Source organism: Maniola jurtina, chromosome 8 (assembly GCF_905333055.1).
Source record: "Maniola jurtina chromosome 8, ilManJurt1.1, whole genome shotgun sequence".
In the NCBI taxonomy this organism is placed as follows: domain Eukaryota; kingdom Metazoa; phylum Arthropoda; class Insecta; order Lepidoptera; family Nymphalidae; genus Maniola; species Maniola jurtina.
In genome coordinates this window covers 4,869,174-5,013,352 of record NC_060036.1, presented here as the reverse complement: position 1 = coordinate 5,013,352, position 144,179 = coordinate 4,869,174, and the positions used below count along the sequence as shown (strand labels likewise).

The following is a 144,179-nucleotide window of genomic DNA, read 5'->3' as shown; positions in this document are numbered from 1 at the left end:
AAACCATCATATTTTATAGGTGCGTGATGGTAAACATGACAATGAATTAGCCAGAGGAGTGGCAGTGGGCAGGTCATGTCTCTCCATTAACAAAGTAGGTAGGTACCTACTCTGTCTGTCGCAGAACCAATGGCCGCTGGAGCAGACGTGTTCTGGAGTGTAGACCGTGTATCAGCAAGCGCAGTGTGGGACGACCTCCAACCCGCTGGACTGACGACTGAATATAGTGGGAAGTGGGTGGATGAGAGGTGGATGAGAAAGACGGAGGACGGTGAGTGCCGAGTGAGGCGCGCTCTTGGGAAGGCCTATGACTAGCAGTGGACGCAAACAGGCTGATTGATTTATTGATTGATTGAAACTAGAAGAAAAGATGCTTGTTTATAGTTTAAGTCACCGAGAGTGCGAGAGAATCACATTAGGCATGTAATATGTTCCATACTGCCCGACACGTCCGCCAGTGAAAGCCATTAAGAGCGTACACGATAAAGTAGCTTTCGGAAACAGCTTTCTCTGTCGTGTTTTTGTTAGTATATTTTTGCGTATATCACGTCCACAGGAAAAATAAATTTCTAATCTAAAACCCTTTTTAGCAATTTTTCCCTGTATGGTCGTGTCCCTAAATTGATCGTGGCCTTTTCCAATAATGATGAGGCTAGGCCTGGGGAAGTAAGACGGTTTCGATTATTTCAAACCGACTTCAAAAGAGGAGAGGCAAATGTGGAGGCACAAACAATAGGTATGAAGAGTAGACGGTTCGTGCGGCTAATTAGCACCGGCTTCAAAAAAAAACCGGCCAAGTGCGAGTCAGACTAGCGCACCGAGGGTTCCGTACTCGGGTATTTTTCCGACATTTTGCACGATAAATCAAAAACTATTATGCTTACAAATAAATAAAAATCTGTTTTAGAATGGACAAGTAAAGCCCTTTCATATGATACCCCACTTGGTATAGTTATCTTACTTTGAAAATTGAAACACATTTTTTTTCTGTGATGTAATCACAAATTCACGGTTTTCAGATATTCCTTTATTTGTGCTATCAGACCTACCTACCTGCCAAATTTCATGATTCTAGGTCAATGGGAGGTACCCTATAGGTTTCTTGATAGACACGACGGACAGACGGACGGACAGACAGACAGACAGACAGACAACAAAGTGATTATATAAGGGTTCCGTTTCCCTTTTAAAGAAAGAAAGAAAGAAAACTTTTTTAATTAGGTCACTGTAACACTACAATGTATCTTAAAACTAATCGAGTTATACTACATAATTTATTATACTTATGAGCTAAAATGTACTAAAATGAATGTGTCACATGTGACAAGGTCTCCCACTCAGCATAATGCTGCAGCAAGCTGCAGCGCTGGTTTTCAGTGGGAGCCTAAAAAAATGAGGTCTGAAACTTTTGAGGTACGGAACCCTAAAAATTATTATAGAACTTTATTAACTCTTGTATATTGTACATACTTAATAATATATTCGATGATAAATTAAATTACTTTTTGCTATTGAGTATTTGTGGTTATTGAAGTCGGTTTTTTTGGTTTTTTTTATTGTAAAGGATAATTTTCATTTCGCCGTCTAAACGTAGCCTGAACCGTAGATTTCCTGATTATAATAATAGTATTACATTTCTACGGACTGAAATTGATCGAATTGCTCACAGTATAATGTGTTTAACGACGACACATTTAATTTTAATATAGTTTAGGACTGTGAAATGGACTTACAATTATGTATTAATAATTATCATTTAAATGGACATGTTATTTTGGAGTACACGATGTACTTACCTGCAACGATAACAATAATTATTTCGTTCGCCGAATAAACTTAACTAACCATATGCGTTGTTCCCATGTTGTTCCTAATTCAAATTCAGTAAACAGTTATTGTTTATACCTAGTGAGATTAAAATGAAACTAATTAATACTTACCGTAGAGTCTATATACGTACCTACTTAAAACGAACGGTTTTGTGTTTGTTTAACTCAGGTAGGTATAGAACATCGAAGCCTATAATTAATTTTTCGTCGTACCTTTAGATAGTTAACATTTATTATCTACGTGTACAATATTAGGATTAAAATTAATCAGTACCATTTTATTGCTAGTAAAATAGACCATTTCATTGAACCATTTAATTATCGATTTACCTAATTTATTTATACATATTACAGAGCAAATAAATGAAATGTTTATTTAAATAAATAACTTATTGTTCTAATTATAGGTACTCATAAGCCAGTGACTCAAAATGAGAAGGGTTTGGCGAGAGTCTACCATTTTATTTATTTATTTATTAATTTGCAGACACAAAAAAATCCTTAAAAAATATGTCTCGCCAAACTGCATCACAGTTTGTTGGCGATTTAGCGCTCAATACTATTAAATATATAATTACCTAATACTATTTTACAGTTAATTAAATCTATTTTACAGCTTATTAAAAACTACTTTAAATAATCAGTCAGCAAAGGAGTCCCTAATAAATACTTCTTTTAGTTTCTTCTTAAGGACACCTTCGCTGACCTTTTGTTCTATTCTTAACCATTCTACCCTATTAAATATCCTAGGTACTAAATAGCTGCTCATGATGTGCTACTTGCATCACCTACCTCTAATATCCTGTAACTATATCCTTAGCACCATTTTGGTTGCCTGGAAGAGATCGCTAGGTAGCGATAAGGCCGCCAAATTGTACCCACCTGCCTATATTGTGTTGTGCTTTGTATGTGTTTTTCTGTTCTAATTTTGTAGTGTACAATAAAAGTATATTCATTCATGCATTCATGTTGGCCAAATGGGGATTGGCAGACTTAACAGATATTTAAGAACATGAAGGAGAACGCTGAAGCATCAGGTTTCCTCACGATGTTTTTCTTAGTTAATTGCTTATATAATGCACATAAATCAGGACCATGCCTACATTGTTTTAACATTTACCTATCATTATAATAAGGGTAACTGATTTCATAGTAAAGCTGAATTCAATTTAATTAAACACTTTGAATTTTGTGCATTACGCACAAAATGTTCATTCGAAAACTGTTTATTATTATTAAATTAAGAAAATTTGCATATTTCATTAAAATTATGTAAATGCGAAATATGTTTTTCTGTCCAATTGCGCTTATCATCATGTTACGTAACATTATTTTATTACTTTCATCTACTTTACCTAGGTTAACGGGGGAGTTACGAATTTATGAACACTATGGTCCCTTGGAGAAAACTTTATAATATTATGATAGTTGCTGTTTTAAACATACAGGATGGCCGGGGATGTGAAGTTTAAAAAAAATATTTAAATACCTTGTATCAAAGGGTATTCAAATCATCTCCATCTATGTTCAGAAAGGTTAGAATATCGTCCCTATTTTGGTCCATACGCCACTTCAGGAAAACCAAGTCAATGACGCCTGATTGTCTTTGGAAGGTTCTATGATATTCGCATTTCACATGAGGAATTATCTTGTTAAATTGTAGTTAGTTGAAGTGGTCAGGCGGTGAAACTCCTCAACTATTGAATTCAATTTGAACAATTGACGACTAATATTCGCTAGAGAGTAGAGACTGAACTTGTACCTACTAATAGCATAGGGGATAAGAGCTTTTTAAGTCACGCTCTTCAGCTATCTACCAGAATACTTATAATTATTTTTATAAAATACTAGCTGATGCCCGCGACTTCGTTCGCGTGGATGTAGGTTTTTTAAAAATTCCGTGGGAACTCTTTGAGTTTCCGGGATAAAAAGTAGCCTATGTGCTAATCCAGGGTATAATCTTTCTCCATTCTAAATTTCAGTCCAATCCGTCCAGTAGTTTTTGCGTGAAGGAGTAACAAACATACACACACACACACACATACACACAAACTTTCGCCTTTATAATATTAGTGTGATATATTATTGATAACAGGGCTTGTTTGACGTAAGGTCAGGTCACTCCGTGAGTCAGCACTGAAAGGTAGGACGCAATAAGGCGACCCAACCCATCATAATATAGACGCCACTCTAACAATGCTGTTTAGATTTAAAAATAGGCCAAGTGCGAGTCAGACTCGTGCACCGAGGGTTCCGTAGATCGGGTTTTCTACATTTTGCACAATAAATCAAAAACTATTAGGCATAAAAGTAAATAAAAATCTGTTTCAGGATGTACAAGTAAAGCCCTTTCATATGATACCCCATTTGGTATAGTTATCTTATTTTGAAAATTGAAACACATTTTAATTTTTTTAAATTATATAACCGGTATGAATTCGTGGTTTTCAGATTTATTTCTGTACTTGTGCTATAAGACCTTTTAATTACCAAATTTCATGATTCTAGGTCAACGGGAAGTACCCTATAGGTTTCTTGACAGACACAACGGACAGACAGACAGACAAAAAAGTGATCCTATAAGGGTTCCGTTTTTCCTTTTGAGGTACGGAACCCTAAAAAGAGTGAGAAATGTCTTAATTCCAGTCAATGATATCCCACATGCTAGGGTAAAAAAATTGTTCGAACAGAACTCACTTTACATTCATAAACACGAAGAGCTGAACGCTTATAAAAACGCTGCTAAAGTGCGAACCCATAATTTCATGTTTTTCCGCTCGTTAGCCATTTATAGGTTATACGCAGTTATACGTTAATTATTATGAATGGCTAACGAGTGAAAAAATCGAGTATTTTACGGCAATGTTTGAATGTTTAATTCCAGTGTTTAACTCAGTTAATGTATTTTTCAACCAACATTGCAATCTTAGGGGAAAATCGGATAGTTGAGTAATCAATAAAACCTGAAAAACAAACGGGTCATATTGTCAGGAACTGCATGGCAATGCACGCTTAGGCGTTTATTTTTTCGGGAACTAATATCTATGCCTGTGGTTTTCCAGATTTCCGTTAAAATTTTCGGTTTCAAAGTTACGCGGTCTTAAAAATTCACATACAAATCTTTGAGCCTCCGTAATTTTAAAACTACATATTTTAAAAAAAATCTAAAACACCACGGGCACAGATATTAGTTTCTAGAATATGTCTGCAAAATTTCATGGACTTTGGTTGATTAATATTTAAATGAAATTGGGGCTACGATTGTATGGAGTAAGTGACGGAGAGAGCCCTGTTAAGTATACAAGAAACTAACTGTACATGAAGCACCAAAATGCGCTCCGTAGCACACCTAAAGTTCTTTGTAGGTATAACTAAAGCTGCTCTACGCTTAGCTAATTTCGTACTCGACTCGTTCTACGTTTGAAGAGCCAAGTTCATGCTCGGCTCGTCCTTCGCTCGTGCGTAGCAGTCAAGCATCAAGTATTTTTCATTTATTTATTCAGATTTCAGATACAAGTTACAAGGAACCAAAAGATTAATTTGCTATAATCCGCCAAACCAAAGAAATCTGTATGGTGCAACATGCAGCATGCGACATGCACCGCCCGCCCTCCCACTGATAAATATGAAGGAAAAGCCAGCCACCAAGCACGCACCACCACCACGCTGCACCACACAAATCCCAACACCACTCGACGCGCGTTTGGCCCCGACACCGGAGCATCCTCAGGAGATATAGACCTTACAATGCCAAATTGCAAAGATACAAGTTAGCCCTTCTCAACTCAATCTCACCTGGTGGTAAGTGATGATGCAGTCTAAGATGGAAGCGAGCTAATCTGAAGGCTACTAGTCGCGGCCGAAGCCTGCCACCAGACAGTATAATCCGTGTAAATCTTCTTGGTGGTTGAGAGAAAGATCCTTTGCACATTTCTCTGACCACTCTTTTACGATGCTCTGGATACACGATGGGTACAGGTGAGTCACTAATATCCACGAGGGCACTGCGAACGCAACACGAGTATCTTTGTGTTCATGATTCAAGATTCAAGATTCTTTATTTGCAAAAATATATCATAAAAACCGACAGTTGGCGAAGCATGGCGAGCGCGAGCAGAATATTCGAGGCTCGTCTACGCTACGTGAATTAACGCACATTCAAGCTAGGTTTGTCAAGCATAGACGCGCTGTTGTGACGCGTTGTCTACATAAATGCTACAGGAAAAAAATTTTTTTTTTTATGCAAATGAAATTTCACTAGAGTTATATTGCACAGTGCGCGGATTTATAAGCAATCAGTACATTATCATGTAATTCAAACACAACAAACATTCGCAACGTATATCCCTTTCGGAATACAAATGAAGCAACACAAAGTTAAAGCCTCTCTCGGGGTTGACCCAAATTGACTTTCCACCGCCCGCCCCTATAGCTCGTGCGATATGTATTGGTTTTAAAGTAATACTCGCAGCCGTCGGCGTCGCGTTGCTTTGATTTGCATGAAAATATACATACGAGATATTCAACAAATACCTATTCGATGAATTTTATTTTTTTATTTAACACTAGATTTGCTTACGTTACGCGTCTTAGCTACGTATTTTATAAACCTCATTTGTGAAACTTTTTACGTCTATTTTCACTTCTCTTATTAACCCCCGACCCAAAAAGAGGGGTGTTATAAGTTTGACGTGTGTATCTGTGTGTCTATGTATCTGTGTATCTGTCTGTGGCATCGTAGCTCCTAAACTAATGAACCGATTTTAATTTAGTTTTTTTTGTTTGAAAGGAGGCTTGATCGAGAGTGTTCTTAGCTATAATCCAAGAAAATCGGTTCCGCCGTTTGAAACTTATCAGCTCTTTTCTAGTTATTGTAACCTTCACTTGTCGGGGGTGTTATAAATTTTTAATTTACACTTGTTTTCCTCTTTTCTATTGCTGTCATTCTCTTTATCATTTTAAGTACTCTTACAAGATTCTGTTCAAATATTTTTTACGTGTAAAAACTTATTCACCGTGGGTAACGCCGCGGGGCGCAGCTAGTAAGTTATAAGAGACTAGATGATGCCCGCGACTTCGTCCACGTGGATTAAGTTTTTTAAGTCCTGTAGGAACTCTTTAATTTTCCGGAATAAAAAGTAACCAAGATTACCTATCCAGGTCTTATCTGTACGCATGCGAGAAATCACTTTGATTCGTTGCTAACTTTGAGTGAAGAACAATCCAATAAACTAACAATCAAATCACTTTCGCATTTATAATAAATATGGGTACTTGGTGATAATATTACGATAGTGAAGTATGAAAAACCAAAACGAGGTTTGTGTTTTTGTTATAGGTACCTCGATATTCTAGAGAAAAAATATTCCACACCACATCCACATACCTACTTATTATTAAACTCTGGACAGGGTGTCATCCAAGATTCCATCACTCCACACCACACTGCCATACCATAAATATACCAAGTCTAGCTTGTATCCAGTGGCTCAGGCATGCATTCTCGCCTATTGATGCAAATTGAAGCTGTTCAAATGCATTCGAAGCTAAAGCTGGAGAAAGCCTAAAATTGATTAAAAATTGTAACGCTCTACTAGGCTCAATCAAGAAATATATGAAAATAATGATTGAACTTAACTTTAAAATTAAAACGAAGGTGATTGCAAAAAATGTCTTCGTTCATTAAGTATTCAAATTGGTAATACAAATGTTCATTGAAATTCGTGAGTAACTACTTCCCTCCTGACCCCGTCAATTGAATACAAAATGAGTTAGGGCATTTTTCTGTGGGATGTCGCTACGTTCCTACTCGTAACTTGTAAAAACTTGATTTTTATTTTCTATACTTAAATATTTAAAAAGACTTGTCCTGGCTGACCTAAACCACAGCCTAAACCACTGTGAAGTAAATAAAGATTTTATTTAAATAAACGGTTACAAGTGCATTTGAATCGTCAAATGAATCTACCACACTGGTTCGAAATGCCCAAAATACTAAAAAGAACCACAAAAAAATTCGACAGTTGCTTTTTGTAAATATTTAATTTAAAACATTAGGTAGGCCATGTATAAGTAATTGCAGACCTGCGCATTGCTGGGCTGGAGTCTGGAGCGAGTTGCGAATCAAATCCACTCTTTTTATCATTTATTTTATCATTGTATTTCTTTATAAGATATTTAAACTTGTATTTAAAGGCAGTGGAATTTAATATTCAAACTAGGTATATTATTACTCAAAGCAATTAGATAAAAGGGAAAAAGCTTCTCGAATAAATAGCATAACAATTTGAGCACGCTAGGGCGAAATAAAACAGGAGTTGATATTTTCAATTCATTTCAGTGATTCAGAAAAACATTTTTATCAAAGCCAAGCTTAGTCTACCGGAGGATATTTAATAAAAAGTAGATCGTCTCGTCACAATTTTCTTGTACTTTATTTCTTTCATATTTTCGCTTTCTGTAGAAAATGCTGTAGACTTACCAAAGTAACTAATAAGAGCTAATTATTAATACTACAACAACGACCGATGACTTTAGTCGGACTTTTAAAGTTGTCCAATTTTTATTATTGTTAATTTTAAGTGCTACCTACGTAAAAATATCGCGTAGATACGCAATGTTATAACGTGTGTGAAAAATTGCCATTAAGAGGGTTAATGGGCTACTTGGCTCAATTCCAAGCTGCATTTAACACATTGAATATCGCGTACGCTTGATGATAAACCTGAAATATAGAGGGGTATTATCGTTAAATGAACATTAATATAGATACTACAGTTAATAAAATCGAAAAATAAGTTACTATAGATATTTTATTTCAGATCAGTCATGTAGGTATCCACTAACAATAAGCTGCAATTCACACTTAGGTACACACCTACTCTGTAAGCATGCGCAGTGTCAGAAGTATAACTAGTTAGTTAATTAGTGTGAAAACTCAAAAGCTTTTTCCTCATCTCTATCTTTTTCCACATATTTTGACTTCATTGAAAATAAGAGTATGATGAATTCAATATTAAAAACTCTTTGAAAATTTATGATTAATTTATTTTAAGTTCTATATCTTAGTGTGCATAAGTTTTTATGTAGGGATTAACAATATTTCTAAACTTTAACAAGTCTGGGGTATCCCAGACTTTGTGTTAAATTTGTTTAGAAATACTATTTTTCTAACGTTGTCTTTAACGTAGTGCGCATGAAAGATAAAAAGAGCCGGCGATTACTTTTATGTTTGGGCTGCATGGGCTATGATTATAATGATAAATTATGATTACGATTATGGCGATAAGAGTACCACAGGTTAAACTTTTTAGGTATCATTACCAAGTAGATCAATAAAATAACTAACGTCAGTGAGAGCACCGAGGCAAACGTCTCGGAACATGGTGCGTATAGCGACGGGACGAGACGTGCGTAGCAGCAGCATAAGAATCATGGTGCGCGATTTGCGTTCCCAGTGCGTCTCCCAACCGCTTACATAAACTGCCATCCTTAAGTTTTGCCCCTGTAAAACATACAAAGAAAAATTGTTAATAAATAAATGATGATGATGAAGTCCTGTTATTCCCAAGTGCAACTTAGGGCTGCTGCGGTTGTTTTATTTTATTTTATTATGTATATAACTCACTCTCACGCCCGGTTACAAAATAGATATATATAAAAGCCAAAGGGAATATAATATACTTACATACATAAAAATAAATAAACCTACATACACATTTACATAAATACATACTTGTACCGGGCGGAGGATTACGCCCCGGCAGGGGAGACCAAACGGCCGGGGGTCAGGGCGACAGGTTGAGAAAGCGGCGGACTATCCTAGCCGAGTCTAGCAAGACCGCTTTTTGCATCCTGGCTGCGAGCGAACTGCCACGGAACCCCAGTCGCCTCAGATGGTGAGCGAGGCTGACTGGGATCAACCCGTTTGCAGATATGACGATTGGGATGATTTCGGTGGACTCCACATGCCACATGTCGGAAACCTCGTGAGCCAGATCAAGATACTTGCGTTTTTTCTCCGTCTCAGCTCTCACGAGGTTCTCGTCATATGGAATGGTGATGTCCACCAAAAACACCCTCGACTGTGCCCGGTCCACCACCACGATGTCAGGCTTATTCGCTAGAATAGTCCTGTCCGTGATGATGGACCGGTCCCAATAGAGCCGGACTCCGTCGCGCTCGAGTACCGGCACCGGTGTGTACCTGTAATACGGCAACCTCTCATCCAGGAGACCGTACTTCAGAGCAAGCTCTTGGTGAAGGATTTTGGCTGCTTGGTTGTGTCTGTGCAGATACTCAGTGTTGGCAAGCGCCGAACATCCCGAAAGCACATGTCTGAGCGACTCACCGGGATGGCGACAAGCTCGACAGATGTCGTGAGTGCCATCCTTCAGAATGTACTTTCGGTAGTTCCGCGTCTTGACCACCTGATCTTGTATCGCACAGACAAACCCTTCGGTTTCCCCGAAGAGGTCACCAAAGCGCAGCCATTGCACGGACGCTTTTTTATCTACGTGTGGCTCATTAAGAGCTTTAAAAAAGCGTCCGTGCAACTCCTTCTCCTTCCACACGGTCTCCCGGTCAGAGGTGCTAAGTACCACCGGTTTCTGCCACTCGGTTTTGGCTAAGGATAGTGGAGTGAGTCCTTTATCACATTCTATGACGTCTCTATGCATGGGGGACCCCCTCATCGTCTCAAAGTAGGTTCTGAGATTGGATATCTCCCGGTTATGCATGGTCTTGACGCTTAATACGCCTCGACCTCCACACTTCCGGGGGATATACAATCTCATCACAGACGATTTTGGATGGTGCATGCGATAGAGAGTCATAGTCGTGCGGACTTTTCTGTCCAGGGCGTCAAGTTCGGTCTGAGTCCAGCTGAGCACGCCAAAGGTGTACATGAGGACGGGCATAACCCAGCCGTTATAAGCTCGGACCTTATTGGCGCCTGACAAATAACTTTTACAGATTTTTGTCAGACGGCCAAAAAAGGCCTCGCAAACAGACTGTTTCATGTCCGCCTCTTTTACACCTAGGGATTGTGACATGCCCAGATACCGGTATGACTCAGCTTCAGAGAGGGTCTTAATGTTGGATGGCTCGAGACTAATCTCGGCCGAATGAGTAACCTGTCCCCTCTCCACATGTATGACCGCACACTTGTCCAGTCCAAGCTCCATCTTGATGGACTTGCTGAACTCAGTGGTGATGTTCAGCAGCTCCTTCAGGCGGGTGGCATTGGGTGCCATCAGTTTGAGGTCATCCATGTACAGAAGGTGAGGTACTCTTGTCCCTCCTCTCCGAAACTGAAAGCCTGTCCCCGAGCCCTCCAGCAGGGTGCTCAGTGGGTTCAGAGACAGGCAAAACCATAGCGGGCTCAGACAATCACCCTGGAAGATACCCCGCCCTATCCTTATCCGGTCATCGGCAGCCGCCAACCGCTCACCATGGAGACACAGGATCGTGCTCCACTGCCCCATGCATGCCTCAAGGAAGTCTCGAACTGCACTGTCAACTTTGTACAGCTCAAGGACCCTCAGGAGCCATGAATGGGGCACCGAGTCGAATGCCTTTTTGTAGTCGATCCAGGCGGCGGAGAAATTCCGACGGTTGCGTTTGACCAGTTGGCCCGCAACGGAGTCGATGAGAAGGAGCTCCTTAGTACCACGACTACCGCCCCGACATCCGTTCTGAGCCCCAGACATGATGTTATTCTCGTCTATGTGACGAGAGATCTTGAGGCTCAGAACGGACGTCAGTGTCTTATAGATGGTAGTAAGACACGTTATGGGACGATACTTAGCCGGATCGGTGGCATCGGTGGACTTTGGAGCTAGGTGAGTGATCCCGGTAGTGAAAAGGCTCGGGAGCGCCCTCTGCTCGAGAGCCTCTTGGAATTGTCGAGCCAAGGTCGCATGGCAAACCGAGAAACCTTTCAGCCAGTAGTGATGCAGTCCGTCGGGTCCCGGGCTTTTCCAGTTCGGGGCCCGTCTTACTGCACCAGCTACATCCTCCGCAGAGATGGCAACCGGGCTCATCGGTTCTATTCTGGCACATGCTTCCTCTACCGCCGCAATCCAAGGGCCCTCCTCATGTTCCACCTCTCTCGACCACACCCCCCGCCAGAAGGTGACTAGGTCGGCCGGGTCCGGTCGCTGAGAGGTAGAGCAGACTGCTGGGCACTCCAGTCTTTTGTAGAACCTTTTCTGATCACTCGAGAAGAGACGATTTTGCTGAAATCGCTCAACCCTTGCCGAGTATCGTCGGATGCGGTTCCCCCATGCAGCGATTTTCTGCTTCAGGTCGTCGATGCGCTCTGTTAGCTTTTGCGCAATGTCAGGCTGGTCCAACCTGACCTCACACCCGTTAAACGCAACTCTAACAGAGCGCACAATCCTTGGCCTAGTGTTGCCCGACCTGAAGCTTTGTAGTCTGCCAATGAGGACTCTGGCCAGAGTGATACGGTGTTCTATTCTCCTCTTCCAGGCCGGTTCCGCGCTGTGCCTTGTAGCAGCAGCACGCCCCGGTCCCAGAGTCTTGGCACCGATGAATCGGTGCACGGCTAGCGCCGCTCCGAAGAGAATAGAAGCCGTATCACCCAGGCCAGTGCTGCTCTCCAGATGTTGTGGCAGCATCTTGTTTATGGCCTCAATGACATCCCGCGTCGCTACATTTAGTGTAAGTCGGGAGAGCCGCGGGCGATTCTCTAGAGGAGCGCTCCGGATTTCAGAAATCGCCTCTTCTAGAATCCCTCTCATCCGCTCTATATCAAGGGAGACTGTTCCCTCAGTGTCTTCCTCCACAGGCAAATCTTGTGACGTGGTAATTGTCTCCTCGCGGACAGGCGTCGCCTGGGAGACGATTTGCTCTGCGGTAGGTGCTGACACTTCCGGGACAGCCTCACGTCGTAATCGTTCGAGCTCGGTAGCGTTGAAGATGTTAGAACGCTGAATATACCGAGCCCGGTCTGCCAGGTTTTGTTCCGTGACAGTTAAGTTCGGCTCGAGCAGCAGGAACTCGCGGTACATTGCCGCTCGGTAGCCAGTCCGTCCGGTTTCCCCTCCTGTCGCCCTGTAGTACGCACGCATGACATTCTCGTTCATGAGAGAAGTCCATCGCATGCGGCGTACACCACCAGCGGCGGGCGCCGAAGATTGGGCCCTGGTGGACCCTGTCGGAGCCAAGCCATCTGGTGGGGATGATGGATATGTCGACCGGCTAGGTGGCAGCGCCGGTCGACTGGTGGCACTGGCGGCCCGCATGCTGCCACGCCCAGCGCCAGCTCCAGGCGCGCCCTGGCGACCCCCAGGCAGCGGCCCTATTCGCTTATTCCTTTTTTCTTTATCCATCATATAAAAGGGGGGGGGGGGGGCGAGTGGCGGCTACATCACTCGGGGTCCACTCAGGTCCCCGAGGAGGCTGTTTGCGGCCAGCGCGCCGAGCTTTGGGGAACTTGGATGTTGATCAGTTCCCCAGTTCCCTTAGTCGCCTCTTACGACACCCACGGGATGAGAGGGGGTGGCAACATTCTACTCTGCCGGTGCCACACGGCTTTATTTATTTTATTTATTTTTAATAATTAAGTTCACTTACAGCTACTTACAATAAACATTAAAAATGGTACTTCGTCTAAACTTGCTTGCTAAATGTAGTCGCTATTTACAAGTGAACACAACATTTACCACAACAAAGTTACAAAAAAATATATTATTAATACAATGATAAATGGTACCGGTATGGTATGGTAATGGTATAAATGGTAAACGGTAATAATAAATGGTGGTATGGTAATGGTAATAATTCCACATAAATGTATAAAACACGTCTAGCACTTTTTTATCATCAATCCGGTATTCTGGAAAGTAGCCTGAAAAATAGCGCAGGGAGTTTCTTAGACTTTGGATCTACAAATTAGTTGGAGAGAGAGATTATAAAGAAGTAAATTTTACGGCTATCTGCGGACTTAGTCAATTTTGCATAGGGAGGTCAATCGCACAGGTCAAACAGAATAATATCTAGACTGATCCGGGACGTCGAGCTGATTTTTTTTTCAGGGGTTGCCTGAAAAACAGCGCTGAGGTAGTGTATCCACGTACACTACTACAGCATTATGCTGAGGCGATTCCCTTTTTGGGACGCCACGCATTCTGTTTTTTACTATTATTTAGATTTTATAATTGTTTATTTTTAGATTTAATATAAGTAGATATAAGATTCATTGAAATTCCATGCAATTCGGCTCAGAGGATCACCGTGCCTTTGCAATACAAGTTTATTATTTATTAGAACTACGAAATAGCGGTGGTCGTCTCGGCCGAAATGCATGGAAAGCTTAGTAAGTTATGTTTTAGATAAATATTTAGGTTTTTAAGTTTAATTTATTAGTATTTATGTTTTATCTATTTTCATTCTATGTACTGTATTTGCGCCTAGCTTTATAGTCCCGAATAAAAGTATATTTATTTATTTATTTTATTTTAGCATAGAATTGACGTCATTAGATCCATAAAATATATCTTCCCAATCCTGAGCTTGCATGTATTTACAAATTTTATAAAGGTTTGGTCTAAGAATATTTGTATTATAAGGAGTTTAGTATCTTCTGTTAGCTATAGACAGGACAATTTCTAATGGTGGATGCAAAAGGTCAACGATACTTAGAGGATTATATGGTGTGAAAACTTCACAGTCCATTTCCATGTCTCCCTACCTTTGGCTGCTACCTTGACATGGTTCCACGAGAATCCCACTCTTTTTAGGTCTGCTTCAATGGACCTCCTCCAGGTGTTGGAGGGAAAAAAGTAGATGAAGGGGCAAAAGTGTTGAGCTGTGTTTTAGGCTGCAAGATGGGTACACAGCCAACAAGGAGACAGCAGGGGTTTTTAGCCGGTAAGAGTCCGGCTCTACCCAGTGGTGGGTGTCCATGAGGATTTCCCCTGCTGTATAGAAAAAAAAATTGATGGTTGGTCGACCAGGTCTCCTGCGACCGCAAGGCTGTGTTTGAAACGCCTTTGGAGCAGCGTTTCCTTCTTCTCTTCGCAGAATATGCCCGATCCATCGCCATCGCCTCAGAGCTCTTATATCTACGGATGTGAAACGTGGAAAACGACTAAATCATTAATCCATAGAATTTAGGTATTCCTTAATAATTTTTCAGGGTTATTCTCTGCGTTTTCTGACCTAACACGATTAGAAACGAAGACTGTGGGATAAATGCGAACAACTCCCAGTATATAAGGAAAGAAATAAATAATAATTAATGATAATTTTATTAATGTGAATGCTGGAATATCGGAGTTTGAGAGCTTAATACATTCTACTAATAAATCAATGGTGTATGAATACTTGATATTTAATTAGTGTAAATTGTTACACGACTGCCCAAAAAAGAAGTGTAATGTTCTCAGGATTCATGAATGTATATTGTACATAATGTGTGAGTTTCTGTATTTCACCATAACTTTTAATCTAAATACCTCAACAGATTTGAATGTACCTTATCGTTAGAGCCTTACATCATCCCGAGTGTCACTAGTTATAATTTTTTTTAAATATATATAACCGTATAGTCGTGTTTTTTAATTGTTTAAGTATACTTACTTTAGCGTTCCTAACGTCTTGATACTTACCGCTTCCTGAAGTGCGTCACTGTAGTAACAAGGAATGCTGCTCAACGTTATTCCTCCGATGATTATTGTTATGAATTCCACTCTGAACTCGCCTTTTTTGAATGACTGAAAAGCAATACATACAACCCTAGGTTACCCGTCACTTCATTCGCATGGATTAGGTTTTTGAAAATCCAGCAATTTTATTTTCCAGGATGTGTATTTGTGAAAACTGTTATTAGCTTTGAGTTATCTCATTTTAAGCCTATGTCGTACAAATAAGCTGTTGGATTCCCATTATCGTAAATGAAATAAAAAGTAGCCAAGCTCTCTCTAAAATCGGATAAACCGTCAGATATGATTATTCGATACTTTTACTTTTTATTGTAGCTCCCGTAATGTTTTAAATGCGGCGTGCATTCGCAAATTATGAAGAAAACTACTTTTTCAACTAGGTATTTCGTAGTAACTCAGAAACGGTGAATCTTAGGGGAAAAAGTGTGAGAACAATTTTATAGATAACTCCATGATCTACAACTTTTTTGAACCTGTTTTTATGATAAAACTTGCCGTTTGGCTGAAAATGCAAAAAACCCATTTTGCGAACCTGAAATATTTTTTTTTTGCAAATGTCAGATCGATGGGGACGTTTCATTTCATTTGTAAGACGTTCCGAAGGTTTGTACAAATTTTCAGCTCTATGCGAATTGTTGCAACCTGGAATGACTTTTATGACCGGGCTATAATAGATAGGACAACCTACTTCCTGAAATTGGGCGTTTTGACGTTTTCAATAATAAGCGTCCGATTTCAGACACGTATAAAATTAACTTTGTACGTACTTAGTTCATTTTTAACTGTATTCGCAGTCCGCTTTTTCAAAATATTTTCTTATTAATTTTTATTACATACCTCCAGAACTTGGTAAAGAGTAATCGGCACGACAATGGTAGTGGATTTGAGTGTCAGCTCGTACAACACTTTGAAACTAAACTGTATGCTATCTATGAACCTAAAATGCACAGATTTTTTTTAAATCAGAAAGTAATATTACAGTTTTTAAATTAAAATTAAAATTAAAATTTACGTATATTAAAAATACTTAAATATAAAAATTATAAAACAAAAATATCATCCAAATCACTGTAACGGGGCAGGGTGCCCAGAACGCTGGCTGCGTTACCTCGTTGAACGGCCAGACTAATATGCTGACCAAGGGTAACTGCCAGATTTCCGGTCACCCGTGGACTCCACAAGACGGGATGACAGGTCCTTAAAAAAGGATCTGGCATCCTCGCCCCACGAACCCATGGTCTCCACTCCAAAATGCACAGTTGAATCTGAATAGATAATACCTACTATTATATTTATCTACATAGTATCAAATGAAATAATCCGAAGAAGATTAGTAAAATACCTATATGTAGTATTCAAGAATTCCGCTACGTCCCTTAGTTTTTTGTTTATTTCATCAGAGGAATTGTTTTTATTGAAAATTGCTAGAACTCTATTCTTTGCTAGTTCCAGCTGTCCACAAGCATGAAGCATAAATATGGAGCCCATAGGCGCAAACCCAATAAACATTATCGTAGCGAAAATATCATAAAACAGAAAATATATGTACAAAATACAGTAAACTATTAAATTATTTTTCACCTCTTCGATTACATTGGGATAGGTTAATTCATAAAGATGAATAAATCTAAATTCACAAGTGGCCGTATAATAAATCGTTAGGAATACTTGCTTCACAACAAACAAACTGCCCGCGCATATACCCACTATCAGCCAAAATTTAGCAACACCTTGGCCTTTTTGAGCAAATTGTAGAACCACTTTCTGTTCTTTCTTGAGGTAATTCTTAGCGAGTTGGTAATCGATGTTCATTTTATCGATCAGCTCCTTAAATACATTTTTATATGTAAACATAATGCAATAGTTGAAAGTTACAACAATGAAAACGACGCAGAGAATCCCGTTAGCGCAAGCCTGAGTGGAATCACCATTTTTTAGGTCATGAAAATAAATGCTGTACACTAGGAGAAAAAAAACTGAAAGGAAGATGCCGTACAAGACGCCAAATTTACAAAGCCATCGCAAATCCCTAACAATATTTGGATGAGACAAATTTGCTCTTAAAGTAAAATTAATAGTTTTGAACAGATTTTCAAAGTTTAGGTCAATCGGTTTGTTCTCAGAGGAACCCGACATCTTGGAACTTAAACTGTTTTCTGTTTCTTTCTTTTTGCTACTCAGTTATGTTGAAATTAAATCTTTGCAGGATGCAAGTTATAAAAGAAAGCGATTAAAACATCGCAGGTACTTACTTATTTTGAATTTCACTTTGGACTCTATATTATTGTTTGACAGCAATAATATACGACCTACATGTGTAAAGAGAAGTAAATGAATAATATGTTACATTACGTATTTAAATGAAGACTTAAGACTAGACACTTAATTCACATATGCACTATCTCTTCTTCTAATGAATGTGTCGAAAAAACTTAATTGCAACCTTCATAATAATGATTGTAGATATTTTATACAATTTTGGTAGTGCAATAATAAATAATTTGTTCATCTTGTTCATTTTAACATCTTTTGAATGGTACCATCAGCTTGGTTTTAGCATAATATAAAATGTAAAACAGTTAAGTACCTACTCAAGTGGCTTTAACAATACTCTTTAAATTCACCACTACCTTTGTAATCATTTATATCTCATAATTTATAGGTAAAGCAAAAAGTTGTTAGCAAGTTGGCAATTTTCAAAAATACTTTGTAATTTTTTGCATTGTAGTAAATAATTATTTTAAAAAGGATTTAAAAGTGACTTAAATACGCAGATATCGTGCAATTTACTTGAGTTTCACACACTTTATCTTATAGATCCATGTACATAGGTTTTTTAAATATTATAATATAAATAAATAGGCTTGCGCTTGAGTGCAATCACACCAAATATCAGATGATGATGCAGCCTCAGGTCTCAATATTGTAGCTGGCTGGTAAAACTACTAGGAGTTCAGACCCTACAAGACCTGGGGGAAATGGGTGTAGATAGGCAGGACAAAAAGTTTGGCTATTGTAAATAAGAATGTTGCTTAAAAATCCATTTGTTATTAACAATGTTCTTAGTTCTTACTAAAAGTAAGAATAAGGCAAGAACCAAGGAAATAGGAAGTAGGTACTTAACAAAACTATAATAATAATATTATCTATACATTACCGTGACACAACGTAGGCACAGGTATAATGCATACATTTTGAGAAAGGTCTCGCCATATTTGCTCTCTCAAGCTAATGACGTCAAATGTTATGTCAAAAGTACGGATTACCCACAGCATTTTTAAGTACTAATACGTAGAATAATTACTTATTATTATATGATTAAGAACTAAAAACGTACTGTACTTTTGAAACGACATCGACAGTTGACACAGCAAATATGACTAATATGGCGAGACTATTCTCAGCACTATACCTTCTAGTTTCATTATTCGGCCGTTTGCGTCTTTCTCTGAAGACTGAGAAAATAAACAAATTGACGTTACGGTAAGCCAGACTGAACTCTTCTTCCGAAGTTGGCAACTAATTGTTGGAAACTTTAGCATCTCTTGTTGGCATTGCTTCCGACGCGTTTAGCTTGTCTGCTCACTATTTAATTCGAGTTTGGTGTTAGTTCACCTGCAATAAGGTCTCATGTCCTAAAAAAGTTTAGAGTTCAGTATGACATAAATACATAAATTTTAAGAACATACACACCATATTTGCCCTCTGTGTCAACTGTCATGTCAAAAATACGGTCTGCCCATGGTCTGCCCTTAGACTAAGGACTAAAATCGAACTTTTGAAATTTTGACACATAGAACAAAAATGGCGAGAGCGTTCTCAAAATGTACGCACTATAATTAATTTTAAAGATCCTGTCAGAATTTTTCAAAATAATCTCAATAGGTTCTACGGTAAAGAACAACATGCAAAATTCCAAGTTTCTAGATCCAGAAGCGGACTGAGATGATCGATTCAAAACATTTTTGTTCGTATACTAAATCGCCAAAATAGCGAAAATCAAGTTATTTCAAAAACAGTTCGGCAATCACAAGTCCAGCGTGTATTAACAGAGGTTAATACTCTAACCACTACTGTTTCGCTATTTCTTTCCAATATTCTGGCTCACTTCAATTAGTATCCGTCGGGGTGGACTGACAGACCGGCGGTCATCTATCAATGTTCATGGACAATGATCGACGTTAGCACGTTACTATTCACTCTTTTGTCTTCCAAATAAACCAGGAACCACATGGTTTCAGAAATTTTTTCGGCTCATCAGTTTCCTCGATCATTAGAGTAATTATATTACTAATTACAAGATAAATGATCGGAAATCATTGAGAAAGACCATGAAGCAGCAGATCTGATGATCATACATAATACAATTTTTTTTAATGTCTTGGACTTCTGATGCCATTTATATGCATATTGTTGCTTACATTATTGATACACATTGCTTGCTTGATTGTACAAAATCTGGTTTGTTGCGAATCTGCTGAGTTGAGAATCTGGTATACTGCTCATAAAGGAATAAATCCAATAGTTAAGTAAATAGGTATATTACCAATTTATTTTAGTCTTGTTACAAATGAATTGACAAAAAACACGACGGGCCACCAGTCAGCACAGTCAGCTTAAGTGCTTGAGTTACCTAATTTTCGATTTTTCGAAATTGTAGTTAAAAAGTTATAATAAACAAAGTTACATCGGAAATGCTTATCTCTAAACAGAGATTTCTTCCAGCTTGTTTATTTCCTTTAATTCCAGAAGAGAGAAAAATATTTACTGTTTTGACAATTCTTCCATTAGCTTTCTTTAGCCTGCATCTATCAATGTCTGCCTCTGTAAACTTTTAATTATATATTTACAATTGTTGCAATTATTTTTATGGGCTGACTTGGAATCTTATCTCTTTTATAATGAAAATAACAACTCACTTAAGGTGGAATAAACTGTTTAGGTAATTTAACCGTTTCCAGGATTAGCCAAGACAATAGGCAGAATTTTTAAAACTAACATCTAATAATCAACAAACTTTGAACAGCAGTTATTTCAAAATTAAAGACATACAGTTCAAATATAATTTTTTTTGATATAGATTTCTTTTTAGTTGTAAAAGGAAATATCATGACACGATGTTTTGGTACGGCAATACACTATACACACGGCACTATTTGCGTTCAGTGATATTCAAAAGTCTTTATACTGTAGTCAAATGCAGTTGGTAATAATAACTTCAAAAGGTAAAACAAGTAAAAGAGCTTCCGATGGTATCAATAAAATATATCGTAACTGTTTCAAGATGGCAGATAGAATTGAAACTCATGTGCATGCAGTGATTTCGATATTTCGAAATTCACATAACTTTTATTGTTTGGACTTCGGATCGATGTTGAGTTATTATTTTATTATGCAGTGAATAAGAAGAAGTGATAATATTGATAGAATATATTGACCTATAATGGCGCTTAAAAGTCCGGGCACCGATTTTTTTCGATTTGTCTGACCGATTTCTTGTCTGTTATCTAATATTACTTAGTGCGTCGTCGTGGATATTATGTTCTGACTGTGTTGCTTCCCTCCGTCAAAAATCGGATCGTCTCAGCGAGAGTTGGTGAAACAGACTTTGTTTTTAGGACCGTTCTAGGAATGTCTTGTGTTTTATTTTCACTGTCTTTTATCGAGCTAACTATTATTGGCTGTTTTCTTAACTAGCTTCCCGCAGCTTTGTCACGTGGCTTTAGGCTTTTTAAAGATCGTGTTGGAATTTCTGAAAAAAACTTTGTTATGTAAGTCTGTCTATCTGTCTGCTACGTTTTCAGGGCTCAACCGCTAAACCGATTTTATCCCGGAAAATCAAAAAGTTTCTATGGGATTTTAAAAAACCGAATTCCAAGCGGGCGAAGCCGCGGGCATCCTTTAGTAATATGTAAATAATCGTTGCCGCAAGAAATACATCAGAAATTTCGGTATCAACGGTAGGTGAATCGTGCAAAATCCAAATCCTGCCGCTTCCATAATTTTGATCCGTATTAAAAAATTAACATGCATATTGCATAAACTAGCTGATGCCCGCGACTTCGTTCGTGTGGATGTAGTTTTTTAAAAATCCTGTGGGAGCTCTTTAATTTTCCAGGATAAAAAGTAGCCTATGTGCTAATCCAGAGTATAATTTATCTCCATTCTAAATTTCAGCCCAATCCGTCCAGTAGTTTTAGCGTGAAGGAGTAACAAACATACACACACACACACACACACACACACACACATACAAACTTTCGCCTTTATAATATTAGTGTGACGACAACTTGAAAACTACGTTGGTATTAGGTATATCAATCCCCTCTGTTCACACTTTATGTATTTATAGGTAGACGGTTCTCACATAACCCGCATCTAATCATTCTGGGCATCCATCATACTGTTCATTTCCTATTAACGCTTAAAATATTATAAAGGTCATCCAGTTAAGTAGTATAGTTTTCGGAGACTGACACGCAATAAGTAGGAATAACAAACATTTATATACAACAATATGACAAATTTTCATATTTATCAGTCACTAGATGATGCCCACGACTCATGGATTTAGGTTTTTTAAAAACCCCAAGGGAACCTTTGCTTTTCCGGAATAAAAAGTTGCCGAAGTCAATTTCCGGGGCGTTAGCAGTAGCTACCTCCGTACCAAACACATAAATCGGTTGAACGGATAGACCCTTAAGAATCCCGTAGGAACTCTTCGATTTTCCGGGATAAAAAGAAGCCTATATGTCTATCCCCGAGATGCAAGCTAAGTCAGTACCGAATTTCATTAAAATCGGTTCAGCGGTTGAGCCGTGAAAACGTAGCAGATAGATATAACTAGATGATGCTTGCAACTTCGTCCGCGTTAATATTGCTTTTTAAAAACTCTTTGATTTTCAGGGATAAGAAGCATACATCCGTTTGCGGTATGCAAGCCATCTCTGTACCGAATATGATGCCCGAGACTTCATCCCCGTGAATTTAGGTTTTTTTACAAATCCCTCAAGATGTAAGCTATACCACCAAAATCGGTTAAACGGATGTGCCGTGTATAGCTAGCAGACAGACTTATTGCATTCTTTCACAATTTTAAATATTAATTGATATTCTGGATAACTTGTAAAGTTCATATAACCGACGGATGGGAGTTTAGTTTATAACTACATAATAAATTGAAACTTTAGCACTTCTCGTTGGCATCGATTACCGACGCGCTTAGCTTGACTGTTCGCAAATTAGTTCAAAAGCGGTGTTTGAAGTGCTTGGCTGCATAAATAAAGTTCGGTGTCAAAGGTAATGGAAGTTTATCCTCTTCTTTATTATATTACCTTTATTTCAAATTGGTGGGAGGTTTCAACCGTGGCTAGTTGGTAGAAACTCATTAGGGACATGGGTTATTAATATCTCTACGAGTAACTGCCAAAGATACCCATCCGTTAACCCACTTCCATCTTGGACAGCATCATCACTTAATACATGTGAAAATATGGTGTCATCAAATAAATAAAAATGGCGAGAGGACTCGTGGACCAAGTAAACTCGACGCTCTAGGCAAATTACTGGAGCCACGCCCGTTAAGATAAAAATAAAACACAAATGACCATTCAAATAATTATTATTAAAGTAAGCATGAAATTTTTCTTGAATTTTACATAAACTACTGTAAGTGTTGCAAATAAACCGTTAGAGAACTAGCCTCGCGAGCGAAGCGAGCGCGGAAATTTCTGTGATTTTACAGAAACATTTTTTAGGTAGGTACTCAGGGCGGCGGCTATATTACAGTTATGGCGCACATTTTTATGTTTTTTAAAATTGGCGGCGAATATAATACAGTTATTGCGTACATTTGTTTTTGCTGTTGGTAATGCTACTACACACAAAAGGGACGCGCGATCTAACCGTTCGCGCCAGTCAATAAAGTCGTGCGTGCTACCATGCCTGTCACGTACCCTCGCTCGCCGCCTTCCAAATTCCAACGCCCTAAGTGACGTAAAATCATAAAAAAATAGTAGGGCTACCTGCGTCAAATGTACTAACATTTGACGCCTGCTATTGACGTCGAAACCTTGATGTTTTGTTAGAAGTTTCCTAACGGTCGTGAACTGTGACTATAGGTTTGGACATAATACTGTCGATTCCGAATCAAACCTAGTTCACTCTGACAGAATCAAAGCTGCCCAACCCAACCAATATGATGCCTGTCACAGCCATGATCTTTCTTTTGTATAAAATAACTTTTAATATTTAAAATATAAATAAAACAGCTACGGTACCTATATGGTATGGGCACTGGGTAACGAGACTTATCGACACAGATCGATAACCAAAATAAATATTAGTTTCTACGAAATGTTGCAGCGATAGATACCTACTTACTTATTCAATATCAAGAAAATCTCAATACGTCTATAAAATTGTAAAATGTACGCAGACGGGATCCAATAAAGGCGATACCATTGACACTCGCTTTATGCGGAAAATGTCCAAAGGTGACAGTGACATAGACCGCGTGGCTTGAAAGCTTGAAAGCCACTTTATTGCGGATTTCACTTCGGGGAAAATATACGGTTTGTTTTGTAAATATTTAATTTTATTAATTTTTATGGTTCATGGTTAGTAGCTAGCCCTTGACTCTGACTTCAATAGCTGATAAGAAGAGAATGATGACACGGCTTTAGCGGTAGGGTGGTAACCACAGAATTAGTAAATAAGAAAGCAAGTGATAGGTATTTAATTGCTTAAAATGCACATAGCTTCGTTAATTTAGAGCTGCATGGCCGGGATGTTATTATAAAAGATGATAATATTACAAGTAACCGGTTACATTTTAATTATAGTGTGCTCTCAGTCGTGTACTCGCAAAAAGCCAACCAATTTACCCCTGTGAAGCGTGGGCTGATCAAAGAGCGCTCTGTGGAGCGGAAGAGCTCTACCTTTCCGAGTAAATTCAATACAACCACTTTAGACCAAACTAGCTTTGTCCCGCAACTGGAACGATAACAACAATAAAAAAAATCTTAGTAGAGTTCTATATTATAGAGAAAACCTACGTGCAAATTCTCAAGTCTCTAGACCTAGTAATATCAGCTTTAGGGCGTTTGTGCACTCATTCGTATTCGTGTTCGTAAAAATGCGATTTAAAGTGGCCGCCCGTACGCAGGCGGTGACTTTGAATCGTATTTTTAACCGACTTCCAAAAAAGGAGGAGGTTCTCAATTCGTCGGAATCTTTTTTTTTTACGAAAACGAATTGAATACGAATGCGTATAAACGTCATAAACACCCTTACGTTGATTATACATAATAAAATAAATAAATAAATAAATAAAGGTTTATTCAGCTCTTATACAGAATCACACACAAAAACAAAAAAAAACAAGAATAACAACAAAGATAAAATCAAACTCGAATATAAATCAAACTCAAAACTAGAAAACACCATTATCCTATTGCTGTGTCTGTGAGCTAAAAGGGCTCTGTCTCAGCAAGATGCTGCAGTATTTGACTACTGCAGCGCTGATTTTCAGGCAGAGCCCTGGTGTCACGACCTGACAACGAAACAGTGCATCTGCATATTAGATTTAATCACAGATATAAAAAGCAACCAAAAAAGAAAAAAGAATTATTAGTAGGGTAGAAAAGATATTAATAAAGATAATAGTATGTCGGTCAATTTTTTTTATTTACAAAATAAAGTGTTTACCAAGTTTATCTAGTGTGCTCCCCAGCGTTCTCCATACAAACGTATTTTGGATCTCATTTGAATATTTTAGTAATCAATCTCAATTAAATATTATAGACACGTTCTAGAAACAAATAAGTATCTCTGTCTGTGATTTACTAGATTTAATATGTACAAAGGTGAAGTTTTAAAGTTACACGGACTCAAATTGTATTTACCTAAAAATAGAGAACCAAACTATGTTTGTAGGAAGCGCGTTACGAATAAGCTCTTCCTCGTTTGAGTTTTTCCGTAGAACCGCGCGGTTTGCCAGCTTTGCCTTCTATATTTTGTAGGTACACATTTGGTACATCAATCACATATTTACTAAAAGTATATTACAGAGAGATTTGGCATTGCCGGTCGGTATCTATCGTGGTAGATATTTGATCTTATCAATCATTAATATGATGATCAATATTAATATAACATTACTTTTCATTGTCTCTCGCATGATTTATGTTTAACGCTAAGTCAGCGAAGCTTCATGGTGTAACATGAATAAATTTATTCATGACTGTTGCCAAGTGGGCCGTCACAGATTCATTAGCCAAGGCTATCATCACGCGCATCTAATTAACGAGTAACTAGTGCTAGTATTCATCGTTTCATTATGCACACTATTTTTATAAGTGGTTTCGCTCGCTTTCAAACCGACTTCCAAAAAGGAGGTGGTTCTTAATTCGGCCCGTTTTATTTTATGTATGTACAATGTACATTGTAGACCGACTTTTTAGAGGTTTCTGGACCAATTTGAATTTTTTTTTAATCAACAGTAGAACTTTTCGTGGTGGTCCCATACAAATTTCTGGATCCAACTGCTTAATCCAAATGCTATTGATGTAGGGTAACTGCCCGCCTAAGTCATCAAGTGTTCATAGTGAATTAATATTGTAGGTACTAAGCAAAGACTTCATGCTAAGTCCCAACTCCACAATCCTGATGATGCAAGGTACAGCACTCAACTTTAGTGATTTAGAAACAGCAGATAATGCCATATTATTTTAGGTACCAAGCATAGACTACATCATTGAACTTCGGATCCCAACTCCTCAATCCTGATGCTGCAAGGTACTGAACTCCTAAGCCGAGGGAATTCGAGAATTTCTGATGGTGAATTGATATCATAGGTGTCATACAACGGCTTCCTGGTTATACTCCCAGTTCGAACTCCTCAAACCTGATGATGCAGGGTACAGCACTTGTATGTAATCTTCATGATGTCAGTGATGTCCAAATACGGGACAAAAATATTTTGAAGAAGTCTTAAGGGTGCTATATATCTTGTTCAGCTCAAGCGTTAGATTAAACGACTCTCTCCGCTAAGATTTATGATGCCAATACTAACTCTTTGTGAACCGAATGGATGCTGAGATAATATTTAAAAGCCATTGCGAAATGTAACTTGTGTCAAATAAAAATTCGCGGTATATCAGTAGCATAGACATACAATTTTCGCTAAGTCTTTGATCAGTAGAGTAATTTTTTGAATTAAGTATAGGTTTCCCTATAAACTTATCGAGTTACCTACAGGTTTTTAACCTGAATTTTCTCCATTAAGTTAGTAAAATTAATTTGGGTATACCTAAGTATTCGTTATCTAACCTCCCCTATTACGTTGTCATAATATCTACTGGCTTTTACACTAATTGTTTGGTGGAAGACTCTTTGGAGTTAAGATAAAATATCGTAAGTAATTGTTGACTTTTCTTAGCGATCTGAGTGACGTAGACTATAACAATGTGACCATAAGCTATGTAGTTCCTATATACATAGGTATATTTATTGTTTGTCCGAAAATAGTTACCTAGATACCTATAATATAATATAGGTAATATGTAGGTAACTAACCAGTAGGTACTTGTATTTAAATATGAAGCTAATTACGTATGAACTGAAATCCTTAAACTTATACCTGTCATCTATGTTTAAAATATGAATGTAAGCATTTCTGTATTTGCAATAATTGCTTAGGTAGGTACGACTACGAGCGTGTATCAGGAATATTGAACTGTTCTCTAATTCAATTTGTAACTTGTATGTTGTTATAAGTTACTTGGTGATAGAACGGCAGAAACTATGAAACTGGAGCTGGCAGACTAATTCAGATATATCTGACACTAAACTTTGGTATCTATTGGAGAAATTCCACCAGTTCCAAAGTTTAATCAAAATATCACTGTGAGTTCCTCGGAAGTTAATATTAATAAAGTTCCCTTGACCAAATTGCCTACCAAGCTAAAGCAACCAATCACAATAGAGACTCATCAATTATGCTAGAGATAATATTTTAGTGCACAAATGTGTTTGCATTTACAGAAGTAATCTCTATTCCCTCACTCTCATTGTCCGACAGAACTGTATGAATATAAAATGGCTGTATCTATATGCTCTCCAAGGCACAGGGGTAGGTAGGTATAATAAGAAAGCCAACATTTCATTACTGGGTTTTTACTGTGAATTTCTCGACAGAATAAACCCGATATCTTTTTTTTTCTTCCGACCCAGACCGTAAGCACAACTGAAGCAGCCAACAGACCAAAAGACAGTAGAAACTAAACTTCTAAAAATATAACTAACAAAAAAAGTCCTGACTCACTGACCGAATCAAACCTAAAAAGCCATAATTTTGTACAGAGGAACCCTTTAAAATGGGAAAAGGCCGTATTTTTCAAAATTTCCACAGAATAGGGAATAAATAGTCGAATGAAGCCGCAGGCGGTTGCTGATAAAGGGAGTTTGAATTAAATAAACCTAACAAATAAGATATTTTCTAGGTATAAGGGCGGGTAAGTAATACTAGATTGAATAATATTTCCGCTAAGCGTAGATGATATTTACGTAAACGAGCTTGTTAAGAAAATACGAGCTTGTTATAATAAAAACACAATAAACAGCGTTGGTTGTGAAAACAATGTGAAGAAGCCTTTGAGGATAAATTCTTTGGATGAGGTAGACAATTTGGCGCCTAATACGATTTTGACCACCGCGTTCTGCTCACGACTCTTATGTTGGAATCTAAGTTAAACTACAATATTGCTACTGCTTCGTTTGTTTTATTATAATATTGTTAGGTAATTGTAAATAAAATATTTGGATTGTCAGAAATGATATAAAATTAGATGTTACGATAGCAATCGCGCTCTAACTAAATAATTTGTTTATTCATTAGTTTTTTTGGATTAAAACTTTCGAAAAACCGCTACACGTTGAACCTGTGTGCCTCGCATATGTTTTGGGAGGATTTTCATTATTTGTTAAAAATATGTTAATGTCACCAGTAGAGCCAAGGCGCTTTTCTTCTACAACAACTGTAAGCTTTATTTACTTTGGCAAAACGACGGCAGTGCGCAGCAAGCTCAAACGCGCTCGCGCCGTGGTCATAGGCCTATCGGTTGATGATGACGATAATGGTGATATAAATTTCAATGGCAACGGCATGTTAAAGTTCATAAAGAAGTCTAAGTAGTTATCCAAAAGATTTGATTCTACTGTACTCTGTCTGTATGCATCGGCCTTTAGACTTCGGGTAGGTACCTATGTCAGTAGTATTGTATATTGTCGTAGTGAGCTAGGTTTAATGCGAGTTTCACGTTCATTTCACATCATTGTCCCCCGAGGCAAATACGAGTTCATTGTTCAATGTAGAACGCGTAATAACGGGTAAATAGGTATACAATTGATTTCTCTACAACAACATTACCAAAATGCACTTAGACTATCTAGGTCATGCAAACAATATCTATGCTACATCAATTCATACATCAATTTAGGTTTATGGAAAGGTGGAAAAGAAGCGTTATTAATTAAAAGCCGCAAATGTTGTTGCGGAAGAGGAAAAGAAAACTATAGATGAATGCTTTATACTTCTATCTGATGCATCTGTATGTAAGTAGCATAGATTATTGTAGACAGGCTAAGAAAATCTCATTATTCGATTTTTCAGTTCCCCTTCGGGAGAAAAGTCCTCACTTATACAACGCCTCTCTTTACCTCGAACCAGTTAAAACCATTGGGGTTTCTGCGCTACAGCTATGAGTGTGCGTTGCCATACCGTGTTTTCCCAGCGGATTATTCCTTTCAGTCATAAGATTTTGATGAAAGGTTTTCTTCGGAAAATCAAACGGTTCCCACGGGACTTCTAAAATTAAATCCGCGTGGATTTAAGTTTGTAACAGTCCCGTGTAAAGTCACGGTTATCATCTAATATTTTTTTTTATAAACAACATCGGTATACTCCAAGCATTATCGTTATGCTTGGATTGCATAATCGTGACTCGTGCTATTTTGGTGATCCTGGTACTTCGAGACGGATCTTCTCATTTCTAATCTATAGGAACAGTAAAAGGTAATAACTTTTGCCTGCATTGTCAATTTTATTGGTCGCGATCAGTACGCCGCTTGCGAGATGTCCGCACATGAGGCAGGTATGGACTTTTTTCTAGTTTTCACTAGTTTTTATCCCGCCAGTTGTGTTTCTGTGTTGGTTGAATTATGCCGCAATTAAAATAAGCCGTTAATTTAACTTCAAGTCAGTGCAAACATTCTAGAATACCTTATTAACAGGGCTCCCTCCGTCACTCGTTTCATACAATCATAGTTCCAATTTCATTTGAATATTAAGCAACCAAAGTCCATGAAATTTTGCAGACATATTCTAGAAACTAATATCTGTGTCTGTGATGTTTTAGATTTTTCTAAAAATATGTAGTTTTAAAATTACAGGGGCTCAAAGATTTGTATGAAAATTTTTAAGACCGCGTAACTTTGAAACCGAATATTTTAACAGAAATCTGGAAAACCACAGACATAGATATTAGTTTCTAGAATATGTCTACAAAAATTCATGGACTTTGGTTGCTTAATATTCAAATGAAATTGGAACTACGATTGTATGAAACAAGTGACGGAGAGAGCCCTCCATCTTTTATTTAGGTACGCCTAAATAAAAGATTCGGATAGAATATTGTATCTAGACTCCGAACAAAAGCTAAATGCGGATATTATATTTTATTATTGCCTTATTTGCTCGATTCGTATTCCATTTGTTCAAATAGCAATGCCAATTTATTAGAAGCAACGAACTCATCTTATTTCTTGGCGCAGTATCTGTTTTTCTAATAAATGCGAGATTTATAAAGTGAGGGTCATTAATTACTGTTGCCGGGGATTTGAAAATCTAGCAGTAGGTATCTTACCTACGAGAATTATTTGGATTAACAAGAACGCGGTTTGTGGTGACTTGTTTTGTTGCTGTAAAGCTCGAGCTGCGGTAAATCCCAGGAAGTCCGAATTGCTCTATGATAATAATCGTTAATTTTGACTTTTACCATCATTTTGCTACGGATGTCGCCTGCTCGCTTCCCTCTCCATCGCCCGGGCTTTATTCACGATCTCCTTCAAGAGCTTCTGATTTCGAGTTTTATAAGGACGCCCTAGGATAAACAAGACGGCGTGGAGTCAGGTAGCTCAGATTTTGTGTTGATCTAGTTATTGTTCGGACATATGCAAAGATTTCTGAAGATTCACTAAAGATTTCTATTTGATTGTCTTGTTTGATTTGTTGCCTGTCTATTAGTCTATTTGTGTCTGTCTGTCTTTGAATTAGACAGGACAGTTGCTTTTAGAGAGAGAACGATTCAATGAGAGATCTAGAATACTATTTATGTAATAATGGGTTCCTAATTCCTATAGGTACGAAGAATTTTTAAAATCTTAGTCTACGCGTGTGTAGTCGGGAGGAAACGCTAGTTATTATATTATGACAAATAATACATAACAATGCTTTTTCATGTACTCAGAGTTGGCCTAAGGGGACAATATTATGTTTACATTAAATAAATGATCATAATTGATCAGCCAATTAGTTCGCAATTTGATTTATTGCGGTTAAGCCTTTGGGATCGCCTGGTCGATTATCACGTAGCTTGTAACTGGTTGGTGACCTTTGGATAATGTATTGAAAATATATCATAATATACTATCCCGGGCACGGACCTCTAACTTTTCGGAGCTATGTGCGTTTTAAGAAATTAAGTATCACTTGCTCTAACGGTGAAAAAAAAACATCGTGAGGAACCTGCATGCCAGAGAGTTCTCCATAATGTTCTCAAAGGTGTGTGAAGTCTGCCAATCTTCATTTGGCCTGCGTTGTAGACTATGGCCAAACCTTTTTCATTTAGAGAGGAGACCCGTGCTCATTAGTGAGCCGGCAATGGGTTAATCTACCGGGGGGGGGGGGGGGGGGGGGGGCTCATTCTAGCACCTTTGGACCAGCGATTTTTGTGGTACCATGCCTATTGTCATTTCAACTTCCCCTACGGATCTCTTAATTTTTGATTTGATCACGTAGAAATATTCTTATAGTTGAAGCCTATAGGTGATCTTTCTAACATACCTACTGTATAGGTAAGTACTCAATAATATTATCACGGCACCTATCCCACTGGGGCACGTATCCTGGAATTACTGTTAAGGTACAAAAAAGTACAAAAGACCCTAGGGTCTGGGTACTTAATCAATTCCCAGTTTAGTGACGACTGACGACGCGAAGTCACCTGCTCAATGCCGACCTATGGCGCATTCAGGTAAAAATGGACCTCTTACAAAAACAAGGTAGAGTACAGAGAGTTGTTAAAATTATTCCTAGAGCAGCAATTCACCGCAAAATAAACTGAGCCGGATTGGTGCACAAGTTCACCAGACATGCTTTTTATTGTCTAGCAAATTGGCGTTCATCATCGTTATTAATGTTTAAAGCAAGTGATATTTTAATTGTTTAAATAGTACATAAGTTAATTCATTAGAGGTGCTTGCCCAGGGATCGAATCTTGGACTTTCTGAAAAGGAGGCCGATTATTACCTGTCACCGCTTATTGGCGATGGGTAAAAAATAAAAATCAATCAATCAATCAATCAATAATATAAGTTACGGTAAGTTAATAAGATGTGTAAAAGGGATTGCCTTCTTAAAGCGATTAGGTACCTCCAAATTTCCTCTGTAAAATCTCAAGTTTTAACTGACTTGAACAGTAACTGTACGTTACGATATCAATCAGTCAACTTTTCCTTGTACATACGGCATATTATTTACTGGATAATGCCTAAAACTTCTTTAGGCCTTTACAAACCCCGTAGAAAATCTTTGATTTCACTTTTGGGATAAAATGCATGAGTCATCGGGATGTAAGAAAGCGAAGCAATCACAGTATTGAATTTCGAAGGCGGATCTAGGCCGTGAAAATAAAACAGATATATACATTTTTTTGAATTTATAATATTAATATGGATGTGCAATATACATATTATTTGCAACTTCCAAGCTTTCTTCTGTATCTTAGCCTACTTTTCTTTGTAAGGTATTTTTAGGGTTTCGTATTTCAAAAGGAAAAACGGAACCCTTAAAGGATCACTTCATTGTCTGTCTGTCTGTCTGTATAGGGCTTTACCTGTACCTTCTAAAACAGATTTTTCTTTATTTTTATGTATAATAGTTTTTGATTTATCGTGCAATATGTTAGAAAAATACCCGAGTACGGAACCCACGGTGCGCGAGTCTGACTCGCACTTGGCCGGTTTTTTTTTTCTTGCCTGATGTACCTACCTATAAAGTTTGGTCTTCGTCTGTGTTGGTGTTAGCTGGCGGGCGTGTTCTGCCTTTTTGGAGTGTTTTTTTTTTGTTAAAACTGACTGGAAAGCGCTCTAAGGGGGTGCCGTGCGTATGTCGGCAAGCGCCGGCATAGACGGGGTCCATACTTGTATAGTTTAACTAACTTGTTACAAATAACTACAAACTTGACATTGGCTAATCTTTGTAAAGCCAAACGAGAGAAAAAAAAACCTATAAAGTTTGCTCCTCCATGATCTTTCTCAGTGGAAGAATCGCTTTCTCAGGTCTCCCATTTTAAACAGGAATTTCGTGTAGGTAGAGACACCACTGTTCGCTAATGTCCTTATCTCGAAATAGTCATATAATTTACAGGTAAAAATTATAATTAAAATCTCATCAGTATAAAAATTTTCCTGAAAAAAAAAAATTGATTCATCAATTACATTTGTTATTAAAAGTTACGTTATTTAGTGACACAATCTTCAAAATTGGTTCATTAATATTAGAGATAATCAATTCTCTTTTTGTTTAGGTACGTAGCAGATAGATACGTAGGTACTTACCTTTATGCATCGATGTATCTATCTATACTTTCAAGTTCGTTGTAGGTACATACATGTTCGTGTTTGGATCACAAAAATTCTGTGTTGCACGAGCCAGTAGATTCAAAGCAAATTGGCTGTGACAGACAGACGGAGAGATCCTATAGTAATTCTATTTATCAGGATACCGTAAAATGGGGCGACTTTCAAAACTAGGGGCGTCTTTGATGATAGCTTTTTTTGGTAGGTTTTTCAATAATATCTTGGACGATTCTGAACGAACCCTTTTTTGTTTTTTAGTATTGGCCACATTGGTATATCGGCCATCTTTCCTCAAGGCGTGAGCGCAAGAACTATTGTGTCTCCACAAAAAAAAATTATTTCGTAGTTCAGTTGCAAACTATACAAACTTTATGTGCTACAAAACTTCTTTTGTGCAAGAGTGAGTATTATAACCTGTTTAGTTTTACTTAATTTGTGTGTTTATATGATTCTTTGTGAATATAATTAAATATTGTTTTATTACCGATGACTGCCATTTTGGCTTCTATGTAGGTGTTTGTTCGACGGGGCTACTTTGATGAATGGTACGAGGCGACATTGATAGCTATCAATGACACCCCAAGGTATTTTTAAATGCAACAATGCGTATAAAATGATATAATCAAAGTGACCCCTGTTTGTTTTTGTAGGTAAGTTCAACATGGTACGAAAGTACAAGAAGCTTGCAGGTGCCCGTGAGTACAAAAACTATACTCAAGAAACTTTAGAGGAAGCCCTAGAAAAAATAACAGATGGGGAAATGAGTATAAATGCAGCAGCTATAAACTATAAAATTCCCTTCGGCACCTTATACAATAAATATAAGGGCATGCATGGTTCTACTCCGGGTGGACAGCCAGTGTTTTCACACTCGGAAGAAGTGGCAATTTTAAGAGCTGCGGCTACTTGCGCTGATTGGGGTTTTCCACTTACCACTTTCGATCTTCGAATGTTCGCAAAGTCATATTTGGACCAACAAGGCAGAAATGTAACGAGGTTCTCGAACAACATACCTGGAATCGATTGGGCACTCAGCGTTCTAAAACGTCACAAAAATGGGTTCGGTCAAAGACTCGCCACTAACATTAAAAGAGCACGAGCCGCAGTAGATCGGAACTCAATAAACACATATTTTGACAACCTCCAAAGAGAAGTTGTTGACATACCACCTTCCAACATATTTAACTATGACGAATCAAATTTGTCTGATGATCCGGGCAAAAAAAAGTGTATTTACAGGCGAGGTGTTAAATATCCTGAAAAAATTATGAACCATTCAAAAAGCTGCACCACGATTATGATTTGTGGGTCGGCTGATGGAACTCTATTGCCACCTTACGTTATTTATAAGAGCTTGCATTTGTACGATACATGGAAAGAAAGGGGAATTGTTGGCTATCCCTGTTGTACCAAACCATGCTGCAGTCGTGGCAGTAGATTCAATAGAACAACAAGTGGATGGATTGATGCACCTACCTTCAGAGACTGGTTCATTACAAGTTTCTTACCACATGCTGATAGGCTCGACGGACGAAAGGTGCTAATCGGCGACAATTTGTCGTCCCATCTCGATTCTGATGTATTGGAAAAATGTCAGTCTCACAACATAAGCTTCATTTGTCTTGTGCCTAACTCCACACACATATGCCAACCCTTAGATGTGGGGTTCTTCCGTCCAATGAAGACTGCATGGCGAAAGACACTCGAAGAATGGAAAAAGTTCAATCTAAAAGCAGGAACTGTACCTAAGGAAGCATTTCCGCGGCTTCTCAAACAAAGCATTATGGAGATGGACAAAGTTCAGCCAGCAACAGCCTCGGACGAAGAGGCGATCACCTCTGCGGTAAAAAGAAACTTGATAAGTAGTTTCAAAGCTACAGGGATCTTCCCGTTTAATAGGGACAGTGTATTGCGAAAAATACCCGACAACTCGCCTGAAGCTCAAAATCGCGTAGAGGGAAGAGTCAGAGACTCTTTGACAGATTTTTTAAAAGAACAACGCTTTGGAAAGACTGGTGAACCAACAAGGAAGAAAAAACGGTTGCAAATTGGGCCAGGAAAAAGCATTGCTACCCTCGATGAACCTGGACCTTCAACAGCCTCTGAAGCACATCTTTTGACATGTAGTGTAGATGCATCACCTATCTCTGATTTTGCTGAAGCAGGCCCTTCGACAATGAATCCAACAGAGGATTTTGACAACGATCCCATCCAGGATCCTTTATGCCCGCAACTACCGTTAAAAGATAAAACCCCTGAGTATGAAGATGAAATTACAGATTGCGAATCTGTTGCGGATGACCGAAGAATAGAGAGTCCATGCCCTGAAACTGGAAAATTCGTTTTGGCGAAATTTACTTCCAAAAAAGGTAAAAGACATTACCAGTATGTCTGCATGATTGAAGATATTTCCGAAGAAAAAATCGTGGTATTAGGTTTCAAGTCACATAAGAGGAACAAAACGGTATTTCGAGCTGTTAATGACGACGTCTCCATTATTGAAAAAAGTGACATTATAACTTATTTACCTCAACCAATCTTACGCGAAGGTTTTTATGTTTTTCCACAAGATGTAAATGTAAAAGAACTCTAAGATGGAGATTTTTTTTTGATATAAATATGTTGATTGAAATAGTTTAGACATCTAGGTAGGTACTTATTTCTTTAATTTGTTATTTGTTCTTTACAAAAATTATTAAAATGTTTATGTATATTTAATTATTATGAGAGCCATGCCTTGACAGTATTGTTTTCATAGAGATTCATCCTCAAATGAATAAATCTAAGACTGATTGCTAAGTCATTATTTCTATCATAGTTCGTGTTTGTGCCATTCATGTATAAAACGTTTCCTAGAGTCAAACATTTAATTTAAATAAATACTTTTGAAACTATATGTTTGTTTTAATATATTTATTTATCCACAAACATTTACAAAATCACATTCTGATTTGTAATAAGAGGTACATTTAGCATTTTAAAACTATTATCAAAGTAACCCCTGTAATCAAACTCGCCCCCCTGAACTTAGAATCTCTGGATTAAAAAATCTATTAGATGGAATATTTTTTTTATTTTTGTTTTAGTATCCTGTAAGGGGATACTTTGATATTCTATTTAAAAACTGGAGGCTATCAAAGCAACCCCAATTCAAGTATAAAGTTGATAAGCCGTAAAACTTTTTTTTTCTCAGAAACGACAAGCTATTTTTTTTTTTTAATAATCCATTTTATTTACTACTCTTAGTCGTCACTATGACATTTTTTTCATATTTTTCACATTTAAACTAGCTGAGTTACAAGCGTTTGAATTTTAAAATTAATCAAAGTCACCCCATTTTACGGTACCGTTTTTTTCACTCGGACGTATGGAAGCCTAATAGTTATTTTGATTTTTTTAATCCCTTCATTTCCCGTCCGCCGCATATCTGTATGTCCACACATTTCTATGTTTATACTGATGCTTTAGTATAGCTATATCACTGATACAATTTTAATAAGGTAAAGCGTAGTAAAAAGTGTAGATAATCCGAAGATTCACGCATATATATTCTATTTTGACGTCATTGTGATCGCATAACCACAAGTTGTAGGACAATCGGGATCCAGCCGGTCTTACAGCGTACTTGTAGTCCTAAGACGTCCTAAAGGACGGGAAGAAGTTAAGTGGCTTAGCTTCTAAACTTACGTTACAACTACTCACCTAGTTAAGGAACTTCGCGAAACGCCTACCCTTAAGCATTAAGACTCACCTAACTCCTAAGTCACTTATGCCTGTGTGACGTTTATAAGCGCGACGAGAAACTACCTTGGTATGTCATTAGCAACTTTAAAGTGCCGGCAGCTATGACTTGAAGATTTACTATCCAAGATACGGTAAGTATATTATGTATTGTGGTGAAGGCATAACGTTGCGTTGGACACATGGTTTTTTTTTTAAGGAAAATTATGACTTGGCGCGGGCATCGGGCGCAGAGCACTGCAGTGTAGGTTCTATGAAAACAACAGACTTCGGATTTCGGTAGATGTATAAAGATTGTCTTTAGGTACATCATATTACTACTTAATTGATGCGAATCATCGCGAATTCGTCTGTATGGTTATACATTTTTCAGGATATTCCTGAGGAAAAAATAGCGTTGCAAGTCTTTAACTACTATATATCTATGCTAGAATTACGCCAATCCATTGCTTCGTTGTGGCGTGATTGAAGAGCAAACCAAAAAGAAAAACTTTCGCAATAATTATAAGTAATATTGGTACTTAGAATAAATAACCTTGTTAGAATTCAAGTAGCGGGAGGTAGTCGTAGCTCGAACTCCATGATCATAATATTAAGTTAAATAAAATTAATATATATTCTGGTGTCTCTACATAACTTGAAATTAGAACTAGAACCATTGAAATTTTAATGATTTTGTAGCTAAGTACCATGTTTTATACTCAACTAGGTATATACTTACTAAGTTTTCACCAGTAAGTATACAATTTGGGTAAAAAATGTTTATAGACGAATCGATTAGCGGCTTCTGATAAGGATAACTGGATTCTACTTCCGTTTTTGTTCTCCACAGTAATGTAGGTACCTACATATTATGTAAAGTGACGTGCATAAAGATTTTGACGAGGATAGGTACTGGAGGGTAGGCAATGCATCACCAGCCATGCACATAGAAAACAAAATATTTTAGGGTATCAGAACTTTTCTTAAGTGTAGAGAGCAAACCACTGGCTATACATAACACGAATAATTATTCAACGTTGCATCAAGATTCAGAAAAGAAAATGTTAGTACCTACTTACTTAGTAAATTATGATCTTTGAAGAAAATAAATTTCCCTACACTGACATTTTTGATTCAGGAAAAATGCAAAATATGTTAGACCAAATGCCTACAACTCTACAACGCAAGTTACAACTTACAACTGACTTCAAGAAACCTCAATACATAAGCACACAAATACCGAATACACAAGTGTAAATTAAAAATTTATAACCCCCGACAAGTGAAGGTTACAGTAACTAGAAAAGAGCTGATAACTTTCAAACGGCTGAACCGATTTTCTTGGATTATAGCTAAGAACACTCGATCAAGACACCTTTCAAACAAATAACCGTTCCTTTCGGCTTTGCCGTAGTCGGGTAAAAAAACAAAATTAAAATCGGTTCATTAGCTTAGGAGCTACGATGCCACAGACACGCAGATACACAGATACACACGTCAAACTTATAACACCCCTCTTTTTGGGTCGGTGGTTAATTATAATGGTCAGGTAATACCAAAAGTCGTTATATTATAGAACGTTATTTTTGAAAGAGGCGCGTGTGATGACCAATTTGACTATAAATTACTAACGTATGCGTGAGAGAGACAGAGGCCGCGTCAACGCATAGCCTCTCAGTGGAGCGTACCCCGGCATTTACCGACGCGCGTCGACTTCTGCCGCGCGTAACAGCAGATGAATTTCGCGAGTGCTTATCAGTGAAAATAAGTGAAGTTAGAAACGCTATAATGGGTGGACTCAAAGTGTTGTTGTTAGTGATGTTCACAAGCTTCGTTGTGGCTGAGAGGAAGCCGACCATAAGCGAAAAGCTGAGGGAGGATGCCGACCTTTCGCAGGTATGAAAACAAAGTTTTGAATAACTTTTAACCGGCAAATTAAAATACTTTACTTACATTTGAGGTTCTTTTAAGTTAGGTATATTATTATAACAGGAAAGCATATGAAAACACATATATAACTTACTATGTGGGGTACCTACTTATTATGTAAGGCTTAATAAGATTTATCGAGGCAGTATTACCAAGCGTTTTTCTAGACTAGGGAGCTTAGGACACAGGAGTCAAGAACTTGTTAATCAAGTTTTTGATAAGCACAACGAATTTGATACTTATGTAGGTACTTTCTAAGTTTTGTAAGGGGTAGAGCGTAGAATGCAAAACGTGATATAGTTTAGTATTTATGTGACGTTACAATTAATATTCATATCAAAGTATTTTTATTAAGGAGTTTAAAAAAAATTAAGGTTTCATTTATTTATTGTGAGACGTAAGATATACCTAATAATATTAAATATGCCTACCTATCTGAAGTTATTTCACATCTTTTCGTTCCGGTTCCCGAATTCCCTTTTGGTCTCTCGAATAATCTCTTGATGAGATTTCCACCCTCCGCGGTCTTCTTATATTTAACTACCTACCTAGGTACCACTTGAACTTACACCTCATAGATATATAACACCTATATGCCTACCTACCTACCGAATTTCTTGCTGGTTATTCTCGGTAGAGAAGGCATTCCGAACCAGTGGTAGATGCTTTTGACGATTCAAAAGTACCCACCTAGGTACCTTACCTACTTCTAAAAAGTAAATTGAATAAAAATATTTGAATTTTTATTAAGTTACTTTAAAAGCTCGAACTAGGTAGGTACCTGCGGTAAATCGTAGGATTTTGCAGTAACTATTTAGGATTTATCAAGTCTCAATGGTAAAAGTTCAAATTACCCAAGTGGCCAAATAATAACTAAACCAGAACGGAATGTGGGCACCCGACTCCACAGTCTTCTCCGTCCTTTTATTCGATTCTTAGTAATCCTATGATTGACCATATTTCGGGCTCTTATTGAAGCATATTATATTAGACTAGCTGATGCCCGCAGCTTCGCCCGCGTGGATTGGTCAGATCCCCTGCAGCATCAGGATTGAGGAGTTGGAATCCAAATTTTTTATGAAACAATGTCGCAAAGTTCCTCTATCGATTAAAAAAGAAATGACGCAAATCGGTTCAGAAATCTCGGAGATTTTGGTGTACATAGTTAGAAAAACACAACTCCCTTTTTGAAAGTCGGTTAAAAAAGTAGCCTATTTTACACCCTGGTCAATCCTCTACTTGTATGTGAAAATCCCGTTAAAATCGGTTCAGCCGTTCCAAAGATTAGCCTTTTCAAACAGACAGACAGACAGACAGACAGACAGACAGACAGACAGACAGACAGACAGACAGACAGACAGACAAAAATTTTAAAAACGTGTGATTCAGTTATGGTATTGTTCAAATAACCATATGAACTTAATATGTGGTAGTTATTAAAAAATTACAGACAGACACTCCAATTTTATTTATTAGTATAGATAATCAGTTCCTTGTTATGTAGGTACATATTAATATTTATTTAGTTATATATATATATATGTTATATTGTATATATTAATTGTAGCTACCTACTTAGAGAAAATATAAGAAATAAGAAACATGTAGGTACCTACCTACCTACCTCACTTTGGGGTTTTCTTTAAAGTGCGTAGGTATAGTAAAATCGTTTACCTACATAAGCCTACATACCCACCTGCATATAAAGCTAATTAAATCAATAAGGTAAAGATACCAACGCCAAACTAGTACACTTTTGCTTTGATGCCGCTTTCCTTTATGTTTCTAATAAGATTTAATAAAGCTATTAGGGCGATTACGATGTAGGTAGGAGCAAAACGACAAAGTTGGTAGAGCTACCTATGACTCACATTGCGTAGAACGAAGCGGGCATTCCAATGAGCTAACTATGAAGACTCGAAGAACCACCGATCTTCATAATTAGCTTTGAATGAAGTAGCAATAAGATTACTATTTATATACACTAATGTGTATAAAGTTATTTACGTCGTAATATATGACACTGAAAGAGCATCTTGAACTTTTGAACTGCTATTTGGCCTGACAAATAATGTAGGTAGTACCTAAGTACTAACTATTAGGGACACTAAACAATCTACCAGGAAACAGAATAGGTAGGTATAGGCAATTGAGATTTTATATTACAATTAACAGGCCAAGTGCGACCCGGACTTGCACACGAAGAGTTCCATGTCATCTTACAAGAAATAACATTTTAATTTTTTTTCTGATGCTTACTGATTTTTTTTGTTATAAGACATTGCTGCCTGCCAAAGTTCAAGATTCTAGGCCTACTGGAAGAACTTAGATAGGTTTTGATTCCTTGACGGGTCTTGACAGACACTACGGACAGACAGAAGACAGCAGCGAGCTCCTATAATGGTTCCTTTTCCCTGGAGATACGGAACCCTAAAAAGATATCAAAGTGAAGTAAGTATACCAGTTCGTACGTAAGATTACGTCGGCCTTTTCATTATTCTGGCATCTATCTAAATGAAAATCAAAAACCTCTTTGAAACCCTCTACATTTTGCGGTCTGAAACTTTTGCAGATGTTGACAAGCTTTGAACGCCAATATCTTGATTACACGACAAAAGCACACCAACTTTGACTCAAAGATTGCATAATGAACGCAAACTTTCAATATTATACATATAATATTATAAAAGTACCTACCTACTTAATAATATGTCACAAATATGAGAGATTTCGATATCTTTTGTGGCTAAAATATACTGAATCAAATGGAACCACAGGTTGCTAAAGATAGATTGGTCCTTTATCTACAAAGATGGGCTAGTTTTGAATGAAAATCATTACTTTTGATACTACGAGTATAAAAACGATTTTCCGTCACCTTTTCACACAAAGTTAACGATTTAGGATCGAGTTTAGGTTAATTTTTGGTTTCGTACCTCAAAAGGAAAAAAAGGAACCCTTTTGGGATTACTTCGTTGTCTGTCTGTTTGTCAGTCTGTCGCTCTGTTCGTCTGTCGTGACTGTCAAGGAAACCTGTAGGGTACTTCCCGTTGACTTAGAATCATGAAAGGCAGGCAGAAAAATCCGAAAACCGTGAATTTGTGGTTAGGTACATCACAAAGTTCATGTTCCAAAGCAACTGAGCAGTAAATCAATTCCAGGATTGCATTTACAACACTTCTACAATAAAAGTAAAAACTTCACTAGTGATTGCGTGTGTGTAACATAATTGGACAAGGAAATAGGTACGTGAATGCTACTCTTTTTCCTCGGAAGACTATATCGTCTAGGCGTCTTAACTGCTAATTGGTCACATAAAGCTAATAGAACTAAGGAAGAACTTCTATGAAAGTAAATTAAGTAACTAGAAGTAACATCTGGAGCCCAATTAGAACTTTCTGAAACGTTTGCTGATTTAAAAGTAATGGTTTCAAAGACTCCCAATTTCACAAACATGAAATAAATATACCCAGTATATACCTAGTCGTAAGATACTCTCAGATAACCAAATTTTCATTTCACCAAATACTTAACCTAAGAATATATAAGATATACCTACGAGATAGTCCTATTGGATAAATCAAATTGACGTTGACGAGTAACAAGACATTTAATGATAAATTGACATGGACACATACCTATTCAAAGGAGATCATTCTAGCTCCATACATTTTTGGGCCTTTTCTGAAAGTGCCGGCCAACGAAAAAAAATGGTACGGATCGTTAGAACTAGGCATTTGGAGTAATAGTTAATATGGCAGAAAAGTTGTAGGATTGCTCTGAACCAAGTTATACAAGGTCGAAGATTCGTCATTTTCATACATTTTATTGATTTCTAAAAGTGCTGGGAAACAAAATAATGTTAGATATTGCTAGAACTAATGATTTGAAGCAATTGTCATTATAACCCGAAGGCTGTGGGGCCATTATATGTCGTGTTATACAAGTTATACAAAATTATTAATATACTTTGTATAATTAATTGCAATCGATTTTATGATTTTGTTACTGTTCTGATTGTTTTATACGAATTTGAATACATGTACAATTATTTAGACTCCCACGAAGTGCTGGATCAGCTGCAATGTGGACATAATTCGTTTATACATACCTGGATTGTATGCGGCCTTGTAATACTAGGTGATCTCATCCAGCCATCTCCCAAACTTCTGCCACTGGGAATTGGGATATCTCCGGCGAGCTATGTGATGAATGCACCATTTGGTTATACGTACTGTTCACCATAGTAACTAAGGTACGGGCTTGCTTCAGTCGATAGCTGCCCAAAGCAACCTGCGTCGATTCTTCTGTGAATCTAGGAAAGTCATTGAACGGAGGATATTGGCTTCCATAGCCTGGAAATGAGCTCTCCTTCTATTATAATTACATATTGTGTGTGATAACAAGTTCTGCTGAACTGTTTTGCTCACTGGCCTTTCATGGATTACGTCAAGAAAATCACGTGCATGCACGTTGTTGTCTATCAGAACATGATAGCCGTTCAGCAATACTGACAAAATCCTGAAATAATCGATCATGGTACTTAATGTCCGGTTACAAATCCTGAATAACCCTGAGTAAACAAAAATCTCTTCCAAAGCGGTCGTTAATCATTTACATTATCCAGCAGCAAATGGTAAAAAGTCTAGATTTATTGCTTCGTCAGTAGTTAGCTGGGTTTTTACTGATGTTTTGTTACTGGCATTTGTGCCACATAACCGCACACCTCAAGAAAGAAAGATTACCTCAAGATTGTTTATGGTATCTCTAAAACCATGGACTAAGATAAAAATCCAGTAAAAATCTTCTATATCATTCAAGGTATCATTTAAAATCTAGGCATTGTAAGTTGCTGCAGCGTGTAGATTATTGTTCCATCGCAACAAATATAAAGGCTTTTAGTGGTTTCGGAACTTGTGGTTAGGGTATGATTTTCACTGAAAAAAGTAATTAGTGCTTTTCTGAAGATATATGTACATGCCTGTATCTGTCTGTACATGCCCTTTATAGATAGCCTTTCTTCTTGAGGCATGCAGTTATGTGACACAAATGCTAGAAACAAAACATTTAAATGAAACCCAGCTAATTACTGACCAAACCAATAAATCTAAGCTTGTTACCATTTTCCGCTGGATGGTGGAAGTGATGAACAATTGCTTTAATAGAGATTTTCGTTTGCTCAGGATTGATCAGAGTGACCGGGCATTAAGTAATGTGATCGATTATTTCAGGATCGCGGTAACATCGCTAAACAGCTATCATGTTCTGATAGACAATAACGTGTACTACAGACGTGATTTCCTTGACAAAATCCATGAACTGGTCAATGCGCAAAACAGTTTAGCAGAACTTGTTATCACACACAATAATTATAATAGAAGAAGAGCTCATTTCCAGGCTATGGAAGCCGACATCCTCCGTTCAATGACTTTCCTAGATTCATAGAAGAATCGACGCAGGTTGCTTTGGGCAGCTATCGACTGAAGCAAGCCCGTAGTTACTATGGTAAACAGTACTTATAACCAAATGGTGCATTCATCACAGAGCTCGCCGGAGATATCCCAATTCTCAGTAGCAGAAGTTTGGGAGATGGCTGGATGAGATCACCTAGTATTACAAGGCCGCATACAATCCAGGTATGTATAAACGAATTTTGTCCACATTGCAGCTGATCCAGCACTTCGTGGGAGTCAAAATAATTGTACATGTATTCAAATTCGTATAAAACAATCAGAACAGTAACAAAATCATAAAATCGGTTGCAATTAATTATACAAAGTATATTAATTTTTTGTATAACTTGTATAACACGACATATGATGGCCCCACAGCCTTCGGGTCATAATGACAATTGCTTCAAATCATTAGTTCTAGCAATATCTAACATTATTTTATGTTTCCCAGCACTTTTAGAAATCAATAAAATGTATGAAAATGACGAATCTTCGACCTTGTATAACTTGGTTCAGAGCAATCCTACAACTTTTCTGCCATATTAACTATTACTCCAAATGCCTAGTTCTAACGATCCGTACCATTTTTTTTCGTTGGCCGGCACTTTCAGAAAAGGCCCAAAAATAATGATCTCCTTTCTCTCAGTTTTTGACATTTACTCATCTTTTGACTCATCCAAACTTGCCATAAAAAACGCTATTTCAAAGAATTGCTAATCTAAAGTATGAGTACACTAGTGAAATATATTATAAGTAATTATACAAGAGGGAATGAAGCGGTTAATTTTATTTTTGACATAGTTAGTTATTCGGATAACGCCACCGTCGCGTTGATGAAAGTGGGCCTAAAGCTAGTACACCTAGAAAACACACCTAGTATTGTACATCTAGAAAAGATTTGAAAAGCTTTAGGACTTTTGAAAACAGTACCTAAATGGACATTCATTACATTAACTTCTTAGAATTTGAAGATGCAGTGACAAAAAGTCTAAAAGGTACCCTTTGTGAAAATACCTGTACAGAAATGGCATTTCTTTACTTTCTAAAAGAAGTTTTCTTACTGAGTATCAAAAGAGCTGACTTAATTTAATAGAGAGTTATTTACAAAATGTGGTTTTCAATTTCATGGCTCTTTATTTTGCTTTCTTTTATGGAAAAAAGGATCGTTTTGAGTTTTGATCCGCACACTTATAATTCCACATATTGAAATTATATATAGACACGTCAACGCTTTGAAAAACTATTTCTTGTCGAAAAGGAGATTGGCGAATTCCATAGAGATTCAGACCCAAACTAACAGAACTGTGAGCCTCAAGCCCACGTTCACGAATCAAACTTCTCATGCTTGTTCTAGTAAACCAGTCTAACAAAAAACTTCATCAAAGTCTACCAAATAAAGTTGGGAGAAAAAAGATATTCACTTGTATTGCCATGTAACGGTTATTTATAATGTGTGCCTGTGAATGATTACATTTTTGATCCCCATCTTCTAATAGTATCAGGCTTACATAGAAAAATACTCTGAAAAATATTATTAAAATTAAATGATTTCTGAATCTGAACGGTTTTTAAAAATGCTAGGTCCAAATTCGCCAACCTCCTTTTGAATATTTCATTCCGAGTACTCACACACAATACATGACTCTCACTGCTACTATCAGCGCCAAAATAGCGAAAATCCGATGCTTCAAAAACGTCGGTAATTACAGATCCAGCTTGTATTATTCAGTCAGTTTATTGGTATTTCATAATATCTACCTAGAACTGAATATTATGACTGGTAACAATAATATTCATTCATAGATAAAGCTATTGTAGTCCGTTTTGAGTTATTACATACAGACTGAATATGTTCGAGTATTATTTTTATTAAAATCAAATTCGAAATGATTTAGAGTTTTCATTACTAAAAAATGTAGATGTTAAATCGCGGTTCAATAAAATACATCGATAACGCTTTGATACACTCTCTCTTCTTAATTGGGCAGACGTCTCAAACGGTTACATCCGCTTGACTCTACTATCCTGTACTCTGTATTAATATTTGTCTTAGTTATTGTCTTATGTCGTTTGCAGCAACTGCAGGATACTACGATGATTTTAAATTAAATTATTTTGTTTAGATGTACTTATAAACAGGTTATTTCCGAATGGTGCCAACTAGTCGATTGCGGAAAAGCTGCATCAATCATTGCCACAATCTCAATTGTTGTGATTGGCTGAATTTATCGTAGATATTCTTGTTGCAATGAATGAATGTGGTATGACGAAGTGATCCTATAAGGGTTTCTTTTTTTCTGTAGATACTTACGGAACTCTCAAAATGAATGCACGAGTCACAAAATTAGCTCTCGTGTTACTGCCTACTGGCTTCCTCCAAGAAGCAATTATCGTGGACTACGGGCCCCTTGTCAATTAGCGGTCAGTTTAATTTTATTCGAGCTTCCTTTGCAGAGGTTAAGATTTATAGTGGACTAGCTGATGCCCGCGACTTCGTCCGCGTGGATTTAGGTTTTTATAAATCCCGTGGGAATTCTTAGATTTTCCGGGATGAAAGTAGCCTATGTCACTCTCCAGGTCTTTAACTAAACCCATGCAAAAAACTATGTCAATCCGTTGTTCCGTTGCGACGCGATTGAAGGACAAACCAACGAAACGACAAACAAACACACTTTCGCATTTATACTATGGGTAGTGATGTAATATTACAATACTGTAATCGCTATTTCGTATCTATGTTTCAAATATAGATGTAGCATTCGTAGGATATTACAGAAGGGCGGCTCATTTTTTGTGCACTTTGATCAGCTTGGCTGTCCAGCGCGGAAATGCAAACACCAGCAGACAACAAAACTCAAAAACCAGATCACTATGAGAGCCGCTCAAATTCTTCTTGGCAAGAATTTTTAAAAACTTTTGTGTTCCATTTGAAATGTTTTTTTCAACGATAGGTAAGTAAGCCTAGGTCGAATAATAAATTGAAACAATGTTCTCTAATATCATGATGTTATTATTAAAATATACTTATGTAAGTACTCGTACCTAGATCGCGAATGAATAAAATCTTTTCGTTTTAAGTTTTTAATTTTTAAAGCTTTATTTAAATTGGACTCATTAAAACTGATAAAGAGATTTTTGTAATGTAAATTACGTTGTATCGGGGATTATTTAGTGCGCGATGAAAATGTTGTTCGTATTTATGCTGCAACATTTTACATGCTCCCAATATTTCGCAACTCATCATCAAAGGCTTTAATGGTGAATTTCATAGTAAATCTGAGAGATTATAGATTCGATTTTTGTTTTTGATACGAGTATAAGCCAGCTTTGGTTGCTTCTCTATCAGAATGTGTTCAATGAAGGCTGTTATTATATGAAATAAAGACAACAAATTGTAGGAAACTAGATGATGCTTACCTAACTTTGCCTCCCTAAATTTCAGTTTTAAAAAATCCCCTGGGAACAATTTTATTTTGCAAAATAAAAAGTGGCTTATATCGTTACGTAGAGTGTTTATTATATTCAACAATATTTTTGAGTACTTGGCAAAAAAGTGTTTTTCAGCTCCGAAAAAAATCTGAAAACATTTTTCCTAAACAGACTTAAAAGGATTAAGACAATTGCTGTCAAATCCCCTTAAATACTTTGCTACATGATAATATGAATTTAATAAACAACATTTCTAATAGCTAAGGCTGCAGCTGCACTCTGTAGCTTTGTAAGTAATTAACCTCAACCTAAGTCCATTAAAAGAGTACAGTATTTAGTCTAATTTTACTAGCGGAAGTGGTACTTAATACTGTTCCAAGTCAGTGAATTCCGGATCCATTCCACCCACACAGCATGTCTCATCTCATTGTTTCAAGGTCACTCATTGTTTGGGATAGCTTAGTTGAGCGTTTGCTATCCACCTGTAGACCGAGAGTATCTAATATCGAACGGTCCTGGTCGATGTCTCTTAGTAGAGTGTAGTTACATTAAATCTTACTTGTTAATCAACCTCAGCCTACCATCAATCAAAGTCTTCAATAAGTGTGTCCTACCCGTTATGATATAATGGCGCTGAAACGTGGGGACTGACAGTTGACCTTGTCCATAAGTTTAAAAACGCTCAGTGTGCTATGGAGCGGGCTATGTTGGGTTAAGGGTGTCTTTCTGAGGGACAAAATCCAGCATAGTAGCAGTAGCAGAATCAAAGTAACCAATTTAGCTGAACGAATCAGCAAGATGAAGTGGCAGTGGGCAGGCCATGTCTGTCGCAGAGGCGATGTCCGTTGGATGCGACGTGTTCTGGAGTAAAGACCGCTACCAGCAAGTGCAGTATGGGACAACCTCCAACCCGCTAGACTGACGATCTTAAGAAGGTAGCGCTAAATGGGTGGATGAGGAAAACAGTCGACCGTGTGTAGTGGCGAACTCGGGAAGGCCATCCAGCAGTGAACGCATGCTGGCTGATTGATTAACCTTTAATCAAGGACTTGTTGATACCAGGGTTTTTCAAATTTTCGGTATAAAAGTATTCTATACCCCTCTCCAGGATACGACTTTAGCTATCTATGTATCGGATTGGTTCAACGGTTAAACCGTGAAAACGTAACACCTTCACTAATTATAATATTATTAAGGAATAAGGAATATCGAAGTATTAATCCATAGTATTGCTTATTCCAAATGGAACGATATGTTGAGGCAACTTCCTTTGTTTCTGGAAGTGGCAAATAACAATTGTGAAGGAATTCGATAAAGGCTGGATGTGGGCGAGCGGTGTGACACATCTCATTCAGTTTAGTATTCAGCCCCCGTCAGGCTATCGATTGACACGAACTATTGTAAAGAATTCCAGATACTACATATTATTATTACCTATTATTATTCTTACAATCATAATATATATCATATTCCGAAAACACAACATTTTTACTCGTAACTTAGAAAGAAAATCATCATTTACAGCCACATTCTATCGGCTATTATGGAGCTCTATTGTAAAGGAACCACTGTTACTAAAATAGTAATTAAATTTAAGCCCTTCGTATGCCAGCTCCGTGTGGCTGGCCTTTAAGTTTAAATTAACTTCGGAATATATCCATGAAGAGTATAATTTGGGGTTTGTTGAGGGCCGTATAATATATGTATATTGAGGGAACAACCTTAATTATCATTACTCTGAAGATATTATGGCCTTGTTGCATTAATATGTAGGTTTACAGCGTTGGTAAATAGTTACCATTATATAGGTATACAATTTTGAGAAACAGGTCAGCCGCTGAATTCAACACAGCTGGGCAGCGCGGCGTGCGGGAAGCTTCGATGTCATCACGTCCAAAATTCCTCACTGCTTGAAGACCAAAGTCTTCAAACAATGCGTGTTGTCAGTGATGGATCTGAGACATGGTCGCTAACCATGGCCTCATAAGAAAGCTCAGTCACTCAGCGAGCGATGGAGAGGGCTATCCGTAGGGAACTAGAGTAACCGACACAGCTCAACGGGTGAAGTAGGCTGAAGTGTGGCAATGGGCAGGGCACATAGTTCGACAAGTGTAAATTAAAAATTTATAACACCCCCGACAAGTGAAGGTTATTTATTTATTCTTCGTTTCAGACTTATAAAAGCACTTACATACAGTAACTAGAAAAGAGCTGATAACTTTCAAACGTCTGAACCGATTTTCTTGGATTATAGCTAAGAACACTCTCGATCAAGCCACCTTTCAAACAAAAAAAAAAAACTAAATTAAAATCGGTTAATTACTTTAGGAGCTACGATGCCACAGACAGATATACAGATACACACGTCAAACTTATAATACCCCTCTTTTTGGGTCGGGGGTTAAAAATAAGTACGAACCTTGGTTATCCAATCGAATGATATGTAACAATCTAAAATATCTAATAATGACTGTTATTTGTCGGGACAATTACGAGTATAGCTAGCTAGTCGGTATGTCAGGACACTACTGTTGATAACGATGACATGTCCGGATGTATTGAGAAGAATGGCAACCCTAATCTAGTTGTACATAAATTATGGGAAAGGGTTTAGCACTGCACCATGTTACTACTTTGTAATAATGCGACGCGACGACGTTGCAATTTTTGATGGCCCTCACATTTGAAGGGTGAAAAGTATAAGAGCGCGTCATTTCAATAGCGGAGGAGTCGTATTGTGTTTCCCTACTTGTAGGTGCAGGCGTTGTACCTATAGCTACCTATATGCTATTTACGTGTTGTATATTACGATGACAGACACATCGGGGGAAAATTAAGAGGCTCTGTATATTTTATATAATCGCTATTGTAATAATTCTGAACAAGTATTGTACTTTGCACATTAGATAGTTGATTTGAAATTTTTCAGGAACCTTAAATGCATCATTGGCCTACATTCATATTATCAAACTAAGATTTTTGTTTAGTCGAGTAAAATAATAATAAAAAAAAAATAATAATAAAGCTTTAATTAATTCCATACAAAAATAAATAAGTTAAAATATACAAGTTACTTTGATACCATAATTTAAAGAGCTTAAGCATAGTTTTGATTAGTGAGTTAGTATATTTTATTACAAATTAAAGTTATGGTTAGTTTGTTAGTACAAATTATTTACATTGGTGGTGTGTGTCTTCAGTCTAAGTTCTTATCTTGTATGGACCCCCTTTGGGTAAAAGACTCCTCCAAGGAATTCCACCTTGCTCTATCTGTAGCTGAGGCTAGCCATCTACGACCCGCTATCGCCACTATTTCGTCTACCCATCTGGCATATGGCCTGCCTCTCGCTCTAGTACCTCTTGGTCCCGACCACCTAACTGACCTTGTGGTCCATCTATCATCGGCGTATCTAGCCACGTGACCTGCCCATTTCCATTTTCTTTGTAGAGAGAAAGTTAAGGCGTCGGTGACTTTTGTTTTCTTTCGGATGTCCACATTCTTCACTCTGTCTTTTAATTTTATGCCTAGATAGCTTCTTTCCATTTTTCTCTGGGTAGTCTGGATTTTATTTCTTGTTTTCAGATCAAACGTCCAAGTTTGGCAATCGTAGGTGAGGCAAGGTAGTATTTCTGAGTCCATAACTATTTTCTTGGCTGGCAATGGTAGCTCCGATTTAAATATTTCTTTATGAGCCCAGTAGTCTAGTAGTAACAGACTATTTTTTTTTTGTCAAATCTAAGGCTTGATACTAAGATACTTACCTAAATTGAATATGTATGTTTTAGATTGTTGTATTAGATTCGCGCTATTGTACTAAATATTCTGAGGCATTAGGTACTTATTTACTGTAGACTCCAATACAATTGTCAACAATAATTTCACGTTAATTTTTTTCTTTTTAAACATAAAATTAGGTTATGTTAATACAAATAAGACATAGCCAGAAATAGAAAGACCTGTGTCAATGTAACGTTTCGTTCTATAAAATATTTAAAATAATCATTAAAAATCAATTGGCCGTGGGATAATAAAGCCACTTCTTAGTATTAATATCGGTAGTACCTACCTCCCCACTTCCTAAGACGCTATTATTTTGCGATTTGATTATGCAAATTGGTTCCATGGCATATCGGAAGCTTAAGCTTTATAGCAAGCTATTCGTGGCGGTACCGCTAGTCCATTATTTTGATTGAATTTCACTGAAAATTACCGTTTAGTAGATAAAATATAGAAACCGATATGAATACAAGGTTTTGCCGCTCTTTCACGACGCCTTCTATCAGGGGCGCCGGGTTTTTAAAATTCCCGTGGGTGCTCCAGCTTTTAATGACATACCTAGCTACTGATATTTTATTTATTTATTTCAGTACTGTACACACTACACATACTTTTGTTTTAAAACATTCAATTCAAAATAAATAAAATTGCGCGTCATTTATTTCATTAAAAGTCTTTAACTTTGATATAAAATTATTTAGGTATGATAAGTATATTATTTAGATCGCGTTTGTTAAAAGATGAGAATTATTTTAGATATTTATAGTCGTGGGTGCTCGGAGCCCACTATTTACCTCTCGTGGGTGCTAGAGCACCCGAGCACCCACGGAGTCGGCGCCCCTGCCTTCTATTGACTGGAACAAGGCCGTCATATTTTCAAGCATGTTAGTCCCTAAATGTCGTTTTACTGTGCTTAGACACCTCGCCAGTATCCATTGTAGGGTCGTGTTTGTTTTTTTTTGTGCGCATGTAAGTATGCGATTCGTGCATGAGCAGTTGCACGTGCCAATTTCAATTTTAAAACTTACGGGGCAAGCGACGGGTCTGCTCGCGAAATTCAAATTTTATTTGGTTTTTCGCAATTTTTAAACTAATACGACAACGTAGGCTTACGTCATTTTAATTGCGACAATGGCAGCATCATCCTCACAGGTTTATATAAAAATCTTTACTTGAAAAGGTCCAGTTTAAGAAATTAGCTCTAGTATCGATTAATTTGTGAGAATAGTTATTTTTTTTTTAAATATTTTTCAAAAGCAAATGGGTCACATTTTTGTTTGCAACAATGGGCCCTCAGAATAAGCAAAACGGTGGCTCTCTTCTCAAATCAATGAATGGGCCTCTCGCGGGAAGGTTTTCGTGCTACCTCCCGCAAGATACATTTTTTAAATGTTTCGAAAGCTAGTTCAACCGAATGCTTAAGTTGGCTGTGTAATATAAAAATAATAATTGGTAATTCAGTATAACAATGATGAGAACAAAAGAAAAATAAAATAGTATGGTACGACTCAAACACATTTTATTAGCCATACCAACGGTACACAGATCATCAAGAACCAAAGAGAAATATAACCAAGCAAAGCTCCTGAGTTTGCACAATATAAGAAATATGCCTTTACTGCTCCATTCCTGAAAGAATAAGGGTAACATCAAAGGAACAATTCAGTTTCAATAATCTTGTAAAGTGAGTATTCTTAACTCATCTTGGTCTTCGGGGGTCTGCAAAGGTACACACAATGTGTTTTGAGAATAATGTACTTGCTTGTTATGAAAGTTTTTAGAAATAATCTTGCTTCTGGAATAGCAAAAGTTTTTTCAGTTACAAAGAAACTAATTTATTGGTTGAATTTTTGGTAAATCAAATAAAGATTAGTTTACAAAGAATAATCATTATTAAACATATAATAAAGTAGATAACTTGCATGTCTTAGCACTTACGTTACTTTAAACCTTTGATTGATTACACGCTTTTAAGAGGAAAACCTATGCGAATGACATTGACGATTTCCCCTTCAAACTAGCAATTTCGACATGTCATGACCCTCTATTGACAATTAATCAAGCAGACATTTCAATCTGCGAAATTTACGCGGACTTTTAGTATTTTGACGTAGGAGGGTAAAAGATCCAGTAAATGAATGACTACCCTGACTTTGACCTAAAATTAAGATATATGAGAATCGTTCTATATATAATTTTTATATTTTTTTTTATCTGTGTCTATACACAGTAGGTATACACTCTTAAATTATTTAAATATCAAAAACGCAAAAAAATGCGTGGTATTAATTATTATAAATTATTTTATTTAACAAAAGGATAAATTGCCAGTAAATGAACTGGGAATTTCAGTGAATGAACAAACTCTATCTAGTGCATAAACTCTCGATTCCTATTAATAAATTCTTAAGTATATTTTCGGCTTGGAATTTAAAAAAAATGTCAGATTTTCAGTTTTTGACTTATTGTATATTTTTTTCTACATTTTGCGCGATAAATCAAAAACTCTTTTACATAATAATAATAAATAAAACCTGTTTTAGAATGTATAATAGAGCCCTTTCATATGATATTATCCCCTTTGGTATAGTTATCTTAGTTTGAAAGTCACCTAAATTTTCTGGAAAACAGTCCAAATGACTACAGAGAAAATGAAACTTAACGCTCTTGTTGCATCCAAGTCGCTGGAAGTGCAACATCAGCTACTGAATGTGTTAAGAGTAGTGAGAATAATATACCGTAACACAAGTGTCTGATGTTATCAGATTTGTTCCTTTGAGCCACATGTTCTGATGCTTTTTAGACAATCTAAGATCTCTCATTAAGTGATCCAAATAATTTTGATTGAATGGTCTAAGTTGAGATGTAAAAAAGTCACTACATCGTCACTACCTTCTGAAAGTTCTTGAAATGGTAGATTAGAGGTACTGGGTTGGGGCTGAGGTACAGATTTATCACCAGAAGTCAGAATCGTTCAAATTGCAGACTGCAAGTTACAATAGAGCCGCTTGGAACAATTTTTTTTGCTGTTTCTTCTGGTAATATTCACAACGCAGAAATAATAATCATCATGGTGTTTAGATGGTTCGCGCCAAATTATAAAATTTTTTTTTAGTAAAAGTAGTTAACTATTCTTATTTGCTCATAAACGCAACGAGGAAATACAGCTTCCACATATAAAAATTGGAGTCCAGGCCTTGCTGTTAGCTGCTAATGGGTTCTCAAAGTAGCCCGAGTATGCTTGTTTTACTGGGCACAAAAGGAAAGAATGAAAGGAGCTTACCCAGTACATCTTAAAAGATCCGTTATAGATACATGCATCCTGCCATGCCTTACCTATGCCAGCCAAACATGGGTCCAGACAAAGAATATAAAAAGAAATAGTGACTTGCTAAAGGGCGATGGCAAGGTGCATAAATTAAGCAAAAAATATTCAAAGTGAGAATTGAAGACATAAGAAAAAAGACAAAGCCTACAGACACCTTGAGACATGCCCTAAAACTGAAATGCAAATGGTCATATTGTATCGATTTTTACAGATGAAAGAAGGACAGGTAGGTAGACCGAAGACGCGTTGGTCTAATGCTATTGTGCAAATCGCGAGAGAAAATTAGCTTGATAGTACCAAAGACAGAGAGAAATGGGGATACCCAAGAGGGATCCATATACAAGAAAGAAGAATACCAGAATAAATATAAAAAAAATTCAAAAGAAAAATAAAACCGACTTCAAAATCACAAACACTAAAAAGTAAAAAATAATTTAAGTTATTGTGGTTTTTGAAGTCGGTTTTATTTTTCTTTTGAAATTTTTTTATTTCAAAATTTTTAGTGGGCCCACTGTACTATAATAATGTGCCATGCCCAGCTAAAACCCTACTGTTTACTAAGCAATTACACTGATCGCGAGCAATTTGCTCTTATCCATTGAGGAGTTCTGTTCTCCATGTCAGAAGATATTCATCAGAACTTCATCAAATTTATATGGGACCACCTGCAAAGTATACCTAGCTTTTCAAAAAAAAAAAATCCAAATCGGTCCAGGCGTCTTTGAGCAATCGGTGAACATACATTAAAAAAAAAATTGAATTTGCTCTTATCCATTGAGGAGTTCTGTTCTCCATCTTCAAAGATATTCATCAGATCTTTACCTTTATATGGGACCACTTGCAAAGTATACCCTATCAAACAAAAAAAAATCCAAATCGGTCCAGGCGTCTTTGAGTAATCGGGGAACATACATAAAAAAAAAGATACCGACGAATTCAGAACCTCTTCCTTTTTTTAAAGTCGGTTAAAAATATACTAAGATTTACTAACATGGTGTTATACCACAGAGTAGCAAACAGAGGCAAAATTTATAACTATTTTGGTAGGGTTGGCACTGGAGGATACAATTTAATTAACAATAGTTATTTGTTCAACAAGATGGTAAAGTTTGTTTTTGTTGTGATTGCCTAGTTTAAATATCGATCTTTAAATATCGATCGATAGATCTAAATATCGATTTTGAACGAAATCAGTCAATTTAGAAAGAATTATAAATGGTGCCAACTTTTTTAAATTTTGGTTACAGTTTCCTATTTTGTGATCCCAGGGAGCTCTAAATATCGATTTTGAACGAAATCGGTCAATTAACAAAGAATTTCAAAATGGCGTCGACTTTTTTAAATTTTGGTAACAGTTTCTTATTTCGTGATCCCAGGGAGCTCTAAATATCGATTTTGAACGAAATCGGTCAATTAACAAAGAATTTCAAAATGGCGTCAACTTTTTTAAATTTTGGTAACAGTTTCTTATTTCGTGATCCCAGGGAGCTCTAAATATCGATTTTGAACGAAATCGGTCAATTAACAAAGAATTTCAAAATGGCGTCGACTTTTTTAAATTTTGGTAACAGTTTCTTATTTCGTGATCCCAGGGAGCTCTAAATATCGATTTTGAACGAAATCGGTCAATTTACAAAGAATTTCAAAATGGCGTCGACTTTTTTAAATTTTGGTAACAGTTTCTTATTTTGTGATCCCAGGGAGCTCTAAATATCGATTTTGAACGAAATCGGTCAATTAACAAAGAATTTCAAAATGGCGTCGATTTTTTTAAATTTGGTAACAATATCCTGTTTTGTGATCCTAGGGATCCTCAGATATTGATTTTGAACAAAATTTATGACAGTTCAAGAAAATAGATTTTAAACACTATTTAAATTATTATCATTAACATTAAATTAAATGAAAACACGACGCGCGACGTGTACTGCAGCCCCTGAGCTTGAGCACAGGCCGAGCCGGTATAAACCGATTTCTCTCCGTACGCGACGTAGCGCCTGTGCTCACGCACACACGCGCCTCAAGCTTGTAGTAGTGTACCTATCGTAGCGCGCTTGTATGAAGCTTTGACTCTGTTCGCTACTCATGTGGTTATACAACGCAATACCACACTAACAAACACTCGTACAAACATACAGACAAGTATATACTCACACACACTCACACACACACATGGACGCACGCACACGCACTTTTGAACGGTTTGAACGGAACACGGTTTTGAAATTGAAATTGAAAAAAGTGTAAGAATTTGTAAGAAAATATTTAAAAAAGGTATATCAGCCGGTTTTTTATTCCAGCTCTTAATACATGTAATAACGTCCAATCTGTTCATTTACTTGAGCCTTTACCCTAGTACCTAATTATATCGACCGCCCCATATCAAAACAAAGTAAAAGTCATTTTTCCGAAAATCGTTTTATGTCATAAGCCTAACTTTCATAGTATGTCCCGTTGTATTGTAAGGACACCCACATTAAAGTAAAATTAAAAGCTAGTAAGTCGCTTTGACCATTTTAAAACATAGTAAGTCTATGAACTGGCTAGGTTTTTTATAGATTAATGCGCCTTACTAAGTTTTTCAAAGGAATTAGATTAAATAAAATAAATATCACCCATTATCTAAATACCATGTCAAAACAGTAATACTTAATGATGCATTAAAACTTAAAAGTAAGATAGGAAAAGTCAATGACCTCTACATGTCAACTGTTAAATATGGTTTGCAAGGGAAATACTTTGCATACTTACATAATGTTTTTAGGGTTGCATATCTCAAAAGGAAACACGGGACCCTTATAGGATCACTTTGTTGTCTGTCTTTCTGTCCGTCTGTCCGTCTGTCGTGTCTGTCAAGAAAACCGATAGGGTATTTCCCGTTAACCTAGAATTATGGGCAGGTAGATAGGTCTCAACTCTCATAGCCCAAGTAAAGGAATAAATCCGAGAACAAATTTCGTGATACTAGATCAACGGGAAGTACTGTATAGGTTTTCTTGACGGACGGACGGACAAATGGACAGACAACAAAGTGATCCTTTAAGAGCTCCGTTTTTCATTTTGAGGTACGGAACCCTAAAAAAGAAAGTGATGCACATCTAATGAATAAATGTGTAGGCCAGTCTTCACACTAAAATATTTAAACCCCTTTAATTTAAAAACTGTCATAGCCTAGTGGTTAGAACGTCCGCCTCCTAATCGAAGGTCGGGGGTGCGATCCTGGAATCACGCACTACTAACTTTTCAGTTATGTGCGTTTTAAGCAATTTAATATTGTATATCAAATCTTTGAAAAGAGCAACCGCCGAGTTTCTTGTTGAAGACTACGGCCTAAACTTCTCTTGAATTTAAACCACTTACTAGGTTTTGATCTGAGAAAGAAATTTGACATTAATTGACAAAATTGAGAGACCTAAGCTTGTATAAGAACACAGAAGTGTCATAATTCGTGTTCACTTTGCCTAACGTCTCTCGGAGAGCAGAGAGAGATTTAAACTGTTTCTTATAATCATTGGCCATATTTCAAATGCGAAAGTGTGTTTGTTGGTTTAATATTCAATCACGCTGCAACGGAGCAACCAGTCGACGTGGTTTTTTGCATGGATACATTTAAAGACCTTGAGAGTGACATCTCTCTCCGCATCGTATTCTTTATTGCTGAGGGTTGTGACCTCTTTCCATTATTCCTACATCTAATGGTAGGTTTTCTTGGGATGCGATGAGTTCAAAGAGCCTACGGAACTCGACTAGAAAAACGAGATTTTGACTCTTAGGTTTAACGGTTATGAATTAGTTATTATTATCAGTGATAAAATTGATTAGGGCTGCCAGGTAAAATTACATTTATCTCGGAAAATCAAAGAGTTTCCACGAGATTTTTTCCAAGTTTTCGCTACTAAGTACATATATTATGAAGAGGAAAGGTTTGTTTGTTTGTTATCGATAAACTCTGAAACTACTGAACTACTTGCACTAAAGACATAATCATCAACATCAACCGACAGACGTCCACAGTGAACATAGGTCTTTAATAGGGTCTTCCACATGCTACGGGTTTGCGCCGCCTGAATCTTTGCGCTTGCGCTTGACGACAATCATGCTTTAAAGAAAGCAATGATGAGGTCCAAGTTGGAGCACGCTTACCTGGAAGATGCCTATTCACTCTTGGCTTGCAGGTATCTATGGTATATATGGCAGGAAACACGGCCGCAGAAATGGCGTTCCAACCTTTAGGCTCTCCCCATTGCCCGCAGCATGAATCTGAGCTTCCTTATGATGGTTATATTATGTACATATAATATCTCATAAGAAATCTCTAACACACAATCCAGCTAAGTAGGTCCAATTTCAAAAAAAGCTAGCTAGCCGACAAATCTAACTCAGTTAGGCAGCCTTCGGGAACCTTCGAGATGTCTCTCGTCCAAAATTCCTCAATGCTTGAAGACCAGTCTTTGAATAGTGCATGATGTCAGTGATGAAAAATGGATCCGAAATATAGGTCTTTTTTTGTACACAGGAAATGCCTGACGCATACCCCTCCGTCATGTGGGACTTACACCAAACTTGCACTACTACGAAATCCATTTCGGAACACGGCGCCCGAAACGAGGCGCGCTATCTCCTAAAAAACATAGGTATAATACCTATTTAGAACACTTACTATCTGTCATCATAATCTATGACAACCTCCGAGTATTTACCTGGTAAAACCGTAACTTTCGAATAAATTTTAGTATATAAGCAGGCTTCATTTAGAAATGAAAAAATCCCTATTTTATTTTTCAACGATTATAAACACAACTTTCATTCAAAAATAATAAGCTTAAATTCATTTTAAATAATATTTTGCGAAGAAATGACGCGCACAGTCCTTCCGCCATGACAGTCCAGTGGACACTGAATTCCATAGAGCGCCTGCAAGAAAATAAATAGCACAGGAAGTTTTTTGGTTAGTTTTAGATTATTTAAGAAACGAAAAACATTTAGTATAAAACTAACAGTTAAAATTGATTGCTAAACCTAAACATATCATTTTCTGGAGGTTGGCTTCAAAGTATCAAGATGTTAAAGAAAACTTTTACAGAACAAGTTGCGAACAGCAATGTTTTCAACTTGGTTTTTTTTTTATTGGGATAATGTATACTAAATAAAAAGAGGCCCTTATAATCTTCACAAACTGAAGTTTTTAATTGCATGTATTTAATAGCTGTTAATGCTTTAGAAAAATAAACAATTTACTTCAAAGTACAGCATTTTTGCGATTTGTCAAATAGTAATTACCTTAAACAGTAATAACTAACTTTCCTGAGACTTTGTCTGTGGTGGCGTTTGCTGGCGCGCGTGCGGTGCTTTTTTGGAGTGTTTTTTTTTGTGAGAAGTGGCCGGTTTTTGTGTTCTGTTGGTGTTTATTGGTGGTGGAAGCGCTCTAGGGGCGACGCGTGTATGTCGGCGGGCGCCGGCACAGACGAAGTCCATACTTATACATTTAGTTTCCATAACTTGTAAATAACTACAAACTTGACGGCTAATCAGTGTTAAAGCCAGACGAGAAAAAAAAAACTTACTTGACCCCATTTTTCAGAAACCGCTGGAAAGTTTATGAAAAATAAAGAAACACATAAATTATTACTTATTTTACTTCCAGAGAAGAAGAGATATTGAAACACAAAAACGTAATATGATAATTTAGTGAAACAGTCATTGTGATAAACGTGACAAGAGCTTATAAAAAGTCGACCCTCGAAATCTTGTTATGTGAAGCATGTATTAATTGGATGGAGAGCTTTCCGTCGCAGGACGTGACTTGTACATGCCGCTTCTTTCAACAAATCCCTACTTTATCGCAACATCCCCGATTCCCTTATTCTTATACGGCTATAGCTGAACTTAGTGCAAAAATATCAAATATGTAAGACCCGGTTTATGCAGAGCAAAATTAAACATGTATTGGTGAAGAGTGATTATATAAGTGATTTTGTAAAGTGGTGTTAAAAAAAAGAATACCCGGCTGAGTTTGTTGTGGGCTCTACTCAGACTTGGCGCATTTTGAACCCTCGTAACTTTAGTTTTAAGTTATAAGTATAATATTAGCTATATGTATGGGTAGCTACTAATAGAGGCGAACGCGCTGGCGACGAAGTGAAAATGTTTAGAGAATAGATGCTCTCGTGCGACTACACACTATTTTATCCACTTAGGATGCCCTTAAGGGTTGAACTTTCAAAAATCCTTTCTTAACGAATGTCTACGTCATAATAGCTATCTTCATGCCTTTCAGCCCGATCCGTCCAGTAGTTTAAGCTGTGCGTTGATGGATCAGTCAGACAGTCACCTTTTCCTTTCATATATTTATATTAAATAAATAGTTTATTGTCTTGATATAAAGAAATGATTCATCCCCACATTACCAGCATTATCTTCAATGAATGTTCTTTCCCGGTTTTAAAATACGCTTACGGCCCATTGCTTGCGTCATCGTATTTAATTTATGGCTACCTCCCTTACCCATGTCAACAAAACTAGATGAGCCGTGATCGGTATACATTTGCTCTTACAGAAATTATGAACCGGCACATCATGGGGGGATATTCGGTTGCAATTTAACTTCCTATACGTAATATTAAGTAATATATTTAAAAAAAAACATAGGATAGGACCCTAAGTTTTATGTACTCAAAAGTAAAAAAGGAACCCTTATAGTATCACTTTGCTGTCTGTCTGTCCGTCTGTGCGTCTCTCCGTCTGTCGTCTCTGTCTAGAAAACCGATAGGGTACTTCCGGTAAACCTAAAATCATGAAATTTTGCATCTAGGTAGGTTTTATAGCACAAGTAAAGGAAAACATCCGAAAACCGTGAATTTGTGGTAACATCTTCAAAAATAAAATTTAATGTGTTCATGAACAAAAATATCAGTAAGTATAGCTAATTAAAACTAACTTAACAAATGCATTCAGACAAAACTATTTTTACTAGGTAAAACGATTTTTAACTTAAAATGGTTTTGCACTATGACATTAAGTAATAATAATCAAAATATGTAAGTAGGGTATGTTAATTATTGTTCTGCGCTTCAACCGTAATTATTACTGTTTACCAAATTCCAACGCGACTGAATCGGAATTCAATCAAATATTATCTCCCAGCTATGTAATTACCTACTACTCGATGTTTACCCAACAAATCACTGATTTGGCTCGCAATTGGGTCAAAATAGGTTTTTTGACAGACAAACAGACAGACAGACAGACAGACAGACAGACAGACAGACAGACAGACAGACAGACAGACAGACAGACAGACAGACAGACAGACAGGCAGGCAGGCAGGCAGGCAGGCAGGCAGGCAGGCAGACAGACAGACAGACCGACCGACAGGTAGACAGACAGGCAGGCAGACAGACGGATAACGAAGTGATCCTATAAGGGTTCCTTTTTTCCTTTTGACGTACGGAACCCTAAAAACTTGTTCTAACTGAATACTTATGACTAGCTGTAACTAGTAATATAAACTAGAATCCAGAATGAAACCTAATCATCCCGACTCCCAAGAGTCCTGCCCTACTCCTACCGTTTAGTGTTTTTGTTAAATCGATAAATATGACTGATTCAAATTCTATTTTTTACTAGCTATAACAAGTTTTAAAGTAGTTTGAAATAGTACCTACCAACATTAATACTCAGCACCTTGGATAATAAGCTAATTTAAGTACCAATTTTTTATTATATGTAACTTAAAAATCTTATAATTTCTTTCAATCAAAATTATCGTCGCCTCTTCCTAATACCATGAAGTAGTCTACCGCTAAGCGATTTACGTTCCAGAACGAAGCCATAGGCGTGAAAATTAGAGATACTCGTAGTACCTAATATTATGGTTTCATTCGTCAAACGGTTTGATCTTTGATCCATGTTTTTACAATTAAAAACTACGCACTCTTTAAAATTTGCACACTCTTTATTGTAAACCAAAAATAGAATGTATACAGGCGAACTTAATACCTAGAAATATTTTTTTTTGCGAGGATTTGTAGTACGAATAAAAGCGAATACATATTGTTATTGAAATAGTTATTTTAATGAATGTTTTGAAATAAAAAGTGATGCTAGATAGTAGAAAGTATAGTGCACCTTGTCCTGAAAAGGCCACTCTTACTTTGAAGAAATTATAGATATTATGTATCAGGAGAGTAGGTACAGGAAGGAGATTTCATGCTCTAGCAGTGCGTAGAAACGCTAGGTATGAAGCTAGCCTCCCTAACTAGGTGTTCGATTGAATTCTGAATTGCATTCTATTGAAACATTATATTAGGCGCGTGTTAGGAGGATTGTTGTTGATTAATCCGGTTTCTCTACAGCTGATTAATGAACTAACTAGTATTCTATCTGTATGTTAGCACACGACAGCGATTAAATCCTGATCATCGATGGTAATGGCAAAATCCTTGACCGTTAAGAAGTGCTTTTGGACGAGAACGCCGAAATCCTTCGCACCACAGTTACCTATATATGCGGTAAGGTAACTAACAGACCCTAGCAAAAGATTTTAATTCCCAAATTGACTCAGTTGGACATGGGGGTCTATTTTGGAAGGTCTCACCTCTGTAAGGACTCAGCGTGGACCATTGTATGAATGTACCTACGTTGAAATGTATTTTCTGAGATGTTTCCGCTCGGATCGTTGTATTATAGGTTTATTGATCCTCAATATTTCAATTCAGTAATCTAGCAAAGTTCATCCAGCGCTAGAATAGCTGGCGTGGACGGCGCGCGTCGTCTTCATTATTCTAGTCATTAACAGACTGAAATGTTCACTGGGTTAAAGTACACTAAATACTGGAATAAAAACAGTCTGTAAAATGTAGCGTTTGTTGGAATAGCTGTTCTGGAGTGTTATTGAAATAAGTTATGTGAACCATACAGAAGTTGACGAAGACGGATCCGGTATCTCAGGGGGTAAATGAAGGTAAAGGAGTAGCGGTCATCCACTTAATAAAATTACTAGTAACTTTATACTTGTAGGAGAATTAAATCTACCGGTGGACTCATAGTCGCAAATAGCTGCCGTATTATACCATTTACTATTTAAATTAACTCAACAGCTAGCCCTTCCGCCCCGATCTTAAAGTCCAGTAGTGATGTTTATTTACTACGCAAATGCGTGTATTCAGACAAATTATCAAAAACTACAAAATATATACCGGGGTGCCTAGTGGGAGATTTTTAACCTATTCGATCGCGTAAAAGTTAACTGCGTTTTGAATGGAATTGAAACAGCGCCATCTAGTGACAAGAAGATGGCGCTGTTTCAATTCCATACAAAACGCAGTTAACTTTTACGCGATCGAATAGGTTAAAAATCTCCCACTAGGCACACTGAACATAAAAGTTGCTTAACACATTTGATATAACGAGCCTTGTGACTATGATTAATTTATAAAGAAAAGTTTCATGATTTCTAATTCTTATACTCTTGTACTTCTTCTTTGTATGATACAAGGAAATTTTTTCAAGCTTTTTTCTTTCAGCTTTCAACTTTGGCCATTATTCGGTGGAAGCCGTATTTCGGGAAAATTAATTGATAGGGAATTCATGATGTGTTTAGCCATATTAAAAAAAAATTGTGAAGATAGAATGTTAATAGAATTTTGATGACATAATAAGTAATAACTACATACCGCTGTCACTACATTTTGACTACTAATCATATTGAGTAGGTATGTCTATAAATAGATCCTTCTATAAAGATACTTACGCAATAATATTGTCATGTTTTAAGTTAGGAAAAACATTATAATACAACTAATATTATTATACTTAAAGTAAATTTCGTACAAAAATAAATATATTTAATTAGGTGGGTGAAGTAAACTAATTTGGCATGTGATTACACATGTGTCAGAGCACACAGCTATTTATTTTATAATCTCCCGTTTTAGGGTTCCGCATTAAAGTGGCAAAAAAGAACCCTTTATGGTGTAATTTTGTTCGTCCGTCTTTTCGTACTAATAAATTAATTAAAAATAATATCCGAGTACGGAACCCTCAGTGCGCGAGTCTGACTTGCACTTGGCCGGTTTTTTGTCCTATGTTTGTAGTAAAGCAGCATTAAAAATGTTACACAACGATCTATTGTTAGGATAGCAGCTTGCAAAGACCCTTTAGATTTAGGATGCGGGCTGAATCATTGTTATGAACAAAATGATATTCAATTTATGGCGATTAGGAAAAGCTTGCTAAGTTACTTTTGATCTGGATAATCTTACTCCGTTTATTTTAATTTTAATATAATATATCATGGGATAAAGCTTAACTGTCCCTGATATATCCCATGCATTACTTTACTTAATGCTCCTCATAAATTACGCCATACAAATCGTAGTCGCGATAAATATATCAAGTAGGTAAGTACCTATCTACAATTTACATATTAACGGTATTGTACGGTATTGTATTGTTATCAGTCATAACAAGTAGGTATGAAATATAGGATCTAAGCGAAAAATAAATATTGTATAATTAAGGCAATCAGCACTCAAATTGTTCGAGATCAAACATTAGATCCTACCTATGTACCTACCTAACAAAAAAGACCGAAAATAAATGTTTTTATTAAACGTAGTTAATAAATTCTAGTTTTTGCAGGGCCCGTTTTTCTAACATTAAAGAGAAACAGTAGGTAAGTATATTCAAAATATTCAAATTCAAAATATTTTTATTCAGTGAAACTTTTACAAGTGCTTTTTGTATGTATTTTTTAAACCACAAATATTTTTCTAAACGCACAAACCGTTTTGCGTCTGGTTTCTATGACTTTTTAAGAGGGCTCTCTCTCTCCGTCACTCGTTTCATACAATCGTAGTTCCAAATTCATTTGAATATTAAGCAACCAAAGTCCATGAAATTTTGCAGACATATTCTAGAAACTAATATCTATGTCTGTGGTTTCCAGATTTCTGTTAAAATATTCGGTTTCAAAGTTACGCTGTCTTAAAAATTTTCATACAAATCTTTGAGCCCCTGTAATTTTAAAACTATATATTTTTAGAAAAAACTAAAACACCACAGACACAGATAGTTTCTAGAATATGTCTGCAAAATTTCATGGACTTTGGTTGCTTAATATTCAAATGAAATTGGAACTACGATTGTATGAAACGAGTGACGGAGAGAGCCCTGTTAAAGAGAAATAGTAGGTAAGTATATTCAAAATATTCAAATTCAAAATATTTTTATTCAGTGAAACTTTTACAAGTGCTTTTGTATATGTTTTTTTTAAACCACAATTATTTTTCTAAACACACAAACCGTTTTGCGTCTGGTTTCTATGTCTTTCAAACAACAAAAATATAAACACTTATCTTCTATAGTACGCGACAGGTCGAGATGGCAATCGGGGAGGGGACGCCCCGCACACCCGCACAGCCCCTGCCCTAACCCGGTGCTGCATAGCGTGTGTGAAGTGCGGATGTCCCCCTGCTTTATACCTCGTTTGCCATTTCAATCTGTCGCGTATTAGGTATAGGAGTCTACACAATTCTGCTTCATCATAATTTACAACTTTCCACCACATGTGATAGTGGTCAAACTTGTACCTGTATTAAAAAAAATATATATCTGTCGGTTAAACATTTTACTTCGAAAGCGGGTAATACATCGGAAGCCCCTCAAGGACGTGTTCCGGTTTCGAGCTCGCCCACTACTAGGGCTTCCGTTTGTAACGAACTTATAGTCAGCAAAAATTTTATATCTATGGCTATGTGAAAACTAGCGCCTGGCGATACGGCGTTAGGTTTTACCATGTGATTCAAGGGTGCATATATTATTTATACATTTAACAACACAGTAATAAAGCCCACGTTTAGAAAATAATTTGATTATATTGTATTATTTGATATAAATATTTATTTTCTACAATTTACGTAGCCGTTTGATGGAATATGCTGGCCAAAAAGGCGTTTCATGTACATCTTCGGTATGCTTGATAAAAGTGCCTACCGCAATACACCAACGTGTAGCATGTGATCTTAAACCAGCTTTCGGTTAGCTTAAACATTTGAGCTACTAAAGTGTCTTACTACTCTGATTGAGTAAAGGTAAGGAAGGAAGGAAGGTATAGGAAGGTACCTTTACCTTCTGTCTCTCTTTCTTTCTTTCTCGAGAAGGTTCTCTAATCTCTTCTACGTAATAATTGAACAAGTTGAAATATTGGACATGAACCATCATTCGAAATTGGTCATGGAAACTTTATCCAAGCGAAATTGTCTTTACCTAAGTGGCTTTCTTACTTTTTCTAATAACAAGTTTTCTAAGTACAATTGGGTACGTATCCTCGATAAGTGTAGACGTGTAGGAGTAGGCGTCGAATCGAACACAATTTTGGCTTTGTGCCGATTTTACCCCTTTCTGTCTTATTGCGGCTAATCCAATCAATACAGCTTTACTATTGTTACAACATCAGTCCACGTGGTGTGACAAAGTATTACGATGGGGGACAATTATAGCCTTTTTTGCAAAAGCAATCCCGATCTATTTTTACAAAAAAGTTGAAAAAACTATAACCCGACTACGGAAAAAATGAGACAACTTGAACCCGACTTGGTACAAGTAAAATAAACTAAAAAGAAAGAAACAAGATAGGTGCTTAATACCATCATCGTTTTGAGTAAGATTCAATACAAACGCCGTGGTTGTGCGTTGTCGTGCACTCGACACAATAGCAATTAAAAAAAAATTAAGACCCTCACTTTTTTTGATGTAACATCCGTCTGACCGATTTTTTTCTTAAAAAATATAGCCTATGTCACCCGGGCCTTTACAACGAATCGATTGACACCTCATTCATCAAAATCGGCCCAGTAGTTTACGCGCTAAGGTGGAACATGCATAATCTGGATACAAACATACTCACATACACACATACATACATACATGCATACATACATAGACTGCTAAAATCATAACCTTTCCTTTCGGCTTTGCCGTAGTCGGGTAAAAATTGAGATAGGGTAAATTATAGTTGAAAATCAGACATATTATTATGTATATATAGGACTGATAAACACATATAGGTACTAAGCGTTGCGCAACCGGACAAAAATAAATTTAAAACGGTGCCCCGTGTAGTAAGTAGGTACGTTACAAAAATGCACATAGTTGTTGTTGACATAACTTATAATACGCTCCGGCCAACGCAAAAGCGGGGAGCTTTATGTAAGGGCAAGATATGATCTCGTGTTTAAATAAAAATTCTCAACAAGAAGCTTGTTGTCTTTAGCTTATAAATGCAAGTGAGCGCGTCACTCGCCGGCGCGGGCGTATCAAAAGATCGTTGAATGCAAAACTCTTGCTTGGTGGTCTGATCGGTAGGCTCACCACACATTTTAAGTATTTTGGAAGCAAAATATCCTCCATCTCCTGCAATGTAGCATCTCCTGGCTGTTTACTTTCCTAAAATTTAGGTGAATGAATTGTTATTATATTATAGATCTATATTTAACTATAATAGGTATTCAAACAATTTACAAAAGTAAGGATGCTTTTCCAGTGAAGACGTGCAACGTTACGAAGCAAAACCTACGGATGTAGGAATGCTAGATGTACGCCAACCCTACCAATAGAATAGCTTGATTTACATAGCATAGCATAACATTGCTTACTTTTATTTAACAAGCTTAGGTATACTCGCAACTTCGCCCGCGTGGACTATACAAATTTCAAACCCCTATTTTACCCCCTAAGGGTTTGAATTTTCAAAAATCCTTTCTTAGCGGATGCCTACGTCATAATAGCTATCTATCTATACATGCCAAACAGCCCAACCCGTCCATTGCTTTGAGTTGTGCGTTGATATAACAGTCAGTCATCTTTTTCTTTTACAGTCATATATTTAGAAAAAGAATAATTTATTACTCAAGAGCAGAAAATTGATAAGCTGCGGGAACGCCAGGATTCTGGGGAGTTAAACATGCAGAGTTACTTCATAACTTTCGACAAACAATCAAAAAACGATCAAATAACTCCAGTTAAAAGTTCGCAGCTTCTAGCCTCGGGAAAGCGATCGAATATCCAATAATAATTGCTATCTAAATCGATATTTATTATTGTATCGTACTTGCTTTGGACCCTTAGATAAATGATACGGCTAGTGCAAACACCGCACCGTCTATCTTGTGTTTTCATATTTTTATTTTATAAACTCTATTTTCAGCTCGAAAACGCTTGACGAAGTCAGGTGTGAAGCACCGTAATTTAATTATTTCTAACTAGCTGATGCCCGCAGCTTCGCCCGCGTAGATTGGTCAGATCCCCTGCAGCATCAGATTGAGTTGGACTCCAAATTTTTTATGAAACAATGTCGCAAAGTTCCTCTATCGATTAAAAAAGAAATGACGCAAATCGGTTCAAAAATCTCGGAGATTTCGGTGTACATAGGTAGAAAAACACAACTCCCTTTTTGAAAGTCGGCTAAAAAGTAGCCTATGTTACTCCCTGGTCAATTCTCTACTTGTCTGTGAAAATCCCGTCAAAATCGGTTCAGCCGTTCCCAAGATTAGCCTTTTCAAACAGACAGACAGACAGACAGACAGACAGACAAAAATTTTAAAAACGTGTGATTCAGTTATAGTAACGTTCAAATAACCATATGACCTTAATATGCGGTAGTTATTTCGAAATTACAGACAGACACTCCAATTTTATTTATTAGTATAGATTTGCGCTATCATCTTCATATAACTTTTAAGTTACATGACTACATTAAACTCGGCTATAAGTAATTAGCGCTTTTTAGGGTTCCGTAGTTTATTTCTACTTCATTTAGCACTAAATCTGAAAGATAGGTTTAAGTTTGGTTAGGTTTTAGTATAGTTCTAGCTTCTTGGGTTCTAGTTTAGTTTGGTTTGGTTAGGTTTTACCCGGCTAAGTTTGTTGTGGGCTCTTCTCATACCTGGGCGCGTTTGGAACCCTCGTAGCTTTAGGTGTAAATTTACGTAATTAATTATCACCACTAGGTATATCATCTTACAATCTAACAATTCTGACCATAAAAAGAGTACAATGTTACCTACATATTTTGAATAAATTATTTATTTGTCTTGTTTTTTTTTATAAGTTGATTTTTGCTTAGTCTTTAGGTTCTAAAAATCTATTTCAAAACGTATTACTATAATATAGAAAGAGGCATGCAAAAAAATTAGTGAATAACAGGGCTGGAAAATTGCTCAAAGGTCTGGAAGATTTGACTACGGCTGACAGCATCCTAAACTTCGAAGTCCTAAAGTCCAGCGACCCGTTCAATATTATGTCATAAAAATTACAAATAATTATTATGGTATGATCAAGGGTATGATACATAAAATGATGCTCATCAGATTTGACACTATCTTTCAATCAATCAATTAATTTATTTATTTGTTGATACAGGTTTTACAGGTGTAATTATAGAAATTATAGAAATTAAATCTTGGTTGGTTTAATTCAGGAACCAGGACGCATAACAAAACAATATGATGCTAACTTTTTATAGACATTGAACAAATACTTAAGTAATTATAATATTATGATTTATTAATAACTTACATGATTGTGACATAGAAATTGCAAACAAAGGCCAGAACTATAGATGTGAAAGTGCGGAAGAGCAAATAATGAGCGGAAAACTGAGCTCGTTAGACTTCGAATACATGATTCATTTCTTGTGTACAAGCAATCAGATAAAATGTTACGTAAAATGTACCCAATCGATTGTTGTTTAGTACTTTTCTAGGTCTACTATGATCACTTAGAAAGGCTTCTTTCCTTGCAGGTATCGTATTTCAGTGAATCTGTAACACATGTGTAAACTGCCCCGTTGGTACAGTGGTCAGCATCTTCGATTGCGGATGATAAGGTTCTGGGTTCTATTCCCGAGTCTAAAATAGTTAGGTATTGGGTTTTAAAAAGAAATTTATAAAATGTGTTACTGGCATGAAATAACTTCATGAAAATGATGTTTTATATGGGTCACTGACCTGCAATAAAATGTTTTTTTCTAAATAGGTCCTCTTTAGAGCTAGGAGGTAAACTTTTCGGAAGAAAACGTATCTACTGAGCTACGAGATGACTATTTTTTTAGTGAGTAAGGTACCGGGAGACTGCCTACTTACATGAATCTCAAAAAACACAAATGAAGAAGAAGTATAGGGAGTTCAAGTTAGCGTATAGTGAGGAGGAGGCTTCTAGCTACCAACATACGCAGTTGGTGGTCAAGTAATGCTTTTAAGTTCTCGGTGAGCACTGTATTGTCCGTTTGAAATTCGCAAGAAACTACATCCTAGAGCGAAAAGAACTGGAATAATGTACTTTCTCTGATGAAGCTCGGATGTCAATCCTATATGTCGAGAATCGACGTCGGCGGCTGCTACGTCTTAAGACCACAAGTGTAAATTAAAAATTTATAATACCCCCGACAAGTGAAGGTTACAGTAACTAGAAAAGAGCTGATAACTTTCAAACGGCTGAACCGGTTTTCTTGGATTATAGCTAAGAACACTCTCTACCAAGCCACCTTTCAAACAAAAAAACTAAATTGAAATCGGTTCACATTAGTTTAGGAGCTACGATGCCACAGACAGATACACATATACACAGATACACATGTCAAACTGATAACACCCATCTTTTTGGGTCGGGGGTTAGAAAGAACGCTGTGTGAATACTGTCATTTGAAGAAACTACTTCTTATGGTGTGGGCTCATGCAGTTTTTTTTTTTGTTGCAAAGGAGTGTAAATGAATAACTGCAAGCGTATTTAAATACACACTCCAATTAACTTGCACAGGCTTATCGTTTGCCGTAACCTGTATGGCATACTTTAAAAAGAAACAGGAACGAAAAGTTACGAGGCGAGTTTTGTATTTTGATTTTATTTTATCTTTTTCCTACTTTACCCCTCTACCACCAGATGCCTCAAGTATCCTTATACCTCACCCTCGGCTGTTGACTTCCGACCGTTCCGCACAAAGCGCTTTACTTCCCCATTTCGAATGTTTCGCTGTTCGTAAGTACTTTAAAACTAACAATCTAGACTACTTACAAGGAAAAATAATATTACCTTTTTTTAAGACTTTTCGTACCCAAAGGGCAAAATAGAACTCAGTTTTACTCCGCTGTCTGTTTTTCCGTATGTCACAGATCACGGAATGAGAAAAACCTGTCGGTGTAGAATGTTGACTCAAAACCGAATATTGATTTATTTAACCTGGTATGTGTGTTTCTATTTTCTAGAACTAATTAGAGTGCAAACTTAATATGCATATTTCTTATTATTTTTAACTTCATAGATAAAGAAAATATGGGGATATCTCTCTCGAAAGTTAAACTCCATAATTAGGAATTCGAATTATTTGATAGAGCTAGTCTGATTTGTATTTGGCGGATTTTCATATTACTTTGGTCCACACAAGAGCACATCGGTCCAAAATGTTGGTCCAACGTGTTGGTATACTGAAGGAAACAACCATCCCTAATAATAATCATTATTCAGATACAAAAAAGAGCGTACAAAGCGTATTAGGCGGCGAGATTCATGAATCATTCAGTGCGGAGTTTACCGGATGATTGCTTCTGAAGAATTAATCGGTTCCATAGATTGCGGCTTTTGGGGGTTATCTATGCATTCTTGGTTGGTTATATATGCAATTCTAGTGCATTATTACTAAAAAAAAGTATTTATTCCCAATTTTTTTTACAAATTAACGCCTGAAATCATTAGCGCCGATGTGATAAGTCTAAGTGAATGAGAACTAAGGGCCTTAAGAAATCTTATTGAAAGCTCCGGTGAATTCCATTTTTCACTTCAGTGGTCTAAAGAGGCAAATAATTACCTAGTAGTTGAGGAAAAATTGGAGATACCTTTGCGAAGTCTTCAGTACAGACAGGCTAAATTACTTTACTCTTATGCAGGGATAGTAACAAAATCTGTTGTTGGTGTCGACAGATGGTGTGATACATCAAACAAATCGGTCGGACAATTGATTTTTAACCCCCGACCCAAAAAGAGGGGTGTTATAAGTTTGACGTGTGTATCTGTGTATCTGTGTATCTGTGTATCTGTGTGTCTGTGTATCTGTGTATCTGTGTATCTGTGTATCTGTCTGTGGCATCGTAGCGCCTAAACGAATGAACCGATTTTAATTTACTTTTTTTTGTTTGAAAGGTGGCTTGATCGAGAGTGTTCTTAGCTATAATCCAAAAAAATTGGTGCAGCCGTTTAAGAGTTATCAGCTATTTTCTAGTTTTCTGGTAGAAAAGAAGGTTACATAACCGTTAGGTTCATAATATTATGTCAATTGACAAAATATGTCAAGCTGTCAAGATGGACGTTGCCTTGATACATAATTATTTATTTGAAAATGATGTTTAGGAAAACTCAGATACTTTGTCGGGGGTGTTATAAATTTTTAATTTACACTTGTATAGTTATGCAAAATTAATTAGTGTTGTACAGGGTTGTCAATTTTCTTATTTATGAGTAGGTAGGAATAATCCAAACTTAATTTTATAAATGCACAAGTGTGTCTGTCTGTCTGCTAGTTTTTCACGCCCCATCCGTTAAGCCAATTTTGACTTTTGATACAGAAATAGCTTGCGTCCCGGGGAAGGCGTTAGGCTTCTTTTAAACCCGGAAAATCAACAATTTCGCACGGGATTTTAAAAACCCAAATTCACGTGGATGGAGTTGTAGGCCTGATGTCCGCGACTTCGATAGATTAGTTACTATTTACATTTAATAATTTATAAAACAGTTTTGAGGGCTAAACTATTTTTGTGTGTTTAAAGAACCTAAAGTACAATGAATTAATTTTATTTCCTCTGCCTTCTTTTTAATTTTTATCTTTGATTGATTTTTTAATTAATTAAAAAACAAATTACGATTTTTTAATCTTTTAGAGAACCCAGCTGCTTCTATTTTGGGGACAATTAATACTGATCTAACTTTATTTTGTACATCCCTGATTTAGGGCCCCGAAGCTTACAAATTTACAACTGGCGATTAGCCTTGCAAATAGATCGTAAGTATGGCGTTTTCGGTGAATAGTGGCTTCCATACTTAAGTTACGTGACATATGGTGACCCTATTAGAGATGGGCAGAGATTGAATTAAGTTAACTACTAGGTATTATTTTGCCATATTAATTTGGATTATAGTATTAATTCAATATAACAAATTGCAATTATAGGTACGAGTATCTAAATTAAAACAAAACTATATAATAAACAAAAACTAAATCAGTCTACATATCGTATCTGGATTTCTCTTGCTTTGTGAAAATTATCTTGGTATTATGTATAAATATTATATGGGATTACCACCATAACTCATAGCTGAAGTTTTTGTTTCTCTTTGCTTATTTTCGAACTATTAAATAGGTACAAAAATATTTCGGTATACAAAGAAAAGTCGTTTCATATTTCCAAGATTAGGTACTGTTGGAGGAAAGATTGTAAGCGGGCGGTCTCGGTCGCTGGACTCAAATGTCTCTAGAAAAGAAAGCTTTTCTAGTAACCATCTTTCACTTCAAGGGTGACACACGATGATGATAACGATAATATTCCAAGCCTTTTCTTTGTAACGAAGAAAAAGTATCTATCACTTTAAAATCTGATTAGATAACTTCCAATTTATTATCACGGCTAAATTTCCGTCCGTCTTGGTCTGTCCACCAAATGAAGGCTGCATAGTCTGTCAGCTGCCTAGGTTGCGTTTTCAGATGCGAAGTAGGCGTCCCAGCATCTCAGCCTCCAAAAATCTATTGGTTCTGTGTAACCTGCTCATTTCACTCAGCTTTGCAACCGATTGAGCTATATCGGTTATTGCGGTTCGTCTCCTATTTACCACTCACGATATCATAAATTCCAATTTCGTTCCAAAGAATCCGCTTTAAAATAATAGTTGAAGTTACCAAGGTAGTTGTAATTTAACAAGCCGAGAGCTATCAGATATATCGGCGCCTTAAAATTACGGATGCATGAGCTGCTCTTAGTTTCCGGAATACGGACGTGTTGAAAGAGCTGTCGATAAAATCCAATAAAGCGCTTGATCGACAATAAGAGCAAGAACAGAACTCTCGCAGGTAATGAACGTCAGTTACGAGTATAGCTGTATGTCAATTATTACTTACAGATGGATTCAACTCTCCACTTTTGAAAAATCGACAATTTTATTTTTATAAAATTTAATAAATTATTTTTTTATTAAAAAGACTAGCTGATGCCCGTGATTTCGTTCGCGTGGATGTAGTTTTTTAAAATTCCCGTGGGAACTCTTTAATTTTCCGGGATAAAAAGTAGCCTATGTGCTAATCCAAGGTATAATCTATCTCCATTCTAAATTTCAGCCCAATCCGTCCAGTAGTTTTTGCGTGAAGGAGTAACAAACATACACACACACACACACATACATACAAACTTTCTCCTTTATAATATTAGTGTGATATAATAGGATACTTACTTGGTATATAAGAACCACACAACTTTTTCGCATTTATAATAATAATAATTACCCTCCCCGGCTTCGCACATCGGTGCAATGTGGTGGTGCGCGTACCGATGTTGGTATCAGTGTGGTTATTTTGTGATATTTCAAAAGAATAAGGTAGGTGTATTTTTAACCCCCGACCCAAAAAGAGGGGTGTTATAAGTTTGACATGTGTATTTGTGTATCTGTCTGTGGCATCGTAGCTCCTAAACTAATTAACTGAGTTTATATAGTATATATAGTAATTTGGTTTTTTTAGTTTGAAAGATGGCTTGATCGAGAGTGTTCTTATAGCTATAATCCAAGAAAATCGGTTGAGCCGTTTGAAAGTTATCAGCTCTTTTCTAGTTACTGTAACCTCCACTTGTCGGGGGTGTTATAAATTTTTAATTTACACTTGTTGATGAAAGCTGTCAGTTGGCTTGTCTTCCAACATCTTGAACAAATATCGTCATATTTTAACAAATTAAACATTATTAAACTATACTTATAAACCATCCTATTAAATCACTATCTATTGATGAAAACCGCATTGAAATCCGTTGCATAGTTTAAAAGATCTAGCCGTACATACTCGTATATGTCGGGAAGCGACTCTGTCTTATTCCTTGTAGAGATTAGTATGGATAATATGAATAATACAATCTATCCATTCCAAAAGATTCAGTTTGCAACAAGATCATGAACAAATGTATAGAAGCAGGTAATCAATATCAGTATCTTGAACTTGGTATTAAATTTCTTCGTTGTTTATCTGTTCGCGTATTTTCTTACGATTATTGCAATACTAGCTGATGCCCGCGACTTCATTCGCGTGGATGTAGGTTTTTAAAATTCCCGTGGGAACTCTTTGATTTTCCGGGATAAAAAGTAGCCTATGTGCTAATCCAGGGTATAATCTATCTGCATTCTAAATTTCAGCCCAATCCGTCCAGTAGTTTTTGCGTGAAGGAGTAACAAACATACACACACACACATAAAAGCTTTCTCGTTTATAATATTAGTGTGATTAGTTGATGCCCACGACTTTGTTTGCAAAAATTGAAATGGTTCTCAATAAGCTTGAATGAAAAACAATACTTAATTAAGGTATCATAAGTACCTAATATTATGTTAAAGTTCGAATAGATATTGATTATTATTTTGTTGAGGTAGGTAGGTCTACCTACTACGCATGTAATGTAGGTTTGAACTGTCATATAGTAATTTTATTTATCTTTGGTTCGACAGGTTATTGAATAATTAAACACAGACGGGCTTAAATACGTCAAGTGCTTCAACATACCAATTTATGAAGTGTTTACAATTTTTGAACCCTTTCAAGGTCAGTCTTACTTGAATAAATCGTAAACATGGTAAAATCAAGTTTTATATACTTACAGTAATCTATTTAACCGCCCTACATCAGTGGTATTAACTAACCAGCTTATCTTCAAAGTCATCAAACCATTATCAAAATTCACTATTGAATACGGGGTTCCTCTCAGAATGAGAAAGATTTTAATAATTATGATATCTACCCCACTCTAACCAAGTGCGGATTGGCAGACTTCACAGATCTTTCAGAACATTATGCAGAACTCTCATGTTTTGTTTTCCTTCACCGTTAAAACAAGTGTTATTTAATCTCTCAAAACGCACATAACTCCGAAAAGTTTAAGGCGCGTGCCCGAAATTGAACACCTATCTCCGCCGAAAATAAAACTAAATTTTATTTGTAAAGCTTAATTTATATTTATTTTGTTATTGTTTACTTTATAGATTTGAAAACCTAACACCAAACCCCAGCTACGCGTGAAACGCCTATTCAACCTACAAAAAAAACTCGACCAGTTAATTAAATGCCTCAATAAAAATTGAGCTAGATTGGTACTGAAATTTCGCAGCAGCTTTTCGTGTGAACTCGTTTGGACACGTTAGGATTGAATTCTCGAATATTCGAATACTTCCGACCATTTCAAGCTCTTAACTCTCGTACATGCTATGAGGGGATCTAGTCTTGCGTAGGCACTAGGCAGCACACAATAGAAGCCATGCGTACCTATTCGAATGACTGAACGTAGGCTTGTGAATACTACTATGAATATTTTTCTATTTATATGCCAGTCCTCTCCAACCTTGCAGATTTTACATATAGTGTCTAAAATATCAGCTACATAACTAAAAATATGAATAAAATATCTGTAATACATAAACAAATAGACACTAAGATTACTTCGTAATTTTTCCGTGTTTTATAGAGTTCTGAATGAAACACCGATCTCTTATAGGAACACTCATGTGTCTGTCTGTCCGTCTGTCACAGACGATTTGCTCCGAATCTACTAAACCGAATAAAAACATAGTTTATCAAAACTTGTAATATTATCGTGTTATATTTACGAGTACTAATACAAGAGAAGGACTTAATATTTGTGTGACTAAATATATAGGTATAGTATATATTGAAAACTATGTATGACAACTTATTCGGTAGTGTAAAACTGTAAATTAGTGGTAACAGACAGGCTGACAGACGATTTAGCATTTATAATATTACCTACGGATTAGATTCATTTCTCCCGAAAACATTTCAAAAGACTGCACTAATAATGTTGAAAATATTATCAAAATGAAGACAAGCTATATTTTCACCACCAAAGTGTCAGACGTGACTATCTTGTGAACATGCTTGTGAAATAATAAAGGAGTTCTTTTTGTTTCGCAAAACGAAAAAAAGCTTCCGGAAAAAGCTGGTTTGCACGCTCAAGTTTTCGATGCACCTACCTATTCACTTAATACTGATGAATGATTTAATATTTGGCTTATTATCTAACTTATGCTCACGACTTCGTCTGCGTGGACTACACGAACAGACCCCTATTTTACACCCTTAGGGAATTCAAAAATCCTTTTTAGCCGATATCTACGTCATAATAGCTATCTATCTATCTGCATGCCAAACAGCCCGATCCGTCCAGTAGTTTGAGCTGTCCTTTGTCTGTCCGTCCCTTTTTGTTTTAAATATTAAGACTACTTACCTAATAAACAAGTGTAAATTAAAAATTTATAACACCCCCGATAAGTTAAGATTACAGTAAATAGAAAAGAGCTGATAACTTTCAAACGGTTGAACCGATTTTCTTGGATTATAGCTAAAATACTCTCGATCAAGCCACCTTTCAAACAAAAAAACTAAATTAAAATCAGTTCATTAGTTTAGGAGCTACGATGCCACAGGCAGATACACAGATACACACGTCAAACTTATAACACCTTTTTTTGGGTCGGGGGTTAAAAATAAGTATCAAACTCTCTTTCAAAATTACACCTTAGGTAATAGGATAAGTAGGATAAGTAATAATAGGATAGGTAGGTGCAAAGCTAAAATGCTATTAAAAACTCAACTCTTGCAGGATTTACTTAGGGAAAAATAGAAAAACTCAACGATTTTCTTTGGATTTCACAGTGATGCTAGAAAAAAATGTGGTAAAGTTTATATAAAAAGACTTGGATTAGCTGACTGATTGACCTATCTCCAACAGCTCATTGAATTGTAATTTCTACTTCCATGCGCCCGCTGGCCTAAACCGCTGCGCTGAGGTGAAACTTGCAGTAGGTTCCTTTTGGTTAATTATGACAAACCAAGTATCCATCCCTATATGGGATAAATATGGGATAAAAATGTATAAAAGTATTCCAAGTTATATCCAAAAAAATGGTATTTAGGTTTTACGTAGGTACTTATTTCAAGATTTTCGGCAATAATTCAAATCCCTCATTTTTTAGATACCATTTGAGCAAAGCTGGGTCAGCTAATTATTTTGTATAATTAGAACCAATTTTGAATTTAGAATTAAAATATTAGTCTTTAGAATCTTTGTGTCTTTGTAGTTTTACATGTGAACAAAGATTGCAGCTGAGATTCGATGATATTTTATCATAGATATGTTATTTTATAGATTTAGCAATTTAAAATGAAAGCAATACCTAACATTAGTAAGTATACATACTAATTTTCAGTACACATTAATATACTTGTGTTTTATATTCCTATGTGCTAATTTTGCAAGTTCAAAGGGAGGTAAAGTTCACGGACCTCGAGGGTGAACCCCTCTGATCTGACGCCAGCCAGACTAGCAGTCGCGACGCGGCGGCGCCTCTACTACAGTTTGCTCCGTTTTATGATGAAATTGTCTCTGAAACCCCGTTGGAATGAGCTCCGTCTGAAACCGATTTTGAGTCGGCCAATACAAGAAATATCGGGTCTTTTGCCAGTCCTCTACGCCCGAAAAAAAATCGTGTCGGGGTCTCTCTCGCCTAAGTATGACGCTGTTCACATTTGTCGGACAATTCTGTTATTGCCTATTGGATCTGACAATAACAATGGCGAGACAAACTGGCGTCAACGCTGCCAAGTTAAAGACAAGTGTAAATTAAAAATTTATAACACCCCCGACAAAGTATCTGAGTTTTCCAAAACATCATTTTCAAATAAATAATTATGTATCAAGGCAAAGTCCATCTTGACAGCTTGACATATTTTGTCAATTGACATAATATTATGAACCTAACGGTTATGTAACCTTCTTTTCTACAAGAAAACTAGAAAAGAGCTGATAACTCTTAAACGGCTGCACCAATTTTTTTGGATTATAGCTAAGAACACTCTCGATCAAGCCACCTTTCAAACAAAAAAAAGTAAATTAAAATCGGTTCATTCGTTTAGGCGCTACGATGCCACAGACAGATACACAGATACACAGACACACAGATACACAGATACACAGATACACAGATACACAGATACACAGATACACACGTCAAACTTATAACACCCCTCTTTTTGGGTCGGGGGTTAAAAAACACAAACATCGTCTATTGGGACGTGATTCAAAACATTGATTTTAGAAGCGCTACGTCTTCAAAAACAAGATTGAAAGGATCAAGATGGTCTCCAAAATTTCATCGAGTTTAAAATATGAGAACCAAACTTTGTTTAAGAATAAAGTGCGTTTCGATAAACTGCAAATGATTCGAAAATAGGATTTCAGAATAACTTAAGGGCTAACTTGGAAAGGGTACCTATGGCACTTTTAGTTTAACCCACACTCCTGTGTTGTTTCTACGCGCTTTCATACCGGAACGGTTTTTCACTTGGCAGTAAGTACCTATTCTTGTCTTTGCCAATGGGGTGGTGACTGGCTACGTCTGGGGAGACAGGCCAGACCAGTGATAAATTTGAAATTATGCTAAGTTCCCTAACTGCTCTGCCAGGAATCGATCTTGGGACCTCCTACTTATTGACACATTGTGCCCAGGTATTCAATTCATTTTCTGGGATAATAAGGTGGCTGTGATCGTCTCCGGAATGCAAGCTATACCTACTCGTATCTGTACCTTCCGTCAAAATTAATTAAGCGAATGGGCCCTGAAAAGGTAATAAACAGACAAACAGCCTTTCGTGTTTATAATAATAATACGGATTACTCAACAGGGTACAAAATATACGCACGATATAACCTAAAGTGCTAACAGCTGGTTATGAATCACTGCCAATAAATATCTAACTCGCTAAAAGATCAACGAAGCATTCACAAGTACGTGCAAATCGCTCAACCGATCCTAATAAATATCGGTTTGTAAATAATATCGGTTCTATTTCCTTTTGCCTAGCTATTCAACAGATTTTCGTAAGAGCCTGCTAGATTTTGTGGTCTGTATGTAATAATATGGAATTGGGTTCGTGTTTCCGAATGATTACTCCTCTACGTCTACATTTCTAGATAAATAACTCGGCCATTCAGTCCACTCCACTTTGAGTGTCTATTTTCAACTGACTCCAAAAAAGAAGAAAGTTCAATTCGACGCATTTAGAGTACCTATTTTGTAATTTTCTTGGCATCGTTGCTTGTTGCTGCGAATTCAATAATATATTAATATCCTTAATATTTGATGCAATAGAACTCTTGAACTGTTACTGGCTTTCTTGCTGGTAATCTGGCTTATCTAGATATTTAACACATCAGCTGTTGCCTTTGTTTCCCATTACAAAAGGATTTAATTTAGCATTTCGTTAACAAAATTGTAGCTAAGATTAACATATTGATTAACAATACCAGAGAATAATGGTTATTTAAATCGTGACAGTATCCGTTGCCGTCGTCGTGAAATATTAAATCCATTTGACATTGTAGCCGGTAACGAATCTAACTTGATTAATTTTAACGACATTCCAAGGCAGATGAGATATTGTAGCATTTTCCTGAGAATGCTGTCTTTTTATTTTGAATGAATGAATAAAGATATTAGAGAAGAGATAGTTTGGAAATCGATTTTATGAGAAAAAAACCGCGTGAATCGGATTCGCACACGAAGGATTCCGTACCGTTACAAGATATTTTAACATTTTTATGTGCAACGCTGCAAGTTAGTGACGACAGCGTCATCTTGCGTACTTGACCGGTTTTTAACCCCCGACCCAAAAAGAGGGGTGTTATAAGTTTGACGTGTGTATCCGTGTGTCTGTGGCATCGTAGCTCCTAAACTAATGAACCGATTTTAATTTAGTTTTTTTTTGTTTGAAAGGTGGCTTGATCGAGAGTGTTCATAGCTATAATCTAAGAAAATCGGTTCAGCCGTTTGAACGTTATCAGCTCTTCTATCTATCTTCACTTGTCGGGGGTGTTATACATTTTTAATTTACACTTTTTTACATTTTTCTTGTATTTTTTCCTATGTTTCCCCGTGATGGTGCTCAATAAACTATTTTAAATGAATTAAATTAGAGTATTTGTCTGAGACTTCCAAATAATTGTCTACGTGATCAAACCCAAACAAACAGCTGAACCGATTTTGACGAGATTTTCTCAGTGGCAAGAAGTTTACATTAAGTATAGAATTTTTTCTATCCCGGTTAGACAGATGAATTCATGCGGACAAAGCTGTGGGCAAAAGCTTGCCAATAATAATTTGAGCAAAGTTCACAACGTTATTTTGCAGCTAACGAGTAACCGCAAATAGTGCCTTGACATGCAGGAGATGGGGTACGACTTCAAGTTTTGCTTTTTACATACCGTAACGCGTAGATAGCAGGGTCTACAATACAATGCCGTATGATTTACTCAATATTATGAAATTAACTTGAGCGAGGTATAAACTATAACTACAGTGCTTGCGATCATTTGGTTAATGTTGATTCACAGAAAAGTCGTTTTAAGGCATTCTTCATCCTGTAATAAGACAAACAGCGCTAAAACCCGACTACCACCCGCGAACTGCCGATAGATAGCGATACATATGGTAAAATTGATTTTCTGTCGCTCGGTGTATTTTAACATTGTACTATATTTATTTATGAACTCAGCACTTTTTCCTCTTTTATTTTATATCCCACTCGATACAATAATATAGAAATTTTTTATAAAAAAAAACCCCCTTTACGCGCTGGTTTCCAAAAAAGGTATACCGCGCGTGCTTATTTTAACTCCAAAATTTAACCACGTTTAACCTTGCGGCGCGTGGTTGTACGCGCACAATTTTTCTCAAAAAAAATAAAGCTGTTCTGGATTTCTGTTTTAAATCGTCAACCATCTTTTCAGATATTTTACGAACTGGATAATATGTCGTTTTAAAAATTATCTATATTGTAAACAGCACAGAATAATTCAACAATATTTATATTAAGTTGAAAATACAAACGAAAACAAAATTCGTTGTGTTGTGTAACCCTTGGCTCACAACATTGATACAATCAGACGTGCGTTCCCTTCACAATTTGGTAGGTAGGTATATCGGATTCCTTTTGTACCCGAACATACACATTTAAAATTACATTGTTACACCCTAATCTAGATAACGACGGTGACAAAGCGACCCATGCGAGCGAGTAAGTGTTAATCTCGTTTAATATATTGTTAAAAATCAGCAGGGATAAGTACAATATTTAACAGTATGAAAAGGGACCGTTTTATTTATACGTTATCAAATACGGAGTATTTTACACTGATCCCTCCCTTTAGAACCTAAGGTTAAGGCTATAATTTATTGCCAGATGTAAGCAATTTTTAACCCCCGACCCAAAAAGAGGGGTGGAGACCCAAAAAGTTTGACGTGTGTATCTGTGTATCTGTGTTTCAGCTTTCTAGCGTCATCCAGACCGAAGCTATGATGGTTCGAAAATACGACGAAACGCTTCGAAAAAAGGTATGTAGTGCCTCGGGCACTGTGTGTGACAGCTCTATGAGCAAAATCGTCATAATATATATTTCAAAATCACGTTACGATGTAACCTGATTTTAACTGGAAAACAACAAAATAACAAGAAAATTACCATAAACCCTAAACACGAAATATGAATGAGCGTCCTTCCAAACGGGGATTAGCTTTGTAGCCGTGGGTCCGTTAAAATATTTATGAAAGACCGCTTTTATAATTTGATATTATGCCTTCAATGCTACAAATTTTATAAGTGACTAAAACCGCTTTCTTTAAAAAAAATATACAATAGGCATATAATTCTTTTAATAGTACGCAATATTTTGTTTTCAATTTAATGAATAATATAGGAAGTTATAGAAACCTCCATATTATTAGGGTTCCGTACCTCTAAAGGAAAAACGGATCCCTTATAGGATCACTTTATTGTCTGTCTGTCTGTCCGTCTGTCCGTTGACTTAGAATCATGAAATTTAGCAGGTAGCAAGTAAAGGAATAAATCCGAAAACTGTGAATTTGTGGTTAAGTACATCATTTAAAAAAAAATTAAAATATATTTTGAAGTAAGATAACTATACCAAGTGGGGTATCACATGAAAAAGTTTTACCTGTACATTCTAAAACAGATTTTTATTTATTTTTCTACATAATAGTTTTTGATTTATCGTGCAAAATGTTGGAAAAAATACCCGAGTACGGAACCCTTAGTGCGCGAGTCTAACTCGCACTTGGCCAGTTTTTTTAACAAATAATAATTATACCTATAGGTACCAGAAGAGCTCCTTTAAAAAATAAGATAGGTAAAAAATTCACAATACAAAGAGGGTATAATGTATGTACGCAGATGTCTGAAATTGTTTACGTGACGAGCAACTTTCGGCGTGCCGAATGTTTTACAACTCCGCCAAAGTTTCTACATATTTAAACGACGCTGAAAAGAAAACTGAAGTTGAATTTTCGCTCTTGTTTTATTTATTCTTGTACGTTCTTGCCCTGTTATCATTATTTTATCAAGACAAGCTTCAGAGGGTGTTTTTGGAATAAAAATGAAAGTTTGTAACCAACATACTTCCAAAACTAGAAGAATCATTGATTAAATCATCAAAATTATAGTGATCCGCATTATTCTAATCCAATAGGTACTTAAGTTTATTTCAACATTGGACTAAAACGAACGGGGTCGTCTACATTTTTCTGTCATTTATAGGCCGTTACGTATGTATGGTGGAATCCACCCAAAGTATGGACTATTTAGGTGGATTCGACCAAACGTGGGTTTTATTCAACTCACCAAACTAAACTCGAATCAAAGCGCATAGTAAGTAATTCTTTTTTTACTATGATTATAGGCTTTTACTTAAATGCTTTCCCTCTAATAGTAAGTGATGATGCAGTCTGTATTGAAATACTAACCTGTATAGGTGTAGCGTAGACCTGCTTTTAGCGGTGTGTCAAATGAGCAGACGCGCGCAAAGAAAATGTATTTACAATCTTTTTTTCCTCATAGTTAAGATCAATTTGCTTCTCGTAGAAACACTTGAAATACGCGCGTTTACGCTACTTAAAATGTCTAAAACGGCACCGCGCAAAACGCATCACTAAACTCGTTACTTTCTTTATAAGATTTCTACGATTAGTTTAATTTCTTACATTAGCTTTTCCTTAGCTAAAGACCCATCCTTAGGTAAAGACCTATACGGACCAATATAGATCCGTCTATCAGGAACTAAAGTAGAATGAATGGCGGCAGCTGCGTACATGCTCATAGCGAAAAGTTTTTGGACGTTTTTACAGGTCAATCCAATAAGACCCATTACGCACGATAGGTATATTTATCACATAATATTACGTGTACGAGTGAAGGGCATAACGCACTCGGTACACGAATAAGGTTTCCATGGAAGCTAATAAAGGTAAGGAGTAGTAATAATCTGGTTAATCCAGAGCGGTTATACAGAGGGTCTTATTAGAGGCAGGTATTGTTCAGTTGGCAGGCGACGCAACATTTGTGGCTTCCCCGTTTTAAAGGTAACGATCTCTTTGAAGATGAAAGCCTGCCCGGGACGTGTATAAGACATGTATACTGTTTATCTATTCATTTATACTGTCTATATAGGTACTTTTTGTCTCGAAAAATCTATCTTTATTGATAATATTGACGGTACTGATGCACCATTCAATACAATTTAGGTTTTCTCAAACTCATGCCAATAAATGGGCGAGGCTTGCGAAGTAGCACAAAAATCAGAGCGTTTGATATCTAAACAGTCCACTGTCCTCAGTTTAGTCTTATAGCTACGTCCCTACGTAGAGTTCACTATGTTTTTAGGGTTCCGATTTCCGTACCTCAAAAGGAAAACGGAACCGTTATGGGATCACTTTGTTGTCTGTATGTCTGTTTGTCTGTCTGTCTGCCCGTCTGTCCGTCTGTCGGGTCCGTCAAGAAAACCTATAGGGTACTTCCCGCTGACCTAGTTTCATGAAAGGCAGATACGTAAGTCTTATAGCACAAGTAAAGGAAAAATCGGAAAACCGTGAATTTGTGGTTACATCACAAAAAAAAATTAAAATATGTTCATGAACAAATAATTGGTATTTTCAATTTTCAAAGTAGGATAACTATACCAAATGGGATATCATATACTCGTAAAAGGGATTTACCTGTACATTCTGAAACAGATTACTCATTTTTTATGCACAGTAGTTTTTGATTTGTCGAGATTTTACGGAACCCTCGGTGTGCGAGTCTGACTCGCACTTGGCCGGTTTTTCACTACAGTAAAAGTACAGCAGATCACTACGTACTTAGCACAACACTGTTACAAGGAACTTTTTGACACTAATTCAAATATTTTTGTTCATCTTTTTAATGTCCATGTTATTGCGAAGTTAACTGCCTCCAAATTAACATGATGGCGAAGTCGATGCTGTTTGATTTTGTTTACGAAGAGATCGTTATTTCTTACGTGTTACTTACTTACATCATACCTTTTCTTTATTAATACCGAAATAAAGCAAGATAATAAACTACGGAACATAAAATGTTCTCTTAATATCCTCACTGAAAAAAGGTTGATTTTACCTGTGTACGAGTAAGTGAACGTTTCTGTTTTGTTGTCGGATCTCTAAAAAGAGTAAATACAGTATCATTTTTAGTTTCAGCATAGAGGTCTCTGTAAAAGCGTACCTACAAAGGAACAAGATAGGACAATAATCAGGTAGATGCACAAATGTAAAGAGACTTGTAGTTTGCAGTTACTAAGCGGGCCTTATTAGACACAAGTATTGTTCGCTTAGTGAACATACTGTTTGTGGGTTTTCCTAGCCGCACGTTCCAAGCTTTTGCGCTTCACAATTTACCCTTCCAAGGTATAACTAGTATGGGCCAGAGTCTTTGTTTTAACAAGACAATCTTGCCAAAGGTACATACTGTGGTCTGTGATGAACACAATTGAAGAGGTATCATAATAATTTAAATAGTAATTTGTTATTTAATTATTTAAAACATGTTTGTTTGCGGTGACAATAAAAAAAACTTATTGTGTGATTTTGTTTAATTTATGTGCATAATATTGTAATGGGTGATAGTTGTACATTTTTGTTGCATTAGTCAGTGTATTAGTAATTAGGTAGTAACCTATGTATGTAACACTACACAAGGGTCTTTTGTATTTATCCTACTTTGTTAAGGTTGTATTAAGGAGTAAGTACGAATAAGTTATGCTCAGAACTGTTAAGTCTAACTTCCTTTTTTGGCATTAATAAGTTAGTAAGTCTAAGTAATGTATCATGTATTTTTATTAAAGTTTGATACATAAAAATAATGAAATAACTTTGTGAAACGAAAGCTCGCTTTCCTTTGAGAAGATACCGAGCTCTAGACTTAGGTACATACACTGAGATGTATGTACCCTGAAATATTATTACTTTCATTTTGTATTTTTACTTATCTTTCATATTTCTGGGCCAAAGATCATAGGTAGTAGATATCTAATAACAGAATAGACGTCATTTTAATTAGTGTCGGATTTTTTCTTGAAACGATGTGGGTCGTATTAATTAATTATTATTTTCTTTCATTTTTATATTATATAATCGTTTAGCAATAACATGTTTTCGTTAGTCACTTCAGACAATTTTGGCTCAAGTTCGCAAAAATAAGGCCGTTTTAAACACAAAAATTAATTACAAGCTTTTAATATTGGTAAATATAGGTACTCGTAGATTACAGTCTATCTGTCTTTAACTCAATTTGACTTCAGCCGTGTACATCAGGCATCATCATCCCAAACGTATAAACAAAATAATATTATGCTGAGTTTGTTGTAGGTTCCAAACGCGGCCAGGTTTTAGAAGACTAAGACCTGGGCGCATTTGGAACTCTCGTAGCTGTTTTAAGTTAATTTAAAGTTAAGTTAAATGTGTAGGTTAAGAAATAATAGCTAGTATTCGCATGACAAAATCGAATCGTTGATCGTAGAGCCATACCTACATACAATGTCGATTCATCGTTACGATATTCATTATTCATGATTGCATGGGTTTTGTTATGATTTCCGATATCGTGTTCAATTAAGTAAATCATTATCGGTCTTGAGATACACTATCGATACTTCGCTTCGATTGGTCTGAAACAACAGATCGTAAACATCAATCGTACCGTTAACAGGACTCTCTCCGTCACTCGCTTCATATAATCGTAGTTCCAATTTCATTTGAACATTAAGCAACCAAAGTCCATGAAATTTTGCAGACATATTCTAGAAACTAATATCTATGTCTGTGGTGTTTTAGATTTTTCTAAAAATATGTAGTTTTAAAATAACAGGGGCTCAAAGATTTGTATGTAAATTTTTAAGACCGCGTAACTTTGAAACCGAATATTTTAACAGAAATCTGGAAAACCACAGGCATAGATATTAGTTTCTAGAATATGTTTGCAAAATTTCATGGACTTTGGTTGCTTAATATTTAAATGAAATTGGAACTACGTTTGTATGAAGCGAGTGACGGAGAGACCCCTCTTAAGAATAATTGCAGTGTGGGTGAAGGCAAGTCTTTTAGCTGCCCTTCTGTCGAAGGACGCTCGGTTGCTCATTAATTTTTTTTTTGTGCGTACAATAATTGACAAGTGTAAATTAAAAATTTATAACACCCCCGACAAGTGAAGGTTACCGTAACTAGAAAAGAGCTGATACCATTCAAACGGCTGAACCGATTTGCTTGGATTATAGCTAAGAACACTCTCGATCAAGCTAAGCCACCTTTCAAAAAAACTTAACGTCAAACTTATAACACCCTCTTTTTGGGTCGGGCGTTAAAAATTAAAACAAATAATAAATCCATAATTATATGGAACTCGTAAACTTACGGGAGTGACATAATCACCTTTACCAAACCCCTAAAAAAGTATTTAATTTAGCGAAAATAGAGGGAAACAAAACTAGATAAAACTGTTTGTTTCCCGGCGCCGACGTGGCGGACCCAGTTGGAGTTTGGAGTTTTGGCAGCTGGGTTAGATAACGCGTTACTTTCGGGCATCGTTCACTTGTAATGGGCATTTTAAGTACTAGTTGCTTGTCGCCATATTTTGCTTCGTCGCTTTGTAGGCATTTTGGCAGCGTTTGGAGCGATTCCCGCATGAAAACGCCGAAATACTCAATTTAAAGATTGGTTCTTTATAGTAAATGAATTTCCTGTATTTATACAAACTGTATTTTTACGATTTTTATCACACTGTTAGCGTATACAATTTTAGGAATATAGTGCGTGTAATCTTGACTTTGGTAAATTATAGGTCCAGGTGCCTACCTAAGTTATTTTAATAATTATTACATTCAGTATTTAAAAAATAAAACCTAAAGAACTTTTACTGCTTATGGTAGTCCTATTTATCATAAAAGTTACTACAAGTTTTGGTGTCTAGATATTTTGCACTTGATTTTGGCAAGGAAAAAATATAGTGAATAACGAGTCGTAAGGTAGTAGTTTATCTTCCAACGCTGACGTGCCGGCGGGTTTCAGTGGATTTGGCAGAGTGGGTAAAAAGACGCACTAGTTTCATGCATCCTTCATTTTTTTGTGTTTCGTACTGGTTGCATGTCGATATATCTATTTTATATGCGTTTATATGTTGTGTCGATTGGTAAGCGTTTGGCAGAGTTTGGAGCGTTTGCCACATAAACAACGCGAAAAACTCAATTTAGTAGATTGGATTGCATTCACTAGTACTTGAATGAATTTTCCGTTTTTATTCTAACCGAACTTTTGATCGTAAGCCTTAGATTATTCTCGAGAGTATCCATGTGTATATAAACCAATCAAACAAACTATAACAGCAATAATAATTTTGAATAGAATTGAAAAGTTTTGTTCTAGGAAACTTTTATATAAGTGCTTTCAATCAAGTGCCACTGCTGGTTTGTAATGATTTTCCTATCGAACCTAATCTTACTAATATTATAAAAGTGAATTTTTATACCGATAAATAAAAGAGTTCCCGCGGGATTTTTAAAAATATATTCTCATTCGCGTGGATATAATATTATATCCAATTATATCCACGCGGACGAAGTCGCGGTCATCATTTAGTTTATCCATAGGTGTTTACAAAATATTTTTAATGAGAACTTATACTTGGTAAGTTTATTTATTTATTTATTTATACTGCGAACGTAATAAAATTAAAAAAGGTTCCGACGAATTGAGAAGCTCCTCCTTTTTCGAAGTCGGTTAATAAAAGGATTCAAGGTGTCCATAATAATTAATCTAGTCAGGATTCGTTAAGTCTATGTACAATTATGGAGGTTTTCAAAAATCCATAGTCTATTTTTTATAGGGTTTTCGTGCTAAGGGGAGGCAAAAAGTTTTCTTTCCTTCTAATGAAATTATAAAGAAAAGAACCATATTTTACGTCTAAAGAAAATTATTACAGTGGTATTAACAAAAGTTAAAAGAGTAATAAATCACGAGTGAATTAGAAGAACGACCAGCTGATTAATGATTGTTGCTCGTAGGCAGTGAAATACAATTACGTTTAGCTTCCTCCCAGTGCTACACTCCGCAGTGCACGAATCCAGACAGCTCTTGACACCTCTGGACGTTTAAGTCAGGGGGCACGGCAGTGCCCCCGCCAAGACGAGCCAAACGGCGGCCGGGGCGCTACGTAGTACCTTTTTCTCGAAGTGTTTCGCCGTATTTTCGACCCGTCATAACTTCGGTCTGGATGACGCTAGAAAGCTGAAATTTTTAGTATAAGGTGTCCTCAGCAAATTTACCAAATATACTAAGTATCAAATATCTAGCTTTTATGGTTACAGATTTATTGATACCTAAAATACGCCGTTTTCGTCCCTCACTGATGATCATCACTATTCATAGTCTGTAATTCTAGGGTACTTCCAGAAGTCCTAGAAGGCTGAAATTTGGTATGTAGACTAGAAATTGCATACAAACTACAGGAAAATTAAGAAATTGGCAATGCCCCCCCTCTACGACTCTTAAGGGAAAAGCAAATCTGTAAATTCTGTCGGTAGAATGCTGATATTTTCAGGATAAGATGTCCTTGGCAAATTCATTAAACGCATTGAGTATCAATTGTCTAGCTTTTATAGTTTCAGATTTATTGACAGTCAAAACTTCTAGTCTGTAATTCTAGGGTACTTCCCGAAGTCCTAGAAGGCTGAAATTTGGTATGTAGATTAGAAATTGCATACAAACTACAGGAAAATTAAGAAATTGGCAATGCCCCCCCTCTACGACTCTTAAGGGAAAAGCAAATCTGTAAATTCTGTCGCTAGAATGCTGATATTTTCAGGATAAGATGTCTTTGGCAGATTGATTAAACGCGTTGAGTATCAATTATCTAGCTTTTATAGTTTCAGATTTATTGACAGTCAAAACTTCTAGTCTGTAATTCTAGGGTACTTCCCGAAGTCCTAGAAGGCTGAAATTTGGTATGTAGACTAGAAATTGCATACAAACTACAGGAAAATTAAGAAATTGAAAATTCCCCCCCCCCCCCCCCCTACGACTCTTATGGGAAAAGCAAATCTGTAAATTCTGTTGCTAGAATGCTGATATTTTCAGGATAAGATGTCCTTGGCAGATTCATTAAACGTACTGAGTATCAATTGTCTAGCTTTTATAGTTTCAGATTTATCGACATTCAAAACCTCTAGTCACAAATTCTAGGGTACTTTCTGAAGTCCTAGAAGACTGAAATTTGGCATTAAGTAGGAATTTCAAGAATTATGAACAACAGATAAATTAAGAAATCGGGTCCCCCTTCATCCCCTCGTATATGAGATGCATATCTGTAAAATCTGTTGCTCGAATACTAAAGTTTACAGGATAAGATGTCCGTGGCAGATTTATCAAACGTACCAAGTATCTGTGTTTCCTGAAGTCCTAAAAGACTGAAATTTGGTATATCTGCTTCAAAATTGAGTTGCAAGATTCCACCCGAACAAACAAACTTACATACGAGTACATTACAAGTTGAATAAAAGCTTTTAAAAAAAGAGGTAACGATAGAGAGTGGGCCATGAAAATGATGTACCTACAAGAAATAGATCCAAAAAAAATTTAGGGCACCTGCCAAAAAGAAATGAAATCCCACCAAAAACATTTCATGTAAAAAGTTAGCCAAGACTCACAAGTTCATAATGTTTTCACTGTTAAAAAGTTATGAGATCTCTAGTAGAGCCAAGCCCCTAGCTGAGCTTAGATTTGTGCTGGCCATGGGACCTATCCCAAGTCCAAAGTAATATAGCTCTTAAATGTTCTTGACTATATCACATTTATAACAATAAATAACAAATCACTCTACTTACAAGCTCTGATTCTACAAACCCTATATCTTGGTAAAAAAAGTACGGCTTGGCCGTTTAATGTTCGTAAAACTATTACATGACATAACATATTAAACGTTAAAAGTTATTAAACGGCCAAGCCGTCTTTTTTTTACCAAGATGTAGGGTTTGTAGAATCAGAGCTTGTAAGTAGAGTGATTTGTTATTTATTGTTATAAATGTGATATAGTCAAGAACATTTAAGAGCTATATTACTTTGGACTTGGGATAGGTCCCATGGCCAGCACAAATCTAAGCTCAGCTAGGGGCTTGGCTCTACTAGAGATCTCATAACTTTTTAACAGTGAAAACATTATGAACTTGTGAGTCTTGGCTAACTTTTTACATGAAATGTTTTTGGTGGGATTGCTCTTTTCTAAACCCAGCGTATAAGTGTGCATTGTGCAGTTTTAATTCAAAACACTTAGGGCGATTACGCACTGCATCCGATCCGAATACGTGAAAATACGTTCCAAAGTAGTCCTAGAACTATTTTGCTAACCGTACTTATCAACGGAGCTAACGTTTTTTATGGTAGCTTACGCACTAGCTCCAACTTTCGTCATCCGTGAGAATATCTCGGATGTGCCTTGGATTCAAATCGGACGTATGACGTAGATATATCAAAGTTTACTGATTTGGATCAGAGATCGGATTAGTGCGTAAGCAATATCCGAGTTCGGTCCGAGTTTTTTATATCCGTATTTTCACGGACTCGGATCGGATGAGTGCGAAACCGCTCTTACTGTCTGCAATATGTATACTAATATGTACATCATGAATATACTTATATCTCTCATCATCATCATGATCAACCCATCGCCAGCTCACTACAGAGCACGGGTCTCCTCTCAGAGTGAGAAGTGAACATTGTCTACCACGCTGGCCTCGTGCGGATTGGCAGACTTCATGCTGGTTTCCTCACCATGTTTTCCTTTACGGTTAAAGTAAATATTTAATTCCTTAAATCGCACATAACTTCAAAAAGTTGGAGGTGCGTGCCCAGGATCGAATCCCGACCTCCCGAATAGGAGGCGGACGTCCTAACCACTAGGCTATCATGGCTCGATCTACTTACGAGTATATAAAACGTACTGCAAAAAAACTATTAGATCGATGTAAGTATTTATGAAATATTTTGTATTTTTGAAAGTGTCCAGGTTGAAATGGAGATGGGCAGGGCATGTCTGTAGGACTACAGACGAGCGATGGACTCGTTTGCTGCTGGAATGGAGTCCACGCACCGGAAGGAGGAACGTTGGAAGACAGCCCACCCGTTGGTCAGACGACATTACCAAGCTGGCGGGAAAGACTTGGAGGAGGCTCGCACAACACCAAGAGGAATGGCGTGCACGTGAGGAGGCCTATGTCCAACAATGGATTAACAAAGGCTAAGAAAGAAGAAGTATTTATGGCGGTTAGGTCCGAAACATATATAGGTATAGGCTACTTTTTATCTCGAAAATCGAATCTAAATCCACGCGTATAAAGTTGCAGGTATCATCTAATATACCATAAGTGATGATGATCGCAATTTGGTACCTGTCTTAAATATGCTGTTTACTCTGAAGATGATATAACGGATGCCAGAAGAGCTTTCAAGATCTTAACGCAGCCTATCTAAGGGCGTACTAGACTTTTACGACGCTCCGCGGTTCGATGCTTCAAAGCTGATTGCGGAACTTGGCTTAGGTGGCCCGGATAAAACAATAAATACCAGTTTTTAAGTAAGCAGGACGTAAATGTTTATCATTGTCTATTTCATAATTTTCTAGCTAGATATAATAAACTGCAGTTGGCTGATTTAGCTTATTTATTTCTTTCAATTCGAAAAGAAGGAACGCTATTGTTTGTGGTGCGCCTTAAATATGGGCCATCGTGATTATTTACTATGCAAAGAGGATAGGGTTGTCGCGTATATGAATTTTTTAGTTTCATACTATGTTCTATTTTCTAAATAGGTGTGATAAAATATAGTCGCAACTTGTGTTTCTTTGTAGTCAAAAACAAGTGGAATTTAATGGTGGTATCATACTTCACAATATTTCAAGGTAAAGGTGTACATTTTTCTTTACAAGTAGATACGAACAGTCTGATGAGGTCCGTAGACGATGAAATAAGGGTCCGGATACACAATATCTATCTGCAGTTAGGCAGGAAAAGTTCTCTACCAAGTTACGTAGTAGGTAGCGATCGCAAGAGATAACTTGCTTCCAGGCAGAATTACGAGGACAACCCTGTACGTAGGGCGACGTGATTGCGTTTGCATATTTGAGTGCTCTGTGTGATATACCTCACTTTCAGCTCCGGGCTGATATTACATGAGGGAGTAGCATTTTATTAACATTTATATCATAGTTAGCGCGTACCTAATTTGTGATAATATTTTGTGATGAAACTAAGTACTTAGTGTGAACGTAGCTGTTTAATTACAAGGATAGCGGAAATGTTTTACGTAAATCTCTTCACGGAGTTATTTACTTTTGTTAAAAATTTACGCACTGTTACGTTGGCCCAATGCGTCAGTGATTCAAATTCAAATTCAAATTATTTTTATTCAATTAAACTTTTACAAGTGCTTTTGAATCGTCAAAATAATCTACCACTGGTTCGGAATGTTGTTCCTACCGAGAAGAACCAGCAAGAAACTCGGCGGTTGCTCTTTTCAAATGTACAATTTACAATAATATGCCATACTGTATACAAGCAATTGCAGCGCCATGTGTTGCTGGAGCGCATCAAATCCAAGCTTTTTTGTCATTTACATAATCTTCGATTGTATAATAAGCTTTTTTCAGGAGCATACTTTTAATAGATTTTTTAAACTTATGTAAAGGCAAGTCTAAAATTGATTGTGGAATTTTTTTATAAAATATTACACTCATTCCCACAAACGATTTTCCAACTTTCCTGAGGCGGAGCGTAGGATATGCGAGCCTATCACGGTTTCTAGTTTGCCGGTTTGCCGGTTCTAGTTGATTGCTAGCCAAAATCATCATTGTCATCGTCAACCGATATACGTCCACTGCTGCACATAGACCAGAGGTCTGTCTCTTGAAGGGATTTCCGCACGCTTCGCGTGGTTGTACGGCCTTCATCCAGCGGCTCCTTGCGACTCATTTGATGTCGTCGGTCCACCTAGTGTGTTCTTCACTTTTCAACACTTCGCCCGCGTGGATTGGTCAGATCTTCTGCAGCATCAGGATTGAGGAGTTGGAATCCAAATTTTTTATGGAACAAGGTCGCAAAAATCCTTTATCGGTTAAAAAAGAATTACGCAAATCGGTTCAGAAATCTCGGAGATATCAGTGTACATAGCTAGAACACAACTCCTCCATTTTTCAAACTCGGTTAAAAAAGAAGCCTATGTTACTCCTTGGTTTATCTTTTACTTGTCTGTGAAAGTCCCGTCAAAATAGATTTAGCCATTCCGAAGATTAGCCCGTTCAAACAGACAGACACTACAAATTTATTTATTAGTAGTATAGAAGACTCATCATGATCTCAACCCATCGCCGCCGGCGTCTTATTGAGCACGTATTTTTTCTCAGAATGACAAGAATTTAGGCCGTAGTCTACCACGTTGACCAAGACCGGATTAACAGTCTTCACATAATATCTTTGAGAACATTACAGAGAACTCTCAGACATGCAGGTTTCTTCAAGATGTTTTCAAGTGCAATTATAATTGCTTAAAATGCACATTACTCCGAAAGGAGGTGCGTGGCACTTTAATAAAACCAAGTTAAGATAAACATTCGAACCCTGTTTCTTCCAGAAACTTTTCTTTATTAATCTTTATACTGGTGAAAAAATTTAATAAGAAATTCTTTCTGATTCCAGATAAAGTTGAACTGTCATCAATCAAAAGAAAGGTCACGATAATGAGATGAAGCTTTAAGAAACTTAGTTACTTGTTAAAACTTAGTTCATGAATTCGGATTTCTGTCTTGTTTCTCTTGTCTGACTTGTTTCTCACAAAGAACTTCTTCAAAACGTCTACAAATAAATTCGACTCAGTCGTTTCCACTGACGGATGTCCAAAGTTCGACGTGCAAGTACCTAGCTCTCCTGCAATCCTAGAACAGAATACATTTTTATTCAAATAAACTTTTATAAGTGCGTTTGAATCGTCAGAATAATTTACCACTGGTTCGGAATGCCGTACCTACGGAGAAGAACCCGCAAGAAACTCGGCAGTTGCAAAACTGTTTTAGAACTCGTTTTATCTTGCTTCTGTCCATCATCAGTAGATACATCACTTAAAATGTCGTTACACCTAGTGAGTGGTCATCCAGTGTTGCGTTTTTGAATGTAGAGACGCCATTCCAGAACCTCATGACGTTTATAGGTCCTTTGAAGCTTGTGCCACCCATTACCACTTCAGCTTCGCATCTCATTGAGCTATTTCAGTTACAGAGCTTTTCAATTCTTATTTTGATTAAGTAAGCCGCGCTCTCTATTGCGGCTGAGTGCCATTGAGCTTCCTCATAACGAGTACTACATAATAATAAAGAAGTACAAAGTCCTAAAGTCTCTGTAATGTGATGAAAAATAACTGAATATTACAAATATAAAAAATCATCATTATAACTCAAAATTTTAAAAACCCCCGACACAAAAACCTCTACAAGAAAACTAGCAAAGAACTGATAACTTTCAAACGGCTGAACCGATTTTCTTCGATTATAGCTAAGAGCACTCTCGATCAAGCCACCTTTCAAACAAAAAAAAAACTAAATTAAAATCGGTTGATTCGTTTATGAGCTACGATGCCACAGACAGATACATAGATACACAGATACACACGTCAAACTTATAACACCCCTCTTTTTGGGTCTGGGGTTAAAAATTTGAGTTCCGTTGAACTTTAATAGCCTACAATATAAAGTTACGAATGGGACAATTGCCATTAAACGCTTAACTCCATTTATCGACATGAAATATTTCGTGTTCAAAATGTGTACATACGAGTATATTATTATCATTATTATAAACTTTTCTCTTTTCATGTTATTATTATACCATTATAGTTGTACATTTTTCTAAGTCAAATGTTCTCAAATATACATACATATTAAAAATTGCCATCTCATCAAAAATCCCTGCATCCCGCATTTTTAATATGTTAGTGTTTATATGTTTATTTCGGAATTATCTTCAAGTGCAGGTTAAACTTCATCAATATCAAGATGCGATAAAACCACAAATTCAGTGCTACGGGCGGGGGCGGGTATCTAAATACTCATAGAACTAGTCACAGACCAGTTCTGTGAGTATCAAGTACCTACTTACTCTACTGACTACTAATAAGGTACAATTTTTTGATGAATATAGACGAAAGATACTGTATGATAGAAGAATATGTACCATATTCTAGTAAAATAAATAATTATGATTACGATTAAAGTTATTATAGGTAGGTACTTAAACTTATGAAACTTCTAGGTACCTACTCTTATACTAACAACTCTTTCAACTTGCTCCTAGTTTATAAACTCAGCTTGTTTGAGTTAGTTATTCATGACGTCTTTTCAGGCTAAATCATTCACGCAAGGAAAAAATGCGTCATTCATTGAAGAAACTGGAAGTACCTAATTGTCTATGTAACATTTGTACTTGCCGATAATAATGATTCTATAATTTTAGTTTCAACGTTTACACAGTGCATTTTATGTCAATCAATCTGGCAACAGATCTTAAGAGGTGTCTCTCCGTCACTCGCTCCATACAAACGTAGTTCCAATTTCATTTGAATATTAAGCAACCAAAGTCCATGAAATTTTGCAGACATATTCTAGAAACTAATATCTATGTCGGTGGTTTTCCAGAATTCTGTTAAAGCTGACTTTATTTAGTTTGTGAATAGACATGATGAAGATGTAATGGGCTTAATCAAAATTGATAACATTTTCTTTCATACAAATTCCTATCTACAAATTCTTCATTGCTCTAAAATGAAATTGCTAATCGTAATCATAATTCATGAGAGTAAATATTTGAGCAATGAGGACGCGGTCGAGAGATTCTAAGAAGCTTTGGGCTCGTTTGACTTAATTGTATTTGTGCTTGAATTTTCGCGTTCAATTTAATATTGTTTATTTAAAACTCGAAAATTCAAAAGAAAACATTGAAGTAAAGAACCTGTTGTAATGTTCTATATTAAGTACCTATCTAGGTACAAGGGATTTAAGATTTTCGGAGGTCCGGGGGTTCGGATCTCGGGACCTCCAACTTATTGGAATTATGTGTGTTTTAAGTAATTAAATAGCACTTGCTTAAACGGTGAAGGAAAACATTCGCATTCACAAACGCGCGCATTCTGTCTGGCGTCCTACCATTCGCTATCGTTGTCGCCGCGCCTCGCTGTCTTCATTTACCCATCAAATATGATTGGGATGCTCACGTTTATTAATTGAAAATCATATAGTTAGGCATTTATCACTGTTTATTTATTTATAACTTATCGGCACTTAATTTTACTCACGCTAATGGATATTATTTGGCAGTTAATATTTTGATTCGGTAATAATTATTAAATAATTCTACTGCTTTGTTTTTTTCAAATTTTGATGATAGTATTTTACACTTCAAGGAAATTTCTAATTCCTGCCGGTTTCGCAATTTTTAATAGATATGTATCTATTTACAAGTGTAAATTAAAAATTTATAACACCCCCGACAAGTGAAGGTTACAGTAACTAGAAAAGAGCTGATAACTTTCAAACGGCTGAACCGACTTTCTTCTATTATAGCTAAGAACGATCTCGATCAAGCCATCTTTCAAACAAAAAAAACTAAATTAAAATCGGTTCATTAGTTTAAGAGTTACGATGCCACAGACAGATACACAAATACACAGATACACACGTCAAACTTATAACACCCCTCTTTTTGGGTCGGGGGTTAAAAAATAATTCTTATGCGTCCGAACTCCGAACTAACAAAGAGAAAAAGTTTCCGTCATGTTGTAAAGTCTTAACTTATACAAATATATTTTGATTCAACATAAATGTGTTTTATATTTTAATATATTTTCAATGGATTTTGAAGGTAAATCAGGTAAATAAGGCCTTTGTCCAACAAAATATATGAAAAGACCATATTGAGACCTTCAAACTGAGCCATCCATTCAGTTATCTACTTTGGTAAACGTTGCTTACCCAGTCCAATCGAATAATAAGTATGCGCTAGCACAACTAGGCCAGGTGTTCCTGTACGATTAAAAAGTACAAGGTATATAAAAATATTATTATTTCATTCAAAAACTCTTGGAAGCCTTTAGCCGATTGTCGGTCGCAGGTGTGCAAATCAAAATATTATTTCTGATTTGTGAAAATAACGCCTCGTCAGTGCCATTCTATGTAAACTGTTGGCTAACCATATTTGCATTCGTTTCATGCTTATTTTGTTGCCCAACCATTTTATTTGTATTATGTATTTATATAGAAACGTGGTAGATACGTACCTAGATTATTCATCACTTATATTGTATCCAATTCATAAGTTATAGTTAGTTCCTCTGTATTACTTTACTTACAACTAGATTAATCCACGGTATTAAAGCGGAATTCTGTAAGCGAATAAAAACCGGCCAAATGCGAGTCAGACTCGCGCATTGAGGGTTCTGTACTCGGGTATTTTTACAACATTTTGAACGATAAATCAAAAACTATTATGCATAAAAATGAATAAAAATCTGTTTTAGAATGTACAGGTAAAGCCCTTTCATATGATACCTCACTTGGTATAGTTAGTTATCTTACTTTGAAAATTGAAACACATTTTAATTTTTTTTTAAATGATGTAACCACAAATTCGCGGTTTTCAGATTTATTACTGTATATGTACTATAAGACCTACCTACCTGCCAAATTTCATGATTCCAGGACAACGGGAAGTACCCTATAGGTTTCTTGACACACAAACAGACAACAAAGTGATCCTATAAGGGTTCCGTTTTTCCTTTTGAGGTACGGAACCCTAAAAATTGCTCTTTTAATGGCCTCGTATTGAAATTGTACTACCAAATATTTCGGGGGACAAAACGCCCGCGCCGCCGCGCGTCTGGATGCGAATTTTGGCCGATTTTCGCGGAATTTCGGCAACTGTCAGACTAGTGTACCAATGTTGTCGAACAATCGCGTGCGATGCGAAATACCGCGCGCCGAATTCCGATACAATGTGGCTATATAATTTTGTTTTAGGTACATAATCTCTTAACTAAAAGGGCAGGTGTTGCTGATCTATATTGCCAACTTTTTCTAGTGCTCTCTGCGGAAAGGGATACCGTGAGATTTAGACCTATCAAAAGAGATTGTGTGAAACAGAATCAGCCACAATATAACTTAGTCAATCAACAGATGGAATCATCATCAACACCCAGCTTAAGCCTTTGGACTAAGAAAACTGAAATGGACAAAGGGCAACCGTCCCTATCAGGTAGTCCGCGTCACTTAAATTCTTATTTCTTAGTTACATTCTTGTAAATACCAAATATTTACGCTTTGAGTAGTTATGTACGCAGTGTGACTGCCTGTGATTCGAGAAACTTGCATTTATATTATAAAAATATAGGTACCTTGTTGTTTGTTTTACGCTTGAAATAATTTAATCACTTGCATTCGATCTCTGCAAGTGAATGTGTGTGTATCTCAATTAATAATGGAACAACGCGCGGTTCAGTTTACCGAGATAATCGCGGGTTCAGAATGCAGTGCATCACAGAATTTTCAGTAAAGTTAAAAGCTTCGGTGTATCATTTTGATTTTCCTTTGTTTTGGTAATATCATAGCATCATTATCATCATTAACCCACCGTCGACTCACTACTAAGCACGGGTTTCTCCTCCAGCGTCTCCAACTAGACAAAACTACCCAACCCTAGCCCTTATCGACACCGGTACCAAACATCTAACCTGGTTAGAAAATCACAACAATATTTAGAATGAGAAGGATTTTTGGTGGTGGAACTAACGGGAAAGCGCTCTAGAGGGGTGCCGCGCGTGTGGCGAGCGCCGGCACAGACGAAGTCCATACTTATATAGTTTCCCTAACTTGTAAATAACTACAAACTTGACATTGGCTAATCTTTGTTAAGCCAGACGAGAGAGGAAAAAAAGGGTTTGACCATGGCCATGACCTGTGGCACGCCTGCAGCATACACCTGTACACGCCTGTAGCATCAAGCTTGAGGAATAGACTTTTCACATTTAAAGTTGTAGTGTCATGGAACCAAAATGTATCTGCAAAGTTACATAAAAATCAATTAATTGAAAAATTCATTACGCGATATATAAATCAATGAGTATCGATGAAAAATTCTCGTAATTTCCTCTAGCTTTACTTTTTAATACGTTTTTGCTTGGACCTAAGTCTCGGTGTAAAGTGGATCATTACCGAAGGCATTCAGAAGTATTTTAGACTGTACTTCATCCCCCTCGCGTGTAGTGGTTAGGGAGACCCATCGTTCCAAAGTTTCTGGATTTCAACAAAATTATTTGAGTACTGATGATGCCTGCGACTCTTTTCGCGTGGATTTAGTTTTTAAAAATCCTGTAGGTTTTTTTTGATTTTCTGGGATAAAAAGTAGCTTATGTCCTTCCCCGGGATGTAACCTATCTCTAACTAATACCCTGTAGAAAATTTGGCAGCTAAAGATACGTTGCGCATTTGTATTGTGGTTTTGAGTTTAGACCACGTGTACCTATGTGTAGTGAAAAGAAATCCAAGCCATAGCAAAGATTAGGTACACTGTACATGGAACTCTGAACTGAACTCTGAACTTGTTGACAGTGGGGTCAAGTGCTTGACGATTTTTAACGATTTCAAAAACTTTATCTTTAATATGGCCACCCCGCTCGCGGCTTAAATTGTGTAGACGTACTCGTCTCAAGAATTTCACTTGAAATGTTTCAACATTATGGATACCTAAAAATACATAAAGATTACGTGAATCAGTAGGCCCTAAATGTAGACTGTAATATTTTGATACCTTAGTAATTAAAAATGAGCAGCATTGGGCTCTGTTTGATTTCACTAAGTTGTTTTCAAGTTTTAGGGGTAGTATGTACGTGAAGTCTTGTTTTTTCACATGGTGTAGTGATGTATTGAGATGCTTTTCTCCTACTTATTATTCTCGTATTGATTTGTTATTATGCATAGGGGATGTGTGGTAGGTATATTGTTTTATTCTACTGCGCCTTCTAATTACTAGAAAAGTACTAAGTAAACTTATTATTGCAAGATACTAAGTCGCTGCTTGGATTATTGTTTGAGTAACAACGTCCACAACTAATGAAGAAGATACCTACCTACTGGGCAATTTTTTACCATATACGTATAATATATAAGGCGCATTAAAGTTTATCTTTCTTTGAATAAGTACAAAAATAAATAATTATTAAAAGCTTTTATTCATTTAAAAGTCCATTGTCATGCAATTAAGTACAGTATCGTGCATATTTGGACGATACAAAGAATGACTCACGCCAGCTCGTGCTTGTCTATCGAAGTGTTACTTACCTAATAAGATTTGTTAAGACGGTATATCAAAAGAATAAAGCCAACTAAACATTCGTACAGCGTAAGTGTTAACATCCGATGATCAGAGATCGATTTGTCTGATATGCCACACACTGCAGCTTGAAATTCTCGCCTCGATGCCCGGAGTGAGGCAAAAAACTGATCAAGTCCGAAAAACCGAGTTGGACTTATACACGAAGGGTTCCGTACCATCGCACAAGAAATAACACTTTTTTATTTTTTTTATTTTCATGGTGGCTATTTTTAAATTTTCATCATTTGTTGTTATAACGGCAATAAAAATACTACACATTCTGTGACAACTCTCTCTCTACCTGTTACGGTTCACGAGATACATCCCGCTGATAAACAGATGGACGAACGGACAGACGGACAGCGGAGGTTTAGTAATACGGTTGGTTGGCACCGTTCGGGGTACTGAACCCTAAAAAGGGACACGCGTGAATGCCATCGGTAGGTCTATTATTATTGTGACAATCTTCGGCGCCGCGGCCGCCTGTAAGCCTCCATTAGTATTCTACAAAGACACCGACTGGTAAGAGCCCATCGGATACAATTGGCTTTGTTGGTGCAATGAACCTGATTTCTACATAATTGTATTGTCAAGGAACCTTTTTAGATTTCCTGGGCGTAATTAACAATTATTATTATTTACGAAAAAATTTAATGATCGACTTTATATAGCGTTTTATATATTTGGAAATATGGGGGACGTTATCTACTTACCACTAATGACGTGTGGTCTTTTACCTCCTTACTAGCTCGTTTCCTTGAACTGGAGCTATACTAGTACCGTCTAATACTATGTAGGGCTTAACTAAAACACAGGGTTTCTCTACATAAGCTCCATGCGGACGAAATCGCGGGCATCGGCTAGTACTTTATATGACTAGTCCTTATGTTTGGGTCAATAAGAGTCAGTATTACGTTTCCGCATTTTAAAGTCATGTACACCCGTAACTTCAGGTTAGCTTTACTTTGGTTTAATATGAAAGCGCTGTTTGTCAGAAATAAATTTTAATTTTTCACGAGTAAAAGCGTTTGAATTGCTTTTCTGCATTAACAAAATTATGTAGCTTACACACTCGAAAGCGAGTTTTGTTTTGTAAATGTATAAAGAAGGTTTAGGCGCAACGCACACCGGCAGAGCCGATGTATGGCTTATTTCTTGAGCTGAACTCAAACTTTATTTATTTTGGCATAAAAGCGGCGCGACGCGGCGAAAAAACGCGCCCAAGCGCGGCGCGCATTCTTCGCGTTTTGTTTTTAATAAATTAAACCAGTAGATATGTCAAAGTATATTTAAAGTTAATTAAGTTGTTATTAAAGATACTCGGTCATAGCCTATTCCACCATGATTCCACCTGCTTTCGGTGCCTTTATAAATGTGTAGTATATTATTTTGTAAATATGTAGTCTCTTCTGACTAATTAAGCATTTAAATAGCTTAAATTAACCTAGCCTCCCGCGAACCATTCGATTCGGGTGTATTTTACATAAAAGTTGTCTGTATACTGTATATTATGTGCCAAGAATACTGGCTGCATTTCCGCGTTGGACGGTCATGCTGATCCTTTGCCCAAAAAATGAGCCAGCTCTTCTGTCACCAGATGAGGCTATAATATCTAGATTAATGTAACAGAATACTAGGTCCACGTATCTAAATCAATAAAACTTACAGTACGTTTTTTTATATTGTTAACAGTTCCTGGCGCTGCTGGAAAGGAATGCAGTTGTGAATACAAGTCTACAGTACCGACAGATGACGTTGTTCGCGCCCACCAATGAAGCCTTCCAGAGGTATAGCGGGGAGATGGATGATTCACTAGTACTTTTCCATATATGTGAGTATATTATCATCAGGGGGCACGGCAGTGCCCCCGCCAAGATGAGCCAAACGGCGGATTTCTTTATCAAATTTTCAAAATTTTGAAATTCCGGATCTTTAGAGAAAAAAGGAAACCTTATAGGATCACATAATTTAATATGTAATCTTATAAGGTACGTGACTTCTATTACTATTCCGAAGAAAATATAAAAAAAATAGACTTTGTACTTTGACGTAAGACTTTTCTCACCTTTATTACCTGTTATCTCCCAAAGCCATCATGATCCAAACTTCATAGTCGCTGATCGTTCCTTCCTGAGCTGAAGACAATACGCAGAAAAACTTTCAGCTTTTATAAAATAACAAAGGTCTGGCACGCACTGGCTCTCTCTGTATAAGTAGGTATTACCTACTTCGTTCGTAATAAAGCGGTTCGTTACAGTAAAGCCTTCGGTTCAACGCAAACTACGCTGCGGTCTTTGCAACTATTTCACTTTGTATGGCGCGAGGTATTTCGCCTGTAGCTTAGTTAAGTAATGTTTTGTATTAAAATGGACCTTTCGGGAATGTTCAACTGTTCTTATGCAAGTAAAGAGAGCGCATTTTATTTATCTTAACTAATTAATTAAATAGCTTAAAACGAGTTTAAAAGATCCACGTAGCTTAACGGATTGCGAAGCTGAAGTGACCGCGGGAATCGTTACATTAAGCGGCCAGTTAAGAAAATTTTACATTCTATTACTAAATTCGATTCGAAAGTCATTTCTTTGTTTCTCATATTCGCCATATTGAATTACTTAGTTAGGAAATATTATAGCCTTATTCCGGCCCACACACATTATTGCTAAATGCTATACCCTCCCGTAACCGTGTCCTAATAACAACACAATATTGTTTCGGCAAACTTGGCACAAATAACTTGACCCAAACGAATAGGTCAACCGTGAACTATAACTCTTTTCATATTTTGCAGCAAACTTGGCGACGACGCTTGCAAACTTGGACTATTCAATATCGTCGGAGCTCGACGGCAACCCCCCTCTGTGGATAACGAGGCGGCGCGACACAATGCACGATGACATTTATGTGAACAACGCCAAAGTTGACATCTCGAGGTCGTACCAAGCTACTAATAGAAATGGAAAACTACAGGTGGGTTCTATAGCTTCTCTATCTAACTTCGCCTTCTATCTAAGTTTGTAGTTTGCCATTTCTTGTACTGGCTTGGTTTGGCCGCGGGAAATTGTTTTAGTGTGGTTCAAGCAAACACAAATTAAACAAAACCGTCATCATGATCAACCCATCGCCGCCGGCTCAATACTGAGCATGGGTTACCGCTCAGAAGGGTTTGGCCATAGTCTACGACGCTGACTAAGTGCGGATTGGCAGACTTTACGCTCCTTTTGAGTAAGTACACTATGGAGAACTCTAATTCATGTAGGTTTCCTCGCGATGTTTTCATTCACCGTTAAAGAACGTGATTTTTTATTGATTAAAAAGCAGATAACTCCGAAAGTGCAGGTATTTGTAGATACGGTTTCGAAATTTTCGCTTTTCGGACACAACCACAACACTATTGCGACAATTTGGCAATCCACCAAACCTTGCCAATTGAAATATAAACAGAAGAAACTTTACCGCAACGTAGCGAGCGACTTTTCAATTTATACTCAAACTCAAAATCATTTATTCAAAGTAGGTACTATTGTACACCTTTAGATGGTCAGAATTAGTTGATTTGTAAGATGATAATATAGTGGGTGATGATTAATTAGGTAAACATAAAACTAAAGCTACGAGGGTTCCAAACTCACCCAAGTCTGAGAAGAGCTCACAACGAACTCAGCCAGGTATAATTTATATTTTCTAAGAGTAGGTATTACGTTCTTCTCTCCGGGCTGGTTTCCGCACAATAAGTATTATGTTATATAAGCTTCTTCTCGAAGAAACCGGTCAAGTTTTTATTTGAGGCCATACAAACTAGAGACGAAGAATTAAAACATCGGAAAATAAAAGCGCCCGGTAATTTTGTGTTTGGGTTTACTTACTGTTTTGTTAGCTGTGCTATCACAGCTAACAAAACAGTAAGTAAACCTAGTGGTTAAGACGTTCGCCTCCTGTTCGGGAAGTCGGGGGTTCGATCCCTGGCACGCACCTTCAACTTTTCGGAGTTATCTGCTTTTTAAGCAATAAAAAATCACGGGCTTAGCGGTGAAGGAAAACATCGCGAGGAAACCTACATGAATGAAGGGTTCTCCATAACGTACTCAAAAGGTGCGTGAAGTCTGCCAATCCGCACTTGGTAAGCGTCGTAGACTATGACCGAACCCTTCTGAGAGGAGATCCGTGCTCAGTATTGTGCCGACGATGGGTTGATCATGATGACGGTTTTGTTTAATTTGTGTTTGCTTGAACCACATTAAAATAATTTCCCGCGGCCAAACCAAAGCAGTACAAGAATAGGCAAACTACAAACTTAGTAGAGCGACACAGCTAAACAACTGAGACAATACTAAGGAACCATATTTCATTTATTGATTTAAACATCTTTATTGTTAACGAAATCATCAAGAGTAAGAATTCAAGATACACTTAAATTTTTGTGTCAAATAGTCTTCGTGTTGGCTGTTAACACTATGGTAACTGGTCTGTCTCATCACTATCATTTAGCTCCGCGTAGGTACGCTCACCGACGCACACTCATCAGTGCCAAAATGGCGAAAAACAAGTTGCTCCAGAAACAGGCCGGCAATCGCAAGTCCAGCGTATTTGTAACAGTAGAGGTCAGTGTTAGTCCCTTATGCACCTTCCAGGAGTCACGATGGACAAGTTCTCGGCCTGCCAAGTTTTTAACGCGCATTGTGTTTCAGGCTTCTCGTTCAAAAGTGAGTAATTTTTTAATTTCCTGGATACGATGGAAGACAGTACCTATATTAGATCCGTACACCTCTCATTGCAATTGAAAATTGTGATATATTTTTACTCATTGACAGTAAGTAGGAAGTAAATATTATATGTATACCTACCTACATAGGATGCTCTCGAAGTTCCAATAATCCTTACTTCCTTACTTAATATTATAAATGCGAAAGTGTGTCTGTCTGTCTGTCTGTCTTTCTGTCTGTCTGTCTGCTACGTTTTCACGGCCCAACCACTGAACCGATTTTAATGAAAGGTACAGACTTGGGATACATTCCGGGGAAGGACATAGGCTACTTTATATCCCGAAAATTTGAAGAGTTCCTACTGGATTAAAAAAAAACCAAAATCCACGCGGGCGAAGCTGCGGGCATCCTTTAGTTTAGTAGGTAATATATTCGACATCCAAGTTTCATAGTATCAGCACATGCACGATTTTTCTTAGAAATAGTCTATCTACATAATAATATACCTTAGGAAATAGCCCTTCTATCATCGATGCCTTCTATGGGAGCCTCATACTTACTAGGCGTTTTAGAAATTTCCCGACCTTCTATGCCTTTTGCGATTCCTATCGATGTATAAAATCATATCAAAGAAACAATATGTCAAAAAATCTTTGAAATTTAAATGGCTCCTCCAGTTCATATTTTTAACTAAGTTTGGATTCAAAAGTCCTTAAGTTTTTAGAGGGTTTAATGTTTTAAAAGATTTTATTAAAAAAAATTAACCTAAATTTTTCGTACAGCGTTACGTAATTTCTATTCAAGGGTTCTCTATATGTTTGCTACTCCAGCATGTATTAAAGCAAAGATTATTATTAAAGTAGTTCTGTACTTGCCCTGAAGTTTATTTACCCCGGGGTTATTATGCGTCCCGGGCGTATGAAACTTGTTTTCAACAACCATATTATACGTGGTAATATGCTTGAGTTTCAAGTTTAAGCAAATGTTTTAAGAAGACCCGTTTCGCTTATTTAATTTAAATTTCAATTACTACATAAGTAGGTTCATAAAATGGACCACATTGTTAAATAGAATGTTATGAATTGAATTAAAAATGTCCAATTCAGAAAGTAATTGTAAATTAGTATCACCTTAACAGCCACATACGAGTAATAAATTACTGCAGTAAAGTGTGAAGGTCAGACTATAAGCTGGTCGCACTTTGGAGACGTTTTCGTATGAATTTCATTCGTGCGAACTCGTACGAATACGCACAATCAATCGCGACCTTTCAAGTACTATAGGAACGCGTAGACTGGTTAGGTAAGGTTAAGTTCGTACGAAAATGCATCCAACGTGCGACTAACCTTGCAGTTTTACGTACTTTCTGAGACACGGAAAATACTTAAACACGGAAAATCACCCGTTTGGTTATCGACTTTCGTCACCGTTTGAACTACGTCATATTACCTGCAACCAAAATTTCTCTAAAATTCTTTTTGTGTTGTTTAATTAAAATTAGCAATTCAATTTTGTAGGTTCTACATGTGATAGACCAGGTGCTGCAACCGCTGCTGCCTCTCGGACAGAGCTCCGGCGGGTCTCCCGTGTACAACCCGAATGCTTATCAGTTTCTCGAACATTCGGACGTATTCAACGTCGGACCACATCGCTTGAGGTAAGCCAAAGCTGTTAGTCCGACATGTTTCGTAAATAATCCTTGAATCTCATTTTCCAATTTCAGCTGAGTGTTGAACCCTTTTTAACCCCCGACCCAAAAAGAGTATCTGTGTATCTGTTTATGGCATCGTAGCTTCTAAACGAACGGTTTTAATTTAGTTTTTTTTTGTTTGAAAGGTAGCTTGATCGAGAGTGTTCTTAGCTATAATCGAAGAAAATCGGTTCAGCCGTTTAAAAGTTAACAGCTCTTTTCTAGTTTTATTATAGAGATTTTTGTGTCGGGGGTTTTCAACCCCTGAACCAAAAGAGGGGTGTTATAAGTTTGACGTGTGTATATGTGTGTCTGTGTATCTGTGTATCTGTCTGTGGCATCGTAGCGCTTAAACGAATGAACCGATTTTAATTTAGGTTTTTTTGTTTGAAAGGTGCCTTGACCGAGAGTGTTCTTAGCTATAATCCAAGAAAATCGGTTCAGCCGTTTGAAAGTTATCAGCTCTTTTCTAGATACTGTAACCTTCATTTGTCGGGGGTGTTATAAATTTTTAATTTACACTTGTTTAAATTTTAAGTTATAGCTTTACAACTTCTTTGTACAATTTTACTTTTATTTATCTTTCTGTTATTTCAGTAAAAGTAAACCTGCACAAAAAATTTATAAAGCGTATTTTAATGCTCAACTAAGCACCCTATGTTCTATATTATAATATCAATTGATATTATAATTGATCTATTTATTCTATGTACATATTCTATTTCTTTTTAGTGCACTTTTGATTTGTACATAATATTTTATCTCTCTTTCTAGTCTGTGTTACAGTAGTCTTTAATTAGGTAAATATTAATGAAATTATTTAAAGATAAGTTAGCTCTTGACTGCAATCTCACTTGGTGGCAATGATGCAATGCAGTCTGAAATGGAAGCGGGTTAAGCTGGAAGTTGTGTGACATTTTTATCTCTTATATCTTATCCCTAATCGGTTTTGAAGAAGCATCGTGCCAGAGCAGGGACTAACACCAACTACCAACAGAATCCAATGTATATTACAAACTATTTTCAACCATTCACTCATGAATATAATATTCCATATTGTTTTAGCGAATTCCAATCTCAATATTGCTGTTCAACAATTCAAGTTTCGTGTACCTAATTGTGAATTTCTATAATAGTTTCACTACGATTTCATGTGAAATATTTGAACGGAATGTTAATATTATGAACAGAATTTCAAGAACGCAATTAAATATTTTAAATCTATAGTAATATAAGCTATTGTAATTTCCAAACAATTCAACCTTATCTGATGAATGGATGTTAAGTATTTTAACTGCGAAATATCGGAACAATTGATCGTACTTACTTAATAATTTAGCGCTTCGCTTAATCATTATTATTATTCAAAAAAATGGATTTTTTCTCTCTGATGAAATTAAATTACTTAAATCCAATAGGATGTCAAGTGGTTAAAGTTATATGTTACAGTTACTGTTAAACTTTGACATCAAAATGGGATTTACAATTATTCAGAGATTGTTTTGGACCAAATTTGGACCAAAATTTTATCTTTGACCTTAATCATGACGGTATGAATACTGACTTTAGGTTGGTGCTCAAACTTTAATGGTAATCGTTACGTAACTTTGACTGTCTGTTGTGCTACTGGACCTCAGATTAGGTGAATTCGCAGTAAAATGACAACATGTTATTAAAAAAAGAATCTATTAGTGAAGCACAGTACAGTTTGATTTGAACTAGTCGACTCATTTTCATTGATCGATACAATTACATGCGGGAATATGCCGTTGGAATGCTTGAGCTGCACTCAAAAATCAGATTTTCAACCAATGAATGCATAGCTCCTGAAAATAAGAAATAGTTCAGCCTATAGTATAGCTAAAAGTTTTGTTATTAATTGAGGACCTGGCGAGCAAAACGGCGCTAATTGCACGAAATAAAATTTTACAAGAAGAACACAAAACTGAAGCTGTTATTGACAACTTTATTGTAATAATAATACCGTTTTGATCAAAATCACATTTAACAGCACTACGCTGTTTTACTTGGAAATAGTTCAAGTTTATATTTAGTGTCGAAATCATGAACTTTGGATTCAATTTCAGTGCAGTTTACGGCCATTTTGCTTGGAAATGAGCTCAAAGTTTTGAGTAGGCTTTTTAGCCTACTAAAAACCTAAAGCCTATCCGGAAATTTAACTACACCGTTTTGATCGCCAGCTACTTAATTTAAATCACCATGAATCTTTTAAACGTAAACATGTAAACTTCACTGTTAGCAGAACGCGGAGTTGATTTTTGCCGTTTACTAAGTTATTCCGCGCCACTAGCCCTCGCCTTCGACGCGGAGTTTTATGACTCCGATTTTTCCACTTCCCTGCTCAGTGCACCGGGATACTTTATGCATATTTAAAATATATCAACAGTTTTTTACGTTAAATGAAGAAGCTATACCTAATATAGTAAAATATAGATAATATCCTTTTCACGATTAAAGTTCGTTATAAATTGTACCTACTTGCAATTTGAAAATAATATTACCAAAAAATCACACTTCACACTAGTATTATAAAGGGGAAAGTTTGTGTGTATGTGTGTATGTTTGTGCGTTTGTATGTCTGTTACTCCTTCACGCAAAAACTACTAAACGGATTGGGCTGAAATTAAGAATGGAGGATTAGCACATAGGCTACTTTTTATCCCGGAAATTTAAAGTGTTCCTTTGGGATTTTTAAAAAGTTACATCCACGCGGATGCCAGCAACGAAGTCGCGGGCATCAGCTAGTATACAATATACCTAGCTGTGGGCTACCATTACAAGATTAAAATGTTACATAGGGTCTGTTATAAGGTTTCATTTAAACAGACTAGATAACTGCACTACAATATGGGTAATGGGATCGAGATATGCGTGCATTATTAATTACAATGCCACTGTAGTTGTGTAAATAGTGTTTATTTGAGTAACAAGTGCTGGCATGTAAGCTTGTTTCATGAAATCCTACTAGTATTTTAAATGCGAAGGTGTTTGTTGTTGTCCTTCAATTAAATACGCCGCGACGGAGCAACGGATCGACGTATTTTTTGCAGAGATACAGTTAAAGAGCCCTGATAGCTAGTAGTTAATCGGAAGTTTGGAGTTTGATCCCGGGCACGCATCACTAACTTTTTAGAGTTATGTGCAATTTAAGTTGTGAGGAAACCTTCATGACTCAGAATTCTCCATAGGTAGATAATGTACTCAAAGGTCAAGTCTGCCAATCTGTACTTGGCCGGGGTGGCAGACTATGGCCTAAATCCTTCTCATTCCTAGAGGAGACCTTTGCTCAGTAGTCAGTGGGTTGGCGATAAGAAAGACTTGGAAAATGGTCACTATATTAGGGAAATATGAACTTCTATACTAGTGTTATGAACTTCTCGTACAAGTACCTACATTGTATACAAATTGTAGTGATGCACTACCGAAATCCGAGCAATATGAAAGTTTGGGTTAGTTACGACTCCGCTAACATGCTTACAAAGTAGAGGATTGAGTGTTGTTACTTGTGGTCGTGGTTTGTTACTGTACTTACCGGGAAAAGTTACTTTGTTACCACAAAAAGTTGAAAATAATGGCTGTACCTTCTACAAAAGTGTGTAATGATGTGGAGAAAAGTCATTGTACCTACGCTCAATAAATAATTTATCTTTTTGTGTACAAACCTTGCGGTTTATTTTGTACGAAAATTGGTAAAATTATCATTTTAAATCCTGTCGTTAGTTACATCAATTTACACGTATCAACTTATTATAATTGAATAGTTGAATTAAAACAGAAGTTTTACATAACTTAAGATACTTTATGGAAATAAAACTTTCTTGTTTTATTTTACATAATTGTAATTTTTACCATGCATCTACTTATAACGTTTGTGAAAATCAGGACAGACCGAAACTTGGTCATTGTGGAAACGCTGCTGTTGACCTGCTCACAATAAAAGAGTAAGGGTTGTTATCTTGGCTTTGTTACTAAATAATATAATGTATTTTTCCAAAGGAGAATGAAAAACTACGCCAAAATTATATGCTATTTTTAACCCCCGACCCAAAAAGAGGGGTGTTATAAGTTTGACGTGTGTATCTGTGTATCTGTGTGTCTGTGTATCTGTGTATCTGTGTATCTGTGTATCTGTGTATCTGTCTGTGGCATCGTAGCGCCTAAACGAATGAACCAATTTTAATTTAGTTTTTTTTGTTTGAAAGGTGGCTTGATCGAGAGTGTTCTTAGCTATAATCTAAAAAAATTGGTTCAGCCGTTTAAGAGTTATGAGCTCTTTTCTAGTTTTCTTGTAGAAAAAAAGGTTAGATAACCGTTAGGTTCATAATATTATGTCAATAGACAAATGTCAAGCTGTCAAGATGGACGTTGTCTAAATACATAATTATTTATTTGAAAATGATGTTTTGGAAAACTCAAATACTTTGGATCGTCGGGGGTGTTATAAATTTTTAATTTACACTTGTTTGAAATAAAAGGCAAAAATCATTGATTGACCACCACGCTGTCATAATTTGAAAACATAACTAAACATACTAGTCCACCCTGACTATATTCGAGCCTAACGACCTGTATGTAGTAGTTATGTACTAAGTAGGTACGCAAGACTGGTCAGAACGAGCAAAAATTTTTGCGAGCTGCAACTTTTTTGCTTACAAGCTTCATAAAACAGAATTTTTGTTTGAAATAGCCCTTCTATTAATTATACTATTCTTTACTACACAAAGTTTCTAGTAGAGTTCTAGTAAAGATTGAGAATTTTGAAAAATTTGTTGACTTCGTAGCCTTTTTTCGAGGTTTTCGAGGTTTTATCTTAAACATTATTGACTTTCTGTACACAGCCCCTCTATTTTGCGACGGAAATTCCTTTACAAAATGCTAATTTGTGATTTGGTAACTTACTTGGCTTACGTTGTGCCACTTTTTTACGAATTTCCAGTAAAATGTGGGTAAGGTTTATTTCAACAAAATAATTTTATAAATCCAGCATCACACCAAGTTACTTAATATAAGTACAATTACCAAGTCACAATTTCGTAAAGGTACATTTTATTAACTTTAGTCTAGCCATTTAGAAGTAAGTACAAGTAATTATACCTAGGTAAGGTATACATTTCATCTCAAATATTTTCCTTTTCTCAGGTCTTTTCGTCAAAAAGTAAACCAGCTACAAAAGAAAGAAGTTTTTAACGCTGACGGTCGACACACATTCTTTATTCCTGTTGACGAAGGTTTCAAGGTAACTTCTAAAATTAAATACTTACCTTTTTAATGTAGCTTCAAACAAATTATTATCTTTTTCTTGCAACTTCATTTGTAGAGCTCTAGCTACGACTCTGTTCATGGCGCTACGCTTATTTGTGAGTTCTCACTCGATGTTTAATAAGGTGTCGAATAGTGGTTTTTAGGGTTCCGTACCTCAAAAGAAAAAGCGGAACCCTTATAGGATCACTTTGTTGTCTGTTCGTCTGTCTGTCCGTCTGTCGTGTCTGTTAAGAAAACCTATAGGTTACTTTCCGTTGACCTAGAACCATGAAATTTGGCAGATAGGTAGGTCTTATAGCACAAGTAAAGGAATAAATCCGAAAACCGATAATTTGTGGTTACATCACAGAAAAAAAAATTAAAATGTCTTTCAGTTTCAAACTAAAATAACTATACTAAGCGGAGTAGCATATCAAAGGGCTTTACTTGTACATTCAAAAACAGATTTTTATAAGCATAATCATTTTTGATTTATCGTGCAAAATATCGGAAAAAATACCCGAGTACGGAACCCTCGATTGCGAGTCAGACTCGCACTTGGCCGGTTTTTCTTATCTCAGCTGTAATATTATGCTGGCATTTGTTTGTCTGATTATATGTAAGTAACAATGTCGCATAAGGTAGAGCACTGCTGGTTAGAAGATGCCTATTTACTTTTCTTTTAAAGGTGCCAATGTAGGTGGCAGGGAAAATTGGTGCTGGAAGGGTATTCCATTTTATAGCAGCGTAGGAATTTGAAATTAGCTAAATTCTTTGTGCGTACATGAGGTATAAAGCATGATAAACAAAACTCTTTAGCTAGTAATGTTCTTCAATACACAAGGTAAATAAAAATTAAGTATTCATTGAATTTAAAAACAACCTGAAAAACTACAATCGGAAAACACGGTTCGGTTTTCAATATTTAATTCCTTTAAAGGAAAAATATTGTTTCACGTTGTTTCAGTATAATTTCACGCGAACTGCAAAAGGGAAATGTTATAAATTCCAATGAAACAAAAAAAAACGCTTAGGTATCTATACGATATGCGGGCTTAATAAAAATGCCTGCTGCCTCCTGTCGCTCTACTCGAGTCTCGAGGGATATTTTGCAACCGTTCTATTTTTTTAAATTATTATTGAAAAGTTCTAGATCGGAGACACCGCGAGCGTTTTTTCAATGTTCTAATAATAATTAGTCGTTCACTAATAATAATTGGGGAAAAAGGGGGTAACCCACAATAGGGTATTTTACTCTATTTTTTTATTTCATTCATTCTTTTTATCCTAGTTTATATTAAAGTAATAATATTTATCAAATTCAAAAGTAGGAAAATACCCAATTTTGCTTCTTTCTTACAACACAAATACCTGTTGCTGCAATTTCAGCTGAATTCATAGCGGTCCAAATCGAGCACTGTAATGATACAATGTGATTATTTTAAACAGCGTGGGAGCGAAGCGGCGAAAACTCTGAGTGCTTTTTTAAGCTACGCTTAAATTCTACGCTAACATTTTCACAAAATTCAATTCTAAAAATTCCACAAAATGTTTTAGGGCTCAGAAGATCACACACATAAAAGCCCCTGATATCTTCTAGTTCTTGCGTATCTCTAGTAGTTATTTTTTAACTAAGTAAGCATTAAGCATGCGCTTGACTACAGTCACGGTAAAAAGAAAATGATGCATTCTAAGGTTGAGTGCACCTATTTACCTACTCTGCTTTTGAAGGTACCATTAATGTAACTGTTAGGAAAAACAAAAGCTGGAAGCGCATTCCATATTTTAGCAGCGCGTATTAGAAACGAGGAACCGAATACTTCTTACGAGAACAAGTCCAAACTATGAAACTAGGGTTTAGTTAATCACCAGTGACTTTTTCTTTGCAAACTACCAACTGTTTCGTCTACGATATAACTACAACGAACGTGGAAATTGTTGAGCTCATCAATTGTTGAATGCATCATGAGTATCAATGGTCCCTAAAGTAAAAGATATGCGGTCATTTCATTTTACAATATTAATTCTTCAAAATGTATTTTCTCTATCTCATTAGAGTTTTCCATATTAGTAAAAACAACAACTTAGAATGTCAATATAGTAATTTTTTGCCTTTTTTGGCCAGCCTACGACCAGGTCGGATCTTATAGACGCAAAGGTAGTGGACGGTCACGTGATACCCCATCAAGTCCTGTTCACTCAAGCCACGCCTGACACTAAGGAGTTCAAGAGCTTGGCTTTCAGTGACAACGTCAAAGTCATCATCTCCTTCACCACGAGCATAAATGGCAAAGAAGAAATCAGTGAGTATACCTAATGTTTAACTTCCATAAAAACCGAAAATAGCGAGGCTTAATTTCCTTGTTGTCAATTGAAAAGGCATGCGTGTGATTTCTAAAGGCCGAAATAAAATGGTCAATGTACCTGTAACTATCGATGACTTACTATAGACCTATTTCTACTGTCGATGTAAATTCAAATCAAATCAAAATATTTTTTATTCAATTAACTTTTACAAGTAGGTACTTTTAAATCGTCAAACGCATCTACTAACATCACATCCACAAAGCTAATAGAGAGAGAGCCAATGAGGGCCAGACCTTCGTTATTTTATATGCTGATTATGTATTAGTACAGTTTCTATTAGAATCTTATTGGAATGCTATAAGTAATCCAAGTACATATATATTCATATGGTCCAATAGAACCCTTTATGTAACTACCTACCTACCTACCTATATTGAAAACTTTACCAATATTCTGTAGCTAATAATATTTTGATTATATTATGTAGATGATTACACTAAGCCTAATTGAAATTGTTTTCAAAGTCGATAAACTAGGCCTAATCAAACAGTTTGTAAATAATTACATAATCGTACAAGTCTCCAAAATCTCGCGTAATATTATTATCAAAATTTTACTAAGTAAAGCTGTTCCGCCGCGGCTTTGCACGACTAATTAGACTGATCGCGTACCTATATTTCGATTTAATATCAAACAACTTTTTGTTACGGAAATCGAACCTGCTATATGAAACAAATGAAGATGTGCTTGTTAAATTATTATTAGGTATGTTGACATTAGGTATTGTAGGTTATTGTTAAAAGTCTTCATCCGTTATATTATATTACACTAATCAAGACTGATTTGTGTTTATTATTTTATTGATGAATTCTGTCCTCCATCTCTGGAAAACTTCATCAGATAAAAAAGTATGGATCAAAAGTATCAAAGTATGGATTCAATGTATTTTCAGATTACTTTTTTGTGAAAAGGTGTTTTTCTTCCTCATACATAACATAACGTTGAAGCAAGTTTTTTAATCCAATTATTTCGTCTAAACAGCTTTTGTGAAATCAAACACGGTTGCTGGGGACGCGAAGCACAGCCGAGGAGTGGTTCTAGCAGACATCGTGAGAGCGAACATACCTGTTAAAAATGGTGTTGTCCATCTCATCCAGAGACCCTTGATGGTGGTCGACACTACCATCGTGGATTTTCTTAAGGTGAGACTATACATAGATTTGCGTGATGAAATCCAACAATGATTGATTGAATTCTAATTTCAATGCCAGGTAGGTAATTTATTCAGTACTACTATCCTACAAAGATGTAATAGTATACGTGTATTAATGTATTATTGGCATATCATGTTAGCGCCTAAAATCACACCAAAAAATATAGAATAATATTGAAGATTCAATAACTGTTTGCAATTTTAATGTTTCTTATAAAGTTATACATAAATCGAACAATGTGATGGAAACCTTTGGAAACAGACACCGTGTTTTTACATAAACATTCAGAAATCAACCCATTTCTCATGAATTTATTAGTTTCCTTATTTCTTAATTAACTTTTGAACAACATTCCTCAATTTTTGCTCCATTTATTTGGGAACCAGGGAAGGAAGGTAAAATGGCGAAGTTTATTATGATAATTTATTGTGAGCGTACTATTTTATATACATTTAATACTGTTTGGAGCACGTTTCATATACATGTGCGTTTGAATTTTTTATTAACAATTTGGTATGTTAACTACAATTGTTAATGTTTTGCTTGTATTATTACAATTTTATGGCTGTACATTAAAGGAAAATTTATATTTTATAAAATATGATTAATGATGAAATTTTAGTGGTATCGTAACATACTAATTATTACGATGACAGTACTTAAAATAAGTTAGGTATGGAGATCTGGATATTGGGTGGTTTAGGATTCTAGTACAAGGTACTATATTTTGCTCATTCAGCCTAAAACTATATAATATAATAATATATTTGGGGCACTTGCTAACATTAACAATTTATCCAAGCAACGCCTTAGAGGTTTGTCTTAAAAGGTAAGCAAAGCAGCGTATAATTCAAACACAAAAACATATTGTTTTTTAAGTAGGTACAACTCTGTAACGTATAATTATTATTTTTTATAAGTACCAACCTACTCAGATTATTTTATTATATTTATTTAGATTTTCCTTTTCTTTTTTTTCAGATTAGTAGGTACCTCTATCTATTTTTTTTTATTATTCTTAAAATGTTTCTACTTACCTAATTTAATTTCTTTGTAAACATTTAAAATACCGCTACCTATTTTAATATCCGAGATTATTATAATGAGGAAAGATTTGTTTGGTTGTGATCGATAAATTCTGAAACTAAAATTTTAATAATTATTTCACCATTAGAAAGCTAATTAATCCCAAAGTAATAAGCGATATTTTTGAATTATATTTTGACTTATTTCAGTTGATAGTATTTGTAAAGCAAGCCAGGAGAAAAACCGCTACCTTTACTGCTTTATCTGCGTGTGTTGATTATAGTATTATGGTCTGTCATACATAACCGCCTGGCTACTACAAAAAACTTGCTCTTAAGTAGATCCAAATAAAGAACCCGGAATAATATACCTCAATATACATATTATATAACACATTTTATGTCGAAAATAATTTGAAAATTACAATGTGATTTTCAACCATCAAAATGTGCGTGGTACTTCTGCCAACCCCTTCGGGATAAAAGCGTATGCTATATTTGTATATAATTAATTAATGATATATAATAAACTAGTGCTTTGCTCGGTGCGCGAGCTGCTAAAGCAGCTCGCGTGACGTGGTTGGGTTGACAAGTATTAAAACGATAGTATTTATTAAGATACAAAATTAACCGCGAAAACACAATAAAACGTCACCCATATCGATTTTTGTCTTAAAAAATGCATGTCCGCCATCTTGGATTTCAAAATAAATGTCGTTATCAAAATGAGCACCCTGGAAAACTCTGAAAACGACATCCATATAATTTTTGTAAAAACGGGGTAGTTAAGGTTAATAAAGTAGGTTGCGTGGGTGCGCGGACCACTAAAGTGGTCCGCAAGCATGCATAGTTTGTTCCACCGAGTAGACCTTCGGACCCTGATCATCTTTTGCCAAAAAACCACTCTTCCATTTTTTATAGCCTCTGAGATAGACATCGACGAAATTTGTACGGCGGCCATCTTGTTTTTCCAAAATTTTCCACTTTTTCTATTAATCGTTTGGTACTATCTTCAAAGATTGTGAGTTTCAACGAAATCGGTTGGAAAACAAAAGAGTTGCAAAAATCTCGTCGGTCGCCATCTTGTTTTTCTGAAACGTCATAACTTTTCTCGACTCCCATCCCGCACCCGAACATATCTCCCGAACATCATCGTATCGTTTTCTGTCTCTTTCTAGCAGAATGAGGCATTCAATATTCGCCATACAAAATGTATGGAAAAATAAATTCCGCCATTTTGAATTTTTTTTTTGTTCATCGAGTAGACCTTTGGATCCTGATCCTCTTTTGCCAAGAAACCACACTTCCATCTTTTATACCCTCCGAGCTGGACACCGGCGAAATTTGTATGGCGGCCATCTTTTCTTCGCCATTTTGAATTTTTTTTCAGCTTTTTGGCAATTGGATGACGTCATGAATGACATTTGCTCGAGCACCCCCCACCTATCTTCAATACCTTAAGCGGGGCCTTCACCCGTCTCCGAAATCCTCAATCATCAGCTCTTTCCAAATTTTTCCTCGATTTTTTTTTTGTTTTCTATACGACAGCATCAGTGAAAAAAAAATTTTTCATACAAAATTTTACAGGAGGAGTTTTTGGGGAAAATCTCGAAAATCTCCCCAAATGTGGCAACACCGTTTGCATATTTCGATATTGCCAGCCAAGTCATACAATCGATCCTCACATGTCATCTTTCCAAAATGTTGCCAACTGCCTCAAAAACGTGATCAAACTTTCGAAAAATTAAAAAAAATACAAAATGGCCGCCAAGTCGTTTAACAGGAAGATTTTATACGGTTTCATAATTTTCCTATTAACTACAGGATATACCGCTTCCGATGACGTTTCAATCTCTCCTCTCGCTCGCACCTACGCGAAGGGGATTCCGTGAAAAAGACCATGTCGAAAATCACTTTTTCTTTGATAAATTCCAGTGTTGCCAGTTTTCGGCGACAAAAATACCCAAATGTCATTTGTACAAGCAAAACACATAATCGCTCATACTCGTATTTTGCGAAAAGTCCGTTTTTCGTTTTTTTACAATTTCCCGAAAATCTTGAAATTTCCCCAAAAAATGGGGTAATTTTTTTTCACCAATCTTTACCTCAAGTCTATACGCACAATCGTTTCATAGAAACCGAAACGGTCCGACGTCGTCGACTGGGATCAAAAACGTGATCAAACTTTCGAAAAATTAAAAAAAATACAAAATGGCCACCAACTCATTTCACAGAAAGATTTTACACGGTTTCATAATTTTCCTATTAACAACAGGATATACCGCTCCCGACAACGTTTCAATCTCTCCTCTCGCTCGCACTCACGCGAAAGGGGATTCCGTGAAAAAGACCATGTCGAAAAATCACTTTTTCTTTGATAAATTCCAGTGTTGCCAATCTCTGGCAACAAAAATACCCAAATGTCATTTGTACGAGCAAAATACATAATCACTTATACTCGGATTTTGCTAAAAGTGCGTATTTCGATTTTTTACAATTTCCCGAAAATCTTGAAATTTCCCTGAAAATGGGGTAATTTTTTTCCTCGAATCTATACTTCGAACCTAAACGTACAATCGCTTCATAGTAGCCGAATCGCTCCGATGTTGCCAACTTTGAGATATTCGAATTTTAAAATTGCGTTTTTTCGTACCTCGAACAGAATGGCCTCCATGACAGCCGCCATCTTGAATTTTTAAAAACCACTCCCGTTCTGTCAAAATACAGGATAATCGTGGGCGAAACCAGAAAAAATAATTATCCTCGATTACCCCGTTTCGGATCTGTGGCGCCGCGGTTCGGGGTCGAAAAATCAAAAATTTTAAAACGCTACGGCTCGGCCGCCATCTTGTTTTTCCAATTTTTTCCACATTTTTTGTTAACCGTTTACTACATTCTTTAATAGTTGCGAGTTTGAACGGAATCTCTTAAAAAATAAAGGAGCTGCAAAAATCACGTCGGCCGCCATCTTGTTTTTCCGAAATGTCATAATTTTTCCCCAGTCGACTCCCCCACCCGAACACATCTCCCCTACATCATTATATCATTTTCCTTCTCTTTCTAGGAGAACAATTATGTCAATGAGTCAGTGGTAATTGAGCTATATATAGTATAACTAGTGTTTTGCTCGGTGCGCGAGCTGCTAAAGCAGCTCACGTGACGTGGTTAGGTTTATGAGTTGTATTGAACCGATTTTTTTTATTAAGATACACAAATTACCCCGAAAACCCCATAAAACGACACCTATATCAATTTTTTTCTTATAAAGTGCACGCCCGCCATCTTGGATTTCAAAATAAATGTCGTTATCAAAATCAGCGCTCTGGAAAACTCTGCAAACGACATCCATATTATTTTTTGTAGATTAGGATTATAATTTAGTAGGGTGCGTGGGTGCGCGGACCACTAAAGTGGTCCGCGAGCATGCAGAGTTTGTTCCACCGAGTAGACCTTCGGACCCTGATCATCTTTTTCCAAGAAACCACTCTTCCATCTTTTATAGCCTCCGAGATAGACATCGACGAAATTTATACGGCGGCCATCTTGTTTTTCCAAAATTTTCCACTTTTCCTATTAATCGTTTACTACATTCTTCAAAGATTGCGAGTTTCAACGAAATCGGTTGGAAAACAAAAGAGTTGCAAAAATCACGTCGGCCGCCATCTTGTTTTTCTGAAATATCATAATTTTTCCCTACTCATATCGTGCACCCGAACATATCTCCCCTACATTATCGTATCGTTATCCGTCTCTTTCTAGGAGAATGAGGCATTCAATAGTCACCATACAAAATGTATGGAAAATTAAATTCCGCCATTTTGAATTTTTTTTCTATTCATCGAGTAAACCTTTGGATCCTGATCCTCTTTTGCCAAGAAACCGCACCTCCATCTTTTATACCCTCCGAGCTGGACGCCGGCGAAATTTGTATGGCGGCCATCTTTTTTTCGCCATTTTGAATTTTTTTTCAGCTTTTTGGCAATTGGATGACGTCATGAATGACATTTGCTCGAGCACCCCCCGCCTATCTTCAATACCTTAAGCGGGCCCTCCACCCGTCTCCGAAACCCTCAATCATCAGCTCTCTCCATGATTTTGGCTTACTAAGTTTTTGTTTTCTATACGACACCATCAGTGAAAAAAAAAATTTTCATACAAAATTTTACAGGAGTTTCTTAGTTGAAAATCTCGAAAATCTCCCCAAAAGTGGCAACACCGGTTGCATATCTCCATACTGCCAGCCTAGATACACAATCGATTCATACATATTGACTTTCCAAAATGTTGCCAACTACCTCAAAAACATGATCAAAATTTCGAAAAGTTAAAAAAAATACAAAATGGCCGCCAACTTGTTTCACAGAAAGATTTTACACGGTTTCATATTTTTCCTATTAACTACAGGATATACCGCTCCCGATGACGTTTCAATCTTTCCTCTCGATCGCACCCACGCGAAAGGGGATACCGTGAAAAAGACCGTGTCGAAAATCACTTTTACTTTGATAAATTCCAGTGTTGCCAGTCTCCGGTGACAAAAATACCCAAATGTCATTTGTACGAGCAAAACACGTTATCACTCATACTCGGATTTTGCTAAAAGTGCGTATTTCGAATTTTTACAATTTCCCGAAAATCTTGAAATTTCCCTGAAAATGGGGTAATTTTTTTTACTCCAATCTACACCTCGAGCCTGTACGTACAATCGCTTGATAAAAGCCGAATCGCTCCGATGTTGCCAACTTTGAGATATTTAACTTTGAAAATTGCGATTTTTCGTACCTCTAACATAATGGCCGCCACGACAGCCGCCATCTTGAATTTTTAAAAACTACTCCCGTTTTGTCAAAATACAGGATAATCGTGGGCGAAACCAAAAAAAATAATTATCCTCGATTACCCCGTTTCGGATCTGTGGCGCCGCGGTTCGGGGTCGAAAAATCAAAAATTTTGAAACGCTACGACTCGGCCGCCATCTTGTTTTTCCAATTTTTTCTACATTTTCTGTTAACCGTTTACTACATTCTTTAATAGTTGCGAGTTTGAACGGAGTCCCTTAAAAAACAAAGGAGCTGCAAAAATGACGACGGCCGCCATCTTGTTTTTCCGAAATGTCATAATTTTTCCCCAGTTGACTCCCCCACTCGAACACATCGCCCCTACATCATTATATCATTTTCCTTCTCCTTCTAGGAGAACAATTATGTCAATGAGTGAGTGAGTGGTAATCGAGCTATATATAGTATAAACTAGTGTTTTGCTCGGTGCGCGAGCTGCTAAAGCAGCTCGCGTGACGTGGTTAGGTTGACAAGTATTAAAACGAATTTATTTATTAAGATACGCAATTCACCACAAAAATCCACAAAACGACACCCATATCGATTTTTTTCTTAAAAAGTGCATGTCGCAATCTGGGATTTCAAAATAAATGTCGTTATCAAAATCAGCACCCTGGAAAACCCTGAAAACGACATCCATATCATTTTTTGTAAAAACGGGGTAGTTGAGGTTAATAAGGTAGGGTGCGTGCGTGCGCGGACCACTAAAGTGGTCCGCGAGCATGCAGAGTTTGTTCCACCGAGTAGACCTTTGGATCCTGATCATCTTTTGCCAAGAAACCACTCTTCCATCTTTTATACTTTCCGAGATAGACACCGACGAAGTTTGTATGGCGGCCATCTTGTTTTTCCAAATTTTTCCACTTTTTCTATTAATCGTTTACTACGTTCTTCAAAGATTGTGAGTTGCAACGAAATCGGTTGGAAAACAAAAGAGTTGCAAAAATCACGTCGGTCGCCATCTTGTTTTTCTGAAATGTCATAATTTTTCCCTACTCGCCTCCCCCACCCGAACATATCTCTCCTACATTATCGTATCATTCCGTCTCTTTCTAGGAGAATGAGACATTCAATACTCGCCATACAAAATGTATGGGAAAATAAATTCCGCCATTTTGAATTTTTTTTCTATTCATCGAGTAGACCTTTCGATCCTGATCCTCTTTTGCCAAGAAACCGCACCTCCGTCTTTTATACCCTCCGAGCTGGACGCCGGCGAAATTTGTATGGCGGCCATCTTTTCTTCGCCATTTTGAATTTTTTTTCAGCTTTTTGGCAATTGGATGATGTCATGAATGACATTTGGTCGAGCAACCCCCACCTATCTTCAATACCTTGAGCGGACCCTTCACCCGTCTCCGACATCCTCGATCATCAGCTATTTCCAAATTTTTCCTCGATTTTTTTTTTGTTTTCTATACGAAACCATCAGTGAAAAAAAAAAATTTCATACAAAATTTTACAGGAGGAGTTTTTGGGGAAAATCTCGAAAATCTCCCTAAATGTTGCAACACTGTTTAAATATTTCGATACTGCTGGTTGAGTCACACAATCGATTCATACATGTCGACTTTCCAAAATGTTGCCAACTGCCTCAAAAACGTGATCAAAATTTCGGAAAATTTAAGGAAAATACAAAATGGCCACCAACTCTTTTTGCAGAATCAAATTAGATAATTTTACAACTTTTCCATTAACTACAGGATATACCGCTCCTGATAACGTTTCAATCTCTCATCTCGCTCGCACCCATGCGAACCTATCGTCCCTGAAAAAAGACCATGTCGAAAATCACTTTTTCTTTGATGAATTCCAGTGTTGCCAGTCTCCGGCGACAAAAATACCCAAATGTCATTTGTACCAGCAAAACACATAATCGCTCATACTCGGATTTTGCACAAAGTCCTTATTTCGATTTTTTACAATTTCCCGAAAATCTTGAAATTTCCCTAAAAATGGGGTAATTTTTTCCCACCGATATATACCTCGAGTCTATACGTACAACCGCTTCATAGAAACCGAAACGGTCCGACGTCGTCGACTGGGAAAAAATTTAATTTTAAAATTGGGATTTTTGGTACCTCTAACTTAACGGCCGCCATGACAGCCGCCATCTTGAATTTTTAAAAACCACTCTCGTTCTGTCAAAATACAGGATAATCGTGGGCGAAACCAGAAAAAATAATTATCCTCGATTACCCCGTTTCGGATCTGTGGCGCCGCGGTTCAGGGTCGAAAAATGAAAATTTTGAAAACTCTCCAGCTCGGCCGCCATTTTGTTTTTCCAATTTTTTCTACCTTTTCTATTAACCGTTTACTACTTTCCTAAATAGTTGCGAGTTTAAACAAAATCGGTTGAAAAACAAAAGAGCTGCAAAAATCACGTCAGCCGCCATCTTGTTTTTCCGAAATGTCATAATTTTTCCCCAGTCATCTCCCTCACCCGAACACATCTCCCCTACATCACTATATCATTTTCCGTCTCTTTCTAGGAGAACAATTGTATCAATGAGTCAGTGAGTCAGTGAGTGGTAATCGAGCTATATATAGTATAACTAGTGTTTTGCTCGGTGCGCGAGCTGCTAAAGCAGCTCGCGTGACGTGGTAATGTTTAGCTTTATTGTATTCAACCGAATCGAGTTATTAAAATACACAATTCACCCCGAAATTCACCATAAAAAGACACCCATATCGATTTTTTTCTTAAAAAAGGCATGTCCGCCATCTTGGATTTCAAAATAAATGTCGTTATCAAAATCAGCCCCTGGAAAACTCTGAAAACGACATCCATATCATTTTTTGTAAAAACGGGGTAGTTGAGGGTAATATAGTAGGGTGCGTGGGTGCGCGGACCACTAAAGTGGTCCGCGAGCATGCAGAGTTTGTTCCACCGAGTAGACCTTCGGCCCCTGATCATCTTTTGCCAAGAAACCATTCTTCCATCTTTTATAGCCTCCGAGATAGACACCGACGAAATTCGTACGGCGGCCATCTTGTTTTTCCAAAATTTTCCACTTTTTCTATTAATCGTTTACTACATTCTTCAAAGATTGCAAGTTTCAACGAAATCGGTTGGAAAACAAAAGAGTTGCAAAAATCATATAGGCCGCCATCTTGTTTTTCTGAAATGTCATAATTTTTCCCTACTCATATCGCGCTTCAAAACATATCTCCCCTACATTATCGTATCGTTTTCCGTCTCTTTCTAGGAGAATGAGACATTCAATATTCGCCATACAAAATGTATGAGAAAATAAATTCCGCCATTTTGAATTTTTTTTCTTTTCATCGAGTAGACCTTTGGATCCTGATCCTCTTTTACCAAGAAACCGCACCTCCATCTTTTATACCCTCCGAGCTGGACGCCGGCGAAATTTGTATGGCAGCCATCTTTTCTTCGCCATTTTGAATTTTTTTTCAGCTTTTTGGCAATTGGATGATGTCATGAATGACATTTGGTCGAGCACCCCCCACCTATCTTCAATACCTTGAGCGGACCCTTCACCCGTCTCCGACATCCTCGATCATCAGCTATTTCCAAATTTTTCCTCGATTTTTTTTTTGTTTCCTATACGAAACCATCAGTGAAAAAAAAAAATTTCATACAAAATTTTACAGGAGGAGTTTTTGGGGAAAATCTCGAAAATCTCCCCAAATGTGGCAACACTGTGTACATATTTCGATACTGCTGGTTGAGTCACACAATCGATTGATACATGTTGACTTTCCAAAATGTTGCCAACTGCCTCAAAAACGTGGTCAAAATTTCGAAAAATAAAAAAAAATACAAAATGGCCGCCAACTCGTTTCACAGAAAGATTTTACACGGTTTCATAATTTTCCTATTAACTACAGGATATACCGCGCCCGATGACGTTTCAATCTTTCCTCTCGCTCGCACCCACGCGAAAGGGGATACCGTGAAAAAGACCGTGTCGAAAATCACTTTTACTTTGATAAATTCCAGTGTTGCCAGTCTCCGGCGACAAAAATACCCAAATGTCATTTGTACGAGCAAAACACATAATCGCTCATACTCGGATTTTGCGAAAAGTCCGTATTTCGATTTTTTACATTTTCCCCAAAATCTTGAAATTTCCCGAAAAATGGGGTAATTTTTCCCCACCAATCTATACCTCAAGTTCATACGTACAATCGCTTCATAGAAGCTGAACCGCTCCGATGTTGCCAACTTTGAGATATTTAACTTTTAAAATTGCGTTTTTTCATACCTCTAACATAACGGCCACCATGACAGCCGCCATCTTGAATTTTTAAAAATCACTCCCGTTCTGTCAAAATACAGGATAATCGTGGGCGAAACACGAAAAAATAATTATCCTCGACTGCCCCGTCTCGGATCTGTGGCGCCGCGGTTCCGGGTCGAAAAATGAAAATTTTGAAAACGCTCCATCTCGGCCGCCATCTTGTTTTTCCAATTTTTTCCACATTTTCTGTTAATCGTTTACTACTTTCTTCAAAGTTTGCAAAATTCAACAAAATCGTTTGGAAAACAACGGAGCTGCAAAAATCACGTCGGCCGCCATCTTGTTTTTCTAAAATGTCATAATTTTTCCCCAGAGGGTTCCCGAATCCGAACACATCTCCCCTACATCATTATATCATTTTCTGTCTCCTTCTAGGAGAACAATTATGTCAATGAGTCAGTGAGTCAGTGAGTGGTAATCGAGCTATATATAGTATAACTAGTATTTTGCTCGGTGCGCGAGCTGCTAAAGCAGCTCGTGTGACGTGGTTAGGTTTATGAGTTGTATTAAACCGATTTTTTTTATATACGATACACAAATTACCCCGAAAACCCCATAAAACGACACCTATATCAATTTTTTTCTTAAAAAGTGCACGCCCGCCATTTTGGATTTCAAAATAAATGTCGTTATCAAAATCAGCAGCCTGGAAAACTCTGAAAACGACATCCATATCAATTTTTGTAAAAACGGGGTAGTTGAGGTTAATAAAGTAGGGTGCGTGGGTGCGCGGACCACTAAAGTGGTCCGCGAGCATGCAGAGTTTGTTCCACCAAGTAGACCTTCGGACCCTGATCATCTTTTGCCAAGAAACCACTCTTCCATCTTTTATAGCCTCCGAGATAGACACCGACGAAATTTGTACGGCGGCCATCTTGTTTTTCCAAAATTTTCCACTTTTTCTATTAATCGTATACTACATTCTTCAAAGATTGCGAGTTTCAACGAAATCGGTTGGAAAACAAAAGAGTTGCAAAAATCACGTCGGCCGCCATCTTGTTTTTCTGAAATGTCATAATTTTCCCCTACTCATATTGCGCATCCGAACATATCTCCCATACATCAATGTATCGTTTTCCGTCTCTTTCTAGGAGAATGAGACATTCATAATCGCCATACAAAATGTATGGAAAAATAAATTCCGCCATTTTGAATTTTTTTTCTATGCATCGAGTAGACCTTCAGATCCTGATTCTCTTTTGCCAGGAAACCACACTTCTATCTTTTATACCCTCCAAGCTGGACACCGGTGAAATTTGTATGGCGGCCATCTTTTCTTCGCTATTTTGAATTTTTTTCCAGCTTTTTGGCAATTGGGTGACGTCATGAATGACATTTGCTCGAGCACCCCCCACCTATCTTCAATACCTTAAGCGGGCCCTCCACCCGTCTCCGAAACCCTCAATCATCAGCTCTCTCCATAATTTTGGCTTACTAAGTTTTTGTTTTCTATACGACACCATGAGTGGAAAAAAAAATTTTCATACAAAATTTTACAGGAGTTTCTTAGTTGAAAATCTCGAAAATCTCCCCAAAAGTGGCAACACCGGTTGCATATCTCCGTACTGCCAGCCGAGATACACAATCGGTTCATACATATTGACTTTCCAAAATGTTGCCAACTGCCTCAAAAACGTGATCAAAATTTCGAAAAATTAAAAAAAATACAAAATGGCCGCCAACTCGTTTCACAGAAAGATTTTACACGGTTTCATAATTTTCCTATTAACTACAGGATATACCGCTCCGGATGACGTTTCAATCTTTCCTCTCGCTCGCACCCACGCGAAAGGGGATACCGTGAAAAAGACCGTGTCGAAAATCACTTTTACTTTGATAAATTCCAGTGTTGCCAGTCTCCGGTGACAAAAATACCCAAATGTCATTTGTACGAGCAAAACACATAATCACTCATACTCGGATTTTGCTAAAAGTGCGTATTTCTATTTTTTACAATTTCCCGAAAATCTTGAAATTTCCCTAAAAGTGGGGTAATTTTTTCCCTTCGATCTTTACCCCGAGTCTATACGTACAACCGCTTCATAGAAGCCGAATCGCTCCGATGTTGCCAGCTTTGAGATATTTAACTTTTAAAATTGCGATTTTTCGTACCTCTAACTTAACGGCCGCCATGACAGCCGCCATCTTGAATTTTTAAAAACCACTCCCGTTTTGTCAAAATACAGGATAATTGTGGGCGAAACACGAAAAAATAATTATCCTCGACTTCTCCGTCTTGGATCAGTGGCGCCGCGGTTAGGGATCGAAAAATCAAAATTTTGAAAACACTACGGTTCGGCCGCCATCTTGTTTTTTCAATTTTTTCGACATTTCCCATTAATCGTTTACTATTTTCTTCAAATATTGCAAAATTCAACGAAATCGGTTGGAAAACAACGGAGCTGCAAAAATCACGTCGGCCGCCATCTTGTTTTTCCGAAATGTCATAATTTTTCCCCAGAGGGTTCCCGAAACCGAACACAACTCCCCCACATCATTATATCATTTTCCGTCTCCTTCTAGGAGAACAATTATGTCAATGAGTCAGTGAGTCAGTCAGTGGTAATTGAGCTATATATAGTATAATAACTAGTGTTTTGCTCGGTGCGCGAGCTGCTAAAGCAGCTCACGTGACGTGGTAAGGTTAACTTTTATTATATAAAACCAAATTGATTTATTAAGATAATTCACCCCGAAAAACCCCATAAAATGACAGGCATTTCTATTTTTTGTAGAAAATGTAAGTCCGCCATCTTGGATTTGAAAATAAATGTCATTATCAAAATCAGCACCCTGGAAACCCTGAAAACGATATCCATATTATTTTTTGTAAATTAGGATAATAAGTTAGTAGGGTGCGTGGGTGCGCGGACCACTAAAGTGGTCCGCGAGCATGCAGCGTTTGTTCCACCGAGTAGACCTTCGGACTCTGATCATCTTTTGCCAAGAAACCACTCTTCCATCTTTTATAGCCTCCGAGATAGACACCGACGAAATTTGTACGGCGGCCATTTTGTTTTTCCAAAATTTTCCACTTTTTTTATTAATCGTTTAGTACATTCTTCAAAGATTGCGAGTTTCAACGAAATCGGTTGGAAAACAAAAGAGTTGCAAAAATCACGTCGGTCGCCATCTTGTTTTTCTGAAATTTCATAATTTTCCCCTACTTATATCGCGCATCCGAACATATCTCCCAAACATCAATGTATCGTTTTCCGTCTCTTTCTAGGAGAATGAGACATTCATAATCGCCATACAAAATGTATGGAAAAATAAATTCCGCCATTTTGAATTTTTTTTCTATTCATCGAGTAGACCTTCGGATCTTGATTCTCTTTTGCCAAGAAACCACACTTCCATCTTTTATACCCTCCGAGCTGGACACCGGTGAAATTTGTATGGCGGCCATCTTTTCTTCGCCATTTTGAATTTTTTTTCAGCTTTTTGGCAATTGGATGACGTCATGAATGACATTTGCTCGAGCACCCCCCACCTATCTTCAATACCTTAAGCGGACCCTTCACCCGTCTCCGATATCCTCAATCATCAGCTTTCTCCATAATTTTGGCTTACTAAGTTTTTGTTTTCTATATAACACCATCAGTGAAAAAAAAAATTTTCATACAAAATTTTACAGGAGTTTCTTAGTTGAAAATCTCGAAAATCTCCCCAAAACTGGCAACACCGGTTGCATATCTCCATACTGCCAGCCGAGATACACAATCGATTCATACATACTGACTTTCCAAAATGTTGCCAACTGCCTCAAAAACGTGATCAAAATTTCGAAAAATTAAAAAAAATACAAAATGGCCGCCAACTCGTTTCACAGAAAGATTTTACACGGTTTCATAATTTTCCTATTAACTACAGGATATACCGCGCCCGATGACGTTTCAATCTTTCCTCTCGCTCGCACCCACGCGAAAGGGGATACCGTGAAAAAGACCGTGTCGAAAATCACTTTTACTTTGATAAATTCCAGTGTTGCCAGTCTCCGGTGACAAAAATACCCAAATGTCATTTGTACGAGCAAAACACGTAATCACTCATACTCGGATTTTGCTAAAAGTGCGTATTTCGATTTTTTTCAATTTCCCGAAAATCTTGAAATTTCCCTAAAAATGGGGTAATTTTTTCCCACCGATCTATACCTCGAGCCTATACGTACAACCGCTTCATAGAAGCCGAATCGCTCCGATGTTGCCAACTTTGAGATATTTAACTTTTAAAATTGCGTTTTTTCGTACCTCGAACAAAACGGCCGCCATGACAGCCGCCATCTTGAATTTTTAAAAACCACTCCCGTTCTGTCAAAATACAGGATAATCGTGGGAGAAACCAAGAAAAATAATTATCCTCGATTACCCCGTTTCGGATCTGTGGCGCCGCGGTTCGGGGCCGAAAAATCAAAAATTTGAAAACGCTACGACTCGGCCGCCATCTTGTTTTTTAAATTTTTTCGACAATTCCCATTAATCGTTTACTACTTTCTTTAAAGTTTGCAAAATTCAACGAAATCGGTTGGAAAACAACGGAGCTGCAAAAATCACGTCGGCCGCCATCTTGTTTTTCCGAAAAGTCATAATTTTTCCCCAGAGGGTTCCCGAATCCAAACACATCTCCCCTACATCATTATATCATTTTCCTTCTCTTTCTAGGAGAACAATTATGTCAATGAGTGAGTCAGTGAGTGGTAATCGAGCTATATATAGTATAATAATATTAAATGATTAATATAATAATCTATGAATTATAAATAATGAGACGAATCTATTAATCACTTCGTAGACAACTAAATATTACTTCTCCACCACTTCCAACTATAATTCTCATAAATAAGTTAGTGAGAAAATACTCGTAGGATCTGAAAGTGATAAATTGCCCGTCACTTTACTGAATAAGTAGGCTAAAAAGCGGTATTTGAAATGGCTTACGTAAAATGAATAATTTTTAATAAAAGCATTTATTTATTTACATAGTTCGGGTATATCCACACTCCATACTCCATACTATATAACATTATTATATAGCGAAAGTAGGTAGGTATGTCTCTCCGTCTGCTATCTTTTCACGGCCTACACGTATCCGCGTGTTAACAGGGCTCTCTCCGTCACTCGTTTCATACAATCGTAGTTCCAATTTCATTTGAATATTAAGCAACCAAAGTCCATGAAATTTTGCAGACATATTCTAGAAACTAATATCTGTGTCTGTGGTGTTTTAGATTTTTCTAAAAATATGTAGTTTTAAAATTACAAGGGCTCAAAGATTTCTATGTAAATTTTTAAGACCGCGTAACTTTGAAACCGAATATTTTAACAGAAATCTGGAAAACCACAGACATAGATATTAGTTTCTAGACTATGTCTGCAAAATTTCATGGACTTTGGTTGCTTAATATTCAAATAAAATTGGAACTACGATTGTATGAAACGAGTGACGGAGAGAGCCCTCTTAAGCCAATTTTGACTTTCGGTACCTACAGACTTAAAGTCTTCACCACGGGGACGGACTTTTTGTCCCAGAAAATCAAAGTGTTCCCATGGAATTTATAAAAAAGCTAAATCTACGTAGACGAAGTAGCGGACATCATCTATTTAATACAGAGACAGCTTATATCCTGGAGATGAACTTAGAATACATTTTATCCCAGGCAATCAAAGAATTTCCACGAGATTCTTAAAAACCCTATACATTCGTGGACAAAATCGCGGGTTTTGTTATATTCCTTGTTACATGTTTATGCTTCCTTGTCATGGATCCTGCATGAATTTTACGACTCTAGGGAATTGTAAGTATTGTCTATACCTACCTTGCATGAACTTATGTACTTACACACTTGATACCTAAATAGCCACTCTGACATGTATTTATTCGTTCTGTAGTAATATTACTATGTTGTATTTAATTTACTTTATTAGTCATACACCCGTAGCACTTTTAGGAACAAACGAGGAAGAGTTTTGAAGGTAAAGTATACTTATTATTATTATGAATAATTTATAAAACTCACGTTATTAGCTTTGTAGTCTCCGCCGTATGATAAAGAAGTATTAATTTAAAAATTACTCCTAGAAAAAACTACAGTATTTTTACAAGATTTCACGCAATTACTATTATTTGTTTATTTTAGTTATTATTTTCAGCTCCACTTATGAAATATTTGAGTTAAAAATTTATACGAGTTCGAATAGTAGAAAAAACCCCGTATAATCAAATCGTTGAATACATTCAAAAAGTTTACGATACAATCGCAAAAATACAACAAATTTTCAAATGAAACCAACAACAAAAACCTCTTGTAAATACTCACTTATTCTCGGACAAATAGGAATATATCTTTTCTCACTCTACATTTATTTAGCATATGTATATTTTCTAACATGTTATTCGGCCATTTTAGTGCCACACTCCTGCTTACGAGGGGTCTCTCCATCACTCGCTCCATACAAACGTAGTTCGTCTCTCATTGGAATACTAACCAATCATACTCAATGGAATTTTGTAGAAACGTTCCAGGAAGTAATGTCTATGCCTGTGGTTTTCCAGATTTCCGTTAAAATATTCGGTTTCAAAGTTACGCGGTCTTAAAAATTCACATACAAATCTTTAAGCCCCTGTAATTTTAAAACTTCATATTTTTAGAAAAATCTAAAATACCACAGGCACAGATATTAGTTTTTAGAATATGTCTCCAAAATTTCATGGACTTTGAATTGGGGCTACGATTGTATGGAGTAAGTGACGGAAAGAGCCCTGTTAAAAGTATCGCAAAACGTTCTATTCCATAATCCATATGATTTATCGTGCGCTGCCAGATGCGCAAACTTTTCGTTTACAATATAATATATCCTCCTAACTAATACAGAAAATATAAACTAACTATAATATCGTTTAATATTGCGTTATTCCTATACACCCTAGTTATACCCTCTTCAAAGCTCTTAGCAATTCTTTAGCAATTAGTTTTAGAAAATAGAATACATTACTATTTAGGTAGGTACTTACCTACCTGAATTGCACATAGGCACAAGCACCGCTTTTTTAATTTCAGATTGTATAGTTTCTTTATATGGCAATTGATTTTATTTAAATATACATTAGATAAAGAAACTTATCCTGTTTTAACGTTAAATCAAACTAGCTGCTTCATTCGGATGGAGTTTCTTAAAATCCTTTCTATAACGTAGACCTGGAGGTTAACGTTAAAGAACTTACTTGTAAAATCTTAACCCATCAGTTTGAGCGCTTTGTTGATGTCAGGATTCCTTTTTTCACATCTATACCTATGATTAACAAATCCAAAAATAGTTCCGTGACTACTAGACAAAGCTCAGCCTAAACCGATAGACCTATATATTACTAAAGAGGTGCATTAAGGAAAGATTTTTAAAAATTCCAACGAAATCAACACTTACTCCATGCAAAGTCGGAATAAGCTGGTGTATGGATATTTTTTCGATGATACTTTAAGTATAAAATTCTAAACAATTATTAAGTAGCTACTTGCCTAATAAAAAAAACTTATCTAAAACTTCTAAAACTATCGCAAATATTGGAAGCATCAATACTTACGGGATATGTACTTATGCTCGTCATTCCTGTGGATTCGCTTGCCCGTCGATTACCTCACGAAACACCTTACCGATACTTATACCTTGGACAGGGATTAACCGGGAAAGGAAGAAATAAAAGCACAATATTACGAAATTAGCAAGCAAATATTAGAGCAAGCAATGAAACGCAGCAATTATTCCGTTCTTTATTTGACATCCACAATCGATAGTTTCCTTTCTCAACACGCAACAAATGAAAGCATATACTTAAACCAAATTTAAACAATTACCTAGCGAATACAAAAGCTAAGCAATTTTAGTGCCACTTAATTAATAAAGTGTTTTGCCAGTGAATAAAGCTAGAAAAGCTAGAATAAAATATCTATTAGTCGGTGTGCTAACTGCTAAGTCCTCATTAACTGGAAACAAAGCGTTCACTAATTACTTTTTCTCACCAGGAAAAAGAGGACGGTCCTCTGTGTAAATTCTACGAGGTGATCATGGACTTGGGCGAGCACAACCAGTTTCTTAATGAGCTAACTCTGGCGAAGGACATCACCCTGTTTGCACCTTCCAACGAGGCGTGGAACGAAATTAGTGTGCAAAACGTTATCAGGTGAGCTTGAGTTGAGTCCCTTCGAATTTAATTTTCAAAACTAGCTCCATTTCTTCCTATTCACTTGTAAAACCAAGGATTAAGGTGGGATTTAAATCGTGTTTCAAATTGGTTATGAGATAAATTTGTGTACCTAATGTTAAATACTAAAATGAAAGTAATAACTTTATGGTCTTATGATATAGTAGATCTTTGTTCTTATAAGAAAATCAGATTCTTATTACTGTTGATATTATAGTTTAGTTAGATAGCGACAAAAAAAATCACGAATATGTTAGAAGTACGAGTATGTACCTACTAACTAGAACGTATTTATCTATTAGTAGGATAGTTTTTTCTTATTTATCTAAGTTTGAAAACCGTTATCATTTATTTATTTAAGTATATATCTAAAGGACTTATCATATAAAATATTTTTAGGAATCATCAAAAATTGCAAGAAATTTTGAATCTGCATTTAGTGCGGGAAAGATTACCGTTGGATGCAATTATTCACAACAACATGAACCAGGTCAGTTCCTTCTCTTTAGATTTTGTTTTTACAGAGCACATTTTTTTAAATTATGTTTCACTTGCCTTATAAATTATTGCACTTATTACAGTGGTTACCCACGGTGCGTGATTTGGTATACGATCCGTGAATAAGTACCAAAGGCATGCGTCCGAGACAATATTATGTCGCGCGTTGGTTTTGTAGCTCGCGACAATGCTGCCTCGAAGCATGTCGTCGCTTACCTAGTTGTGTCTGGTATCACGCATCTTGGAAAACCAGTATTAAATTTTAAAAAATTGTAGACATCTTATTAAATTAATAGAAACGTAGCATTTTGAAAACTAATTTTAATAAGACTAAATTATAAAAAAAACTAAGATGATATAAAAAATGCGAAACGAAAAAAATCAAACCTGCATTATAGAGCTGCAATAAAATCCGAAGGCCGAAAGGACTATCAGTTTATACGAGTATCTACCTGATTTGTATTTCATCTTATTGTTTCTTTAAAGTAGATAGTGGTACCGATTCTGATGGCAACTAAATTTTAGAGTATTCGCATCTTTTTCTTACTACTAATTTTAGAGTATTCATGGATTCCTGCAACTTAATTAAAAAAAACTGTCAAGCCTCGTAACTTAAGTGCCCAGTTGTAGTCGTGAGCCTATTGTTTAAATTTGTGGAGTAGTTTGTATTTCGAGTCTTTATTTTTTTTCTAGTTAATTTTTGTCCATTGTCCATTATTATATTATAAATAATAATAACTTAAATTAAATTGTTTATTGCAGCCAAAATTTACAAAAGTTACAACTTATTCTAGACAAAATTACAACTAAAACAATTAAAATATAATTCAAAAATAATTTAGTATAACCTAATAAAACTGACAAAACTAGCACAAATTATATTGTTGATCCACTGTCCCTAAACTCGGTAGAACCTGTATCTTAGGCGACAGTGCTCTCCTTTACTAATTGAGTCATAGTTAATAGTTAATATGTCATACATAATTTACTTTTTTAATTTACATAACATATTTCAATTTTTTTTTTATATATTAAAAAGAAAAAGATGCAGACACTGTTTTAGTTTATAGAAAAACATCAGAATAGACGCCATTAAATTCAAAGTGAAAAGATTAAATTCTATTTTATTACGAACTGTTAAATTAAGGTTAAATTGAGTTTCTTTCAAAATAAATACGCTCTGCAAGATTAAAAAATTCATAATAAATTAAACTGCTCAACGTTCACTTTTATTTGTTCTTTTGCTGCTTCGCGGAACAGCGTCCTGGCTCAGTATGTTGAGTAAAACTTAAACAATTTTAATCTTCTTCTCATTTAGTTGAACTCATTCTTTGTACTAATCTTTTTCCGTCCATCATTGTTTTGTAAACGTTCTCTCTGTTTCAATGTAAGGGATGCTATTTCCATTCTGTACAACTTCATGAGCCGCGCACCATTAAGGGAGAGTGAAGAAAACATCCCCTTTTTCCTATAGTTTCATCAAAAGAAATCTATCTCATCTAGTTTTCAAAATATACGAAACCGATTGCATGTGACTTTTGTACTTCGAAACAGTATGCGGTAACTTATGTGTACCTACCGATATCATAATGTTATAGGAAGATAGAAATCTTTGCATGCTCTACTTGTTGTCTGATTGTCTGTGTTACCGTTACAAGTTCAATTTATATAAAAAAAGTTTGCCTTTTTATATGAATTCAACTTCTGTAAATAAATGTGTCAACTCTGTGAATCGTGTAAAAATTAAAAAAAAATATTTTATTATTTTTCATAAAATCATTCATGAATACGTTCTGTACTGTACAATGTACATGGTAGACATAACATGTTATCTAGGAATTATAGAATAGCAAAAAATAGTAATTTGCCGTCTTCGAGCGTGGCGCCGAAATAATAATAGTTAGAAAGCAGATACGGAACCAATCAGCAAATCCACAATGCAACCATCGCACATTTGCGCACCTATCAAGAATCAGATCTGTTTTATCGCGCATATCTTACTAGTAATTAGGACACTTATTCGACATCGGCATGTTCGATCGCGCTTGCGATTTTACTGAATCACTTAGATTGAAATCTATTATTTTGACTTGGCTCAGTTGAAACGAGCGTTATATCAATCACATCTTTTGCTGGTTCTTCTCGGTAGAAACGGCATTCCGAACCCGTGGTAGATTATTTTGACGATTCAAAAGCACTTGTAATAGTCTAATTGTATAAAAATATTTTGAATTTGAATTTGAATCTATGTATGTCATAGAGGTCATTGCGTTATATCGCTGCTTTATCGCTGGCATAAATCTATCTCGTTTTAACTGAAACTTAAGCCCAGTCTAAGTTCCCTCTATAGATTTCAGCCTTACTCCCTGCAATAAATAATAATCGTCTAGTGGCGTTCGCTTGTTACAAAATGCATAATTCGTTCAGCTTGGACGCGTCTTATGCAATATTATTTCAATATATTTATATTTTTAGATATATCAAGCACCAACAGCATTACCGCGCAGGTATTTGTATTTCAACGTGATAAACTATCAGAACAACATGACATTGACCGTGGAGGGAGGCGGCGTCAATGCAACAGTGACCCAAACCAACATCGCCGCGACCAACGGTTTCGTTCATATCATCGATAGAGTGCTGGGCATTCCTTATACTACTGTATACGAAAAGATGAAGACGGATCCTATGCTAAAGTTAGTATGGAATTTATATTTTATGCGAAATTGCGTTGAACACTTTACGTCGATTCACTGTCGAAATGTTAGCTTGTCAGTATAACCTTTTTGTATATTATCTTTTTACTGGTTTGTTGCCACCTCAGGATCGAACTGGCTTAGAAAGCTGTGCCTGCAGCGGTATGAAGTCACAGTCACAGTTTTTTACCCATCTTCAGCGGCAAACTCAGCGGTTATTTTATATAACCATACAATAGCCTATCTTCAGTTATAATATCGCGAGGAAATGTGAAAACCCACTGACATCCTTATCTTACTGCGATACATAATGCAGCATTCATATTGTAGCATTTCGCTTACGTCGATTACTTCCATGAAAATGTACAGCCGAGTATGTTTGCATTCAAAATACGGTTTCAATTTTAGCATCACATACAATCTCGGCAAGCGACAGATGTTCAACCTCCAGCTGAACGAGCTGGAACACCGCTACACGTACTTCGTTCCCCGCGATCACGCTTGGCTCAAATTCCAAATTAAGCATCCCTCTGCGTACAACGCTCTCTTCAGGGAGGATTTTGGATATTACGTGAGTATGCAACGCTCGAAATGTTTGAAATTCTGAATATTCTCCTAAAATCACGCCTACTATTCGTACCTACACGTTATATATGTATCTAATATCAATAATTCTTGCTAAAAGTGTTACTTCTAAATTATTTATTAAAAGCGCAATACAAATCATTTCGTAGCGTTTAATAAAAATTGATTTCAGTACATCAGTTCAGTTTCAGTAGATTTTCTGTTACATAATACGTAGGAACATAAATTTTTAACATCAGTATAACCTACTTGTTTGATGTTTTTGTAAAAAGCTTTGTCACTGCATGAAAGTATCTAATTTTGGGAGGCATTCTATCGTAGCGGTCTGGAAAGAACTGGAGCGTAACTGTGTAAAAAGAGCCAATAAAGCTTTCTACGTACACGCCGAAGCCTAAATTAATTTTTAGGGAAGCTGAGCAAAATATGTGAAAAATTTCACAGTATCTACAATCATCTCTTCGTTACTGTGTTTAGTTGTCATTATTTCGATGTTAAATAAATAATTAAATAACTTGACCGTAACTGGAAGCTTTATATTGAGAGTAGCATTTCCGTTTCCGTCGATATCATGCCAGTTTTCGTACTTTTATTGATGTCATATCCGGTTTTGTGGCGCCACCTGGCGGGGTCGCGCTCAAAGTTTTCGTAAATTGCTCAGCGCGGCCATGGCTTCATTGGCGTTTTGTTTGCCGTCGAAGCAACTTGCAATCAGTCAACACGAAACGTTGCAAGATATTTTATTTTTATTTTATTGTGTGGTACTTTATAAAGTGAATTTGGTGAATAATTCTTAATAGGTCTTAATATTTAACCTACTATTAATTATATCTTCAGAAAACCTTGTTAGTAATAAATATACGTATTATTTTTTATTTATGTATACCTACAATTAATTAATATTTACATATTTTGTTAATTTCCGGGCAAGAGACCAACTAATCACGATGTGGATTCTGATACGATTTTTTGAACGGTAAAACGTAGTGTACGAAAACTCTCAATCTATCCAAGATTTCATCACACATTATTGAAACAAAATTTACCTAAGTACTTATATTTTTTTTTATAATTAATATTATTGTTTTCAGACCAAACAAATCCTCGAGCGGCATATGATTCGAGCAGATCGTTCATACACCGTTTCGGATCTAAAACTTTTGGCCAACGAAACTCATCCGTTTGTTCTGCCCACTTCAAGGGACCCTCTCCGATTACGCGTCAAGGAATCTGATAAGAGTAAGATTTTAGTTTCACTTATTTATTTTTGACCTTGAATATTTGGATAGCTATCCCATATTTTTATTTCCTTTTCTGAGACTGTTGACTAAGTCTTGTTTCTAATTTATTAATGTAACTTATTAAATCAGATGGATGAATAAAAAAATCTAGTCATAAATATACTTATTGACTTTTGGAGGTTTAGTTATTTGAAACAAGCTGCATTAAAATTGAATGGGCAACTATTATTTTTGAGCTTTTATTAATAATTTTACCTTTGACCTTTTCCTTTTATAACTTAATTTACTTACGAGTTATTTTTTAACAGATTACTACGTCGAGTGGAACGGTCGTTGGATCCACGTGTTCAGACCTGACGTGGAATGCACTAATGGCATTATCCACGTAATAGATGAGCCTTTCGTACTTGAAAGTGACATCAGAGCAACGGGTAGCGCGGACAAGACTCGCATAGCATACACTTTTAGCCTACTGTTGATTTCTTTTATCTTTGCTAGGATTTTGGAATACTAAGCGGTTTATATACTTAAGTTGGTCACTACACGATCAAATTGTTTTATTGCTAAAAGGTGAATTTCTAAAGCATTGTATGTATCCTTTAAATCTCAAAATGTGCAAAGTATTGAACTTTACTCAAAAATACTTAACGTTAAAAAATAAACGAATACTATATTTTATCATTTGGGCATTGAGTTAATGTTAAGTTATTAAATCGAATTGTAAACCTCCATTTGAGGTCTTGTGTTAAGAAATTAAAAAATGTCTTGTCCATTACAGCTAACAAATAATAATAACCATAGTATCGTAAAATTTTAACACTATTTAAATTAAGTAGGTTCTGAAATATACAATACTTAAGATGTTTAGATAGTTACCAATTTAGGTATAAATTATAATAAATGTGCGACCGGGCAAGTGAAGTAGGTACCTAATATCACGTCACAATAAATATGAAAGCAAGCAAAATCTAACGAGCATCTATTCCATGTAAACAGGGCCATTTCCATGTGAGAAACTAATTTCTGTGCCTGTGGTGTTTTAGATTTTTCTAAAAATATGTAGTTTTAAAATTATAGGGGCTCAAAGATTTGTATGTAAATTTTTAAGACCGTATAACTTTAAAACCGAATATTTTAACAGAAATCTGGAAAACCACAGGCATAGATATTAGTTTCTAGAATATGCCTGTAAAATTTCATGGATTTTGGTTGCTTAATATTCAAATGAAATTGGAACTACGTTTGTATGGAGCAAGTGACGGAGAGGCCCCCCCTCTTAACAACTATCTATAGCATACTGAAATAATGCATCATGATGATCGGTAAAATGGATTAGATCATGAAAGTTTGCTCCGGATTCCTAAAGGAACAATTAATTCTAAATTCAAATCTATATAATTGGATACTATTGTTAAAAAATTATTAAAAGATAAACGATTACCTACTTCATATTAATTGAAAAGTAAATTGCAGTAGGTAATAAAATTCGCATTCATCGTCTAACAATATTTTAACGGCTAACGTCTATTGTGATAGGGTAGGTAAAACAATCTCATTTTGTATACACTATAGAGGCATTATTTCTCACTTTGCGTATCTATTTCTTCCAGGTATCAAATCATTATTAAAATAATAATACTGCCACAGATATTAAACAATTCATACTTATAAAAAATGTTAAATTGTTTTCAAAAAGTTGTTTACAATTTTGTGTTAGGTGTAATTGTATTGCAAGAATTATTTATTAGATTGAAATGAAAAAAATCAAATGAATCAATTTGTTTTTATTTAATCAATTGAAAGAAATATTATTAACTTGACTTTTGAATCGTTAATTAGGTACTTGAATAAAGTCTTACCTGATGGGTAGATATTTCAAAAAGCAACTTATTTAAGCCAAAAAAATTAGCAATGGCTTGATCTAAATTTAATTTACATTTTTCTGAAGATGCGCCTTGTTCTAATTTTATTAACCTAACTAAAATTATTGTGGACGTAAAATGAATTTTCAAAAGTTTGTTATGATTATTTATTTATCAGGTTACGATCGAACGTCAAAAGCTCCCTGTGGGACGTTTCGCAATTGTGGAGAAATTAAGTGAATACTTAACTTTTATTGATGTTGACTTAATAATGTCGATCAAAAATATTGTTATTTAACTAAAAATTAGAAATTCGTGCACTCTATGAGCACATGCGTCTGTGTTTCATCGACCTCCATGCAGGCCCTATACAGATGACCATATTATATTTAAAAAAAAAAAAATACTTAAACAACTTTCCCCTTATTGCCTCTACAGATTTGTAGTGCCTTGTTTTATAAAAACCAAATTAAATTCTTCCTTTTATTAAATAATTTTACATTCCATTCCATTTTATAGTATGAAATTATTTATATTTTAGGGAATGTCTTAAGTGTGTTGCATTTCTTTAAATTTTAGGAATTTAACTACTGTTTGGAATATAA

The 144,179-nt window shown here is 36.4% G+C and overlaps 3 protein-coding genes across 8 annotated transcripts; 2 read left to right on the top strand and 1 right to left on the bottom strand.

The window, feature by feature from the left end:
- Positions 1–8,473: 8,473 nt before the first annotated feature.
- LOC123867705 lies at positions 8,474–17,653 on the bottom strand. Its single transcript, XM_045909884.1, has 5 exons — positions 16,860–17,653; positions 16,355–16,454; positions 15,464–15,568; positions 9,178–9,333; positions 8,474–8,553 (listed from the first exon to the last, which is right to left on the bottom strand). The coding sequence occupies exons 1-5, from the start codon at positions 17,651–17,653 to the stop codon at positions 8,500–8,502; spliced, it is 1,209 nt and encodes a 402-aa protein (XP_045765840.1). The 3' UTR covers positions 8,474–8,499.
- Positions 17,654–33,570: 15,917 nt separating this feature from the next.
- On the top strand, positions 33,571–36,648 carry LOC123867662. The gene is made up of 2 exons (XM_045909832.1): positions 33,571–33,836; positions 34,087–36,648. The coding sequence occupies exon 2, from the start codon at positions 34,098–34,100 to the stop codon at positions 36,027–36,029; it is 1,932 nt and encodes a 643-aa protein (XP_045765788.1). The 5' UTR covers positions 33,571–33,836; positions 34,087–34,097; the 3' UTR covers positions 36,030–36,648.
- A 2,206-nt stretch (positions 36,649–38,854) lies between these two features.
- LOC123867661 (fasciclin-1) lies at positions 38,855–142,749 on the top strand. Of its 6 annotated transcripts, XM_045909825.1 has the most exons (16): positions 38,855–39,055; positions 104,888–105,026; positions 105,984–106,162; positions 109,413–109,552; positions 114,746–114,842; positions 116,973–117,150; positions 118,196–118,356; positions 118,755–118,763; positions 134,288–134,293; positions 136,517–136,674; positions 137,095–137,185; positions 138,454–138,465; positions 139,669–139,889; positions 140,298–140,460; positions 141,563–141,710; positions 142,021–142,748. In XM_045909825.1, exons 1-16 carry the CDS (start codon positions 38,948–38,950, stop codon positions 142,224–142,226), a joined length of 2,016 nt encoding a protein of 671 aa, XP_045765781.1. In that variant the 5' UTR covers positions 38,855–38,947; the 3' UTR covers positions 142,227–142,748. The 6 variants fall into 6 exon arrangements, with proteins under 6 accessions (XP_045765781.1, XP_045765783.1, XP_045765782.1 ...); XM_045909827.1 differs by lacking the exon at positions 138,454–138,465 and having other exon boundaries at positions 142,021–142,749; XM_045909826.1 differs by lacking the exon at positions 118,755–118,763.
- Positions 142,750–144,179: the final 1,430 nt, after the last annotated feature.

What these genes read in the sequence shown, in the direction of transcription:
- LOC123867705 (XM_045909884.1), bottom strand. Translation starts at nt 17,653, where the DNA reads ATGTCGGGTTCCTCTGAGAACAAACCGATTGACCTAAACTTTGAAAAT. An exon ending in TTCTTGAATACTACATATAG is followed by an intron (nt 16,455 to 16,859) that starts GTATTTTACTAA and finishes TGTGCATTTTAG; the next exon opens with GTTCATAGATAGCATACAGT. An exon ending in GCCTCGGTGCTCTCACTGAC is followed by an intron (nt 8,554 to 9,177) that starts GTTAGTTATTTT and finishes TCTATATTTCAG; the next exon opens with GTTTATCATCAAGCGTACGC.
- LOC123867662 (XM_045909832.1), top strand. Translation starts at nt 34,098, where the DNA reads ATGGTACGAAAGTACAAGAAGCTTGCAGGTGCCCGTGAGTACAAAAAC.
- LOC123867661 (XM_045909825.1), top strand. Translation starts at nt 38,948, where the DNA reads ATGGGTGGACTCAAAGTGTTGTTGTTAGTGATGTTCACAAGCTTCGTT. An exon ending in ACTAGTACTTTTCCATATAT is followed by an intron (nt 105,027 to 105,983) that starts GTGAGTATATTA and finishes CATATTTTGCAG; the next exon opens with CAAACTTGGCGACGACGCTT. An exon ending in AAATGGCAAAGAAGAAATCA is followed by an intron (nt 117,151 to 118,195) that starts GTGAGTATACCT and finishes TCGTCTAAACAG; the next exon opens with CTTTTGTGAAATCAAACACG.